Here is a 109,772-nt window from a genome sequence, read left to right as displayed (position 1 = left end):
TAACTAGATACAAGTTATATCATAACTTTCCATCCTTACTAGATACAAGTTATATCATAACTTTCCATCCTTACTAGATACAAGTTATATCATAACACTCCGTCCTAACTAGATACAAGTTATATCATAACTCTCCGTCCTTACTAGATACAAGTTATATCATAACTCTCCATCCTTACTAGATACAAGTTCTATCCTAACACTCCATCCTAAGTAGATACAAGTTATATCATAACACTCCGTCCTAACTAGATACAAGTTATATCATAACTCTCCGTCCTAACTAGATACAAGTTATATCATAACTTTCCATCCTTACTAGATACAAGTTCTATCCTAACACTCCATCCTAAGTAGATACAAGTTATATCATAACACTCCGTCCTAACTAGATACAAGTTATATCATAACTCTCCGTCCTAACTAGATACAAGTTATATCATAACTTTCCATCCTTACTAGATACAAGTTATATCATAACTTTCCATCCTTACTAGATACAAGTTATATCATAACTTTCCATCCTAACTAGATACATGATAGTTATAAGTAACGATACGGAGACCAATACCCGTCATACACATTATGTTCCTATGATATGATTCCCCACCCGGTCACATTATACTGACAATGTTCTTACAACTAGTCAGTCCCTACAGTAAAATGTGATTGTGGACGTCAATCAGTCAGCAGTGATAAACGTTCATTCTGTCAGAATACAGAACTAAAAACCGCGCCCACCTTGGTGGACAAACTGCATCAAAGCCAAAAGCAAAATGTTGCCAAGTAAGGCATTGGGGAAGAAACAGGTCTTTGTATAAAGTGCAGAGAAAAATCCCAATGATATGCACAAGAGTGCGCTCGCTTAATACGACTTAATTACTGAATTTCTATTTATGGAATATTTTATGTAATCTAATACATACGATAATGTATAATTATTGTTATTGCGTTTGTTTATACTACATATTTTAGTACACTTGAATGTATGTAAGCGAATTGAAAGACATACAACCCAATCAAGCAATACTCTGCATGGAAAACAATATTGCTTAAGTGCAAGAAGCGCTAACAATGTTATCTTCTAATCCTATAGTACACACAGACTTTCTCCTAATTCTATAGTACCTCACAAAGTCTTTCTCCTAATCCTATAGTACACACAGACTTTCTCCTAATTCTATAGTACACACAGACTTTCTCCTAATTCTATAGTACACACAAAGTCTTTCTCCTAATCCTATAGTACACAAAGTATTTTTTCTAATCCTATAGCACCACACACAGACTTTCTCCTAATCCTATAGTACAAAGTCTTTCTCCTAATCCTATAGTACACAAAGTATTTTTTCTAATCCTATAGCACCACATAAAGTAGTTCCCCTAATCCTATAGTACACAGTATTTCCCCTAATCCTATAGTACACAGTCTTTATCCTAATCCTAAAGTACCAAAAAAACACAACCAACTGTCGCTTTTTCGCCTTGTAGTATAATATACAAAATTCCTGACGTTTTCTCCATGTACCTTGATATCAAAGGTACACCTTAATCAAAATATAAAATCTGATCTAATGATTGCAGGTTATTCAGAGTCACTCGGACTAGCTAGGAATTGCTTTGGGCGGTGTTATGGATGATATAGCCGAAGATATCCATGTTGAGCATAGACGTGATCTAGAATGTAAAAGTTTAAAAATTGCTTTTACCTCATCTTCAATGTTTATCGTCCCCAAGGATCAAATATTCCTTTTTGTGATAATTTTCAAACTTCCATAGAAACTGCTCTTGGTATAAATACCAAAATTATTATATTATGTGATATTACTTTTGATTTGATTAAAGTTTGAAATCATAATCGCACCTAGTTACTGCTTCCTCAAGTATCCTGACATATATCTTCTGGTAGCGTAACCACTGATCATTCGGCTTCTCATGCTGTAGTGGAATATTGAAACCTACAAGCGCTACGTATGGGTCTATAAAATGCCAATTATGAACAGTTCAACAGATTAATTAGAGACTTTCCGTTGCGGCAACGGATGGGAAATTGTACAATAGACGTCGGCGATGGCTGTGAAATGCTTACTTCATCCTTGATAGTGGTTGATCATGTATGTATCCCCAAGAAACAATTACTGTACGAAAAAAATGACATGCCGTGATTTGATTAAGGTTTACGTAGATAAATAAGGAAAAGGGATAGATTATAACGAGAAGCACGCAGATTTGCTCGTCCCGGCGACATTGTGAAATTTACAAATCAGTTTAACAGGGTTAGTGTATCGACATCACGGAAAACTAGCTAAAACAGTATCATTCCCCTCCCTGTAGGATAGTTATAACGGTCAGTTAGTCTACTATCATTCACAACAGGCAGATTTACGCATCATTTCTGTTCTATTTCTGAAATTACTGACGAGCCTCTGAACACCCCTGTATTTTTGCATCGAGATGTCTTAATTCCATGAACGCATTTTTTTCTTTTTTTTTTTTTAAATGAGGTGAAATATCTTCTTTCAATTTTAAAACCAAGTAATGCTGTTGGAAAAGATACTATCCGCCAAAATAAATGTTTGAATACCAATCAAACAGCTATTCAATAATTCAATATCTAATTCAGTCGATGCAAATTTCCTAGTCAAGGGAAAACTGCTTCAGTAACGCCAATATTCAAAATGGTGAACGTTTTTTGTCTTCTTATTCTAGACCGAGTTTTCTTCTTAGAACTGAAATAAGGTTTATTGACAGAAAGAGTGCAGTATCGTGGATTACTGGAAAAAATACTTGATGCATATGAATAAAAGATTATATACGTGATAAAACCAAGTTATTTATTTATTTGAAAGCTGATGCTCCACAATGTTCTGTTCATTGACAGTTTGTAATGATTTTTATTCTTATCAATAATCAATTTTAGATCAACATTTTCTATCATTTCCTGACGACACTACGCTTCAATTAACAGTATGGAATTAGTCTGTATAGACCAAATAAATTAATGGTCCTCTTAATGTTAATTTGACATTTAATTACATAATTCTTGCAAGGAATCCCATACACAATTTGTAGTAATTATACATTTGAATACGAAACGTGAAGCACATATTGCAAGTAGCTGAACTTCACTTTGAAAAAGACAATCTTATCTCTATAATGCATTGTTTTTATGAGACCTATATCAGAATATGCAGGTGAAGTCAGGGATGGCTGTAATACTTTAACGTCACAGGACCCCATTTGGTACAAGACCCCATTTGGTACAAAATTTGATAAAATAGCTCCCAAATCCTCGCATGTCCATTCCATGACCCAAGATTTTATGGCGTCATAATGTAAACATAAACGGTCATTTCAGCGTCAATTTTGAGGTATGCAGCGATCCAGCTTGCTTAATACAAGATATTGAAATGGGTAAGTTATAGGAAAACATCCGTTTTGTGCATAGTTTTGCCTTTCGACGACAGTGTTATATCAACTTTTGAAATGTTTTCCGGCACATGTATCACTCCAAATGATTTCTTATAGTCCTAAAAGTCTTCGTTGTTCGTATTACACAGGTACTTGCCTTATAAAGTGAACATACACTCATTTTCAGTGTGCTGTACCTGCAATTCGAACTTCCCCGCTTCGCCATTGCAGTAAAACTATTTGTGCGCATGTCGGAAGTTGATCTCTAATACACTCTCACAGGTGCTTGATCAACGATAAGTCCGGATTTTTTAAGGCCTTTATTAAGAGTTATTTCCCTTTTACTATGAATACTTAACATAAAGGGGCATTCACTGAAAACTGAAGCGAAATAATTCAATAAATAATTTAATTCATAATAATCCTTCTTATACTTTTAACATGCATAAATGGGAAATATCCTCTCTGTACATTCAGAGACCTATATACTAGGGATTCGCAACAATCGCTTTTCTCGCAGAGTCACGACCTCACCTATTGTTCTCATAACCGGAGGTATATTTAGCACGAGATCTAGCGAGACCAAGCGCTGCGGCTGCGCAATAGGTGGATATCGGAGTTGTTTATATTAGTGACATGTGCCGTGCCAAGAGATGGCGACGACTGTCTGTGCACATGTGTCACCGCGTTTGGCCGAGATAACTTCACACTGGCGATAGTTATACCTATGCACTGTAATGTATATCGGCAGATGTGAACAACGATATTTAAGTAGTTTCTAACCGAAAAAAGCACCATTTTTCCGTTAAAGATTCATATAGAAACATATGGAAAATGTCGTCCGATTTTCTGCCATTAGACGATGATCTAAATTTAGATGTACAGAGAAATATACTGACGACGATTCTTATATTTTCGATAGGATACTGACTTCAGTCAGTGCTTCCCTAATTATACCGGACTCTTAAAAAAAATTACAAGGGGAAATATAATCACCTGTGTTATTTTCTTTGTATCTAAATACACTTTATTAATGACAACTGTCCAAGTATTGAATTACAGATGCTTGATCTTTTCTTGCTAATGTATACCGACGACATGGCTTTATTTGTTAACTGCCTAGAAGATTTACAAATTATGTTGGATTCTTTATATGCATATACCATAAAATGGAATCTGGAGGTCAATGTTGATATAACTAAAATCATGGTGTTTAGAAATTGTGGACAAATAAGAAATAATGAGCCATGGAAATATAATAATGAATAATAATGACAATATAGAAATTGTTGACAGTTTTGAATACTTGGGTATGCTGTTCAACTACAATGGGAAGTTTTACAAAACACAAAAACATTTTGCAGAACAAGGCAGAAAAGCTTTATTTTCTCTGACAACTTCTCTTAGAAATCATTGCTTGAATGTAGAAACTTATTGTTCTATTTTTGATTCGTATGTAAATAGTATTTTACGTTATGCATCGGAAATATGGGGATTTCATAAAGCACCGGATGTCGAAAGCGTACATTAGAAATTCTGTAAAAAAAAAAAACTTAACTTAATAAGGTGCCTTAATCAACTTGCAATGACTTCGTTTACTGTGAATTGGGTAGATTACCATTAACTATTATGAGAAAATTAAGAGTGTTCAAATATTGGTGAAACAGTCGGATAATCTGGTATTGAAAACATGTCTTGATGAAATGGTAAATGAGAATGATGTGTGGATATGTGACATTAAGAATGAATTAGCCGCTTTAGGTATTGAGTACATGTTTTATTCTTATTCACCAGTAGACTATGCTTTTAAAAGCATTGAGCAGAGATTGACCGATGTTACAAAACAAAACATGTTAACAGATATCTAGTTCGTCGAAAGGTAGATTATATATCGATATCTGATAGATAGCCACTGTGTACAGTTTTAAACCTATAGAAACTAAATATAAATGTATGTGGAGCATCCTCACACAAATTAAATATAGAAATAGGTAGACATAATAATATTATCCAAAGAAATAGAACCTGTAACAATTGTGATTTGTGTGACATCGAGGATGAGTTTCATTTTATTTTGATATGTACATTATATACAGGTCTGAGGGTAAAATGTATAAAACAATATTACCACTAAAGACATTCTGTTTTTAAATTAATCCAACTACATGTATTATCGGTTAATAATGTTCGAGAGTTGTCAAATTTAGGTTAATATCTATACTTGGCTTGCAAAAGACAAAATTTATTAGTGTAGATAATTTTATATTGAACAGTTTTCATGTAACACTCTCCTGTACACATCTGTAGTTGTTTAATGTTATATATCTTATATACCTATAGGCCTTAGAGCTCATCTGCAGCCACCACTAGACCAGTGATTCGTTGATTTATTTCACCAGCAGTTTTACAGTATAAAAACCACCATTAAAACTATGCCTTTTATCTTTTTTTGGAGATATTTCTTGTTTATTAGACAAATGCTATAGCAAAAGTCTTAAGTAAAATGAAAAAAAAAAAAACACTGTCATGTTTGATGATTGATAATATTTTATTATTTAGTATTGAAAACTTTGATAGCGCTTAGGTCATGTACCCATGGTAGATCTTTTCTTCTTTGGCTTTCTGAAAAAAAAATCAAGTTTAATAAGTATTGATACATTATGGTATAGAATAGGCAGAGAAGCTTCTATAAGATTTAAATTTGAAACATTCAAATTTCAAATACCCTGCAGTAAATTCATATACCCCAAATGTTGATTAAACAGATTTGTAAATTCAAAATTAACCTAAAAACATATATATCTAAATATGAATGGACCCATTTAAGTTTAATTAGGGAATGAGGACACACCTGAGGGATTTTTGTCTTCCAGAGTACAGGTAAATATTTAGATTGTATACTGCACAGCATGCCTTTAGTGAACTCTAGTATTTTGAGGAGATGGACATGGCCAGCCTCAGGACAGGTGTTGACAATGAGACACACCTGTTGATTCATGTTTATCTCAAAGGTAATAAAGGTGTGGTCAATGTCCCTATGGTTTGGATGGAGTGGGGGAGCCCAGTATATAGGTCTCTGGTACATTGGAGAAAAAGTAATTCACCATTTCCTTTCAATGATATACATTATCATTAGCAATATTATCATGAAGAAAAAATTAATATAATATTTATGACATGAATATATATATATTTTTTTTACATTCACCCATTCCCACCAAGCTGATTATTAACACCTAAAACACTCTGGGACTCCCAAATTTTTTTTCCATTCAAATTATTCTCATGAACAAATTTTTTTTCTGAAAAAGACCCAATTGATAAAATGCCAAGCCCACCCTTTTATTTGTCTTTATGTCCTTACTTATGGCATGACTGTAACACATGCATGAACAGGCCGGCTAAGTGATAAAATTGATCAACATATTATATTGAACAAGATCTTGCCGGAGTATGCAACATATTCTAACATATTATTTATTATTAGTTTTAATGAATGAAAACCCAATGTACAAGTCGAACCTGTGTATAAAGGACACCTAGGAAACAAGTGTCCTTTATAAGAGAGGTGTCCTTCATATAGATGTTCAACAAGTTATGTCCCTTATAAACAAAGAAACAAACCAAATCTGATTACTGTACATTACCATATATATCTCCTGATTTATTATATTTAAACAATAAAACAAATGAATAAAAGACAAATGCCTATTAATTTTCAATTATTTAGCTGACACAAACACTGAACTTCAGAAGTTGATAGTTTTAATAATTTATAGTAAGCCAATAGTATAAAAAAAAAATCACAATATCATCCTATAATGAATGTCTATTCAGACAAATACTCAACATAGAAAAAAGGTAAAGATAATTCTTGTTAAAACAATTTTCATTAATCATCAATATTTTGGGGAAAAAAAGGTTTGAAATATCTTTTCTATTACAACATTAACCCTTTAAAATTAAAGAGAATTTTTCTCTGATAATTTCAATCCTAAGCGTTTATTTTGAGATATATTTTCTGAAATCCATGTTGGGATTTAATTTAATAAATACCCATTTCTGGTTCAGTCAATAGCTATAGTGTATACAAAGACACTCGGAACTCTTCAGCTGTTCTGTCAGATTTGCATTCGGTTGTTTTTGTAAGTAAACCAATTATGACTGACATAACTATTGCTTTATCCTCTTTTGTTGGTCTTAATAATGATTTAATTACACCTGACCATTCTTGTTGTCTAGGCTAGCTGTCACCAGTGGAGTTGAGGAAACAAACACCTCTGCAGATGGCGATCGGTCACTCTCTTGTAATTACTTTTGATTGTTACAGGTAACAGGACATTTAGGGACTGATTATATCATATAGTGGCTTCCTAAGTTAGCATTGCTGCCGGGGGAATTGAGCAGTAAAGGCTCTGTTTTGTTAGTTAGAACCTTTTTACACACAAATAACAACACGGCTATGGTTCAACTCATAATTTAATCTTTCATCTACAGAACAAATGCAATGAACTTGCAGAAGAAATATTTACATGCAAAATTTGCAACATCAGGGATCGATGTAATGATGAGGAGGAAGATATCCTTTGGGTTAGATACGCTGGTACCTAATGTGGCTGCTGGTTTCACCAGGACTGCCTCAATCATGAAGAGCATGAATGTTGATGTTGAGCCATTCTCAGCTCTTAGTCAGGACACCAGTCACAGTACTTGTGTTCAGTCAGATATTGAGCTACATTGTATTTCCAACACTTGACAAGGCTCTTGACCAGGATGGTACAACCCCAGAGGGACACGGCATGCTTATATGTCAAGTATCACCAATTTGTTTCTCCGATAGAGGAAGAAATATATCGGGTGACATGCTACTTCTGTAAGAAGTCCTTTCATGCATATTGTTTGCCACCCAGAGTGTACCGCACATTTGAAATGAGGAAGGCATCAGATTCATCCTGGTGTTGCCAAATGTGCCCTGCAAGTTGAGAAACAACATGGTTAACTTTTAATTTCACTTCTGTTGATTGAATGTTCTTAACTCACACTATATTAGTGTTTTAGCATATAATCTATATACTATAACTATTTCTTTAGTCACACTTGTGAGAATTACTAGTACATTTATTCAACAATTCAATATCTTTCATTTCATCCTAACTTCCTCTATGATGTAAGTGATCAATCTAATTATATTCAAATTAATTTGTTGACATTTTTACATGAACTGTGATATCTTGTTAAATCTTACTCGTGTTATGTTGCGAGAATAACACTTGTGCTAATGTCATCATGTTTTAAATACATGTATTCAATTTTAAATAAGGTTTCTTGACTTTCCATCAAGAGTGTTTTTATTAATTGATTGATTAAAATAAATTTATTGTCATTTTTAAGGTTTTTCTTGTAATATTTCATTTCAATAATTACCCCGTGGAAAAAATAAACAAAAGAAAGCAAAATTAATAAATGATACTGCCAGTAATAGTCAGCTGATAGTCACCAACATGAAACAAACTTTGTATTTTTGTTATTTTATACTATAACTGTTCAATCACAGGGACAATGATACTCAATGTAACATGTTTATAACTTTAAACTGATCAGATATGACCCCTATACATTTTATGCATACTTTTAATATTATATTGTAATGTCCCTGTGGTTCAATATGTATCCTGTAGACATACATCTGAGCTGCCCGACGGCTAGTAGGAATGTCCTCACTGGATATATATAGCAGTAGGACCATTCTACATACCTCCTGACAGCGACAAGTGCCCCTTACTTCAATATTCTAATTTAGTAATCTATTACTTATAAAAAAAAATTTTATGCAATTTTCATCATCCTAAAAGAAGTATAATGTATTGCCACTTATAAAAAGTTGTGAAACCACTTTACATACATGTGCATTTATGATATTTGTCACAAAACATCGTTCAATGAAACCACGTGGACTCGAGCTCAATGGAAAAAAATACGGGAAATACGGGCCGGGATATTTGTATTTCCAGCTATGGTATTTATACACAAATGACAGATATTTTGGAAAAATACTGATGTAATAAGTAATAATATATGTATTACCATCGCAATCGCTCACATTATTGATGATATTTTTGGAAATAATTGAAAAAATCGATGTCTCACCACTTTGTACCAAATGGGGTCCTCTCTGCATGCTCCAGACCGGAAGTTACGTAACACAAAAAAAGCGGATCTATAAATAGCTATCACGTACTATTTATTTTTTGATCATGCAGTTGGAAGTACTAAAGGTTGTCTTAGTAAAATATCAACATTAATTTGATATTCTCACGTGAGTATTTTCTATATTAGAATAAATGTGTAAAAATTGTACCAAATGGGGTCCTGTGACGTTAGATGTGGAGAAATCTACAAGAAATTAACTAGAAACAACCAGAATAGTTACGGGTTTGCGCTCCTTCGCTAATAGGCAATCATTTTATTTTGAAACCAGGTGAGAAATTAAGAAGACAGGCGGAAACTAGTAAACTTGATCATATTCTGTAAAATGCCTCATAATCTAGCTTTCTTACGTAAAATGATATAGTGTGCTTTACTTAACGGGCGACATTCTATTTATCTGTCACCCAAATTGTATTCATATCGACTGTATACTACCATTTGGTAACAGTTCAATGCTTTATTTACATTCATAATTTTATTTTATTTACTGTAGCTTAAGACGCGTTTAAATTTGCCGCTTCTCCTATCACTGACGTCATCAAGTTCAAATACCGGAACAGCCGAAATTTCCAGAAGGAATGATAAAGTCCCTCATGTCGTTATCAATAGCAATCACATGAAATGTTTTTTGCACGATTTGGCTTTATATTATATTTTATAAACGTCTGTAGATATCTTCGAATTGTTCACAGTTGCATAATTTCTGATTGTTTAAAAATAAAGCCGTTTTTCGGCGCATGATATACGGTTAACATTTAGAAGTGATGCGGCGTTGAATCGGTACTGCACAGGACAGACTCGATTCCTCGGAAACACTTATGTTTCTATTGACTGGATTTACGTTATTTTCAGAGGAATATCATCTCTTAAATTCTAAATGAACGTCGTCTTGACAGTAGGTGAAAACGATTCCAAGGATATTTCATTACAAACAGAATCCAGTCTTAACCGGTCACATCAGTATCGCTAACTTAGCAGACGATGTTCAACTTCACAGGGGCTCGATTTTGGAGTAACTTCAGTAAGGTAGGCCTTTGACATCAGTGAATAACCACATAACTATAATTCAGTATGCATACACAACCAGAAACCATGTCGATACTGCCGATTTTTCGCAAGATTTTTAAAAACTATGCTGGACTTTAAATGTTGTCGTTTCTAGCATTTCTGACAATTCGACAACGAGCCCCTGTGTGACGACAGTGACAATTTGATTACTTCCTATAGATAGATTAGGAATAGAGCTTATAATAATTTTGTGTCGAGTCGGTCGACTTCATTTTTTCTATTATTAAATTTTACTCTCACAATTTGCGTTGCTTTTTTGTGGTGGTTTATGTATATCTATAAATGCTAGCATTCGAAATCTCTCCAGGCCGAATGTAAATGGGGACCATTGTTTTGACCAGCAACACCTGGGGCTGTATCCCTACTCTGACCGAATCACTGTAAATTGTAGTATACAGTCTCATGAATACAATTTGATTTACTAACGACATATAGGCAAATGCAACACAGAATGTAAATATAGAGTAATGAAATTAGTGGATACAATTTAAACAATCAAGATTACGTATCGCTAAAATGTCATTTAAATTATTTTCTTCCTAATACAAATGTACAACGAAAATGTCGAATTCATCAGATATTTCCTTTGGGAACTTAGAAATGAAACAGAAATTATTTAAAAATCAAATGTCTTAGCCATATAACCTTAACTAGACTGTCAGTGGGAAGGAGAAAATTTGATGTAACACATACAGGACTTAGAGATAGAGATAGTGCATTGAATACAGGTCTATTTTTAAAGTTAATTTAGTCTTATCTCTTGTTAGTGTTCCAACCCAGCTGGAAAAAAGGTTTTCACTTCTTTCCCAATGTAACCAATGATGTACTGGTCACAAAATTCCTATGTATGGTATTATTATTGACCTAGATTTACTATAACAATATTATGTTGCACTATGTCAGAATGATGATAATGATGTACGTTTGGTTGTGCAAGAATATAACAAAAATTCTAATATTAATTAGTAATCATGACAACGACGAAATCGAGGTCCTCCTATAGATTTTGTTTTAAGCTACAGTAGTTATTATGGAAGAAATCTAAAAGCCATTTGTGAAAGGAAGAAAGACTTAGTATGGTGCTATCAGATTAGAAGAAAGACATTGTGTGGTGCTATAAGATTAGTACTGGTATGGATAACAAATGTTTCCATCTGACAAACTTATGCTATAATTTCAAATACTAATATAAACATTATATACACTGCCAATTATACAAATTAGATGTATATGATTCTATAACTATAAATGTCAGGTTGACTTAACCAATTAAGCGGATGATATTTAATTAATATATCCCCTATGTGACTTTTAGATGGTGCTCGAAGCTGGCATGAATGCCTTAGTTGAGGGCTAAAAGGTTGTCCGAGATTGACCATCACATAACAATGGTAATGGCTGAAGTCGTAAGAATGTGAGTGGAAAGCACCCAGAGAAGTAATGAAACGAAGCCATACAGTATCTGTCAGCCACTTCAACCCCAATATAGACACATTTACTTTTTTATTTCAAAACCTTTATATTGACTCGGAGTGTGTCGATGTGCTGCCTTGATAATCTACGTAAATCGCCGTGGTTGTCATCCAATTTGATTAATGACGCCTTTGAAGTCATCTTATACCCTAACACCCGTCGTTACCTTTACTTGAGACCAATGATGTCCACCTTCACCACTAACACCCGTCGTTACCTTTACTTGAGACCCATGACGTCCACTTACACCGCTAACACCCGTCGTTACCTTTACTTGAGACCAATGATGTCCACCTTCACCACTAACACCCGTCGTTACCTTTACTTGAGACCCATGACGTCCACCTTCACCGCTAACACCCGTCGTTACGTTTACTTGAGACCCATGACGTCCACCTTCACCGCTAACACCCGTCGTTACCTTTACTTGAGACCCATGACGTCCACCTTCACTGCTAACACCCGTCGTTACCTTTACTTGAGACCCATGACGTCCACTTACACCGCTAACACCCGTCGTTACGTTTACTTGAGACCCATGACGTCCACCTTCACCGCTAACACCCGTCGTTACCTTTACTTGAGACCCATGACGTCCACCTACACCGCTAACACCCGTCGATACCTTTACTTGAGACCCATGACGTCCACCTACACCGCTAACACCCGTCGATACCTTTACTTGAGACCCATAACGTCCACCTACACCGCTAACACCCGTCGTTACGTTTACTTGAGACACATGACGTCCACCTTCACCGCTAACACCCGTCGTTACCTTTACTTGAGACCCATGACGTCCACCTTCACCGCTAACACCCGTCGTTACCTTTACTTGAGACCTATGACGTCCACCTACTCCGCTAACACTCGTCGTTACGTTTACTTGAGACCCATGACGTCCACCTACACCGCTAACACCCGTCGTTACCTTTACTTGAGACTCGTGACGTCCACCTACACCGCTAACACCCGTCGTTACCTTTACTTGATACCATGACGTCCACCTACACCGCTAACACCCGTCGTTACCTTTACTTGAGACCCATGACGTCCACTTACACCGCTAACACCCGTCGTTACGTTTACTTGAGACCCATGACGTCCACCTACACCACTAACACCCGTCGTTACCTTTACTTGAGACTCGTGACGTCCACCTACACCACTAACACCCGTCGTTACCTTTACTTGATACCATGACGTCCACCTACACCGCTAACACCCGTCGTTACCTTTACTTGAGACCCATGACGTCCACCTTCACCGCTAACACCCGTCGATACAATGATGTACCTTTACGTTACACGCCGATATCGTGAATTTTACGTGTTTAGTTTGATGTTGTGTGCATTTTACAGCAACACAAAGTGACGCCAGCAGTTTAAGAAAACATTACAAATAATATTTTTAATCAGTTCAATTAATTCAAACTTGCTGAGCAAACAGCGGTATAATGGCCACTTAGTGACGAGTTGATTTGGCACCGATCCGGTCGGTTCCTTAACTTGACGGCACTTGATTCTCCCCATCACAGATGATGAATCGGAGTAATACTCGTGTTCGACAAGGAATCAGCCGTGGGTACGATATATCAGTGTTGTAAGGTTACCCGGCGGCACTCCATTCCTCATTCTATAGAAATAATCTTACTGTGAAAATGAAAGCTAGCTGTTCAAATAAACTCCCGTAATTTCGTGTATTCACTTGAAATTGGATACAGATTGAAGTCAATAAAATTCCATGAATGTTTAATTTAAATAAGTGGTTGTGTACTGATCGATACCGTTTGGTTATAGATACTGTCTCTTCCAAGTAATCACACATTGGTTTGCGCTCGTCTTATTTCTTATGAAAACATCTCCCGTTTGTCAGATTCTGTAGGAGACAAGGCTGTGTATAATATATAGTGAAGTTTTCATTAAATGCTTATTTGATGTTCCGGGCAAATCACGCATGTATTCCTGAGAAGTGAGCAATACACTTATGGGACTTAGGTTTGTAGGTTTTCCTGGTAACTATATACTGACTTCCGGTATCTATATACTGACTTCCGTCACCATGTGCGGAGACATTGGCGTGTTTATAAAGTATGTAAGTCATTGTTCCTAAATAACGTGCCTGTTATGTTTGTGTAGTATATAAGTCTTTGCTCCTAAATAACGTTGCTGCTGTGTTTCACAGTTTGTGTATTATGTATGCCATTGTTCATAAATAACGTGCCTGCTGTGTTCGTGTAGTATTGATGCCATTGTTCCAAATTACCATCATTCTCAGCTACAGATGTTTATTATGTAAACGTTTCCAATTCGTTAAATGATAAAATAGTATTGTCTTATTGTCCTACAGATTTAAAAAAAAATAAAAGACATTTAACTCCATCAATAGAACATCAGTTTAAATACCATAATTAATCACACAAAATGTCCATAGCTGTTTTATTTTCATTTCGATATTACAGTTGTAGTGATACATTCAAGTTAACGTCTAAAACAAATATCGACCATTTATTTAAATAGTGTCACCAGACTTGCCTGTATGTCAATCTCTTATAAAGCCATATCAAACCAATACTGTCTACTCCAGCCCGGAATTACGGCGGCCTGGGGAGCATGCAAGTACGACAGAGGCTGGGTGAAGTGACGGATGATGGAAGGTTGGGGAGGGAGAGGATGATGGAGGGTGGGGGAGGGGGAGGTTGGGGAGCGGGAGGATGGGGAGAGGGAGGATGATGGAAGGTTGGGGAGAGGGAGGATGGAGAGAGGGAAGGGGAGGATGATGGAAGGTTGGGGAGAGGGAAGATGGAGAGAGGGAAGGGGAGGATGATGGAAGGTTGGGGAGAGGGAAGATGGAGAGAGGGAGAGAGAGGATGATGGGGGGTGGGGGAGGGGGAGGTTGGGGAGCGGGAGGATGGGGAGAGGGAGGATGATGGAAGGTTGGAGAGAGGGAAGGGGAGGATGATGGAAGGTTGGGGAGAGGGAAGATGGAGAGAGGGAAGGGGAGGATGATGGAAGGTTGGGGAGGGGGAGGCTTGGGGGTGATGATGGAACGTTGGGGAGGGTAGGGATGATGGAAAGCTAGGGAAGGGGAGGGATGGTGGAAGTATGAGGAGGGAAAGGAATGATGGAAAGCTACGAAGGGGGAGAGACGATGGAGGGTTGCAGAGGGACAATAGAGGGTTGGGAAGGGACCTGGGATGGTTGAGAAGGTGGAGGGACGATGGAAGTTGGGGAGGAGGAGGCATGATGGAAGATTGGTCAACTTTTGTCTCTCGCTTCCAATATCAGTCTTATAAAGCTTCATGGTGACAAATATTGGACAAAGAAAATAAGCCTAAAATGGACGTTTGATGACTAAATATTTAGATTTAATTCATCTGCGATGGTTATTAACACATCAAGGATGAGAGGTTTGCCGTGTACACCTTTGTTGGGTTCGTACCAAGTGTACTGAATAAGGTACAGAACTATATAATGGAGCGCAATTGAATCTCAAGTGAGTTCCCAAGATGGCGGCCGTGTCTACAAAATATACGCTTCAAACATAAATGTCGATTATTTTTCCTTTCAACAACGTAACGGATGTACAATTATTAACCAAATTGTAACATTATATATTTCCATATAAGAGTTATACAATTTCATAAGAAAATGAAGAATCCCAGTGTCGCTTTTATCAAAAAGTACATTTGTAAAGGCGAATGAAGCATCTCAATTCCGTCATCTTCGACCATATGGCACGCATTAGAAAACGGACCACATGAACCGGTTCGGTTCTGCTAATACGGTGCGTTCCATTACGAGAACAGCGGATTCTTATCGGTACAACTAGTAGGAACATAGCGTTTAGTAGGTCCCATGTCACTCGGAAACCCCTTAATTTGGACCAATTCCTACATGGTTGATGTTTATTATGAACTTATGAAATAAATAAATACAGATAATTCGGTGCGTTCCATTACGAATACAGTTTTTTTTCATATGAACAAATTTGTAAATAGTCGAATTTAAAAAAAAATGGCCTAAAAACATATATGACAGAAGAAAAAAACCGAAACGAATGTCTTTGCAGGTATAGCCTTTAGAATACCTCGCGTACTTTCGAAGAGAAACAAAACCGCACAGTAAAACATCAAAAACATAGATTGTTTTTATCCTTTAATCTAAATACACCTTATTATATACACAGAATTACACTAATAACAGATGAATGGTAAGACAATACCTCACTGATAATCTAAATATAACTATAAACAGGTCTTATAGTGACACTACAATATGATTTGTCAGATTGAGATGAAGGGAAGATTCTTAAAACAAAGGGAAGTAACTTTGGTATTACAGATTGAAACGAACGAAATTAAGTATCTCTGGTATGATTGGAGGTAAGTAACTCTGGTATTACAGATTAAAACGAACGGAAGTAAGTAACTCTGGTACATTAGAACGAAACAAACGGAAGTAACTCTGGTACAACAGAACGAAACGAAGGGAAGTAACCCTGGTTTAACACATAGAAACGAATGGAAGTAACTCTGATGTAACGTATAAAAACGAAGGGATGTAACTCTGGTCTAATACATTGAAACGAAGGGAATAAGCTCTGGTTTAACACATTTAAACGAAGGGAAGTAACTCTTGTTTAACACATTGAATCGAAGGGAAGTAACTCTGGTATATCAGAACAACAATCATGACGAATGAGAACATTTAATGCAGAAGTATATAAAAGTTTTACAGATTGGAATTGGTTTAGTGTGCTCTTCTGTCAATATCATAGAAAACGTCAAACCTAAATGTAATTGAACATTGCGATAAACGTACGTTTGTAAATAGGTTAAGTCAGTTTATAGGATGTGCAAACTCCAAACGATTGTCACAAGACATACAAGTTGTGATACGAAAGTTCTATGTTTTTCGTAGAACATTCGTGTTACTGTTACACGACTATCGTCCGACTGTTACCTGACTATCGTCCAACTGTTACAAGACTATCGTCCGACTGTTACAAGACTATCGTCCAACTGTTATAAGACTATCGTCCGACTGTTACACGACTATCGCCTGACTGTTACCCGACTATCGTCCGACTGTTACACGACTATCGCCCGACTGTTACACGACTATCGTCCGACTGTTACACCACTATCGTCCAACTGTTACACGACTATCGTCCGACTGTTACACCACTATCGTCCAACTGTTACACGACTATCGCCCGACTGTTACCCGAACTATCGTCCGAGACTATTACACCACTATCGTCCAACTGTTACACGACTATCGCCCGACTGTTACCCGAACTATCGTCCGAGACTATTACACGACTATCGCCCGACTGTTACACGACTATCGTCCAACTGTTACACGACTATCGTCCAACTGTTACAAGACTATCGTCCGACTGTTACCCGACTATCGTCCAACCTGTTACACGACTATCGTCCGACTGTTACACGACATTCGTCCGACTGTTACACGACTATCGTCCGACTGTTACACGACTACCACCCAACTGTTACACGACTATCGTCCGACTGTTACACGACTATCGTCCCACTGTTACACGACATTCGTCCGACTGTTACACGACTATCGTCCCACTGTTACACGACATTCGTCCCACTGTTACACTACTATCGTCCGACTGTTACACGACTATCGCCCGACTGTTACACTACTATCGTCCGACTGTTACACTACTATCGTCCGACTATTACACTACTATCGTCCGACTGTTACACGACTATCGCCCGACTGTTACCCGACTATCGTCCAACTGTTACACGACTATCGCCCGACTGTTACCCGACTATCGTCCGACTGTTACACTACTATCGTCCGACTGTTACACTACTATCGTCCGACTGTTACACTACTATCGTCCGACTGTTACACGACTATCGTCCGACTGTTATACGACTATCGCCCGACTGTTACACGAACTATCGTCCGAGACTATTACACGACTATCGCCCGACTGTTACACGACTATCGTCCAACTGTTACACCACTATCGTCCGACTGTTACACGACTATCGCCCGACTGTTACACTACTATCGTCCGACTGTTACACGACTATCGCCCGACTGTTACACGACTATCGTCCGACTGTTACACGACTATCGTCCGACTGTTAAAGTCGTAACACGGTCATCGCATAATTTAGCCTGTAACACAATTATGCAATTATACAAACTGTGATCTGACTGTTACACGACTTTACTATTACGACATTAATTTTACAATAAATCTACGACAGCCGTGCTACACATGTACAATAGCAATTGCACGGAGAGAATAACAATGATACTGTTCCAAACACTACAAAGAAAATTATGACATCGTTTCCTGTCACAAAAAAAAATGTAAGCTATTTTCAGAAAATTTCTCCTTTCCTTTTAGTCTCTCATATACGTGTTGTGGTGTACAACGTACACGTATGTGAAAGGACTTCAGTTATCATTTAGAAATGTTCACAATAGTCGACCGATATATTCTTATGGCCGAAACAACTTCCACTTCCGGAATCCTACTGAGAGAAATTACATCTCGAAGATAGGTTGATGAAGTTTAACTATCACTGATTTGTGATCGTCTGCCAGACACATGCGTCTCGTGAGTATTTCAATCAGGCACGTGCGTCTCCATCGTGATCGACCGCGTGATTCAGTCCTCATGATTAGCAGACTAACCACCAAATATATCTCGATCTGTCATCGGTGTGCCATCCAGGCGCGTCCCTGGGGTGGGGCCTCTGTGTTTAACAGCTAATCTGTCAACGCGATTGAGAGGCCGGGCTCCAAAACAAGCATGGACAAGAAGCGAGAGAAAGGGCTTGTTCTGACAGGAGATACACATCTGTACACGATTCAAGTAACGTTATTGAACTGGAGCAGTTTTTACTGGTGTATGTACATCCTTAGCTAAGTCGGACGATGGAGCTACTTCCGGTTGTTTTATAGTGTTGTCACACTGAAATACCAATACCGGATGTAATGGAGCATTACGACGAGCTAATTAGTCATTACCGTCGACATTAAAGCTAAACGTCTATCATAGAGTTCTAAGTGCGAATTGTAGAGAATTTGCCTCCGACAAACATTTAGCTTACCCTACTAACGTCAGCATTACAACCAAAAGTATGATTTTGCCAAATAAGCATCAGGATGGAAACAGGTTGTTAGAGAGAATAGAGAAATGCAAATAACCGATGTTGTAAGGATGTAACAGGTATATTTGGGTCACATTACATATGCCAACACGACACGAAATAAAATCCTGGAATCTACAAGGGGTGGCCATATTACTCGCATCTTTCCCACATTTCGTTCCCCGACCACAGGGGTGTCCAGCTACTATCTCTTGACACAAACAATGAAATTTATTACTGATATAGGTATCTACCCGGATAAGTAAATATTTAGCTTGAACTTTACAGTGAACACAACAGTACTTAAAAAGGAGTTATACACATTTTAGTAAGAGACCCAAAGAGCCTGTGTTGTAAACACTTTCATTATAGATTTATTACAAAAACTGTATATCGGTTTAAAATCTGCCACTGATTGGAATTAATCAAGAAGAGAAACATTAAATTTTAATGACCAATTTTGTCTTCCTTAATACTGAACCCATTCCTCTGCCTCTGGGGAAATAGTATTTTAAGTTAAACCATATATTATTCAGACCATGTTGCCTAAGGATGCTTGACCAAATCTGACCGATAACTCTATATCTATAAAGAAGAAAGGAATTCCTTTCTTGCAATGAGACCCGCCCTTTAACTGCTGGCGAGCCATTCCCTCTTCTCTCCCGGCCAAATAATCATATAAACCAATTCGATCAAAATTCCAAGCCGTTCAGACAAAGTTTAAACAACTTTATCTCTACTCTTCTCTTTGTGTGTCGTGTCCCTCCAACAATTGGTGAGCCAAAGAATTCAGACAAACCCTGACATTCCTACAAAAATAGAAGGATTTTAAAGAATCTGTTATAAAATGTATTTCCCATATTGGGCCCCGCCCCTCAGGTCCCATAGTGGCCAGGTAAAACATTTATATATAAAAGTACCCTCTTTACCCATGTTCTTCTGACCAAATTTTGCTAAAATCCTGTCAATCCTAACGAAGAAGGACTTTGCCATGTTTTCACCAGTTTGCCACCCTACTATTTATTCAAAATTTTATACCGCTAACTGTAAGGTTTACTGACCAAACTTGGTGAAACTCCTCTTAGTCGTTTGTGATGAGTAGCGATTTTTTTTATGTTGACAAGCGGACTACGGATGCTGCGCTATTCCATAAGCTCATTAGCCCTTTGGGTTAGGTGTGCTACAAACATCTAATCCGACTTCACCCCTAAAGCATCAGGATAGTAATACATGTACAAAGCTGTTTAAGATATGAGAGTATAGTTGATGACAAATAACGAACAGGAATAGATACAATTTTAGTTAGGTACATCCCAATGCTAATACAATGATAGTATATGACAGATAGAAATGTATACTTTACATAAAGTATCAAAGGAGAGGTGGACATGGACCAGAAGGTGTATTTTAAACATAGGCATCAGTATGGTGTTCACAACGGGTTTACAGAGAACAGCAGAGCGACCATTTAGATCACATCTAGACTACAACACTCGCAGGTCCTTACAGTCGATCTTCGCCATCAGGAATATAGTATCGTTCCTGAGATACATATCCGACTCAAGTCTATCGAGGTGACAGAAACGAGGAACACCACATGCCACATTCATTTCGGTTTGTGGACGCTGAAAGCTGTTTCCGTTAGGTGTCGGTACAAAAGTCTCGCGGATGTCCTGTCCTGTACCACTCTGGTCGAGCAACATCAGAGTCACCTGTTGTTTAAAAGGCCAGTGCAGCAGTTCATCAAAGTCCCCCTTCATTAAAACGAAGAAGAATGACAGATGCGTCCCCTTACCGGCTCCATCACCGTTCAAATATACCCGCGCGCACATGCGGTAACCATAGCGACTGCTGTAAAATGGCTGACTATAAAGTGAAAGCGTCTTTCCGGAAATGGCTTCCTGTGTCCGTCGTGCAAAGTCTGATACTTTCCACATGAGAGTCCCTGTGTGGTCAGCTGTTTCCATGAGCCTGATTTCTAAGTCAAGCTTGTTCAGTTTAGAGTCATTTAGATCCAATTGTCGCTCCAGCTGAGTAAACGTCGGACCTGTGAAGTATAAATAACATATGTGGTGTAAAGTAAAGCGTCGGACCTATGGAGTAATGTAAAGTAATGTATAAATTACATATGTGTTGTAAAGTAAAGCGCTGGACCTATGGAGTAATGTAAAGTAATGTATAAATAACATATGTGGTGTAAAGTAAAGCGTCGGACCTGTGAAGTATAAATAACATATGTGGTGTAAAGTAAAGCGTCGGACCTGTGAAGTATAAATAACATATGTGGTGTAAAGTAATGTATAAATAACATACACTAGTATGTTGTAAAGAAAATCGTCGGACCAATGAGGTATGAAATAACTTATGTGTTATTTATGTGTTATGATTAAAGTAACTTGCCGTAAACAAACGTTTTCAGTACATTTTTGTTGCTATATATTGGGAAATAGTGTGATCCTACCGGCTGTAAGTCCCGGTACAGGTCCTGCCCTTTCTAGGAAAGTCACTCTCTCCATACTTGTTGTCAGAGCGTTCCTTAATGTGGTGACGTCATTCGACAGTTTATCAGTGACATCTTTGGTCACGTGGTCCTCCATCCTCCGCTTCATACTGATGTTCATCTCCCCGTATCCCGCCATGAGCTTCTACAAAGGGTATACCGGTCATACAATGAATGGCATTAATGTTAGCAAGCGATTGGTCATTTCTAAAACTGTATGCCTCTCCAATGATGAACAACAATGAAAACCGACAATGAACCTTTAGATAGCCTTCACCTTTGATCCTGTACTTAAGTGTTCCTGGGGATAACGTTGTATATCAATATTTCATATAAGTATCATGCAATTCTTTAGAGGATAGAATCGTTTCCAATAACCGAACTGCCCCATCTACAAAACGTGTAAAAAGGGAGGTAACTCAAACAGAGAATATTTCTATTCAATACCACCACACAACAGCAGATAATTTATATCATTTACAAAATATCAACAAAAGATAATATATATCATTTACAAAATACAAAAAAATGATAATATACTTCATTTATAAAATATAGACAACAGATAATCCATATCATGTTGTAGATGTAATACAAACAAAAGTTAATAAGACTCTTTCATATGTATATATAGGATAGGGACGTTTTTTTACCAAAAATACTGGTGACATTCTGGAAGATCATACCCAATATTGGCAAACTGTAAGTTTGCACAGAAATTTCATTCCACAATAATGGTTCAGTGATAAACTAATGAATAATTCGCCAATAAAAAAGGCCGTAACTTGACCGACTTTTGACGTGGCCGTGATCAAATTGTCAATACCCGAGAAGAAGAAGTTCTCTGTCAATAATACTTTGGAAAATCAATGAGGAAATGCGTTTTCCAATTTTACATATAATTTGATTTGCGCCTCGACATATTTGATAATTTTACAGAGCAGACCATACTTTTAATTGCCAAGTCACATTTTTTTTTATGTCATTGGGATTACATTCATAGTTCAAGGCTATAGGGAGTGATGTCGATCTCGATCGCCATGACGCGGAGAAGTTTCGTTGGTCGAAATATTCACGATAATTTTGGCAACTTTATGTGTGAACCAGTGAACAGTGACTCGATACGAATATTCGATATTTTCTGTGACATATGATAATAGGTGTTAATCGGTTTTCTTGATGGAATGACGAAGGTAGGTCCATGATAACATGATTTATGTAAACATCGAGGTGTGTCCTTTTTCCCGAATGTTCGTTAATCAAAGAGGCAGAAAACGTCCGAAAATGTGCTATATGTACTCAATAGCATCAGTCCAAATATACCTAATGTTTTCGGAGTCGAGTAAATTTCAGTCAACATTAATCCGATTGTTCCACTATCCAGTCACCACTAATCAAATTGTTATATCCTTTCGCCCGAAATCAGTGCTGGTTTCGGTATTGCCGACTCTGATACCCACCTTCATATCTCGTAACTCCGCTCTGGCTTTCGTAAGTTGTTCCCGTAGATCCTGGTTATCTTCTTCCTTTTTTACAAACATTTCCACCAAGTTACACATATGTCTCTGTCAAGATAGAAAGTGAAGATTTCATTAAGTCAAGAAATAAACTGGATGTGTTTTGAGACATTTTATTTATTCCAGGATGTATATTGTAATACCTTAAGCTCTGTATTGACCTTCTCGTCCCTCGCCTCCCTCTCGCGACGCAGTGACGTTTCCATGGACAGATGGAGGGAGACACTCTTCTCTTCGTGTTCCTTTACTTCCTGATCGGTTCCCTGAAAAATATCTCAGATTAGACGTACCCTAAATATACTCGAGAATATCTACTCTCAAATGTACACCAGGATATCTATACGTACCCTATGATATACTCGAGAATATCTACTCTCAAATGTACACCAGGATATATATACGTACCCTATAATGTACATCAGAATATATAAATGTACCCTATAATGTACACCAGGATATATATACATACCCTAAATATACTCGAGAATATCTACTCTCAAATTTACACCAGGATATCTATACGCACCCTAAATATACTAGAGAATATCTACTCTCAAATGTACACCAGGATATATATACGTACCCTAAATATACATCAGAATATTTATACGTACCCTATAATGTACATCAGAATATATTCAAGTACCCTATGATGTACATCAGAATATATATACGTACCCTATAATGTACATCAGAATTTACAAGTACCCTATGATGTACATCAGAATATCTATACGTACCTACATGTATGATGTACATCAGAATATTTATACGTACCCTATACTGTACATCAGAATATATACAAGCATCCTATGATGTACATCAGAATATTTATACGTACCTTTGATGTATATCAGAATAATACAAGTACCCTATAATGTACATCAGAATATATATACAAGTACCCTATGATGTACATCAGAATATATACAAGTACCCTATAATGTACATCAGAATATATACAAGTACCCTATAATGTACATCAGAATATATATACAAGTACCCTATGATGTACATCAGAATATATACAAATACCCTATGATGTACATCAGAATATATACAAGTACCCTATAATGTACATCAGAATATATACAAGTACCCTATAATGTACATCTTAATATGTATACGTGCCTAAGGGCCTAATTATGTTTTTTGTAAGCGTTACGTGTTAAAGAATATAACGGATATTAAATCCAGTAATATATTAAGCAGTTCACCTGGACGAGTTACGATTATGTTGGAGATTACCAAGGTGATGAATCAGATGAAGGAAAACATTCTCGGTGACGAAAGAAATCGATATCAATCAATTGATTTTAATACTAACTGATACAATTTAGTTGATATTCTCTGGTATACTCACCTTAAATGTACAGCCTTGGTCAAAATAAGGACAGACACTTGGGTTGAGCGGACACTTCAGAAGATGGTCACTCACCTGTCAAACATACACATTTGACAATGTAATGGAAACTAAGTGTACTAACATATTCCAGGATCGAACGAACACTTGCCTGTGCAATTTTCGTAAAGAATCGTCTTGATATGGTCTTTAAAAATCGAAAGCATTTATAAGAGTTGCCTTTCCTACGCCGGCACGATATGGCACGATTTCGGCTGACGACTTGAGTAGACATTATCGAAAAAAGGAAGAAAATTGACGAAGAAAAGACAATGAACTGTAACAATTAAACTGCAAGCTCGTTTAGTCACAAGGGACAGGATGTAGAGAACTTCAGTAGAATAGATAAAGCCTTTTTTTATTTTCACCTGGGCGCTAGGAAGACTTATGGAACATAACAAAATATGTTCGAGTTGTACCTTAAGCGTATATAGAAATGTCCTCGGGGCGATGAATTCGTTATAGGGTTTGCTCCTGTTATCAATAGAGAGCCATAACCCCGTATACATTTTACTGACTCTGTATGGTTCAATAGCTCATATAGATTTTACTGGCCCTGTATAGTTTAATACTTCGTATACATTTTACTGACCCTGTATGGTTCAATAGCTCATATACATTGTACTGGCCCTGTATAGTTTAATACTTCGTATACATTTTACTGGTCCTGTATAGTTCAATATGTCGTATACATTTTACTGGCTCTGTATGGTTCAATACCTCGTATACATTTTACTGGCTCTGTATGGTTCAATACCTCGTATACATTTTACTGGCTCTGTATGGTTCAATACCTCGTATACATTTTACTGGCCCTGTATGGTTCAATACCTCGTATACATTTTACTGGCCCTGTATGGTTCAATACCTCGTATACATTTTACTGGCCCTGTATGGTTCAATACCTCGTATACATTTTACTGGCCCTGTATGGTTCAATACCTCGTATACATTTTACTGGCCCTGTATAGTTCAATACCTCGTATACATTTTACTGGCCCTGTATGGTTCAATACCTCGTATACATTTTACTGGCCCTGTATGGTTCAAAACCCCGTATACATTTTACTGGCCCTGTATGGTTCAATACTTCGTATACATTTTACTGTATGATTCCATCGTAGGCCAGTAGCAAACCATATAATTAATAATGTCTTCGGATATTGATTGCCGTTTATACCTGACCGCGAGGGATGGACGTTTCGCCACACTTGTTGGTGCACTCCACAGTTGTAAGGCAACACATCTCACGATGTTTCTGCGAGTGTAAAACATATATTTGATTACCTATATGAAGCTTTAATGATATGAATCAATACTATTATTTCTACCTCTATTCAGTGGAGTAATCAGGAGGTTAACTGAGTAAAAAATGATAAAAATAATTTGCCTATTACATCTTAAATTCTGCTTACCTGGAGATTCCTCCATTCCACGATCTCCTGACATCCGATATTACGATACGGACACCGGACGAGCAGACACGTGATCTCCCGCTTCCGGCTTACGTCAAGAAACACCTAGAAGAAGATACATGTATATGTACAATGTATATATGATCGTAGGTTCTCACGTGGTCTGTCTTTACATAGCTTCCATCGATCCCATGGGGGTACTGGCACAAAAATAACTATAAACTAAATCCAGCAATCTGATTGGTTCCGTAGGATATGGCTACGGAAAATCTTTCAAATCAGAAATGTCATTTTATATGTTCTTCGGTTTGACTGGCAAGATGGCAGCTAACAAACCATGGTCCATTCCTATCAAACCGAAGGGTTTCAAGCCAGTGTTCCCACGGGTTAAACGAGTGAAACGTAGAGAATACCCTGTGGTGGCCGACGATGTGTGTATGTTACGTAAAAGTTGTTTATAAAAATATATAGCGGAACATGACGTGCTTTTATTACAGCAGTTCTTAATCCCGTCACATATGATAGTGTCCATATATATATCAAAGTTCTCTCTGTGACGTCATTATAAAAATGGATGGTGTAGGTGGGTAAATTCACTGACAAGAAACTAGATATTCACGGATATTATCAGATGAACATTGAGTGAAATGTACCATGCATGTACCAGGTGTACATTTGCACAATTTACTTATGGTTATTGATTCCAGAGATTCAACCCTGGTAATAATCAGATTTTACTGGAAAATAAGTCGGAATCGTTAATATAACATAACATTTATTGACTTGTCAAGGTAAATACAATGAATTATGAGCCTTCTGAAGGTGATCTGTCTCTCGGCCTCCGGTATTTACTAAAACAAAGTCAATGATTGTTTAATATGTATTAAAACGGTCGATGTCTTTGTAAGGAAATAGTAACTCGACGCAATTTGTAATAACGACGCAATTTGTAATAAAATTTAAGTCTTTTTTACAGGGTCAATTGTCACCAGATTGAAAGATAATCATCACTTGGTACATGTTTCAACCTAATTCTATTTTTTTAAATACTGATTTATTACTTATAATGACATTTGAAAAGATTATTACAAATTGCGTCGAGATGCATAACTTTTCAAAAAGTTAAATCAGTATTTTCTTAATAGAATAAGGTTAAAACATTATAGAGTTAAGATGATCTTTCAATCTTGTTACCATTTATCCGGTAAAAATAACTTTGAAATCTTTATTACAAATTGCGTCGTTATTACATATTGCGTGGTGGCTATAAATATTCAAAATGTCCCTGATTAGATCACATCTTCTGTCTGCTGGTTTACCCGAATTTACAGGATTAGTACGTAGATGGCGTGTTCGAAGGACAAGTGATGTGAATGAATTTTAACAATGCAGTGTTTATATCTTAATGAACTTACCTGACTGTGTTCACTAACAAAGCCACACGTCTGATCAGGACAGGTGAATGAAGTTGTTGTTGACAAACATAGTATTTAGATGGTCCGCACAAACGTGATGTCCACACACCAGTTGGTAAGGGTCCTTTAGTACATCTTTACATGTAATACACCTGTAAATCTGGTCAGGGTCCACAAAATCCGGCTGATCTGAATTCGTTATCCTGTCCATGGTACCTATAAACAGTCCGTGACTCGTCACTATAAATGTTACTCTTTTTACTTTGATTCATTTAAACTTATTATATTTATAAGATATGCCATTTCTTTATACGATATCTTTTATGAAAAAAGGTATTGATATAAAGTTGATGAGATATCTTATATATTTGATATGATACCATACAATGTATATAATATCTTCGATATTTTGTATCATATATATCTCATTGATTAAGATAATTTATTTATCATATAAGATATCTTATACACTTTACAAGATATCTCAATTAGTTTTATATTGTATAATATATTCTATTTGTACATTACCTGATAAAAACGGTCGTGTATAACGACAGCAAAGGACACCACTGCTTCAGGTTATCCTGAACCGTTAAAATGACGGAAAATACCTGATCCTCGGTCTATTCAAACTAAACACTCCTTAAAATACCTCTTCCTTGGTCTACTCCTTAATGTCGTTCTAGATAGTTCCAGATAGCAAACTATATCGATAAAATCATAGGTCTTCCGTAACCTCAATCAGGCTTTCTAGCTCGTTATGTCTTATATTAACCTAGCAGTTATTTCTACCGCTGATACATTACGACGGAAATGCTATTTATAGAATCGAGGTTTTCCCTGGATTGTTTATAGAAATTCGCCCACAATGACTGTTATGTGTTTATAAATAGAAACAGCGGATATACATTATATACGTATGTAGAATGAATTATCATGTCCATTAGTGCTTTTTCTTCTTTATGTGTGTGTGTGTGTGTGTGTGTGTGTGTGTGTGTGTGTTGGGAGGGGGGGGGGGGCGGCTCTACTTTATATTTATGAATATAACATACATATGTTGCCCAATGTGGGCCGAAATGGGCCGAAATTTGTCAATAAAGAAATTGTGTCGTATTGTTGAATTTCACATCCGGGGGTTACATCTATTGATTAAAGATGTAACATATGGCTAATCTCGTAGGCCAGGGATTGGTCATAACCTTTCGATAACAATACATATGTAGATAGGGTGAACACAACAATGGCGGTATCGACCGTGACTATTTTACATCCTTAAGACAAAAATGTATTCTTACTTGTAACACTAGAAGACGATTCACAATATTTATACCTGTGCACACTGTACTTGTGACACTAGAAGATGACAGACAATATTCGCACCTGTGCACACGTATACTTGTAACACTAGAAAATGATAGACAATGTGTGTTCCTGATAATGTTGTATATTGGTTTTATTATCTAGTAATACATGCAATTGATAGAAATATTAAAACCTAGTCTCAATAGGCCATATTAAAGTTTGCGCTATTTTGTATGCTTGATAGGTGAACGCATGCACATGGTGACGTCGCATCATCTATAACGTCATTGATCTGTTCTTTGAGAATTTATTTTTTTAAGCCAGCAAGGAGGGAAAACAGCAAGTAAGTTAGTCGTTAAACTTTCTTGTCTTTTCCTATATCTATATAGTATCTAAACTAGGTTCGTCGTGAACAGCAACTTAAATACATACAGGATATCTTACAGTGCCTTCAGTAATACCCACTATATTTCACAATCACGAGTGTGGCTAATATTTTGATATTTTTCACGATTGCGTAGCACGAGTGAAAAACGTCAAAATATTAGCTACACGAGTTAAATATATTTGGTATTACTGAAGATACTGCTAGATATTCTGTTTATTATATTTTAGAATAAAATATACCACGACAGCTCAATCTCTTTCCTAGAATTCATTGTGGTCCCCTGACAACGGCTCACAAACGTACTCCAAACAGTAAAGTTATGTATTCTATCTTGCATTATGACGTCATATACTATGACGGAGAGCTATATGTAAATCTTAATTTTCACAATCGTCGTTTGTAAACAGCGTTCTGATTGGTTAACTCAGAAAAAAGGTGATATTGAAAAATATTACTTTTATAGAATGAATAGTTTTCGATATTTCACAGGGAAAAATGTAATAATGTTGTTTTCATTCTCCGTCAACCATACATATTTATCTGGTGGTTCTAGGGCTGAGAAATTTTGGCACTTCATGTGACAGGGTATTTCTTTTTATTCCGCAACTGGTATCCGCATTGGCAGAATACACCCACCACATTTATAGCGAATACATAGCCAGATCAGCAATAACACAACAAGTACATATAGAATGTGCGAGTTCCAACCATGCTCAACTGGGAAACTATGACATAAGTATTCCACAAACTGTGTAAACAATACAACCATATTAGAACTATTGGACTATCAGTTAACCGATAAATGTATTACAGTCGTAATGTCTACCTTTCTCATTTAAGACATATACTCCAGGTTTTATGACCAACTTCGACACTATACTCTATATATACATTACATTATGTATTTTAGAACTTTTAAAGTGTATATACAATTTTACGATTATTAAGTGTGTGTGCAACCGGAACGAAGTCGCGAAGGACAAATTTTAGTTGTGGGAAAACGCCAAGATACATCAAAGAAGCCCAACAAGACTTATATCGATGTCATCCAGTGATTCCAGTGATTCCAGTTAGTTACAATACAATGTTCATTTTGGTGCCAGATTTAGGAAAGCCGAAATGACGAGTCTTTGCCGGGTACCAAAAGAATCTTTGTATTGCAACATACCGTGTATTCTCGTTATCCTGTAAACAATTTTCTAGAAGATGACGACATTCAAAACAAACAAGTTTCCGTTTTGTTTACCTTCCTTGGTTACGAGTGACCCCGCGTCAAGTGCAATGCTACATCGCACTGGAAAATATCCATTCAATGATACCACTTGTGTGTGTATTCACTACCACAAAACTATTAATGCGCCAGGGCGATATATTTCAAGGCTTGTATGTGTATCGGAGTTCAATTTCACTTAAACATTTATGAAAATACAGCACAAATACCAGGTACAAATTATTTCCGAAAAAAAAACAAATTCATGTTTTGCCATTACGACTTATCATCTATTCGAATTTGTTTACGTTAACGTTACACATTCAGGCCAAAGTTCAGGTTCAAGTTGAAAGTAGTCCCGTCAGTTGTGGAACAAATTCACGTGAATCGCATTGACGTAAAAAAGCAATCACATTGACGGATACAGTATAGGATTTTTCCGTCAGTAGTAATCGTTCATTTTGTGGCAGTTGCAGGATAAATAGTTTTGCTGTATTCGTATTAGTGACGGAAAGCAGCAGTATATTTAATGATCTTAACACGTGCGTCAATTCGACTGACCGTTCAAATATCCCTTCCGTGGTCTCTGGTGTGTCATATGTGACGTCACAGGCAGCGAGAAGTATTCAGTCATGAGGGGATCTCGTCATTTTCTAAACGATAAAACGAGGAATGAAACCGCAATCTAGACTACACATGGATATATATTCTTATATTAACGAATGACTTATGATGGAATACGAAAATGTGACAGGAAAGAGGAAAGAGCAGCATATCCACATGACAAGTAGTCGAATGCCATACAAGTTTATGATCAGTAGAAGTAAGGATACCTTTGGAGACCTAATTGGTAGCCCAATTCAGTCCGTGTAAAAATGTAAAATTAATCTTATCATGACAAACCCATTACTGGCTGATTGGTTTAATTGTTCTTCTTTACGTTGTAAGATACAATAAGTGTATTATAATATTTTGCGTTGTTGCACTTGCTCACTTTTGTTTACAACAACAGCGTGTGATCACCCCCATATTTCGGAACCGTATGGCATGGTCGGATTAATGGTGTGATCAAACATGTAAAGACTGGTTTTAACAGACAGACTAAAGACAATAAATCCCTTATAATAGTACTTATACCAAACAGGAATCACATTCATGAAAAAGAAGACTAGTTCCGCTAGGTGGTTTGTAATCATAGACTCCTCCAGTCATTACCAAGTGGACGGGGCTTAATTTCTTTTTTTAAAGAAGATTGAAAAGAATAAAATGACAAAAAAACATCATTATGTTATGAAAAAGGGATTCAGTCGTTACATTTGTGGCACAAACGTTAAGATTGTGGAATAGTTTGGTTACGACGCTTCTATCATGCGTTTGTGTACACAACTTCAAAGGAATTCACTATCCCAATTGTTGTAAATATATTAAATGAACCTTGCTGCAGTGTGATTAAACACCCACATGGGTAAATACAGGTTTTAACAGACAGGGTTAAAAGACAAGAAAAATGCCTTCTTAGCTTCAAGCCTTTCTGACCTTGTTGCTGCAATCTTTCCTGACAGTAGAAAACTAACCCGATACAGATAACATTATATAGAGATAATTAAACGAATGGACACATTCCACGATATTATTATTGAAATGAAAGGGAACTTGATAAGAGATATATCGGAAAGCTTGTATGCTTGTCAAACTCTTGGGTAGTAGGTGGTGTGTGATGCCATCTGGGCCAAGTTGTACAAACGTTGCTGAATCACTTAATAAAATTTTCATTTCTCATTTACTTAAAAAAAACTGTGTGTATGTGTATGTATTCGGCGAAAAAGTCATGATGCCAAGTTTGTCAATCTAACTGTTAGATGCCGTAGCTTCGCCGTAGCCTTTTGAGTGAAGCTGAGAACCCTAATTATACTACATAAGCCATTTCATAATATCAGAAAAGGTAAAACACGAGCTTTGATTTATTGCCAATACATGTATACTCAATAACATTCCCATGGTTTTTACTGTTTTTTAAATGTGTATTTTTTTCAAATGATTATGAAATCTGTATTATTTATCTGAATTATGAATTACTCAGATTCGGATTTACATTCCAAAAACATGATGGTATCGTTTCATATAACAAAACGGTTATCAATTTTATCTAAATTAATACAAGGTGATATTTCCCTCCGCTTCTTGAAATATCATTTTTGTTCATGTTGATATTTTCTTGTATAAACCTAAACAAAGAAATTAAATGTTAATTATAACAACTCTTGTATTTTTGGATATATAAGTAAAGGTTAGGCAAGTTATCCAGATGTGTATTTCAAGTGCAGTCTCTACGTTCATTCCAAATTCTGCCACTAGTAAGGAGTATATACCATTGATGTCTAACTTGTTTCAAGATATCTGAAAAATTTGATGGTACATAGTTACTTAAATGCTTTGTGGTGCGTCAAGGCAATATTGCCTGTGCATATGGGAGCCGTATTAGTATGTGACAATTCAATTCAAGTCAGTTTAATTTAAATTTGTTTATTTGAATGTCACACGCCAGAATACAAATTAAACACAAGTTGAAATATACATTTCCTAAAATACACACACACACATCCATTTACATTATCTTGATGTTCAATCATCAGTATGATTTATAATACACTACATAGTCATGAAAGGTATCATTTAAAGCTCCAAAGAATAATGTTTCATTTGAATGTCAGCATCAGAATATAACTAGAGATTGCCATGGACAGTTCGACGGGATTTTCGCACCTTTGGCAAACTTCAGGCAGAAAAAGCATTTATGTCCTTAAATTATGGTTATCTAGATCTTTGTAGCCCTACATCACAACAGGCTACACACTCAATGTCAGGTCTGTGGGACACTTGGTAATTAAGAAGCCGTTTAAAGAATTTAGCCTAATTGACCTGTTACCTTGAATGTAGGTCAATGTCATTTATTTGAACAAATTAAGTACCCCTTCAACACAGCCTGCTACATACCAAATATCAAGTCCCTGGTCCTCATGGTTAATGAGAAGAAGCCATTTAAAGATTAAGCAATGATTGCGCAATCGTGGAAATTATCAAAATGACGTACTTCATGAACCGGAAATGCAATAAAAAAAACTGAAGGCATCATAATCATTAGAATAGCATACTGCATAAATAAAACGTTGAAAACCTTTGACCCTCAAACTCTGCATTTACACTAATATGATCTTTTTATTAATCGCAGAAATGATCTAGAAACTGAAAATATTGAACAAATAACTTGCGAACTCAACACTTTAAACAAAAACATATTTCTTTGCTGCTTGTACAGAACTCCGAATACAACAGTAGACTATTGGAATAAACTTGACAATATATAAGATAATCTCACCAATACTAATCATAACATTGGTATTACTGGTGATATTAATGTTGATCTGTTAACAATGAAATCTCCTTCTCATCTTTCTAAACTCCTAACTAAATAGCAACTAAGAAGCCTCATACAAACTCCAACACGAATTACAGATACTACTGCTACATTGATAGATGTTTTTATTACCAACAATGTAAATATCTTTAATTCAACACAGGTACTTTCTCCTCTTTGCAGTGATCACTGTCCCATTCTAGCTTATATCTGTTTTAAAAGTTTAAAAATCAAACCTTATAATAAAAACTATCTTCAATTTTAATGAAGCTAAATGGGATGATATTAACAATGAATTACTAAATGTTGCTTGAGATAATGTTTTTGATGCTAATAATAATATAAATGATGATTTATATTCAATAAGAAAAAATTAACTCTGCTACTAACACACATATACCGCATAAAACAGTTACTGTACATCCTGATGACAAACCATGGATGACGGGTGAGATTAGGCATAAATTAAGACAAAAAAATAGAATACATAGAAATGCTAAAGAAAAAAATAGGGAACAAGATTGGTCTAAATTGGGCTAAGTTTTCGGAATGACACCATTGATTTAATTAGGAAACGCCGTAAACAGAAGCGAGCTGTATCAGTACAGACAAACCAAGTAAACAGACGCGAGCTGTGTCAGTTCAGAGAAACCCCGTAAACAGACGCGAGCTGTGTTAGTACAGAGAAACCCAGTAAACAGACGCGAGCTGTGTCAGTTCAGAGAAACCCCGTAAACAGACGCGAGCTGTGTTAGTACAGAGAAAACCAGTAAACAGACGCGAGCTGTGTCAGTTCAGAGAAACACCGTTAACAGACGCGAGCTGTGTTAGTATAGAGAAACCCAGTAAACAGACGCGAGCTGTGTCAGTTAAGAGAAACCCCGTAAACAGACGTGAGCTGTGTTAGTACAGAGGGCCCCGTAAACAGACGCGAGCTGTGTTAGTACAGAGAGCCCCCGTAAACAGACGCGAGCTGTGTCAGTTTAGAGAAACCCCGTAAACAGACGCGAGCTGTGTCAGTTCAGAGAAACCCCGTAAACAGACGCGAGCTGTGTTAGTACAGAGAGACCCCGTAAACAGACGCGAGCTGTGTTAGTACAGAGAAACCCCGTAAACAGACGCGAGCTGTGTCAGTTCAGAGAAACCCCGTAAACAGACGCCAGCTGTGTTAGTACAGAGAAACCCCGTAAACAGACGCGAGCTGTGTCAGTTCTGAGAAACCCCGTAACCAGACGCGAGCTGTGTTAGTACAGAGAGCCCCGTAAACAGACGCGAGCTGTGTTAGTACAGAGAGCCCACGTAAACAGATGCGAGCTGTGTCAGTTCAGAGAAACCCCGTAAACAGACGCGAGCTGTGTCAGTTCAGGGAAACCCCGTAAACAGACGCGAGCTGTGTTAGTACAGAAAACTCCCGTAAACAGACGCGAGCTGTGTCAGTTCAGGGAAACCCCGTAAACAGACGCGAGCTGTGTCAGTTCTGAGAAACCCCGTAACCAGACGCGAGCTGTGTTAGTACAGAGAGCCCCGTAAACAGACGCGAGCTGTGTTAGTACAGAGAGCCCCCGTAAACAGACGCGAGCTGTGTTAGTTCAGGGAAACCCCGTTAACAGACGCGAGCTGTGTCAGTTCAGGGAAACCCCGTAAACAGACGCGAGCTGAATCAGTACAGAGAAACCAACGCGAGCTGTATCAGTACAGACAAACCAAGTTAACAGACGCGAGCTATATCGGTACAGAGAATCCCCGTAAACAAAAAACAAAAAAAATAGAAACAGATTGTGGTTTTCCCCCGTTTGGGCAGAAGATTTAATAGGGAGATGAATGCATCGGGGCCTACTGATTGGATATTTAGGTGAGAGAGGTTTTCCTGTGCAACCAGGTGAGACGAAATACAAAAGACTTATAATGATATGTTTTCAGAAAATTCCTATTCAAAGAAAGGCTATATCTCAGGTAGGTGATCGAATCTTGTCACTTAGCCACATGGCTTTTCATTCTTGTGTACACGTGTCAACGCGACATGTCTTCTAAATATGTAGACTTTCGTAGGGTAATGAAATAAACATATCCGAGTTCCGTATAAGTAAAATGTAGCTGCAATGTATTAGTTTAAAGTTCCGAGTTCCGTTTAAGAAAAACTGAAATACTATGTATTAGCTTTATTAATATTGGTTCCAGTTCTGAGTTCCGTTTAAGACAAACGGTTCCTAGTTCCGTTTATCTTAAACGGAACTCGGAACTTCCGAGTTCCGTTTTAATCGGAACCAATTTCTGGCTCCCTGAATAACACACATTATTTTCCCGTTATTACCTCAGAAGTGAAGCATAGTATGTGCCATTGATAGTTTGTCCTTTTTGTACATAATCTATCACCAGAACACCATTGACATCCAAAAAAAGGAGGCCGTAATCTTCCCAGCTGATGGAATAGTCTTTGCTTTCTTTGGCAGGGAAGACTCGTGGTGTTACCATTGTTTCGATTGTTGTTTGGCCTCTGGGATAAAATTTTGGACCCATGTTTCATTCATAGTGACAAATCTCTGAAGAAATTTGGCAGGATCTTCCTCAAAAACGTTAAGATTAGCATGCGATAATGTGCGCCTGGTGTGTTTCGGATAAACTGTCAGAAGTCTTGGTACCCATCGGATCGAAAGCTTTGTCGTTGCAAGATCCTCGGTCAGAATAGAATGCACCTTTTCCTGTAAAATGCCAACCCTACTGATTATACATCTTTCTGTGACTCGTATGTTAGTCATAACAATATCATGAACTTTATTGGCAATTTGTTGGGTTGTAACATTGATAGGCCTTCAAGGACAGGGGTCATCCTCAAGGATCTGTCGGCCGCGCTTATATTCCGCCACCCACCTTTTCACTGTAGCATATGAAGGGACATCTTTCCCTAGTGTTACTACCATATCATTGTGGATACCCTTAGGTGTTTAACCTATTATGTAAATATTGGATCACTGCGCTGTCACCGATTTGGTCCACTTTACAAAAGCCGCTAGTCTTGTTTACTTTTAAGTGCTACCTCGTCGATAAAAACTAACCAAATGAGTCCAGTCCTTGGGTACACGGCCCAATATAGTCAGAGAATAGTAGAACTTAAAAAGAACATTCTTGAGTACCTCTTTCAATACGAGGTTTACAACATATCAATCATCCCTCGTAAATCAACTTGTGGTCGTTTGACCAACGAGGCCACGAACAAATCTGTATTCGTGTAGAGTTTACATTTATCTGATCATTGATAACAAGCCTGCATGTTATAAAATCATGCTCTATCAATACAACAGTTATCTACGATGGCTTAGGATGTGAAAACAGATATTGGCAGTGGTACTTAATATTTCAGGATTACTAATCATTCTTGCAATTTCTCAGAATTATGCATATTATTAAAACCAACGACAGTTCATTACAAAGTTCGAATTCTTGACCAATCAAAAGACCGGAAGGTTATATTCAACTAGTGGAATATAACATATATATATATATATATATATATAAATCCAACAGCCGGCACATTTATACAATGGTTTGAGAATGGAACAACACAGAGTATTGTGGTAGAAATATATGTTTTAAATAATCACAAAACATCAGAGGAAATTGGTATATAGCTGTTTATTAAAACCTAGGAAATACAACGACGCATGCTACACATCATACGTATTGCATAAGCAGGGACTTTTTACACAGCTGTTGGTGGATTGTAGATATTTAACCCCGAGAAATACAACGACAAATGCTACACATCACACGTATTTGTAATTGTTATTACATAAACAGGGACTTTAAACAGCTGTTGGTGGATTGTAAATATCTAAAGACTTAGAGATCATACATATGACATGTTTTTGTAAAAACAAGTGGTATAAAAATAAATACGATAAATAATAACAATTATAGATAATAAAATGTCCATATTTTTATACATGTACATGACTAAATGACTATATGCAATGTTCATGAAGACATACTTTAAAAAAAAGGATAATAAAATGTTATTTCTGGAAAAAATACTAAATTTTGTTATCTAATTGTGTTACATCTATACTTATTTAGGTTTATCTTTCATAGCTCAACACGTATCTATACTTACAGGAAAAATAAACGCAGATGTTAAAAATGTGATTATATTCTCACATAACTAAATATTTGAATCTGTATGAACTCCATACCCTCAATCGCTCATTTGAAGTTCAAATGTGCATATTTTCTTATTTTCAAATTTCTAGACCCTACTCTTTATTCTTGTATAAGGCAAGTACCCATTCCATATGTTGTTTACTCAGGAAAACAGCCACAAATTAACAAATTGGTTCCCTTTCTGTCAATCATTAATACATTCATTCTGAGCATCATTTTATTTTCCGTAATCCGGGTTATTTCTGATTGCGTTTATATTTCCTTTCAGTATATAACAAAAAAATTGATATTACAACAATGCAATATTTTCACACATCTCAATTAGATAAGATTTTACGTGAGCAGGTGTGAAACGAAAATATAAGATATTTTGTATGTATATACCTATAAAAGAACCCATTTTACCTTCGGTTCCGTCAACCTGTCTGATAGAGTACATTATTAAAATTATACAATTTGTCATTTATTCAGGGGTGGGGGATTAATATCATGTAATCTGACAAAGAACAAGCAATATTTAAACACATAAATGTAATGTGCATACCCTATACATCGTAGTTTAAAGTATACAGAAAAGAAATAAAGGAATTAAACGTTGTATATGTACATCATGTTGTAATAAAATAAGTATCACAATGTATATCACATGTTATGGTAGCAGTATAAGTAGTTTGGCGGGTTTCTAAATAAATGCATATGCTCATATATAAATAAACCACATCCCAGCTAAAGAAAAGTTATCAGATGACTTTAAATAAATAAGTTGAGCTTTACAAATATGCAATGCCCGATAAAGTTAAAATGACTAGTGTATTGTATTTACTAGAAGGGAAATGTAGTGGACAATGACCCGCAAACATCAAAATTATACAGATAATAAGTCATAAAACATTAATATCCTTATAATAAAATAATTAAAGAACACAAGTACGCTAGGCGGGTAAAAGTATCAATAACAAGTGTGTTGTATAGATAGAAAGTGTGGTGAACAATGCCCAACACAATTTGAATTCATATTAGAACAAGAGGCCCATGGGCCTTAACGGTCACCTGAGATTTGAAATATTTCAGTTAATTTAATTGACACTTTTTGGCCTGACCCATCATCAGTCTAAGGGATCAGTCAGGGCCAACATGTGCACACCATTAAGCAGTCATCCCATGCTGATAATGTTAACAAATTTAGAATGAATTTCAAAACAAATAAGGTTTTAAAAATTTCAGTTAATTTGACCCTCGCCCATCAGCCCCTGGGGGTCAGTCAGGGCAAACATGTACATACAATCAAACTGTCATCCCAAGCTGATAATGTAACCCAAGTTAGAATAGATTCCAATAGAAATTCTACAAATAATAGTCAAAAATGTGATTTCCCTATATAAACTATAGTAAAGTTTACCCCCTCCCCAGGGGCAAACTTGAGACCCCAGGGTCATGAAATTCACAATTTTGGTAAAGCACCTCAAGACCCTTAAATCTATGAAGAGTATTTGATTCTACAATATCTGAGAGTAGAAAAGAAGATGTTTGAAATTTCAGTCAATTTGACCCTTTTTGACCCCGCCCATCAGCCCCTGGGGATCAACCAGGGCCAACATGTACATGCCATCAAACTGTCATCCTATGCTGATAATTTGAACCAAGTTAGAACGAATTCCAATAGAAATTCTACAAATAATAGTCAAAAATGTGATTTCCCTATATAAACTATAGTAAAGTTTACCCCCTCCCCAGGGGCAAACTTGAGACCCCAGGGTCATGAAATTCACAATTTTGGTAAAGCACCTCAAGACCCTTCCATCTATGAAGAGTATTTGATTCTACTATATCTGAGAGTAGAAAAGAAGATGTTTGAAATTTCAGTCAATTTGACCCTTTTTGGCCCCGCCCATCAGCCCCTGGGGATCAACCAGGGCCAACATGTACATGCCATCAAACTGTCATCCTATGCTGATAATTTGAACCAAGTTAGAACGAATTCCAATAGAAATTCTACAAATAATAGTCAAAAATGTGATTTCCCTATATAAACTATAGTAAAGTTTACCCCCTCCCCAGGGGCAAACTTGAGACCCCAGGGTCATGAAATTCACAATTTTGGTAAAGCACCTCAAGACCCTTCCATCTATGAAGAGTATTTGATTCTACTATATCTGAGAGTAGAAAAGAAGATGTTTGAAATTTCAGTCAATTTAACCCTTTTTGGCCCCGCCCATCAGCCCCTGGGGGTCAACCCGGGCCAACATTTGTATAACATCAAACGTTCATCCCATGCTGATAATTTGAACCAAGTTAGAATTAATTCCAATATAAATCTAACAAATAATAGTCAAAAATGTGATTTCCCTATATAAACTATAGTAAAGTTTACCCCCTCCCCAGGGGCAAACGTAAGTACCCAGGGTCATGAAATTCACAAATTTGGTAAAGCACCTTATGGCCCTTCCATCTCTGAAGAGTGTTTGATTCCACCTTATCTGAGAGTAGAGAAGAAGATTTTTGAAGTTTTAGTCAATTTGACCCTTTTTGGCCCCGCCCCTCAGGCCCCTGGGGGGTGGGGACCATATAATTCACAATTTTGGTTCACCCTCAGCCATAGAAGCTTCCGGCCAAATTTCATTGAATTTGGCTTAGTGTTTTTGGAGAAGAAGTTGAAAATGTAAATTGTTTACGGACGCACGACGCACGACGCACACCGCACGACGGACGACGCACGACGCCGGACAAAAGGCGATTAGAATAGGTCACTTGAGACTTTGTCTCAGGTGACCTAAAAATAAAATGTATGAAGCAGTCGATATGTTGCAGTATCGCATTAGTCCTATCCGAATAAGGATCCTGTTTACAGAACGATGAATATGACTTTGGTGCGACAACACATTTTGTTCGTTGACTCAAAAATCATACAGATTGTCATAATTTTCCGAAAGCTTTTACCGGAATGGCAAGTGAAAATATGTATTGTTCATATGAATACCTTACCATTTCTGGTATTAAATGAGCTCTGTTCGGGACACCTTTTGCCATCAATCATTTACAGAATGAAAACAGTGATGAAAAACACTTTTTTAATGCTGGAGTTTCGTCCTGCGCCACGGCATATTGTAACTGGTACAAGTGTCCCTCCTGTAAATGATAAGGTAATAGTAGGAATCTCTTTACCCAAGCGGTAAGCGTTAAGATCAAAGATAACTGTTAGAGCCAAGATTCAACCGATATATGCTTCAAACTAAGTTCGGCGCATTCATAGGGGTCGCGGTGGCCGAGTGGTTAAGGTGTCCCAACACTTTAACACTAGCCCTCCACCACTGGGTTGCGAGTTCGAAACCTACATAGGGCAGTTGCCAGGTACTGACCGTAGGCCGGTAATTTATCTCCGGGTACTCCGGCACATCCTTAAATGACCCTGGCTGTTAACAGGACGTTAAACAAAAACAAACAAACCAAACGGCGCCTTCACTTATTAATAATCTAGGGTTGTTGTAAAAGGTTTCATGGAAAACGGATTGTTATCATCTTATATGTTGTTAATTAGAAATTATACTCACAAACATATGACACAAGTCTTCCACAGATAAAATGCTGTATCATGCAGACCATACCGACGAATATAAACATGCATCTAAAATACAATGCATGCATCATTAAGTATAACATCTACAAGGATAGCCAATCATGGACTTCAGAATGGTTTATGTGGATCATTCCGTTTGTCGGCAGTAATACCCCGTTATATACCTGTCGATTCCTGATAGTGTTGGACTCAATAAAGATACTAAACTTGTCAATTTCAGTTGTCGATAAAATGGACCCATGTAACCAACGAATGAACCAGAGTAACCAGGGAATGAACCAAAGTGATCAGAGAATGGACCAGAGTAGTCAGAGAATGGACAAGTGTAACCAGAGAATGAACCAGAGTAATCAGAGAATGGACCAGAGTAACCAGATAATGGACTAGTGTAACCAGAGAATGGACCAGAATAATCAAAAGGTGGACCAGAGTAACCAGGGAATAGACAGGAGAAACCAGAGAAGGGATCAGGATAATCAAAGTGTGGACCAGAGTAACTAGGAAATGGACAAGAGAAACTAGGGAATGGACCTTTTTGGGACCAGAGTAATCGGAGAATGCACCAGAGTAACCAGAGAATGGACAATTGAAACTAGGGAATGGACCAATGTAACCAGAGAATGATTCAGAGTATCTAACCTGAGAATGGACCAGAGTAACCAATGAATGGACCAAAGTAGCCAGAGAATGGTTCAGAGTATCTAACCAGAAATTGGAACAGAGTAACTAGTCAGATAATTGACCAAAGTAGAAAGCCAGATAATGGACCAGAGTAATTGACCAGAGAATTGACCAGTATTGACCAATTTAATCAGAGAATGGTTCAGTATAACCAGGGAATTGACCAAAGTAGCCAGATAATTGACCAGATTAACCAGAGAATGAATAAGTGTTACCAGAAAATGAATCAGAGTTACCAGAGAATGGTTCAGAGTATCTAACCAGTGAATTGACCATAGTAACCAAGGAATTGATCAGTGCAAACAGAAAATGGTTCAGAGTATCTAACAAGTGAATTGACCAGAGTAACCTAGGAATGGATCAGTGTAAACAGAAAATGATTCAGAGTATCTTACCAGAGAATTGACCATAGTAGCTAGCCAGAGAATGGACCGAAGTCACTAACCAGAGAATGTTCCAAAGTAACTAAACAGAAAATTGACCAGAGTAACCAGAGAAGGAATAAGTGTAACCTGAGAATTGACACGAGTAACTAGCCAGAAAATTGACCAGAATGGACCAATGTAATCAGAGAATTGCCCTGTATAACCAGAGAATGACCAAGGGCCCAGAGCGGCGATTGAAGGGCATGTAAAACAAGCTTTCAACGTGAATGTAATAGGTCAGCTAAAACAATCAGTGCTAACAAATACAGATCATACGTAATATCTCAGCATGCTAGCAAATAGAAATTATACGATATACGACAATTACAATATCATGTGATTACATATATACACTATATGTGGTACGTTAGCTACAGTACTTTGTATACATATGTTGCGTTCATATGGGATATAATTGCAAGATTTAGCACGCAAAAATATAATTAGTTAACACTATCACACTTGACCTATATCAGATATCTGCAGTATGCTTTTATGAATACGATAATATTTTCTCACGCTATTGCGTTCCCACGCAACATCGTTCGATGTATATTTCGCTCGAACCATAACACAATGATTTAATAATATTTCGTTTCCCTGCAACTTCCTTTGAAAGCAATGGTGCCCGTAATGACCAGCCGCGGTGCATGCTACTGTAACACATACAGACTTTATGCAATAAGGCCACAACAATTACCTACATATAAATGTATAGCAAATTATAAATAGTACATACCTTGTCGGAGAGGAACCGGAGGCATTTTGGCCAGTTTCTTAAATTGAATTTAAAAATATGAATAAATAACATAAACTGAAACTTCTATTATAATTTTGAATAATTGAAAAAAATCGAAATCTTTTATTTTCCAAAAAAAATCGAATATAAATTGTGTTAATATTAACTGGAAATTCTCTTAATTCACTTTATTACCAAGACTTTTGAAAAGAACAATTTTTATATGCATAAATAATAGCTACACATTGATTTGTGATCTACATACCACCACTGAGAACTGTGAGATGGACTGGACCACTCCAGCCACTTGCCCGGGTGTTGGTGGCTACAGCGAAGTAAGCCCCATCGTCTGCTGTCGTGACGTTGGTTAATGTAAAGGCGACGTAGTCGCCCTGCTGTAATTTGAAGGTGACATTTGTCGACTTCACAGGGAATATCTTGTGATCGCGGAATAAGGAGGCGATGGCAACCTTGGTAGACGAGTTAACCTGAGCCAAAAGTGTGACCGATTGTCCATGCCTTGTGATGTACTCCCTCTGTTTCCATGTAACGCGAGGAATGTTGGAATCTGTAACGTGTTTCAAGACCAAGGTTACCAATCATTCATCAGAATTTAATCTACGGCCATTTATGGAGCAGAATTATTGATAACGTCACAGGTGAAATCGTTCAATTACATTTCTCTAAAGCACGCCAGCTCCATTTATCTATATTTAATACCTCAACAATTCCATCATAGGTTACACAATTTGCTGTTTTTAATACTACATTCTATGTAAGCTCTCATAATGAAGCAACAAACATGCTTTAGCAACCTTTGCCTGCAATCGCTATTGCTTGCTCAGATGGCTAACCTATGCAGGAAAACCCACAAAACGGACAAAATTGTTCAGATATTAGCAATATCAATTACCAAACATCTATATACATTTGTATTTATATATATGTGTGAATATTTATATCAACGTAACCATATGACTGTACCCGTTAACTTTCGGCTTTTATTTGGAATATGTAAATCTCCAAAGAATACCATCCTTCCCTATTAACGATTTATTGCATTGGCTTGATTTAATGAAAGGCCCAAAGGCCCTGAGAAATGTCAGGGTCTGAGGTCATATAATAAGACATTTAGAACTGGATTTTATAGTCAGACAGTTACATTTGTATCAGATGAAATGTCTTAATCTGGTTATTCATATTCTATATATCTATCTGCTGACAACTTTCCAATAGCTGAGTATAGTTCTTTCCCTAGTTCTTTAATGCTTGTGGAAGATTATTGATATACTCCTGAATCAGTAAATCTGCTTCTAAACTTTGAAAAAAAAATCAACTAAATGACAAATCGGTCTATTAACAGAATATGTTGTACAGACAAAGATAAAATCCAAGCTGTACACAGTCTAAGTTGGTTTAAATTTTATTTATACTATAAGATGTTAATTAGGCCTAGCAATCATCTATTTTATGACCCCTAATACCATATTTTAACTCTGATAGTAAATTGCGGTCGCGTTGTCCGACGAGATATGTCAAGTTTTGACAAGACGCCAGTACATCAGTCACGGATCATAATCGTAAGATTCTTTTCAAATAAACAAATAATAACCTTATTTAATAAAATCCTCATGAAAAACGGCAACTTAGTTTGTTACAACTTGCCTTCAATTCCAGGAGATATTTCTCGCGTATTCTAGCAACATACAAATGAATATGAAACTGCGAACGGTCGCTGGTTTAGTTACATTAGACATAACCGCCATTTTGGCTGATTAGTGATTAGTCACGTGACAGCTGAAGTAATCTCCTGGAAGGCTCGGTTGCATTTGACTACGTAAAATAGGGCTGGTTTTGAGCTTATATAAAATGTTCCTGCATATGAACATATGAGTCTAAGACATGTGTATAGTTTCTCTGTGAATGCATGTAAATTTCCACGATGATCAAACTTATTTTTTTACTTTCGTTTTCAAGGCAGGATTAAGACATAGGCTGGATTACCTGCCGTAGTTTTTCTATTCTCCGCTAGGCTTCGCTTCGAAATTCAACGACAGGTCAGGGCTATCGATCCTGTCATTTTGATTAGCCGATATAAATAAAACCGGAAAGACATCCCTAATGAAATCCCAACAGCGGATGGTAAACACTTATCCCACAACAATTTTGAAGTGGGCTGGAAGTCGAGATGTTTGATACTACATTATTTTATTCTTTGTGTTTAACAATGAGTGAACCATGCTATTGTTGGCCATCAGTTGCAGTCAATCGGTCGTAGCAAAGGGGCATGTCTAGTCTTATATTAAAACATAGCCAGAAACACCTATATATAATGCCCCTTCCACATTCAGTATCTTAATTGTTGACTTATGCATGTGATGATTAAATCACTGGAATCATTAGATGACATCGATATAAGTTGTATTTGACTGCTCGTGTACCTGTGGTGTTATTGTTAGTCTTCCTGTTCCAGGTTAGTTGAACGAGGGTTCAAATTTCAATGGGTGGTTACGCCAGTGCGTGTTTAAACTGTCTTAAAGCTATTCACTGAATAAATAGTCTGAATGGACAATGTTTATGTATGTAACACATAATAATGGCGGCTGGTCAATTTTAACCACATATTTCTTAATCAAAACAAACATTTCATTATTTAATATTAAAGTTGTTTGATAGATAAATATCTGAAACCCTTATGGTCAGTATGTCAAAACTTTGTTATCAAATTCAAAAGATGTTGTTTGCGTGTCACCAGGTTGGTCTACTTCTAAAATACATATTATTGGTTTTAAAGTGGTAAATAATACTAAATACAGTGTACATGAATATCAAATTAAATAATTGTCTTTTATTGATCTTTATCAATATAAATTTAACATAAAGGAATATTATAAATAGCATGCATATGTATTAAAAATATAACATTTTTAGTAGACTTCACTACTGTTTATTTCCAGAGTTGGGCCATTATTCTTTTCCTTTTTTTTCTATTATCTTAGGCACAATTTTTTACATGGGGCAACATGGCAGGGATATTAACAAGCTCAAAACCTAGAATGGCGGGAAAACTTGAATTCCGTTAATTAGATTGATTTTGTTTTTAAATCACAAGTGGTAAATATTAGCATTGAACTACTTTTAGTTCGCACTTACGGACTGATTATACAAACGAAAAGAAAACAATGAGCAAGATCTGGTTTGGAACTGATGTCTTCTATGGTAGCATTTTACAGACACGCTTTTTTTCTTGAAAATAAAACATTTAAATGCTCCAAACATAAATAGGGCCTCAGGTATTTGGGCCACTGAGGTTACTAACAGTCTACTAACATAAGTTCACAGAGCCAGCTCAATCACCACTCTGCCACCAAGGCTTAGATCCTAATAGGATTAAGTAAATTGGTATTCTTTTTAAAAAAAACCTGGTCTACTTCTTACATATCAAGTACCTTATTTCCAATACAAGGTGTCAGAAAAACATACAATTTTTTTTAATTATTCATTGTTTAAAGCACATCGTAGATAGCAAAAAGAATACGAGTATCATAATGAAAACATCATTAATTGGCTTGTGAATGGAAGTTTGAGATAATAGATATCTCAGTAAATTAGCTAGTGATCAAGAACCGGTGGGGGTAAAAATCCATCGTTTGCATATTCTCTCAGAATGCGATAGCAATAGCGACACGAAACTTCGTTCCTGTTCTAAAAAAAGATATTAAAGAAGTTATATACTTACTGATGCAAACATCTGTTTACACCAAATAAATATACTGACTGTAGACAATGGCTTAAGGATTGAATGTTGCTTTGGTCGATTTCATTGGGTAATGAACTGAGTTGCTCTTGAGACAAATTTAATTAATTGCGAAGTTCATGTTAAATTTGTCTCAAGAGCAACTCAGTTCATTACCCAATGAAATCAACCACAGCAACATGCAATCCTTATATTTCAATTAACACGTATTTTTCCTAATTAATTGAAGTGGTACAAGTCTTCAGTTACTAGAACTTGTGCAAGCCTAATGGTTTGTGCTAAAAGAAATAATCAACATAAGATGATGGCCAAACTGTATAATTAAAACAAAATAAGATTAGGCAACACATTAACCATAAAACAATATCGAATATAGCATGATTTAATTGAAACATTGAGTTTGTCGTTGAATTGAAAGACTATTAGAAAAACGCTCCACCAGCTGTGCAGAAGAATAATGACTGAACAGCCATCTTTAAGAAATATGTTATGGAGTTAGTTATGGCATTGATACGAGCGCTACAGCTTCCTTGTATACATTTATTCAGATTGAGACCGCCTGTCACAGAGTGACTATACACGAATGATTTCCAGTCAACTGTCCATTCGGACAATTTACAGGACCATGACTTCAGGATAATCAAGCCGTGATGATTACGAATCTATTTTGCTTGGAAATGGACAAATGTAAAGCATTGTGAACTAATCCTGAACATATACCGAATCAGGCATCATTCTGGAGCGGGAATTAGACATTTTGATCCGTATTCATGTTATAGAATTCATTTAAATTTTCATAATCGTAATGTAGGCCTCAATGATGCCTATTGTACCGGCCTAGATATAACAGAACAGCCCCATTCACTTCTTCCAAAGCCCTGATTATCTCACATGTTTGTTATTTCTGACTCAGAACTATTCCTGCAAATTGAGCCTATGATATGTTTCCAAACAATGGCCTGATTTATGTACTGTATCGGTTATACCTACAGATCGGGAAGAAGCAGGCGGGCGACTTGTGCACTGTTTTTTTTTTTTTTTTTTCAAAGAATGATCTTTTTTTTTTTTTTTTTTTTTTTTGTGCTCAGACTGTTGGGCTCATCATTTCAATTTTGCTGGATTTTTTCCCTTACATTCTCATTTTTAACTATTGCACACTCCATACTCCAATATATACTATGCGCATCATCCTGCACCTTATGCCAAATTATACACGCACTCACATACGCCCACATAGGATTACGCACACACACACGGTATCATGCACACGCACAACACATTCACCTATACAGTCCACACCTGCTCAATCAACAATCTCAGTCACACACAGAGAACGTGCACGCATACAAAATATATTCACACAATATGCATTTTACATACTAACCCGAACCAACAATCTCAGCCACACACAGAGGACGCGCACGCATATAAAACATATTCACACAGTATGCACTTTACATATTAACCCGCTTCCAAAAATAACCACACGTACAATACACATACAAACAAATACACAAAAGCACATGCTACATACTCAATTGCATTCCCATATATTGTTCACATGCATTTTGTAATTTACCATAATGTTATTTATTATAGGTGCGTAGCACCAAGAGCCTCCAGGGTTATCATCATAGCACTTTTTTCTTTATCTTATTTTTTTAATTACTTTAATTTTTTAATGATAATTTATACATTTATTTTTGTATTACTTGCATTCATTCATTCATTCATTCATTCATTCATTCTATAGTTCAATTGTTGTTTCTATAATAAAGCATTTAAAACATTCTGAACATAGTTTATCGTCACTATTTTCTTTTTCTTCGATTTAATGTACATTTCTAAATTACTTACTAATAATGCTTTTACCTTTTCAAAGATGGAAGCGTCAGTCAATATATTTCTATTGTATTTTATATCGTTTCGACATTTCCAAATAGTCCATTTGTATGCAATTAAAGCAGTATTAGAATGATCTTAATCTGATTAAATTCATGGGCAAATAAAACCGATTAAATTTGGTAGTTTCATTGAGTCTAAATTGAGTAGAAATTGAAATATTTAAGAAATAATTGTTATTTTTTGTTGTTCACTGGTGTAGCGTCATGTTGAAATCTCTGTCAAAAAATGCCGTTCATACACCAGTGAACAACAAAAAATAACAATTATTTCTTATATTTACATTTCAAAACTATTTTTCAACGTAATCTTTGAAAAAAATCATAAGAAACAGTATTCTACGTTCGTTATACGTAGTGACGAAACAGCTGAATGATCGATGTAACAGCGGAACAGAAAGTTCCAATTTGGCGGGAAAGGTAATCAAGTACACAAGTACACAAAATATAGTTCCACACAAATTCATTATTTTAATCATCATGAAAGAAAAATATTGAAATGTTGTCTTCAATTTTACAATTATTTTACAATTATTAACAAGTTTTAAAGTTGATAAAACATTATTTCATGTGTAATCAAACGCGATTTTATATTCACACTTCTGCATTCTACGCGTGTGTAAAGCGGTCATGTATTCATACGCGGCAGGTTAATTGTTAACCTAGGAATGAACGCTAATTTTGTTAGTACCTTCATATAGAGAACACACAGTGGACATGTAAATATATAATGATGATATCTAGATGACCTGTTCAATTTTCAATTTCAACATATTTTATTTACATGATGTTAAGTCAATAGGATTGGACATCAGGCATAGCCTATCTTAGTCCTTTCCTTATAATTAACAGATGGTAAACAAACATAGACCTATATACATATGGAAGGTTGGTGAGGGTATCAGGGGAGGTAATTCCTTAATAATAGATGACCTGTTAACATAGTTACCGTAAAATGTGTGTGATCTGTGTTACACACTGAGGCTATGTACCGGTTAATGGTGTCTCAGTTTTACACACTCACGATACATACCGGTTAATGGTGTCTGAGGTTTACACACTGAGGATACGTACCGGTTAATGGTGTCTGAGGTTTACACACTGAGACTACGTACCGGTTAATGGTGTCTGAGGTTTACACACTGAGGCTATGTACCGGTTAATGGTGTCTGAGGTTTACACACTGAGACTACGTACCTGTTAATGGTGTCTGAGGTTTACACACTGAGACTACCTACCGACTAATTGTGTCTGAGGTTCGCACACTAAGACTACGTACCGGTTAATGGTGTTTGAGGTTTACACACTGAGGATACGTACCGGTTAATGGTGTCCGATGTTTACAAAATGAGACTACGTACCGGTTAATGGTGTCTGGGGTTTACACACTGAGACTACGTACCGGTTAATGGTGTCTGGGGTTTACACACTAAGACTACGTACCGGTTAATGGTGTCCGGGGTTTACACACTCAGACTACGTACCGGTTAATGGTGTCTGAGGTTTACACTATGAGACTACGTACCGGTTAATGGTTTCTGAGGTTTACACACTGAGGATACGTACCGGTTAATGGTGTCCGATGTTTACAAAATGAGACTACGTACCGGTTAATGGTGTCTGAGGTTTACACACTGAAACTACGTACCGGTTAATGGTGTCTGAGGTTTACACACTGAGGCTACGTACCGGTTAATGGTGTCTGAGGTTTATACACTGAGGCTACGTACCGGTTAATAGTGTCTGAGGTTTACACACTGAGGCTACGTACCGGTTAATGGTGTCTGGGGTTTACACACTGAGACTACGTACCGGTTAATGGTGTCTGAGGTTTACACTATGAGGCTACGTACCGGTTAATGGTGTCTGAGGTTTACACACTGAGACTACGTACCGGTTAATGGTGTCTTAGGTTTACACACTGAGGTTACGTACCTGTTAATGGTGCCTGGGGTTTACACACTAAGGTTACGTACCTGTTAATGGTGTCTGAGGTTTACACACTCACGATACATACCGGTTAATGGTGTCTAAGGTTTACACACTGAGGATACGTACCGGTTGATGGTGTCTGAGGTTTACACACTGAGGCTACGTACCGGTTAATGGTGTCTGAGGTTTACACTATGAGACTATGTACCGGTTAATGGTGTCTGGGGTTTACACACTGAGGCTACGTACCGGTTAATGGTGTCTGAGGTTTACACTATGAGGCTACGTACCGGTTAATGGTGTCTGAGGTTTACACACTGAGGCTCTGTACCGGTTAATGGTGTCTTAGGTTTACACTCTGAGGCTACGTACCTGTTAATGGTGTCTGAGGTTTACACACTGAGGCTACGTACCGGTTAATGGTGTCTGAGGTTTACACTATGAGACTACGTACCTGTTAATAGTGTCTGAGGTTTACACACTAAGACTACGTACCGGTTAATGGTGTCTGGGGTTTACACACTAAGGTTACGTACCTGTTAATGGTGTCTGAGGTTTACACACTCACGATACATACCGGTTAATGGTGTCTAAGGTTTACACACTGAGGATACGTACCGGTTGATGGTGTCTGAGGTTTACACACTGAGGCTACGTACCGGTTAATGGTGTCTGAGGTTTACACTATGAGACTATGTACCGGTTAATGGTGTCTGGGGTTTACACACTGAGGCTACGTACCGGTTAATGGTGTCTGAGGTTTACACTATGAGGCTACGTACCGGTTAATGGTGTCTGAGGTTTACACACTGAGGCTATGTACCGGTTAATGGTGTCTTAGGTTTACACTCTGAGGCTACGTACCTGTTAATGGTGTCTGAGGTTTACACACTGAGGCTACGTACCGGTTAATGGTGTCTGATGTTTACAAACTGAGACTACGTACCGGTTAATGGTGTCTGAGGTTTACACACTGAGACTACGTACCGGTTAATGGTGTCTGGGGTTTACACACTAAGACTACGTACCGGTTAATGGTGTCCGGGGTTTACACACTCAGACTACGTACCGGTTAATGGTGTCTGAGGTTTACACTATGAGACTACGCACCGGTTAATGGTGTCTGAGGTTTACACACTGAGGATACGTACCGGTTAATGGTGTCCGATGTTTACAAAATGAGACTACGTACCGGTTAATGGTGTCTGAGGTTTACACACTGAAACTGCGTACCGGTTAATGGTGTCTGAGGTTTACACACTGAGGCTACGTACCGGTTAATGGTGTCTGAGGTTTATACACTGAGGCTACGTACTGGTTAATAGTGTCTGAGGTTTACACACTGAGGCTACGTACCGGTTAATGGTGTCTGGGGTTTACACACTGAGACTACGTACCGGTTAATGGTGTCTGAGGTTTACACTATGAGGCTACGTACCGGTTAATGGTGTCTGAGGTTTACACACTGAGACTACGTACCGGTTAATGGTGTCTGAGGTTTACACACTGAGACTACGTACCTGTTAATGGTGTCTGAGGTTTACACACTGAGGCTACGTACCTGTTAATGGTGTCTGGGGTTGACACACTGAGGCTACGTACGTGTTAATGGTGTCTGGGGTTTACACACTGAGGCTACTTACCGATTAATGGTGTCTGAGGTTTACACACTGAGGTTGTACCTGTTAATGGTGTCTGATGTTTACACACTGAGGTTACGTACAGGTTAATGGTGTCTGAGTATTACACACTGAGGCTACTTACCGATTAATGGTGTCTGAGGTTTACACACTGAGGCTACGTACCTGTTAATGGTGTCTGAGGTTTACAGACTGAGGTTGTACCTGTTAATGGTATCTGGGGTTTACACACTGAGGCTACGTACCTGTTAATAGTGTCTGGGGTTTACACACTGAGGATACGTACCGATTAATGATGTCTGAGGTTTACACACTGAGGCTACGTACCGGTTAATGGTGTCTGAGGTTTACACACTGAGACTACGTACCGGTTAATGGTGTCTGAGGTTTACACACTGAGACTACGTACCTGTTAATGGTGTCTGAGGTTTACACACTGAGGCTACGTACCTGTTAATGGTGTCTGAGGTTTACACACTGAGGCTACGTACCTGTTAATGGTGTCTGGGGTTTACACACTGAGGCTACGTACCGGATAATGGTATCTGGGGTTTACACACTGAGGCTACGCACCTGTTAATGGTGTATGGGGTTTACACACTGAGGTTACGTACCTGTTAATGGTGCCTGGGGTTTACACACTGAGGTTACGTACCTGTTAATGGTGTATGGGGTTTACACACTGAGGCTACGTACCTGTTAATGGTGTCTGGGGTTTACACACTGAGACTACGTACCGGTTAATGGTGTCTGGGGTTTACCCACTGAGGCTACGTACCTGTTAATGGTGTCTGAGGTTTACACACTGAGGCTACGTACCTGTTAATGGTGTCTGGGGTTTACACACTGAGCATACGTACCGATTAATGGTGTCTGAGGTTTACACACTGAGGCTACGTACCTGTTAATTTTGTCTGAGGTTTACACACCGATATCGAGTGCTCGTAAGGGTATGGCCTATCGACGGATGAAAAGGGACTGTTCCAGTTGTGCAAACCTTCTTCACAGTCTGTCAGTATGTCCGACTCCCCATTCCGTGAACACTCTCTAAATGTACCTATCAAAAGAACACAAAACTATATAATCCACTGGGAGAATAGTTTTAGTCACTAATACACGCAACAAGTTATGTTGCCAATACGTTCGTTTTACGTTTTAGCTCAACAAGGTTAGGATTTCAGTTTTGAAGATGTAACAAGATGTTTAGAAAAAAATCAATACCATTCATGCCATAAACAGGCTGACAGCACCTTCCCCAAGTGAGATATCCATTCAGGAAATGCCAGGTGGATCCCGGTATGATACTGGAACAGTTCCAGTTAAATGGTGCAGGAGAACAGAAAGTATCAGGTTGAATCTTAAATAAAAAATAAACAAAAAGATATTAGTGAACTACAACGTCATAAAAATACAATACACATGGATTTTAAGATGTTTTAATGTTAATGTATTTTCATGGTCTTTTCTAAATTTAACTCCTCATCAAATTTTGTCACGTAATGGAGATCGTTGTTATCTTTGGTGAGTTAGTTCTACTATTTAAATATAGTCGGTTGAAAGTGGATTTCGAACACAATGGAGTCTTAAAGCCATTCAATAAATCGATTAATCCATTCAACCATGCAGAATAATTAATATGTAGTTACTTGTTCAACATTTGTGCTACAACCTTCCTTGTCTGGCTGGTATAAGATGCACTTTTTCAATCACGTGCAACTCCCGTTTTGATCTCGTGTAAGGGAGTTTTGGGATATCTAATAAACTCACACCTTAAGATTTGTCAAAATTCAAAAGAAGTTGTCGGCTCTTTGTAGAACGTTTAAAATTACCAATTCGGTGGCCAATATTGCCTCTAGGATGATCAGTTAAACCATCAGTGCGTTTCCGTTTTTACTTTTAAGTTCAGTATTTTTGTATAAATTAAGTGTTTGCAAATAGTGAAAAATAATGCATTTTTATAAATTTTGTGCACAGTTTCAGTGTTACTGAAAAACATTTCAGTTTTGACCTTGAAATTGCTAAAAGTACCATATATAAATGGACAAACCTTTCATATCGAAGGAACCTTAGTTTTATCATTAAAAAGTACGAGGTAGGTGTACCTAAGTCACCTTTTTGAGTACAAAAAAAAAATTAACTTTCATATAAAAGAAAATACTATTTTTATCAATACTGTACATTCCAAGTATGAGAAAAATCACAAATTTGAAATTAGTATCTTTGACCAATCATTACACATAATCGAGCAAACGGATATATATATTTCTTCTTATATTTTCTGCTATGCCATTAACTGCCGTTTTCAAAACAGTACGAAAGTACGGAAGTATGAAATAACTGTCGGTAGATATATATACTTCAAAAATTTAACAAATCAAAAAAGAATTGAACAATTTTTGTTTACGGACGTACGGGTCACGAACCACAAATGAAAGGGTAATTGAGCTGCGACTGATGATGGTAGTCTAGTAAAATAGTTGAGTACAACCAATCATGTTCTTTCCATAGAAGAAATTACTTCTCTTAATAATATGTGTGTAAAATGGCACAGGTAAATCTTAACCAAGAAGAAGTCCAACCGAATTATTTTACTTACCTCGTTTACTTAATCAGTTCCGACAGTAAGCATAAAAAAGCATGAAAAATATTTTTTAACACAGATACACTTTTTCAAATCTAGCGTAATTGTTAATTATATTTACATGTATAACATTTGCGAAACAGTTTAATTCAACTTAAATTGATCACTATTGATGGCCCAGATAGAAGCGCGCGAACGTAATGGAGAAAAGTTCAAAAAGTGGTCGTGCAGGTGACCCCTAACTTTTCACTTCTGATCGGGGAATCGAACACGAATTGTCGATTTGTGAAAGTACCACTGTGTCATCCGACAAAATAATTATCAAAAATTTGTTAAACAATAGAAAGGTAATCTGATAAACATTTTTCTGGCAGCATCGTGTATCATTGAAAAAAACAACCGTTCCCGACAGAGAGAACGATTACAGCTAGTGACGTCATTCAGTTTCCAGTTATACACCAGAAGTAGACAAGTGACGTCATTCAGTTTCCAGGGATAAACCAGAAGTATGACAAGTGACGTCATTAAGTCTCCAGTGAGATACCAGAAGTAGAAAAGTGGCGCCATTCACTCTCCCGTGATACACCAGAAGTAGAAAAGTGACGTCACTCAGTCTCCAGTGATACACCAGAAGTAAACAAGTGTCGTCATTCAGTCACCAGTGATACACCAGAAGTAGACAAGTGACGTCATTCAGTTCCAGTGAGATACAGTACGTACACAAGTGACGTCATTCAGTCTCCATTGATACACCAGAAGTAGACAAGTGACGTCATTCAGTCTCCAGTGAGATACAGTACGTACACAAGTGACGTCATTCAGTCTCCATTGATACACCAGAAGTAGACAAGTGACGTTATCAAATCTCCAGTGAGATACAGTACGTACATATGTGACGTCATTCAGTCTCCAGTGATACACCTGAGGTAGACAAGTGACGTCATTAAGTCTCCAGTGATACACCAGACGTAGACAAGTGACGTCATTCAGTCTCCAGTGATACACCAGAGGTAGACAAGTGACGTCATTCAGTCTCCAGTGATACACCAGAGGTAGACAAGTGACGTCATTAAGTCTCCAGTGATACACCAGACGTAGACAAGTGACGTCATTCAGTCTCCAGTGAGACACCAGACGTAGACAAGTGACGTCATTCAGTCTCCAGTGAGACATCAGACGTAGACAACAATATGATACGATATAAAACACAATCATAGATATCAAATGTATTGTGAAAACTATGAATCAAGTCTGATGAATGATGTAGATTCTTTGTTGAAATTAGTACATATATATATTTAAGGGTAATTTGATCTTCGATCTTTCCGGATATTGTTTATTGTGTGATTCGATCTTTCCGGAGATTATTCATTTTGTAATTTTATTTCATTTCAACGTATTCCATTGATAAACAAATTGATTGAACATCAGACTTAAGCCTATATCAATGTTCTCTCCATAACATTGTAAATTTAATTTATAACAAATATTTAGTATCCGGTCATTAGTCAAGAATGGAAATAGTATATAATGATGCTCGTATATGTTTTCTTTTTCTTTATGATATTTTACAATTCATTATTAAATAAATACTCGGTTACTACACAGGAGAGAGTTAAGTGTTTGATAAACAACTGTGTTTCTGACTAAAATGTCAATTTGGTAACTACAAGTAGTCTTCTACTCATGTGTTGATCAAACACGAATCTTCCTACTGCGTATAAATTGGTACAATATAAGAATTTAGAACAATCATCTAATGCTAGTTAGGCCCAGATAAGATTATTCATTGATATTTTTCTTAGTAAGGCGATAAATCAATTCCTATACATAACTAGCTAGTCACCATGTCTCACTCAATTTTTACCCTGTAAGGCATGTAAGAAATATTATGATACTGATTAATAAAATGATTGCATACTGAATGTACACATATTGAGGTATAGAATCATGTTTCTCTCTCTAACTGTGGTTATATATATACAACATTATAAATACTAGGAAATACAGATTACTCAGCCCAGGTACATGCAGGGTTGCTTTATATATATATGTGTTGATAATATTATTCAATAGATGTATAATGACTACTATAGAAAATAGAAAATAATTGGCACAACCACACAATGATAGTGTCCATCAATTTAATATATATATATATATATATTAACTATATATTATAAAGTAGGTGATAGTTTGCACAGATACATGGTGATATGGTACTTTGTATTAATATTACTCAATTAGTGAATATTGACTATAAGTATGTAGTGACAGTATACATGTATGTTAATATCAATATAGTCAGCACGTGTATATATGCTATTGTAGGCAATGAAACATATTTGACACCGGTACAGGAACATCAAGGTATACATGTTCAGTGTGAACCATTACACAGACTGACTATATAGCTGACAGACGGTTATAAGGATAGACAGACATATTGATTACATATACATGTAAACCATAATTCAATGTATTCTATGTACATAAAGATGGTGCATCTATATCTGTATAGGTCTATTTTTAGCAATCAGAGTCTCATTGTGTTAATTACATATTTGATTACATTTTTTAGGATATGAATATTGTCATCATCATTAAGACCCTTTGATCCATTTAATAACACGTTAAGATTAAAGTATTGTCGACTATGTAGGGATTCCTTAAAAGTGTCCGTATGTATATTATTATGTGGACATAAGAAGAAGTAATGGTATGATATTTCAAGCCCAATGCCAAAATTATTGTTTAATTAGATCTTTCCGAAGATTGGTTTATTGTGTGAAAGTTGATTAACAAATGGCATTTTGTTAATCGTGCGTTTAGCTTACAACATCAAAAGAAATTGTTATCTGACTCACTATATAAATGGATACTAACCAAATTTGACTGTTTTCCTATAAAACATGCTACCAATGAACTGTTGCCCGGTCACATGATTTACCGTGAATGCTACCCATGAACTGTTGCCCGATAACGCGCTGCCCAATCGAACGCGCCTAATTACAAGCGTACAGATGACAGTGACTACATTACTTGTCGTCGACAGGTTTGTAAACATCGGTCGACTGTAAACATCACTTCTAGGTTTAAAGACATTTAAACGATGACGAGCTTTTAAATCTCATAGAGAACAGAGACTCAGCTAATACCAGGAATATCATCAAGGGTTCTGTGAGTTATCAAATTTTGAATTTCAGATTGGTTTTGTTGTTGTTGTTGTTGTTGTTGTAATTTATTCACCTCAATGGTCAGATAACAAAACAGTTGTTTCATGCCTCATCAGTCAACAGTCAAAACTGTTTTCACGAGGTGTTGGTACTGACCAGGTGAACTGTTTTTCCAGAGGCCGATGGAAAAACAGTTCACCTGGTCAGTACCAGCACCTCGTGAAAACAGTTTTGACTGTTGACTGATGAGGCATGAAACAACTGTAAACTGTCGAAATAATAGTCGAATTAAATTAGAGACAGGATTATGAAGCAAAATAAACTTAGAATAAACCCATTGTTCAGTGTTTAATACCCTTTTTATATCCTTCAACTTAATGTTTACTGCCGTCAATACCATCGACATTAAATATTCACTTACCAAAGGATGAGCACTGGGTATGTAGTCACCGCACCTCTCCTAAACAATTAAAATATATCAGATTAAAACATTACTGGACGTGGTTGTATATCTTCAGTCTTCACATATGTATTACTTTCCGACAACAGACTCTAATATAACATTTTTTAAGACTCAAATATAAGATGCTTATTTGTCCAGTATTAGTGCAAAACTCTTATTTATGCTTTCCGTGTATATCAATATGATTCTTATGGTATTATGATGACTTTTTTCACAATAGAAATATACTGTAGCATGGCTACACTACAAATGTTGAAATCAGTATTAGGAACATAAACTCACTGATACATATCACTTGTCAATGTACTATCAATTTAAGACTAGGCAAATCGGTACAGTTAACACAGATCTACAACATAACAACTTACATAGCACAAAACGATATTGGTTGTTAGATACAGGCTAAGAGAGATTAAAAGATCCATGTCCAGCTGCCAAAAAAAAACATTAATTAAATCAATAAATGAATAATGTTAAAATAATGTGGCCATCAACGCTTAACAAAGAAATTGATTAACTATTCTGGTAAAAATATATAGACTACAAAATTGATGCGAAATCAGTTAACTATATAATGTATTACACAGTGAGCTTGTTAATCAATGAAAAGAACTTTATTTACTAGCTTTGAGTAAAAAGGCAAGATAATAATGTAGCAAAAATAGATATTGCCGCATAACTGTTCTAAAAAGGGAAATGGTTTATATCTAATAATTGTTCCGTACCGAAAGGCACTACTGGTTACAACACTAGTTCATTCAAAATACAACATTGAACAGCTTACATAAAACGCAAATATAATAATACAAATATACCAATACCAATATAACAATACAAATATTATAATACAAATATACCAATATCAATATTACAATACCAATGTAACAATATTAATGTAACACTATAAATATACCTGGTAAAAATATGTGACCTGACGTCATTGAGATGTTCTTTGAAATGTTTTTTTAAGCCAGCAAGGAGGGAAAGCAGCAAGTAAGTTGGTCGTTCAACTTTCTTGTCTTTTCCTATATCTATATAGTATCTAAACTAGGTTCGTCGTGAACAGCAACTTAAAATACATACAGGATATCTTACAGTGCCTTCAGTAATACCAACTATATTTCAAAACCACGAGTGTGGCTAATATTTTGAGATTTTTCACGATCGCGTAGCACGAGCGAAACACGTCAAAATATTAGCTACACGACTTAAATATATTTGGTATTACTGAAGATACTGCTAGATATTCTGTTTATTATATTTTATAGTAAAATATACCACGGCAGCTCAATCTCTTTCCTAGAATTCATTGCGGTCCCCTGACAACGGCTCACAAACGTACGCCAAACAGTAAAGTTATGTATTCTATCTTGCATTATGACGTCATATAATATGACGGAGAGCTATATGTAAATTTTTATTTTCACAATCGTCGTTTGTAAACAGCGTTCTGATTTGTCAAATCAGAAAAAAGGTGATATTGAAAAATATTACTTTTATAGAATGAATAGTTTTCGATATTTCACAGAGAAAAATGTAATAATGTTGTTTTCATTATTCGTCAACCATACATATTTATCTGGTGGTTCTAGGGCTGAGAAATTTTGGCACTTCATGTGACGGTGTTTCTTTTTATCCCGCAACTGGTATCCGCATTGGCTGAATAGACCCACCACATTTATAGCGAATACATAGCCAGTAAGTTACAATACAATGTTCATTTTTGTGCCAGACTTAGGGAAGCCGAAATGAACGAAGCTTTGCCGGGTACCAAAAGAATCTTTGTATTGCAGCATACATGCCGTGTATTCTCGTTATCCTGTAAACAATTTTCTAGAAGATGACGACATTCAAAACAAACAAGTTTCTATTTGTTTACTTCCTTCGTTACGAGTGATACACTTGTGTGTGTATTTACCACAACAAAACTATAAATGCGCCATGGCGAAATAGTTCAAGGCTTTTTATGTGAATCAGAGTTCAATTTCCCTTAAACATTTATGAAAATACAGCACAAATACAAAATATTTCCGAAAAAAATGGTTCCTTTAGACAATCAGTGACTCCTCAATACAATTGTGGGCTACAATAACTCTTTTTACTTTGATTCATTTAAACTTATTATATTTATTAGATATGCCATTTCGTTATACGATATCTTTTATGTAAAAAGGTATTTATATAACGTTGATAAGATATCTTATATATTTGATATGATACCATACAATGTATATTATATCTTGGATATTTTGTAACACATATAATATATCTCCTTGAATCTTCATTTAAGATAATTAATTCATCATATCAGATATCTTATACACTTTACAAGATATCTCAATTAGATTTATATTGTATAATATATTCTATTTGAAAATTACCTGATAAAAACGACCATGTATAACGACAGCAAAAACACTCCTTAATGTCATTCCAGATAAACTATATCGATTAAAATCATAGGTCTTCCGTAACCTCACTTAGGCTCTAGACCGTCATGTTAATACAATACATCGGGAAATGCTATTTATAGAATCGAGGTTTTCCCTGGATTGTTAATAGAAATTCGCACCCGCTGACTGTTACATGTGTATGTGGTTATAAATAGAAACACCGGATATACATTAAACACGTATGTAGAATGAATTATCATGTCCTTTTTCTTCTTTGTGTGTGTGTGTGTGTTTGTGTGTCTGTTGATAGGGGTGGGGGGGCTCTACTCTATGTTTATGTATGAAACATACATATGTTGCCCAATGTTGGCCGAAAAAGGCCGAAATTTGTCAATAAAGAAATTGTGTCGTATTGTTGAATTTCACATCCGGGGGTTACATCGTATTTCCGACATCGCTGTTGTCTAAAAATAACATCACGGGCTTCTTTACGAAAACAACCCCTTTTGGGCCTCATTTAAATTAAATGCGAGACTCAGGCTTCTAGCTCTACTTGCATTGAGAAGATAAACGAACCGACGCGCTTCAATGAAGTGTGGTATTGTTCCATAATTGTCGTGTTGATTATACACTAGGCCTACCGTCATAATGCCCACTTGGGGTATATATTGGATACCTGTACAGATCACCCACATGTATACGTAGGTCCCGAGACAATTAGGCTTCACACAATACCCGTCACAGTTGTTGTTTCACGGTTGACTGGCCTGACCTCGTGTCATAATCGCTCAGGTAAGGCCGATTTTCAGAAGTAATTTTTGGTATATTTTAACAGGAACCGGACACAAAATCAGTCTGGTGTTCGGAATTCAGAGGGATCGGTATTTGGAAGTTTTTTAATACTATAATAAAGAAGGACCAATTCCGTACAATGACAATTCGTTCGGTATTCAGAGGTGTTCGGTTTTTAGAAGGTTCGGTTTTCGGAAGTTGCACTGTATATTATATCTTGGATATTTTGTAACATATATAATATATCTCCTTGAATCTTCATTTAAGATAATTAATTCATCATATCAGATATCTTATCAACTTTACAAGATATCTCAATTAGTTTTATATTGTATAATATATTCTATTTGTACATTACATGATAAAAACGATCATGTATAACGACAGCAAAGGACACACAGCTTCAGGTTATCCTGAACCGTTAAAATAACGGAAAATGCCTGATCCTCGGTCTGTTCAAATTAAACACTCCTTAATGTCATTCCAGATAACAAACTATATCGATTAAAATCATAGGTCTTCCGTAACCTCACTTAGGCTCTAGACCGTCATGTTAATACAATACATCTGAAAATGCTATTTATAGAATCGAGGTTTTCCCTGGATTGTTAATTGAAATTCGCACCCGCTGACTGTTACATGTGTATGTGGTTATAAATAGAAACACCGGATATACATTATACACGTATGTAGAATGAATTATCATGTCCATTAAGCTTCTTTTTCTTCTTTGTATGTGTGTGTTTGTGTGTCTGTTGATGGGGGTGGGGGGTGGGTGGGGGGCTCTACTCTATGTTTATGTATGAAACATACATATGTTGCCCAATGTTGGCCGAAATAGGCCGAAATTTGTCAATAAAGAAATTGTGTCGAATTGTTTAATTCCACATCCGGGGGTTACATCTATTGATTAAAGATCTAACCTATGGCTAATCTCGTAGGCCAGGGATTGGTCATAACTTCTCGATAACAATACATATGTAGATAGGGTGAACACAACAATGGCGGTATCGACCGTGACTATATTTTATACCCTTCAGACAAAATATGCATTCTTACTTGTAACACTAGAAGATGATTCACAATATTTATACCTGTGCACACTGTACTTGTAACACTAGAAGATGATTCACAATATTTATATCTGTGCACACGTATACTTGTAACACTAGGAAATGATAGACAATGTGTGTTCCTGATAATGTTGTATATTGATTTTTATTATCTAGTAATACGTGCAATTGATAAAAATATTAAAACCTAGTCTCAATAGGCCATAGTAAAGTTTGCGCTAATTTGTATGCTTGATAGTGAACGCATGCACATGGTGACGTCGCATCATCTATAACGTCATTGATATGTTCTTTGAGAATTTATTTTTTAAGCCAGCAAGGATGGAAAACAGCAAGTAAGTTGGTCGTTAAACTTTCTTGTCTTTTCCTATATCTATATAGTATCTAAACTAGGTTCGTCGTGAACAGCAACTTAAAATACATACAGGATATCTTACAGTGCCCTCAGTAATACCAACTATATTTCAAAACCACGAGTGTGGCTAATATTTTGAGATTTTTCACGATCGCGTAGCACGAGTGAAACACGTCAAAATATTAGCTACACGAGTTAAATATATTTGGTATTACTGAAGATACTTCTAGATATTCTGTTTATTACATTTTATAGTAAAATGTACCACGGCAGCTCAATCTCTTTCCTAGAATTCATTGCGGTCCCCTGACAACGGCTCACAAACGTATTCCAAACAGTAAAGTTATGTATTCTATCTTGCTTTATGACGTCATATAATATGACGGAGAGCTATATGTAAATCTTAATTTTCACATTCGTCGTTTGTAAACAGCGTTCTGATTGGTCAAATCAGAAAAAAAGGTGATATTGAAAAATATTACTTTCATAGAATGAATAGTTTTCGATATTTCACAGGGAAAAATGTAATAATGTTGTTTTCATTATTCGTCAACCATACATATTTATCTGGTGGTTCTAGGGCTGAGAAATGTTGGCACTTCATGTGACGGTGTTTCTTTTTATCCAGCAACTGGTATTCGCATTGGCAGAATAGACCCACCACATTTATAGCGAATACATAGCCAGTAAGTTACAATACAATGTTCATTTTGGTGCCAGACTTAGGGAAGCCGAAATGACGAAGCTTTGCCGGGTACCAAAAGAATCTTTGTATTGCAGCATACATGCCGTGTATTCTCGTTATCCTGTAAAAAAAATTTTTTTAAAGTTTAAAGCCCTTTAAAAACCCAAAAATTTTTCTTTTGTACTTTCCCTTCGGAAACTTTGGGTTTGGTTTTACCAAAAACCTTAAACCCCCAAAAAAATTTTTTTTTTGGGGGGCCCCTTTTTCCCTTTTTGGGGAAATCAGCCCCAAAAAAATTTTCCAAAAAAATTTTTCCGTCCATACTGTCAAAAAAAGGGGCCAATTATCTTTTTTTTTAAATTTTTTAAATTTTTAATTTTAAGAACCAAAAAGATCTTTCTTAAAAATTTTAAACGCTGGTTCTTTAGATATGATCCAAACAATTTCTTTTTTTAAAAAATTGGAAGGGGGAAAATTTAAATAACCCCTTTCCTTTTTTTTTTTCCCCCATCGAACAAACCTTTTTCTTCCCTTTTTTTTTTTTTTTTAAAATACTATTTCTTCCTTTTAAAAAAAGTCTTTCCCCCCGCGGCCCGTTCTTTTCCTAAACTTAAAAACAGAAACCCCCGGCTTTTAAAAATTAAATCTTGAAAAACCAAAACGAAAAATCTTTTTCCCTTCCACCTCACTACCCCTCTGGAGAAAAAAAAATAAAAGCTTTTTGTAAAATTTTCCCTTTTTTAAAGAAATTCGCACCCGCTTTTTTCTGGGGGGTTTTAAAAAAAAAAAACCCGGGAATTTTTCCCGTAAGGTTTTTAAATATTATTTTTTTTTTTTCCCCCTTTTTTTGGGTGGGGTTTTGTTTTTTTTTTTGGGGGGGGTGGGGGGGGGGTGGGGGTTTTGGGGGTTTTTGTTTTTAAATCTTGGGTTCAAATTTGGGGGGGGGGGGGGGGAAAAAAAAAAGTTGTTGTGAACCACTTTGGGGTTCAAACTTTTTTTTCCGGGGTCCAAAAGGGGTTTTGGTCTCTTCTCAAAAATACCTTGAAAAAAAAACCCTCGGGTTAAACCCCCCTTTTTATCCAAAAAATTCCTTTTTTTTCCCTTCCCCACGCTTGTGAAAAGTGCAAATTTCCCCTTTACACAAAATTGAAACCGGGGTGAAAAACGTTTTCCAAAGGGTTTTTTTTTTTTTTTTAAAACTTGCAATTAAAAAAAATTTATTCTCAAGGCCATTAATTTTCCAAAAATTACTTTTCTTTTTCCCCCCTTCCTTTTTTGGTTGGTTGGTTTTTTGGGGGTTTTGGTTTTTCTTTGAGGTTTTTTTGGGGTTTTGGGTTCTTTCCCTTGAAAATCCCCTTGGGGGTGTTGTGGGGGCCCTTTTGGGGGGGGGGGGGGGGGGGGGGGGGGGGGGGGGGGGGGAAAGGCTATGTCTAGGTATAAAAACTACATATGTTCCCCCAATTTTGGGCCCCGGGAAATAGGCCGAAATTTTTTCCAAAAAAAAATTTGTTCGTTTTTTTGCCTTGAAATTTCCCCCTTTTCCCCCCGGGGGTTAAAAACTTTTCGTTAAAAAAATTAAAGGATTTGGCCCCCCTTTAAGGGCCCCTGTGTAGGCCGGGTTGGCCCAAATTTTTCCCCCGTAACATCCTAGGGATATTGGGTGAACAAACCCAATGGCGGTACAAAACCCCCGCCCTGACAAATATTTTAAACCCCCTTCAAAAAATTTTTTTTTTTAAGCCCTTTAATTTAATTTTACCTGGTGACACCTTCTTGTAAACTAAAGTGCACCAATTTCTCACCCCTTGGCACCCCCCCATAATTGAAACCCCTTGAAATGAATAGGCCCACTTTTTTGGGGTTTCCTTTTTTTGCCATTTTTTGGTTGTTTAGTTGGTTTTTATTATCTAGTAATACATGCAATTGATAAAAATATTAAAACCTAGTCTCAATAGGCCATTAGTAAAGTTTGCGCTAATTTGTATGCTTGATAGTGAACGCATGCACATGGTGACATCGCATCATCTATAACGTCATTGATACGTTCTTTGAGAATTTATTTTTTTAAGCCAGCAAGGAGGGAAAACAGCAAGTAAGATGGTCGTTAAACTTTTTTGTCGTTTCCTATATCTATATAGTATCTAAACTAGGTTCGTCGTGAACAGCAACTTAAAATACATACAGGATATCTTACAGTGCCTTCAGTAATACCAACTATACTTCAAAACCACGAGTGTGGCTAATATTTTGAGATTTTTCACGATTGCGTAGCACGAATGAAACACGTCAAAATATTAGCTACACGAGTTAGATATATTTGGTATTACTGAAGATAATGCTAGATATTCTGTTTATTATATTTTATAGTAAAATATACCGAGGCAGCTCAATCTCTTTCCTAGAATTCATTGCGGTCCCCTGACAACGGCTCACAAACGTACTCCAAACAGTAAAGTTATGTATTCTATCTTGCATTAAGACGTCATATAATATGACGGAGAGCTAAATGCAAATCTTAATTTTCACAATCGTCGTTTGTAAACAGCGTTCTGATTGGTCAAATCAGAAAAAAGGTGATATTGAAAAATATTACTTTTATAGAATGAATAGTTTTCGATATTTTACAGGGGAAAATGTAATAATGTTGTTTTCATTATTCGTCAACCATACATATGTATCTGGTGGCTCTAGGGCTAAGAAATTTTGGCACGTCATGTGACGGTATTTCTTATTATCCCGAAACTGGTATCCGCATTGGCAGAATATACCCACCACATTTATAGCGAATACATAGCCAGTAAGTTACAATACAATGTTCATTTTTGTGCCAGACTTAGGAAAGCCGAAATTTCGAAGCTTTGCCGGGTACCAAAAGAATCTTTGTATTGAAGCACACATGCCGTGTATTCTCGTTATCCTGTAAACAATTTTCTAGAAGATGACGACATTCAAAACAAACAAGTTTCCGTTTTGTTTACCTTCCTTGGTTACGAGTGACCCCGCGTCAAGTGCAATGCTACATCGCACAGGAAAATGTGCATTCAATGATACACTTTTGTGTGTATTTACTACCACACAATTATTAATGCGCCATGGCGAAATAGTTCAAGGATTTTTATGTATATCGGAGTTCAATTTCACTTAAACATTTATGAAAATACAGCACAAATACAAATTATTTCCAAAAAAAACAAACCAATTCATGTTTTGCGATTACGACTTATCATCTATTCGCATTTGTTTACCTTAACGTTACACATTCAGGCCAACGTTCAGGTTCAAGTTCAGCATATCCACATGACAAGTACTAGAATGCCATACAAGTTTATGATCAGTAGAAGTAAGGATACCGTCGGAGACCTAATTGGTAGCCCAATTCAGTCCGTGTAAAAATGTAAAATTATCTTATCATGACAAATCCATTAATGGCTGATTGGTTTAATTGTTCTTCTTTACGTTGTAAGATACAATAAATGTATTATAATATTTTGCGTTGTTGCAGTTCACTTTTGTTTACAATAACAGCGTGTGATCACCCCCATATTTCGGAACCGTAACGCATGGTCGGATTAATGGTGTGGTAAAACATGTAAATACTGGTTTTAACAGGAAGACTAAAGACATTAAATCCCTTATAATAGTACTTATACCAAACAGGAATCCCATTCATGAAAAAGAAAACTAGTTCCGCTAGGTGGTTCGTAATCAATGACTCTTTCAGTCATTACCAAGTGGGCGGGACTTAATTTCTTAATTTCTTATGTTATGAAAAATGGATTCAGTCGTTACATTTGTTGCACAAACATTAAGATTGTAAAATAGTTTGGTTACGACGACCCGCTTCTATCATGCCTTTATGTACACAACTTCATATGAAGGAATTCACTATCCCAATTGTTGTAAATATATTCAATAAACCTTGCTGCAGTGTGATTAAAACACCCACATGCGTAAATACAGGTTTTAACAGACATGGTTAAAAGACAAAAAAAAAAAATCTCTTCTTAGCTTCAAGCCTTTCTAACCTTGTTTCTGCAATCTTTCCTGACAATAGGGGAAAAAACCGATACAGAGAACATTATATAGAGATATTTAAACTGATGGACGCATGAAAGGGAACTTGATAAGATATATCGGAAAGCTTTTATACTTGTCAAAACACTTTTCGACTTATCTGAAATATTTGAACGTACATAGTTACTTCATTGCTTTGTGGTGCGTCAAGGCAATATTGCCTGTACGTACAGGTATGGGAGCCGTATTAGTATGTTAAAACGCAGTTCAAGTCATTTTAATTTGAATTTGTTTATTTGAATGACACACGTCAGAATAAAAATTAAACACAAATTAAAATATACATTTCGTAAAATATAGTACACACACATTACCAGTTACATTATTTTGATGTTCATTCATCAGTTTGAATTATGATACACTACATAGTCATTAAAGTTACCATTTAAAGCTCAAAAGAATAATGACATTTATGACCTTAAATGAAGGTTATCTAGATCTATGTAGCCCTATATCATAAGCTCGTAACATGCTACAAACCCAATGTCTGGTCTGTGGGACTCTTGGTTAATTGAGAAGACGTTGTTTAAAGAATTTAGCCTAATTGACCTGTAACTTTAACTGCAGGCCAATGTCATTTATTTGAACAAACTTAGTATCACTTCACTTAAGCATGCTACAGGCCCAATACAAAGTCCGTGGTCCTCTTGGTTAATGAGAAAAAGCCATTTAAATATTTTAGCCTATTATCTTGAATGTACGTCAAAATCATTAATTTGAACAAACTAGGCAGCCCTGCATCCAGGCATGATATAGGGTCCAATATCAAGTCCCTTCGCCTCTTGGTTATTGAGAAGTTATCTTTTGAATGATTGCGCAATCAATGGACATTTTCAAAATGACGTACTACATGAACCGGAAGTGCAATCTATTGGTGACCTTTAACCGCATTGCGACCTTGGTAAAAAGCCGTAATTACAACTTCTTGAAGTGAAGTAGGATATCTATGTACAAAGATACTCAATTGTTTTGTGCATTAACAGATTATTGAATTGTTTGGGCCACTATCTATAGTAAGACCTTATACATTTTTATCATCAACCTTTTCATATTAAAGCCAACAAGGTCATTAAAAACCTGTACAGGCAGTGCGACAAGTATTTCATGAGATCTAAGAAGAAGAACCCATACTTTATCAAAAGTATGCATACTATTAAAACCAACGAGAGCTCATTGAATTCAACACACAAATCTGTGTATAGTAGGCATTCAAAAATAATTATCAGTTTCAGTGTTGTGTATACAATAAATCACAAGCTGTCTTCAACAAGTAGTCTTTCCTATCGCACTGTTTAACACTTACACTTAAATTTAACTAATGCACTTCTGTGAATAATGCCATCTCGTGTACATATTTTCCGTTTTATAATCTTTTCATTAAGTTTGTAAGATCTACCCAACCCTAGATAAAACCGACAAATTTTCATAATCATTCATGATAGAGCTGTACATTAAGACACATTGAACATTTGTACCGGGAATAAGGTGTTTAGTCTCACTTGTGCAGCAGGAGATCAATATCAATGTATTAGATTATCACAAAAACCGAGAATAATAGCTCTTTATATAGCTCTTTACAAAAACAAATAAAAATAAAGATAAAAAACAGGTTCCACGTGTAAAATACAAACGTTCTCATTGATAACATTATATTTTTATTTCCTGGACTTACAATCTTACCACGGATGTTAAGAACGTGTTGAGGGAGTTACTCCAACAGATTGACATTGTCATTTCGCTAACTTCAGTGATTTACATTTTCGGAACTTTTTGACGAAACAAAAACCTCTAAATTATATTTCAAATTAACAAAATCATCTCTTAGTGCATTTATTTGTTCCTAACTAAAGCCGAATAAATTTGCATTGTACCTTAAGTTGAATCGATCTGTGGTCAACAAAGGATACACGTGTAACTATTACAGAAAGACAATACATTAACGTTCAAATATGTGAGCAGTTGTGAAACAAAGAGCGTAAGATATATTGTATGTATGTTTCAAATGCAAACACTCATATCAGTAAATATCATAATAAAGTATACATATATAAGAACACATTGTAATTGATCTACTGATAGTGTTGTAACTACATGCTAAAATAGACATATTTTTAATATGACTAGGAATTAGATAAGTAATTAACCGTAAATAAATAGTGTGTTGGCGTTATTTAAACATGTAAAATCACAGATTGACGAGGTACAAATGTACACAATATGACGCAACACTGAGAACTGCATACCACATACATTGTAGTGTAAAGTCTACGGAGAGAAAAAAGGAAAAGTTGTTCATATGTACAAGGTGGTTATCACATGAATATCACAATGTGTATCACATGGTATGGTAGCAGTGCACAGTAGTCTGAAAAAAAGTTGCAGTTCTTAAGTTCTTAAAGATGTTAACATAGTTACAATTGTAAAAAGAATGGAACATTACCTATATCTTAGACTTGTTACAACATGGTTACCACATTAAAGATTAAAGAAAAAAATCAGGATAGTGTAATTTTAAACCCAAAAAAATCTTTTAAAACCTGTCTAAAAAAATAATACTTTCATGTTAACAGAAATATAGATTATTCAATGACACAACATTATAATTATTTTTCATTATTTTTTTTTTTTTTTTAATTATACTACTTATACTACATGTAAAACTAGCTTTGCTTGGGTAGAAGGAGATCATAGGATAGCCAAATTGTAATCTCAAACCAAATTTAAATTTCAGATTATGAAAAATATGAAGAATTACAATGTTCACAACAAACGATTATACCATGTTTAATGAACGGGTTTATTTATTGTATAAAAATATCACCCCTGCCCAGTTTCGGCTACTGTGGTCTGCTACCTATATAAATATCACCATACCTATCACAGTATATATCTAGACATTTCCATCAACTTCCGGATATGACAGTCAGCTGTGAATGTGACCACTTTATAAGAGTCGTCCAAAACGTTCTTGTAATTCACAGGCAATCGACCCAGCGCGGGCGATGGAAACCAGCCAAGTGTAGCCTTTATATATGCATGTAGAGTTGCATGTGTTTATCTTATTTAGAACAAATTGTAATAGTTCTCACACATTTGTACATGTACACATGAAACAAAATCTAGGTCAACTGGAAATAATAAAAAAAAAAAGCCCAGGAAGTATCGTGTAAAAACATAGTACCTTTTTGAACTGTGTAAGGAGCACACATTCACAGATCACTGTCACATCCGATCGTTAAATAAAACTATAAATTTAATTGTATTTTCAAACCCGAAATCGAACCCGGGTCGTAAAGGTGAAAAACGACTGCTTCACCTTTGCGTCACCCGACCACCTTACAGTTCATGGTTATGTAGACCCTAAACAACTGCGCCAGCGCACACAAAACTGACACTAATCTGATTTATAACAGTTGTTCCTAATATCTCACATATATATATAACATATCATAACTGCAAGACTAGCATGCTCCGAAACATCCCATAAACATTGATCAACAGAATGTAACCTTGACAAATATGCAATGCACGTAAAAGTACTAGTGAGCAGTGTGTTTCGTAAACTAGACTGGGAATCAAAGTGAACCCTTTCCCAAAACTTATGCAATACATTGTATATATCAGATAAATGACTGTTAAGTGATATTTAATGTAGCTTTACATTGTTGAAGTCTCTACTGTACAATACTTCATATAGAAGAAATCATATAGCTTCACAGATGGTTATAAATTTCAGGAAGATTTTACCAGAATGATTAGCAATAATATGTATTGTTCATAACAATACACCACAATTTTGTGTTGTTAAATTTTGTCTTCCTCTGTTCGTGGTATATTTTATCAGCAACCACGTACACAATGAAAAGAGCTTTGACGTAATAGTGAGCCGTTGTTTCGTATTGTGCGATGGCAGGTTGTCACTGGTTCAAATAGTTTTCCTGTAAAATAATAATTTGACAGTTAGAATATCTACTTAGTCTCTTAGCCCTAAGATCAAAAATAACCGTCATTTTCAGCAACAATATTCAACCACAATCTGCTCATTTATAATCTAGGGTTAGAGGAATACGGTTTGGTATTATTCTATATATGTTATCAACCTTATTTAAAAGACTATACTCACTAAACAAGTACAAGATTTCCACAGATAAAACGCTGTATCATGCAGGCCACACATGCGAACAACAGACACGTGCAACTGAAAGACAATACATGCTCTATGAGGTATGATATTTTAAAGAAATCTTAGGAGTTTAGTAGGCTTTATATGGATTTCAGTTATTCCCTAATTCATTGGACTCAAAAAGAATACTACACGTTGTCAATTTGTCTCTGACTATAAGAGCGATTTCAGTTCTGACCGATGGTATAGTAGAGGCCCCATCTATCCAGCAAAAACGCCAAATACCTTGATTAACCAAATTGCCAAGGTAAAGTCTTGACCTCACTCCGCCCTCCCTCCATCTTCGCTAGAGTAGGGATAGTTACTACTAAACAATGCTAGGTTAGAATTCATTCAGATCTAGGATTCGTTTCCAAATTTAGATCAGACGACTCCCTCCCACTCACCCCCACTCTATCCTCCTACTCCATACTTTATGGTGTTTTGAGATAAATTGTATTCGGGTCTGAGCGTTAGAATTGATTGTTGTTAGACTAATTTTGTCAAATATTTACCACGCGTAATTAGTTAATCGCTATTTGGGTTGGGTGGACCAGACATTCTTTTTATTAGTGTACTGGATCCAAGAGAGAACTATGTAAGGTTTGTTGGCTTGCAACCGATACTTTCAAATTAGGTAAGATATATCAATTAACAATTTTCCCCCTCCACGTCACATGTTTACTTCAGTAAATACATTTGCTATTTTTTGTAGTGAGACTTGGCTTGGCTGAAAACCGATTTTAAGGATGATCTAACCATTTGAGCGACCACCTTACATAGTTTGGAGCTCCGGAGATTTAAGCATGTAGTTACATGTTGATCTGTGACCACCTACTTTGGCTTAAGAATTACACAAAGTTCAAGTTCAAGTTTAAGCCGTTTAAAAGCCAGTTAATACCAATTTATTTCATTCCCGAAATCGTATTTTCGCATTACTAGTCCTCATGAACGCTGAAAGTTGTGGTGTCTATCAAAGTCCGTTCTGTACACAATATTACGTGCCAACATATATAGACTTATTCAATACGTCAGCTACAATATTACGTGCAAACGTTTTAAGTCAGTTATAATATTACGTGCCAACATATATACACTTTATTTAATATGTACATTATTACGTGCAATCAAATATAAGATATATGTAGTACGTCAGCTACAATATTAGGTGCAAATATGTACAGACTATATGTAATTAGCCAGCTACAATATCACGTGCCGACATATACAGACTTTATGTTATAAGTCAGATACAATATCACGTGCCGACATAAATAAACTGCACGTATATGCAATACGTTAGCTGCATTATTACGTGCCAATATAGATAGACTATATGCAGTACGCCAACTATTATATTACGTGGCAACATATACAGACTATATGTAATACGTCAGCTATAAGATTACGTGCCAACATACATGTATAAAGACTATATGTAAAACGTTAGTTCCAATACCTCATGCTTGTGTTGGCTCGGAACGAACAGAATATAAATGTTGCGTTAGAACAGATTGTAATTGCAAAAGTTAGCACGAAAAATAGAATTAGTTACCACCATTAGCCTATATCATATACCTACACCACAGTCACTTTCATACAAATATAGAACAAATTGTAGATAGTACATACCTTGTAGGAGATGAACCTGCGACAAAATTGATATAAATAAAATAAACTTACACTTCTTTTGTAATCAGAAAATTTAAAAAGTAAATAGATTGGTTTTTATTTAGAGTATATTGATGTACTAATTGTTTAGAATATTCTAAAAAGTCGGAAATGTATATTGTGTAAATATAAGCTAGGAATTCGCTTGATTTCACGAATACTGTTATGTTGTTACTGAACTTCCAAGATTGTTAAAAAGAACAATAAGCTATAATTTTGTATGCATTGATGATAGCTACATATTGATTTGTGATCTACATACCACCACTGAGAACTGTGAGATGGACTATACCACTCCAACCACTTGCCCGGGTGTTGGTGGCTACAGCGTAGTACGGCCCATCGTCTGCTGTCGTGACGTTGGTTAATGTAAAGGCCACATAGACGTCCCGCTGTAATTTGAAGGTGACACTCGACAGCACAGGGAATGGTTTGTGCTCGCGGAATAAAGAGGCGATGGCAACCTTGGTAGACGAGTACACCTGAGCCAAAAGTGTGACCGATTGTCCATGCCTTGTGATGTACTCCCTCTGTTTCCATGTAACGCGTGGAATGTCGGAATCTGTAACATAATTGTAGACCCAAGTTACCAACGTTATCCGAAGTTCCTTATAAAGTGAAAATCATCGAAGCATAATTACTCAAAAATCACAGGTGAAAGATGTTCCACCATATTCATCTAAAGCACACAAGTAATGTCAATTTATACTTAGATATCCGATCATATTCTTTTTATTGATTTATATTTAATACCTTAACATTTTATTCCAATTTTAAAAATCTCCTGTTTTCAACACTACATGTTATATGTTAGGTCTCGACGAGAATGTACAGGCTTGTCTGAAATAAAATAATTTTGGCCTACCCAGGTTGCTGTTTAATATTAGGCTGTCGTAACTTTGTGGATGTATTCATATGATTATATATTCACTAGGGTCATGTGATACCTATGGACGAAGTTGGTGCTTAATGATTATGGTGGAGGTTGGTTTAGATGCTTATTAACTAGGCTTCCGTAACGTTATGGACGATGTTAGTGTAGATGTTTATTAACTAGGCTTCCGTAACGTTATGGGCGAGGTTGGTGTACATGTTTATTAACTAGGCTTCCGTAACGCTATGGACGAGGTTGGTGTAGATGTTTATTAACTAGGCTTCCGTAACGTTATGGACGAGGTTGGTGTAGATGTTTATTAACTAGGCTTCCGTAACGTTATGGACGAGGTTGGTGTAGATGTTTAATAACTAGGCTTCCGTAACGTTATGGACGAGGTTGATGTAAAATCATTTTACACTCGACCTATGGCTTGTCAACCGTTGAAATACTGTAAATCGTTTTGTTTTAAATTAAAAGTATTCTTTCTGCAAGTTGGCAACAAATCACATAGGTAAATATACGCCATTAATGTCTGCACATTGAAAATGGATAGTGGAATAACAGAAATTATATTTTTATTGATGTAGACATCTGTTTGTTCCAAATAAGTATACTGCCTGTATACAATCATTTAATGACAACATCTAGTTAAAACTATGTGATGTATGTTTTGATATCGTTGATTTATGCGTACAGCTATCCACAGGGATTAGAAACTATACATTACGATATAAAATATGTTTATTTCGAGAATTGGTATATGAATCAAATGTTTTTGAAATAAATCAGAAGCAGTAGGATATTGTATAATTAGGCTACATACCTGTTAATAGTATCTGGGGTTTACACACTGAGGCTACGTAACTACTAATGGTATCTGGGGTTTACAAACTGAGGCTACGTACCTACTAATGGTATCTGGGGTTTACACACTGAGGCTACGCACCTGTTAATGGTGTCTCAATTTTACACACTGAGGCTACGCACCTGTTAATGGTGTCTGAGGTTTACACACTGAGGCTACTTACCAGATAATGGTCTGAGGTTTACACACTGAGGATACGCACCTGTTAATGGTGTCTGAGGTTTACACACTGAGGCTACGTACCTGTTAATGGTGTCTGAGGTTTACACACTGAGGCTACTTACCGGATAATGGTATCTGGGGTTTACACACTGAGGTTACGTACCTGTTAATGGTGTCTGGGGTTTACACACTGAGGCTACGTACCTGTTAATGGTGTCTGGGGTTTACACACTGAGGCTACGTACCGGATAAAGGTGTCTCAGTTTTACACACTGAGGTTACGTACCTGTTAAAAGTGCCTGGGGTTTACACACTGAGGTTACGTACCTGTTAATGGTGTCTGGGGTTTACACACTGAGGTTACGTACCTGTTAATAGTGCCTGGGGTTTACACACTGAGGTTACGTACCTGTTAATGGTGTCTGGGGTTTACACACTGAGGTTACGTACCTGTTAATAGTGCCTGAGTTTTACACACTGAGGCTACGTACCTGTTAATAGTGCCTGGGGTTTACACACTGAGGCTACGTACCTGTTAATGGTGTCTGGGGTTTACACACTGAGGCTACGTACCTGTTAATGGTGTCTGGGGTTTACACACTGAGGTTACGTACCTGTTAATGGTGTCTGGGGTTTACACACTGAGGTTACGTACCTGTTAATAGTGCCTGGGGTTTCCACACTGAGGTTACGTACCTGTTAATGGTGTCTGGGGGTTTACACACTGAGGCTACGTACCTGTTAATGGTGTCTGGGGTTTACACACTGAGGTTACGTACCTGTAAATAGTATCTGGGGTTTACACACTGAGGCTACGTACCTGTTAAGGGTGTCTGGGGTTTACACACTGAGGCTACGTACCTGTTAATGGTGTCTGAGTTTTACACACTGAGGCTACGTACCTGTTAATAGTGCCTGGGGTTTACACACTGAGGCTACGTACCTGTTAATGGTGTCTGGGGTTTACACACTGAGGCTACGTACCTGTTAATGGTGTCTGGGGTTTACACACTGAGGTTACGTACCTGTTAATGGTGTCTGGGGTTTACACACTGAGGTTACGTACCTGTTAAGGGTGTCTGGGGTTTACACACTGAGGCTACGTACCTGTTAATGGTGTCTGAGTTTTACACACTGAGGCTACGTACCTGTTAATTGTGTCTGGGGTTTACACACTGAGGCTACGTACCGGTTAATGGTGTCTGGGGTTTACACACTGAGGCTACGTACCTGTTAATGGTGTCTGGGGTTTACACACTAAGGCTACGTACCGGTTAATGGTGTCTGGGGTTTACACACTGAGGCTATGTACCGGTTAATGGTGTCTGGGGTTTACACACTAAGGCTACGTACCGGTTAATAGTGTCTGGGGTTTACACACTGAGGCTACGTACCTGTTAATGGTGTCTGGGGTTTACACACTGAGGTTACGTACCTGTTAATGGTGTCTGGGGTTTACACACTGAGGTTACGTACCTGTTAAGGGTGTCTGAGGTTTACACACTGAGGCTACGTACCTGTTAATGGTGTCTGAGTTTTACACACTGAGGCTACGTACCTGTTAATTGTGTCTGGGGTTTACACACTGAGGCTACGTACCGGTTAATGGTGTCTGGGGTTTACACACTGAGGCTACGTACCTGTTAATGGTGTCTGGGGTTTACACACTAAGGCTACGTACCGGTTAATGGTGTCTGGGGTTTACACACTGAGGCTATGTACCGGTTAATGGTGTCTGGGGTTTACACACTAAGGCTACGTACCGGTTAATAGTGTCTGGGGTTTACACACTGAGGCTACGTACCGGTTAATGGTGTTTAAGGTTTACACACTGAGGCTATTTACCGGTTAATGGTGTCTGCGGTTTACACACTGAGGCTACGTACCGGTTAATGGTGTTTAAGGTTGACACACTGAGGCTATGTACCGGTTAATGGTGTCTGGGGTTTACACACTGAGGCTATGTACCTGTTAATGGTGTCTGGGGTTTACACACTGAGGCTACGTACCTGTTAATGGTGTCTGAGGTTTACAAACTGAGACTAAGTACCGGGTAATGGTGTCTGAGGTTTACACACTGAGGTTACGTACCTGTTAATGGTGTCTGAGGTTTACACACTGAGGCTACGTACCGATTAATGGTCTGAGTTTTACACACTGAAGCTACGTACCTGTTAATGGTGTCTGAGGTTTACACACTGAGGCTACGTACCGATTAATGGTCTGAGTTTTACACACTGACGCTACGTACCGGTTAATGGTCTGAGGTTTACACACTGAGGCTACGTACCGATTAATGGTCTGAGTTTTACACACTGAGGCTACGTACCTGTTAATGGTGTCTGAGGTTTACACACTAAGGCTACGTACCGGTTAATGGTGTCTGAGGTTTACACACTGAGGCTACGTACCGGTTAATGGTGTCTGAGGTTTACACTATGAGACTACGTACCGGTTAATGGTGTCTGAGGTTTACACTATGAGACTACGTACCGGTTAATGGTGTCTAAGGTTTACACACTGAAGCTATGTACCGATTAATGGTGTCTGTAGTTTACACACTGACGCTACGTACCTGTTAATTTTGTCTGAGGTTTACACACCGATATCGAGTGCTCATAAGGGTATGGCTTATCGACGGATGAAAAGGGACTGTTCCAGTTGTGCCAACCTTCTTCACAGTCTGTCAGTATGTCCGACTCCCCATTCCGTGAACACTCTCTAAATGTACCTATCAGAAGAACGCAAAACTATAATCCACTGCGAGAATAGTTTTAGTCACTAATACACGCAACCAGTTATGTTGCCAATATGTTCGTTTCACGTTTTAGCTCAACAAGGTTAGGATTTCAGTTTTGAAGATGAAACAAGATGTTAAGAGAAAAAATCAATACCATTCATGCCATAAACAGGCTGACAGCACCTTCCCCAAGTGAGATGTTCATTCAGGTAATGCCAGGTGGATCCCGGTATGATACTTGAACAGTTCCAGTTAAATGGTGCAGGAGAACAGAAAGTATCAGGTTGAGTCTTAAATAAAAAATAAACAAAAAGAAATTCGTGAACTACAACGTCATAAAAATACAATGCGCATGGATTTTAAGATGTTTTAATGTTAATGTATTTTCATGGTCTTTTCTAAATTTAACTCCTCATCAAATTTTGTCACAAGGAGATGTTGTATCTTTGAGTTAGTTTACTATTTACAAAACGGTTAAGATTCGAACACAGGAGTCTTAAAGATCAAAAAAATGCGCGATTGGACTTACCCATTAGGATATGACATGGTATAGCAGACTCAAATATTATCAAAACATTACTGGACGTGGTTGCATATCTTCATTCTTCACATATGTATTACTTTCCGACAACAGACTCTAATATAACATTTTTTTAAGACTCAAATATAACATGCTTATTTGTCCAGTATTAGTGCAAAACTCTTATTTATGCTTTCCGTGTATATCAATATGATTCTTATGGTATTATGATGACTTTTTTCACAATAGAAATATACTGTAGCATGGCTACACTACAAATGTTGAAATCAGTATTAGGAACATAAACTCACTGATACCCATCACTTGCCAATGTACTATCAATTTAAGACTAGGCAAATCGGTACAGTTAACACAGATCTACAACATAACAACTTACATAGCACAAAACGATATTGGTTGCTAGATACAGGCCAAGAGAGATTAAAAGATCCATGTCCAGCTGCCAAAAAAAAAAAACATTAATTAAATCAATAAATGAATAATGTTAAAATGATGTGGCCATCAACGCCTAACAAAGAAATTGATTAACTATTCTGGTAAACATATATAGACTACAAAATTGATACGAAATTAGTTAACTATATAATGTATTACACAGTGAGCTTGTTAATCAATGAAAAGAACTTTATTTACTAGCTTTGAGTAAAAAGGCAAGATAATAATGTACCAAAAATTGATATTGCCGCATTACTGTTCTAAAAAGGGAAATGGTTTATATTGAATAATTGTTCCGTAACGAAAGGCACTACTGGTTACAACACTTGTTCATTCAAAAAACAACATTGAACAGCTTACATCAAACGCAAATATAATAATACAAATATACCAATACCAATATAACAATACAAATATTATGATACAAATATACCAATATCAATATTACAATACCAATGTAACAATATTAATGTAACACTATAAATATACCTGGTAAAAATATGTGACCTGACGTCATTGAGATGTTCTTTGAAATGTTTGTTTAAGCCAGCAAGGAGGGAAAGCAGCAAGTAAGATGGTCGTTAAACTTTCTTGTCTTTTCCTATATCTATATAGTATCTAAACTAGGTTCGTCGTGAACAGCAACTTAAAATACATACATGATATCTTTCAGTGCTCTCAGTAATACCAACTATATTTCAAAACCACGAGTGTGGCTAATATTTTGAGATTTTTCACGATCGCGTAGCACGAGTGAAATACGTCAAAATATTAGCTACACGAGTTAGATATATTTGGTATTACTGAAGATACTGCTAGATATTCTGTTTATTATATGTTATTGTAAAATATACCACGGTAGCTCAATCTCTTTCCTAGAAATCATTGCGGTCCCCTGACAACGGCTCACAAACGTACTCCAAACAGTAAAGTTATGTATTCTATCTTGCATTATGACGTCATATAATATGACGGAGAGCTAAATGCAACTCTTAATTTTCACAATCGTCGTTTGTAAACAGCGTTCTGATTGGTCAAATCAGAAAAAAAGGTGATATTGAAAAATATTACTTTCATAGAATGAAATGTTTTCGATATTTCACAGGGAAAAATGTAATAATGTTGTTTTCATTATTCGTCAACCATACACATATATCTGGTGGTTTTAGGGCTGAGAAATTTTGGCACTTCATGTGACGGTATTTCTTTTTATCCCGAAACTGGTATCCGCAGAATAGACCCACCACATTTATAGCGAATACATAGCCAGTAAGTTACAATACAATGTTCATTTTGGTGCCAGACTTAGGGAAGCCGAAATGACGAAGCTTTGCCGGGTACCAAAAGAATCTTTGTATTGCAGCATACATGCCGTGTATTCTCGTTATCCTGTAAACAATTTTCTAGAAGATGACGACATTCAAAACAAACAAGTTTTTATTTGTTTACTTTCCTTGGTTACGAGTGATACACTTGTGTGTGTATTTACCACAACAAAAGTATAAATGCGCAATGGCGAAATAGTTCAAGGCTTTTTATGTGAATCAGAGTTCAATTTCCCTTAAACATTTATGAAAATACAGCACAAATACAAATTATTTCCGAAAAAAAATGGTTCCTTTAGACAATCTGTGACTCCTCAATACAATTGTGGGCTACAATAACTCTTTTTACTTTGATTCATTTGAACTTATTATATTTATTAGATATGCCATTTCTTTATACGATATCTTTGATGTAAAAAGTTATTGATATAAAGTTGATGAGATATCTTATATATTTGATATGATACCATACAATGTATATTATATCTTGGGTATTTTGTAACATATATAACAGATCTCCTTGACTCTTCATTTAAGATAATTATTTATTATATCAGATATCTTATCAACTTTACAAGATATCTCAATTAGTTTTATATTGTATAATATATTCTATTTGTACATTACCTGATAAAAACGAGCATGTGTATAACGATAGCAAAGGACACCACTGCTTCAGGTTATCCTGAACCGTTAAAATGATGGAAAATACCTCATCCTTGGTCTACTCCTTAATGTCGTTCTAGATAGTTCCAGAAACAAACTATATCGATAAAATCATAGGTCTTCCGTAACCTCAATCAGGCTTTCTAGCTCGTTATGTCTTATATTTACCTAGCAGTTATTTCTACCGCTGATACAATACGACGGAAATGCTATTTATAGAATCGAAGTTTTCCCTGTATTGTTTATAGAAATTCGCCCCCACTGACTGTTATGTGTTTATAAATAGAAACAGCGGATATACATTATATACGTATGTAGAATGAATTATCATGTCCATTAGTCATGAAATCATAGGTCTTCCGTAACCTCAATCAGGCTTTCTAGCTGGTTATGTCTTATTTTTACCTAGCAGTTATTTCTACCGCTGATACAATACGACGGAAATGCTATTTATAGAATCGAGGTTTTCCCTGGATTGTTTATAGAAATTCGCCCCCACTGACTGTTATGTGTTTATAAATAGAAACAGCGGATATACATTATATACGTATGTAGAATGAATTATCATGTCCATTAGTCATGAAATCATAGGTCTTCCGTAACCTCAATCAGGCTTTCTAGCTCGTTATGTCTTATTTTTACCTAGCAGTTATTTCTACCGCTGATACAATACGACGGAAATGCTATTTATAGAATCGAGGTTTTCCCTGGATTGTTTATAGAAATTCGCCCCCACTGACTGTTATGTGTTTATAAATAGAAACAGCGGATATACATTATATACGTATGTAGAATGAATTATCATGTCCATTAGTCATAAAATCATAGGTCTTCCGTAACCTCAATCAGGCTTTCTAGCTCGTTATGTCTTATATTTACCTAGCAGTTATTTCTACCGCTGATACAATACGACGGAAATGCTATTGATAGAATCGAGGTTTTCCCTGGATTGTTTATAGAAATTCGCCCCCACTGACTGTTATGTGTTTATAAATAGAAACAGCGGATATACATTATATACGTATGTAGAATGAATTATCATGTCCATTAGTCATGAAATCATAGGTCTTCCGTAATCTCAATCAGGCTTTCTAGCTCGTTATGTCTTATATTTACCTAGCAGTTATTTCTACTGCTGATACAATACGACGGAAATGCTATTTATAGAATCGAGGTTTTCCCTGGATTGTTTATAGAAATTCGCCCCCACTGACTGTTATGTGTTGATAAATAGAAACAGCGGATATACATTATATACGTATGTAGAATGAATTATCATGTCCATTAGTCATAAAATCATAGGTCTTCCGTAACCTCAATCAGGCTTTCTAGCTGGTTATGTCTTATATTTACCTAGCAGTTATTTCTACCGCTGATACAATACGACGGAAATGCTATTTATAGAATCGAGGTTTTCCCTGGATTGTTTATAGAAATTCGCCCCCACTGACTGTTATGTGTTTATAAATAGAAACAGCGGATATACATTATATACGTATGTAGAATGAATTATCATGTCCATTAGTCATAAAATCATAGGTCTTCCGTAACCTCAATCAGGCTTTCTAGCTCGTTATGTCTTATATTTACCTAGCAGTTATTTCTACCGCTGATACAATACGACGGAAATGCTATTTATAGAATCGAGGTTTTCCCTGTATTGTTTATAGAAATTCGCCCCCACTGACTGTTATTTGTTTATAAATAGAAACAGCGGATATACATTATATACGTATGTAGGATGAATTATCATGTCCATTAGTCATGAAATCATAGGTCTTCCGTAACCTCAATCAGGCTTTCTAGCTGGTTATGTCTTATTTTTACCTAGCAGTTATTTCTACCGCTGATACAATACGACGGAAATGCTATTTATAGAATCGAGGTTTTCCCTGGATTGTTTATAGAAATTCGCCCCCACTGACTGTTATGTGTTTATAAATAGAAACAGCGGATATACATTATATACGTATGTAGAATGAATTACCATGTCCATTAGTCATAAAATCATAGGTCTTCCGTAACCTCAATCAGGCTTTCTAGCTGGTTATGTCTTATATTTACCTAGCAGTTATTTCTACCGCTGATACAATACGACGGAAATGCTATTTATAGAATCGAGGTTTTCCCTGGATTGTTTATAGAAATTCGCCCCCACTGACTGTTATGTGTTGATAAATAGAAACAGCGGATATACATTATATACGTATGTAGAATGAATTATCATGTCCATTAGTCATAAAATCATAGGTCTTCCGTAACCTCAATCAGGCTTTCTAGCTCGTTATGTCTTATATTTACCTAGCAGTTATTTCTACCGCTGATACAATACGACGGAAATGCTATTTATAGAATCGAGGTTTTCCCTGGATTGTTTATAGAAATTCGCCCCCACTGACTGTTATGTGTTTATAAATAGAAACAGCGGATATACATTATATACGTATGTAGAATGAATTATCATGTCCATTAGTCATGAAATCATAGGTCTTCCGTAATCTCAATCAGGCTTTCTAGCTCGTTATGTCTTATATTTACCTAGCAGTTATTTCTACCGCTGATACAATACGGAAATGCTATTGATAGAATCGAGGTTTTCCCGGATTGTTTATAGAAATTCGCCCCCACTGACTGTTATGTGTTTATAAATAGAAACAGCGGATATACATTATATACGTATGTAAAATGAATTATCATGTCCATTAGTCATGAAATCATAGGTCTTCCGTAATCTCAATCAGGCTTTCTAGCTCGTTATGTCTTATATTTACCTAGCAGTTATTTCTACCGCTGATACAATACGACGGAAATGCTATTTATAGAATCGAGGTTTTCCCTGGATTGTTTATAGAAATTCGCCCCCACTGACTGTTATGTGTTGATAAATAGAAACAGCGGATATACATTATATACGTATGTAGAATGAATTATCATGTCCATTAGTCATAAAATCATAGGTCTTCCGTAACCTCAATCAGGCTTTCTAGCTCGTTATGTCTTATATTTACCTAGCAGTTATTTCTACCGCTGATACAATACGACGGAAATGCTATTTATAGAATCGAGGTTTTCCCTGGATTGTTTATAGAAATTCGCCCCCACTGACTGTTATGTGTTTATAAATAGAAACAGCGGATATACATTATATACGTATGTAGAATGAATTATCATGTCCATTAGCCATAAAATCATAGGTCTTCCGTAACCTCAATCAGGCTTTCTAGCTCGTTATGTCTTATATTTACCTAGCAGTTATTTCTACCGCTGATACAATACGACGGAAATGCTATTTATAGAATCGAGATTTTCCCTGGATTGTTTATAGAAATTCGCCCCCACTGACTGTTATGTGTTTATAAATAGAAACAGCGGATATACATTATATACGTATGTAGAATGAATTATCATGTCCATTAGTCATAAAATCATAGGTCTTCCGTAACCTCAATCAGGCTTTCTAGCTCGTTATGTCTTATATTTACCTAGCAGTTATTTCTACCGCTGATACAACACGACGGAAATGCTATTTATAGAATCGAGGTTTTCCCTGTATTGTTTATAGAAATTCGCCCCCACTGACTGTTATGTGTTTATAAATAGAAACAGCGGATATACATTATATACGTATGTAGAATGAATTATCATGTCCATTAGTCATGAAATCATAGGTCTTCCGTAACCTCAATCAGGCTTTCTAGCTGGTTATGTCTTATTTTTACCTAGCAGTTATTTCTACCGCTGATACAATACGACGGAAATGCTATTTATAGAATCGAGGTTTTCCCTGGATTGTTTATAGAAATTCGCCCCCACTGACTGTTATGTGTTTATAAATAGAAACAGCGGATATACAGTTGAGTGTAGACTAAAGGTTACACCCAAGTGCACTCCGAGTGCACTCCATTTGGACTTGGAGTGCACTCCGTTTGGACTCCAGGTAAACTTGGAGTGCACTCCAAGTGGACTCCGAGTCTACCTGGAGTCCTATAAGACACCATGCCTATACCCCAGTTCTATAATCAGACTATATCATATATATATTAATACTTTGATGCTTTTAATATAATTTACATATAGATAAATAGAATTTTACAAATAACTTTTGTTCTGTTAATATTACTATTAACATTTGTTTAGTCTACTAGGAATATTTCTTTTATTGTTAATACATGGTAATAATGCCTACATATTAAATTTATATTTATTAAGATCCATAAAAGACAGTTATACAATTTATGCTATAATCAGGTTTCTATGAAAGTTAATTGCTTATTATTTCATATTTTATTAAGATGTAAGTAAATTGTATTTCATTTTATTAAGGAATTTAAAATGATTTCAATTAGAATATTTATTACCGTACATATATCATGACTGTAAAGGAAGTTTAGATAATGTATCTATATCATGTTATTGATTATTCAAAATATTGAAAGTTTACGATATTTAATGAATTATGTGTTTTTTTTAATAAGACATTCTCTACATATATGTACTCAGTTAAGGCAAGTAATTATAAAATAAACAATCATTTTAGTTTATATATTTAAATGTATCATTAGAAAAATATACATTTACAACTGTACATATTTACGAGCATTACCTGGGTAAATTAATGTTCTGACATAACGTACACACAAGTATGTATTTCTGGACTACCCATATATAATGAATGACAGTATCTGTTTAATTGTTATTATTATTGGTCATGCATGACTGACTCCGGCCTGACACTCCTGAGAACTGTGCCAGGTGAGTTTTAGGAGCCAGCTACAGGTACTGTCCTGGGTTCACAGAAATACCTGTGTCAATTTTGTCACAGTATGGCTTCAAATGATGAAGCTGTGCAAAGCAGGGTCACAGTGTTACAACCTCAGGGCAATTAACAGAACAGTAAGATTATCTCCTGACTTGAAGGAAAGGGTTGTTGCTCTTCATTTGAGAGGCCTTAATCAGACCAAAATTACATGTATAAACGAAATACCAGTGTAATTAAGGTGGAAATGTCAAGATAAGTTGTAAAACCATTAACACATTGGTTGACAGGTTTAGGAAGACCACCTCTATTGAATTGAAGTCATTCTATACTGAAATTAGAAAGTAAGAATAAGCTGTTTCTTATTACATTGTAATCTGTCTAAACCGTAAGTCATAGGGACCAAACGTATTGGCCGGTTTATGAAGGTGTCCGGTATGTAGAGGTACAATGTTGAATGATATAAGTTCAGAAAAAATTAATGCAAATCAAATTAAGAAATGATGCAGTTCTTATCTTGTTATATTCAAAAATATAAAGACATTGCTTTAAAAAATTAATTGTAAAGAAAGAGATTAAAGTAAAAGAAAAAAAAATTCAGAGTAATTCCAAATGGTATAATGAATGTAAATTCACCGTTTCCCAAAACCAACCTATAGCCTTATACCCGTAATTAGTACACATTGTTCTCGTCCAGGAAATAAGATTATAGAGCCTGAGGTACAATTTGCCTCAGGCCAGTTGGACACGGCAACCTATGTACCATTTACCTGTAAAACTGACCTGTTGGAACTACATCGTTTTCTATTCCCATTCAGTCAATATCTATCATGATATGTGTCACTCATACATTTTATGTAACAGATACAGGTCATGAATGCACAATGGTTGTTCAAGCCAATTATAAAATCATAAAGTTAAATGTTCAAACTTTTGAAAAAATGACATAAGGCCAGCTGCAGTTGGTGTATGGAATGTTTGATAAGTATTTATTTAACTCAAACATGAAAATTATACTAATATATGTTGATTTACATATTGACCTCTAATACTCTATACATGCTTCCATTATAATATCAAAGACAAAGTAATGCTACCAGTTTGAAATATAATTTTTTTTTCAACTTTTTTTTTTATAATAATGACTTATAACTGTTTTAATAATACTGTAATAGGAATGGACAATCATATCATTTCAAAAGTGTCAGATATCGACCGTCACAAGTCTGTACCTATATTCTATATGACCCTGGTATAGGTCAGCTTGAGTTCCCAGACATGGTGTCAGGGCCAGAGGAATCTCGGGCTAGGTAAAGGTAAGGTGTGATGACCAGTTTCCATCTAACAATTAAGGGGGTCTTTATCTAGTTAGATGAACGTGTGTACACCTGTCCAGATCTTCACACCTTATGATTTCAACTTGGAGGACGGGGTCATTATTGGGGTCAGGACGGGGTCATTGTTGGGGTCAGGACGGGGTCATTATTGGGGTCAGTGTAAGTCTGTCTTTTCTCCACACCCCTGTATTGATATACAGGTAAATATTGACCTGGAAGTTGGGGGGGAGGGGAGAGATTGTATCTTATATAACTGTTAAAAGAACTCCATTTATGACCAAGATTTAATGAGGCAGGTAAAACAAAACAAAGTTGGTTTACCAAATGAAAATTTAAGTCTGAGTTAAACTGTAAATATGCTATCAAGGTGATAAAAACATCTTTCTTTTGTATTGAATGTTAAGATAAATGTAAACTGATGGAAGTAAAGTATTTGAAATATTAAAAACAGTCGTACTTTGAGAACAAGATAGTTCCAGTACACATTCAGACTCTACATTTTGAGAGACCACAAACAACTTGGGGGAAGAGTATATCTTATATAACTGTTAAAAGATCTCCATGTATGACCTGGATTTAATGAGGCAGGTATAACAAAACAAAGTTGGTTTACCAAATAGAAATGTAAGTCAATCTGATGTTAAACTGTAAATCAAAATTAGACATTGGATCCGGAATATGCTATCAAGGTGATAAAAAAAAACAACTTTCTTTTGTATTGTATGTTAACATAAATATAAACTGTTGGAAGAAAATTATTTGAAATATTAAAAAAATAGTACTTCGAGTACACAAGTATTACAAGTATTTCCAGTATACAATCAAACGCTACATTTTGAGAGACCACAACCAACTTGCCAAATACATTTTTGTTTATTACCAATTTTCTATTAATTGACGTGGCTTGTTAAAACTCTAAAAATCAAAGGAATGCTATCATACGTTTTTCAACGAAGTGCCAGATTTATTCATTTTATATAGGGCTAACTAATAGAAAAAATCAATTATATTAGATGCTGTTAGTTAACCAACTAAAAATGAACCAACAAAATAATAAGATAATATATACAAAGATAAAACAGTAACACATCTATTATTGTTACATGTTTAAGGAGTCTTAATGTATAAGAGTATACATCTATCTATAAACATTATGTATATATGTACTTGGTTACAGGTACATGTGATACATGTGGACCCAGGTCGGATAGGGGCCTGATAGGACTCCAGGTAAACTTGGAGTGCACTCGGAGTGCACTCCAAGTTTACCTGGAGTCCAAACGGAGTGCACTCCGAGTCCAAACGGAGTGCACTCCGGAGTGCACTTTGTGTAACCTTTAGTCTACACTCAACTGTACATTATATACGTATGTAGAATGAATTATCATGTCCATTAGTCATAAAATCATAGGTCTTCCGTAACCTCAATCAGGCTTTCTAGCTCGTTATGTCTTATATTTACCTAGCAGTTATTTCTACCGCTGATACAATACGACGGAAATGCTATTTATAGAAGCGAGGTTTTCCCTGGATTGTTTATAGAAATTCGCCCCAACTGACTGTTATGTGTTTATAAATAGAAACAGCGGATATACATTATATACGTATGTAGAATGAATTATCATGTCCATTAGTCATGAAATCATAGGTCTTCCGTAATCTCAATCAGGCTTTCTAGCTCGTTATGTCTTATATTTACCTAGCAGTTATTTCTACCGCTGATACAATACGACGGAAATGCTATTTATAGAATCGAGGTTTTCCCTGGATTGTTTATAGAAATTCGCCCCCTCTGACTGTTATGTGTTTATAAATAGAAACAGCGGATATACATTATATACGTATGTAGAATGAATTATCATGTCCATTAGTCATAAAATCATAGGTCTTCCGTAACCTCAATCAGGCTTTCTAGCTCGTTATGTCTTATATTTACCTTGCAGTTATTTCTACCGCTGATACAATACGACGGAAATGCTATTTATAGAATCGAGGTTTTCCCTGGATTGTTTATAGAAATTCGCCCCCACTGACTGTTATGTGTTTATAAATAGAAACAGCGGATATACATTATATACGTATGTAGAATGAATTATCATGTCCATTAGTCATAAAATCATAGGTCTTCCGTAACCTCAATCAGGCTTTCTAGCTCGTTATGTCTTATATTTACCTAGCAGTTATTTCTACCGCTGATACAATACGACGGAAATGCTATTTATAGAATCGAGGTTTTCCCTGTATTGTTTATAGAAATTCGCCCCCACTGACTGTTATGTGTTTATAAATAGAAACAGCGGATATACATTATATACGTATGTAGAATGAATTATCATGTCCATTAGTCATGAAATCATAGGTCTTCCGTAACCTCAATCAGGCTTTCTAGCTGGTTATGTCTTATCTTTACCTAGCAGTTATTTCTACCGCTGATACAATACGACGGAAATGCTATTTATAGAATCGAGGTTTTCCCTGGATTGTTTATAGAAATTCGCCCCCACTGACTGTTATGTGTTTATAAATAGAAACAGCGGATATACATTATATACGTATGTAGAATGAATTATCATGTCCATTAGTCATAAAATCATAGGTCTTCCGTAACCTCAATCAGGCTTTCTAGCTGGTTATGTCTTATATTTACCTAGCAGTTATTTCTACCGCTGATACAATACGACGGAAATGCTATTTATAGAATCGAGGTTTTCCCTGGATTGTTTATAGAAATTCGCCCCCACTGACTGTTATGTGTTTATAAATAGAAACAGCGGATATACATTATATACGTATGTAGAATGAATTATCATGTCCATTAGTCATAAAATCATAGGTCTTCCGTAACCTCAATCAGGCTTTCTAGCTCGTTATGTCTTATATTTACCTAGCAGTTATTTCTACCGCTGATACAATACGACGGAAATGCTATTTATAGAATCGAGGTTTTCCCTGTATTGTTTATAGAAATTCGCCCCCACTGACTGTTATGTGTTTATAAATAGAAACAGCGGATATACATTATATACGTATGTAGAATGAATTATCATGTCCATTAGTCATGAAATCATAGGTCTTCCGTAACCTCAATCAGGCTTTCTAGCTGGTTATGTCTTATTTTTACCTAGCAGTTATTTCTACCGCTGATACAATACGACGGAAATGCTATTTATAGAATCGAGGTTTTCCCTGGATTGTTTATAGAAATTCGCCCCCACTGACTGTTATGTGTTTATAAATAGAAACAGCGGATATACATTATATACGTGTGTAGAATGAATTATCATGTCCATTAGTCATAAAATCATAGGTCTTCCGTAACCTCAATCAGGCTTTCTAGCTCGTTATGTCTTATATTTACCTAGCAGTTATTTCTACCGCTGATACAATACGACGGAAATGCTATTTATAGAATCGAGGTTTTCCCTGGATTGTTTATAGAAATTCGCCCCCACTGACTGTTATGTGTTTATAAATAGAAACAGAGGATATACATTATATACGTATGTAGAATGAATTATCATGTCCATTAGTCATAAAATCATAGGTCTTCCGTAACCTCAATCAGGCTTTCTAGCTGGTTATGTCTTATATTTACCTAGCAGTTATTTCTACCGCTGATACAATACGACGGAAATGCTATTTATAGAATCGAGGTTTTCCCTGGATTGTTTATAGAAATTCGCCCACACTGACTGTTATGTGTTTATAAATAGAAACAGCGGATATACATTATATACGTATGTAGAATGAATTATCATGTCCATTAGTCATAAAATCATAGGTCTTCCGTAACCTCAATCAGGCTTTCTAGCTCGTTATGTCTTATATTTACCTAGCAGTTATTTCTACCGCTGATACAATACGACGGAAATGCTATTTATAGAATCGAGGTTTTCCCTGGATTGTTTATAGAAATTCGCCCCCACGGACTGTTATGTGTTTATAAATAGAAACAGCGGATATACATTATATACGTATGTAGAATGAATTATCATGTCCATTAGTCATTTGTCAATAAAGAAATTGTGTCGTATTGTTGAATTTCACATCCGGGGGTTACATCTATTGATTAAATATGTAACCTATGGCTAATCTCGTAGGCCAGGGATTGATCATAACTTCTCGATAACAATACATATGTAGATAGGGTGAACACAGCAATGGCGGTATCGACCGTGACTATTTTACACCCTTCAGACAAAAAATGTATTCTTACTTGTAACACTAGAAGATGATTCACAATATTTATACCTGTGCACACTGTACTTGTAACACTAGAAGATGATTCACAATATTTATACCTGTGCACACTGTACTTGTAACACTAGAAGATGATTCACAATATTTATACCGGTGCACACGTATACTTGTAACACTAGGAAATGATAGACAATGTGTGTTCCTGAAAATGTTGTATATTGGTTTTATTATCTAGTAATACATGCAATTGATATAAATATTAAAACCTTGTCTCAATAGGCCATAGTAAAGTTTGCACTATTTTGTATGCTTGATAGGTGAATGCATGCACATGGTGACGTCGTATTTGAGAATTTATTTTTTTAAGCCAGTAAGGAGGGAAAACAACAAGTAAGTTGGTCGTTAAACTTTCTTGTCTTTTCCTGTATCTATATAGTATCTAAAGAAGGTTCGTCGTGAACAGCAACTTAAAATACATACAGGATATCTAAGAGTGTCTTCAGTAATATCAACTATATTTCACAATCACGAGTGCGGCTAATATTTTGATATTTTACACGAGTGCGTAGCACGAGTGAAACACGTCAAAATATTAGCTACACGAATTAGATATATTTGGTATTACTGAAGATACTGCTAGATATTCTGTTTATTATATTTTATAGTAAAATGTACCACGGCAACTCAATCTCTTTCCTAGAATTCATTGCGGTCCCCTGACAACGGCTCACAAACGTACTCCAAACAGTAAAGTTATGTATTCTATCTTGCATTATGACGTCATATAATATGACGGAGAGCTAAATGTAACTCTTAATTTTCACAATCGTCGTTTGTAAACAGCGTTCTGATTGGTCAAATCAGAAAAAAAGGTGATATTGAAAAATATTACTTTCATAGAATGAAAAGTTTTCGATATTTCACAGGGAAAAATGTAATAATGTTGTTTTCATTATTCGTCAACCATACACATATATCTGGTGGTTTTAGGGCTGAGAAATTTTGGCACTTCATGTGACTGTATTTCTTTTTATCCCGAAACTGGTATCCGCATTGGCAGAATAGACCCACCACATTTATAGCGAATACATAGCCAGTAAGTTACAAAACAATGTTCATTTTGGTGCCAGACTTAGGGAAGCCGAAATGACGAAGCTTTGTCGGGTACCAAGAGAATCTTTGTATTGCAGCATACGTGCCGTGTATTCTCATTATCCTGTAAACAATTTTCTAGAAGATGACGACATTCAAAACAAACAAGTTTATATTAGTTTACTTTCCTTGGTTACGAGTGATACACTTGTGTGTGTATTTACCACAACAAAACTATAAATCCACCATTGCGAAATAGTTCAAGGCTTTTTATGTGAATCAGAGTTCAATTTCCCTTAAACATTTATGAAAATACAGCACAAATACAAAATATTTCCGAAAAAAATGGTTCCTTTAGACAATCAGTGACTCGTCAATACAACTGTGGGCTACAATAACTCTTTTTACTTTGATTCATTTAAACTTGTTATATTTATTAGATATGCCATTTCTTTATACGATATCTTTGCTGTAAAAAAAGTTATTGATATCAAGTTCATGAGATATCTTATATATTTGATATGATACCATACAATGTATATTATATCTTGGATATTTTGTAACATATATAATATATCTCCTTGAATCTTCATTTAAGATAATTAATTCATCATATCAGATATCTTATAAACTTTACAAGATATCTCAATTAGTTTTATATTGTATAATATATTCTATTTGTACATTACCTGATAAAAACGATCATGTATAACGACAGCAAAGGACACACATCTTCAGGTTATCCTGAACCGTTAAAATAACGGAAAATGCCTGATCCTCGGTCTGTTCAAATTTAACACTCCTTAATGACATTCCAGATAACAAACTATATCGATTAAAATCATAGGTCTTCCGTAACCTCACTTAGGCTCTAGACCGTCATGTTAATACAATACATCTGAAAATGCTATTTATAGAATCGAGGTTTTCCCTGGATTGTTAATTGAAATTCGCACCCGCTGACTGTTACATGTGTATGTGGTTATAAATAGAAACACCGGGTATACATTATACACGTATGTAGAATGAATTATCATGTCCATTAAGCTTCTTTTTCTTCTTTGTGTGTGTGTGTGTGTTTGTGTGTCTGTTGATAGGGGTGGGGGGTGGGCGGGGGGCTCTACTCTATGTTTATGTATGAAACATACATATGTTGCCCAATGTTGGCCGAAATAGGCCGAAATTTGTCAATAAAGAAATTGTGTCGTATTGTTTAATTCCACATCCGGGGGTTACATCTATTGATTAAAGATGTAACCTATGGCTAATCTCGTAGGCCAGGGATTGATCATAACTTCTCGATAACAATACATATGTAGATAGGGTGAACACAACAATGGCGGTATCGACCGTGACTATATTTTATACCCTTCAGACAAAATATGCATTCTTACTTGTAACACTAGAAGATGATTCACAATATTTATACCTGTGCACACTGTACTTGTGACACTAGAAGATGACAGACAATATTCGCACCTGTGCACACGTATACCTGTAACACTAGGAAATGATAGACAATGTGTGTTCCCGATAATGTTGTATCTTGGTTTTTTATTATCTAGTAATACATGCAATTGATAAAAATATTAAAACCTAGTCTCAATAGGCCATAGTAAAGTTTGCGCTAATTTGTATGCTTGATAGTGAATGCATGCACATGGTGACGTCCCATCATCTATAACGTCATTGATATGTTCTTTGAGAATTTATTTTTTTAAGCCAGCAAGGATGGAAAACAGCAAGTAAGTTGGTCGTTAAACTTTCTTGTCTTTTCCTATATCTATATAGTATATTTGGTATTACTGAAGATACTGCTAGATATTCTGTTTATTATATTTTATTGTAAAATATACCACGGCAGCTCAATCTCTTTCCTAGAATTCATTGCGGTCCCCTGACAACGGCTCACAAACGTACTCCAAACAGTAAAGTTATGTATTCTATCTTGCATTATGACGTCATATAATATGACGGAGAGCTAAATGCAACTCTTAATTTTCACAATCGTCGTTTGTAAACAGCGTTCTGATTGGTCAAATCAGAAAAAAGGTGATATTGAAAAATATTACTTTCATAGAATGAAAAGTTTTCGATATTTCACAGGGAAAAATGTAATAATGTTGTTTTCATTATTCGTCAACCATACACATATATCTGGTGGTTTTAGGGCTGAGAAATTTTGGCACTTCATGTGACGGTATTTCTTTTTATCCCGAAACTGGTATCCGCATTGGCAGAATAGACCCACCACATTTACAGCGAATACATAGCCAGTAAGTTACAAAACAATGTTCATTTTGGTGCCAGACTTAGGGAAGCCGAAATGACGAAGCTTTGTCGGGTACCAAGAGAATCTTTGTATTGCAGCATACATGCCGTGTATTCTCGTTATCCTGTAAACAATTTTCTAGAAGATGACGACATTCAAAATTAACAAGTTTTTATTTGTTTACTTTCCTTGGTTACGAGTGATACACTTGTGTGTGTATTTACCACAACAAAACTATAAATGCGCAATGGCGAAATAGTTCAAGGCTTTTTATGTGAATCAGAGTTCAATTTCCCTTAAACATTTATGAAAATACAGCACAAATACAAATTATTTCCGAAAAAAAATGGTTCCTTTAGACAATCTGTGACTCCTCAATACAATTGTGGGCTACAATAACTCTTTTTACTTTGATTCATTTGAACTTATTATATTTATTAGATATGCCATTTCTTTATACGATATCTTTGATGTAAAAAGTTATTTATATAAAGTTGATGAGATATCTTATATATTTGATATGATACCATACAATGTATATTATATCTTGGGTATTTCGTAACATATATAATATATCTCCTTGACTCTTCATTTAAGATAATTTATTTATCATATCAGATATCTTATCAACTTTACAAGATATCTCAATTAGTTTTATATTGTATAATATATTCTATTTGTACATTACCTGATAAAACGAGCATGTGTATAACGACAGCAAAGGACACCACTGCTTTAGGTTATCCTGAACCGTTAAAATGACGGAAAATACCTCATCCTTGGTCTACTCCTTAATGTCGTTCTAGATAGTTCCAGAAACAAACTATATCGATAAAATCATAGGTCTTCCGTAACCTCAACAGGCTTTCTAGCTCGTTATGTCTTATATTTACCTAGCAGTTATTTCTACCGCTGATACAATACGACGGAAATGCTATTTATAGAATCGAGGTTTTCTCTGGATTGTTTATAGAAATTTGCCCCCACTGACTGTTACAGTTGAGTGTAGACTAAAGGTTACACCCAAGTGCACTCCGAGTGCACTCCATTTGGACTTGGAGTGCACTCCGTTTGGACTCCAGGTAAACTTGGAGTGCACTCCAAGTGGACTCCGAGTCTACCTGGAGTCCTATAAGACACCATGCCTATACCCCAGTTCTATAATCAGACTACATGTGTATATCATATATACATGTATTAATACTTTGATGCTTTTAATATAATTTACATATAAATAAATAGATTTTTACAAATTACTTTTGTTCTCTTAATATTACTATTAACATTTGTTAATCTACTCGGAATATTTATTTTATTGTTAATACATGGTAATAATGCCTACATGTTAAATTTATATTTATTAAGATCCATAAAAGACGGTTAAACAATTTATGCTATAATCAGGTTTCTATGAAAGTTAAATTAATTGCTTATTATTTCATATTTTATTAAGATGTAAGTGAATTGTATTTCATTCTGTTAAGGAATTGAAAATTATTTAATTAGAATATTTATTACTGTACATATATCATGACTTTAAAGGAAGTTTAGATAATGTGTCTATATTATGTTATTGATTATTCAAAATATTTAAAGTTTACAGTATTTAATGAATTATGTGTTTTTTTAATAAGACATTCTCTACATATATGTACTCAGTTCAGGCAAGTAATTATAAAATAAACATAATCATTTTAGTTTATATAGGTTATATATTTAAATGTATCATTAGAAAAATATACATTTACAACTGTACATATTTATGAGCATTACCTGGTTAAATTAATGTTCTTACATAATGTAAACACAAGTATGTAGTTCTGGACTACCCATAATGAATGACAGTATCTGTTTAATTGCTATTATTATTGGTCATGCATGACTAACTCTGGCCTGACACACCTGAGACCTGTGCCAGGTGAGTTTTAGGAGCCAGCTACAGGTACTGTCCTGGGTTCACAGAAATACCTATGTCAATTTTGTCACTGTTAGCCATGGCTTCAAATGATGAAGCTTTGCAAAGCAGGGTGTGTTATAACCTCAGGCCAATTAACAGAACAGTAAGATTATCTCCTGACTTGAAGGAAAGGATTGTAGCTCTCCATCTGAGAGGCCTTAATCAGACCAAAATTACATGTATAAATGAAATACCAGTGTAATTAAGGTCGAAGTGTAACGATAAGCTGTAAAACCATTAACAAATTGGTTAACAGGTTTAAGAAGACCAACTCTATTGAAATGAAGTCATTCTATACTGAAATTAGAAAGTAAAAATAAGCTGTTTCTTATTACATTGTAACCTGTCTAAACCGTAAGTCATTGAGACCAAACGTATTGGCCGGTTTCTGCAGGTGTCCGGTATGTAGAGGTACAATGTTGAATGATATAAGTTCAGAAAAAATTAATGCAAATCAAATTAAGAAATGATCCAGTTCTTATCTTGTTATATTCAAAAATATAAAGACATTGCTTTAAAAAATTAATTGTAAAGAAAGAGATTAAAGTAAAAAAAAAAAAAAAATTCAGTGTAATTCCAAATGGTATAATGAATGTAAATTCACCATTTCCCAAAACCAACCTATAGCCTTATACCCGTAATTAGTACACATTGTTCTCGTCCTTGGAAATAAGATTATAGAGCCTGAGGTACAATTTGCCTCAGGGCAGTTGGACACGGCAACCTATGTACCATTTATTTACCTGTAAAACTGACCTGTTGGAACTACATCGTTTTCTATTCCCATTCAGTCAATATTTATCATGATATGTGTCACTCATACATTTTATGTAACAGATACAGGTCATGAATGTACAATGGTTGTTCAAGCCAATTATAAAATCATAAATTTAAATGTTCAAACTTTAAAAAAAAAAATGACATAAGGCCAGCTGCAGTTGGTGTATGGAATGTTTGATAAGTATTTACTTAACTCAAACATGAGAATTATATTAATCTATGTTGATTTACATATTGACTTCTAATACTCTATACATACTTCCATTATAATATCAAAGACATAAAGTAATAGTACCAGTTTGAATTTCTTTTTATTTCAAATATTTTTTTTATAATGACTTATAACTGTTTTGATAATACTGTAATAGGAATGGACAATCATATCATTTCAAAAGTGTCAGATATCGACAGTCACAAGTCTGTACCTATATTCTATATGACCTTGGTATAGGTCAGTCTGAGTTTCCTCTAGCCCTGACACCATACCAGACATGGTGTCGGGGCCAGAGGAAACTCGGGCTAGGTAAAGGTAAGGTGTGATGTCCAGTTTCCATCTAACAATTAAGGGGGTCTTTATCTAGTTAGATGACCATGTGTACACCTGTCCAGATCTTCACACCTTATAAGGTAAACTTGGAGGAAGGGGTCATTATTGGGGTCAGTGTAAGTCTGTCTTTTCTCCACACCCCTGTAATCATGATATACAGGTAAATATTGACCTGGAAGTTGGGGAGGGGGGATGGAGATTGTATCTTATATAACTGCTAAAAGAACTCTATTTATGACCAGGATTTAATGAGGCAGGTATAACATAACAAAACTAAGTTGGTTTACCAAATTGAAATGTAAGTTTGATCTTAAAGTTTAAACTGTAAATCAATATTATACATTGGATCCGGAATATGCTATCAAGGTGATAAAAAAAAAATCTTTTGTATTGTATGTTAAGATAAATTTAAACTGTTGGAAGAAAAGTATTTGAAATATTAAAAACAGTAGTACTTCGAGTACAAGATATTTCCAGTACACAATCAAACTCTACATTTTGAGAGACCACAAACAGCTTGCCAAATATGTTTTGTTTATTACCAATTTCTATTAATTTACGTGGCTTGTTAAAACTCTTCAAATCAAAGGAATGCTATCATACATTTTTCAACGAAGTGCCAGATCTATTAATTTTATATAAAGTTTACTAATAGAAAAAATCTATTATATTAGATATTGTTAGTTAACCAACTAAAAATAATAAGATGATATATACAAAGATAAAACAGTAACACATATCTTATTGTTACATGTTTAAGGAGTCAAAATGTATAAGAGTATACATCTATCTATCAATATTATGTATATTTATGTACTTGGTTACAGGTACATGTGATACATGTGGACCCAGGTAGGATTGGGGCCTGATAGGACTCCAGGTAAACTTGGAGTGCACTCCGAGTGCACTCCAAGTTTACCTGGAGTCCAAACGGAGTGCACTCCAAGTCCAAACGGAGTGCACTCGGAGTGCACTTTGTGTAACCTTTAGTCTACACTCAACTGTATGTGTTTATAAATAGAAACAGCGGATATACATTATATACGTATGTAGAATGAATTATCATGTCCATTAGTCATTTGTCAATAAAGAAATTGTGTCGTATTGTTGAATTTCACATCCGGGGGTTACATCTATTGATTAAAGATGTAACCTATGGCTAATCTCGTAGGCCAGGGATTGATCATAACTTCTCGATAACAATACATATGTAGATAGGGTGAACACAGCAATGGCGGTATCGACTGTGACTATTTTACACCCTTCAGACAAAAAATGTATTCTTACTTGTAACACTAGAAGATGATTCACAATATTTATACCTGTGCACACTGTACTTGTAACACTAGAAGATGATTCACAATATTTATACCGGTGCACACGTATACTTGTAACACTAGGAAATGATAGACAATGTGTGTTCCTGAAAATGTTGCATATTGGTTTTATTATCTAGTAATACATGCAATTGATATAAATATTAAAACCTAGTCTCAATAGGCCATAGTAAAGTTTGCGCTATTTTGTATGCTTGATAGGTGAACGCATGCACATGGTGACGTCGCATTTGAGTATTTATTATTTTTTAAGCCAGTAAGGAGGGAAAACAACAAGTAAGTTGGTCGTTGAACTTTCTTGTCTTTTCCTGTATCTATATAGTATCTAAACTAGGTTCGTCGTGAACAGCAACTTAAAATACATACAGGATATCTAAGAGTGTCTTCAGTAATATCAACTATATTTCACAATCACGAGTGCGGCTAATATTTTGATATTTTACACGAGTGCGTAGCACGAGTGAAACACGTCAAAATATTAGCTATACGAATTAGATATATTTGGTATTACTGAAGATACTGCTAGATATTCTGTTTATTATATTTTATAGTAAAATGTACCACGGCAGCTCAATCTCTTTCCTAGAATTCATTGCGGTCCCCTGACAACGGCTCACAAACGTACTCCAAACAGTAAAGTTATGTATTCTATCTTGCATTATGACGTCATATAATATGACGGAGAGCTATATGTAAATCTTAATTTTCACAATCGTCGTTTATAAACAGCGTTCTGATTGGTCAAATCAGAAAAAAAGGTGATATTGAAAAATATTACTTTCATAGAATGAATAGTTTTCGATATTTCACAGGGGAAAATGTAATAATGTTGTTTTCATTATTTGTCAACCATACATATTTATTTGGTGGTCTAGGGCTGAGAAATTTTGGCACTTCATGTGACGGGGTATTTCTTTTTATTCCGCAACTGGTATTCGCATTGGCAGAATAGACCCACCACATTTATAGCGAATACATAGCAAGTAAGTTACAATACAATGTTCATTTTTGTGCCAGACTTAGGAAAGCCGAAATGACGAAGCTTTGTCGGGTACCAAAAGAATCTTTGTATTGCAGCATACGTGCCGTGTATTCTCATTATCCTGTAAACAATTTTCTAGAAGATGACGACATTCAAAACAAACAAGTTTATATTTGTTTACTTTCCTTGGTTACGAGTGATACACTTGTGTGTGTATTTACCACAACAAAACTATAAATGCGCAATGGCGAAATAGTTTAAGGCTTTTTATGTGAATCAGAGTTCAATTTCCCTTAAACATTTATGAAAATACAGCACAAATACAAATTATTTCCGAAAAAAAAATGGTTCCTTTAGACAATCTGTGACTCCTCAATACAATTGTGGGCTACAATAACTCTTTTTACTTTGATTCATTTGAACTTATTATATTTATTAGATATGCCATTTCTTTATACGATATCATTGATGTAAAAAGTTATTTATATAAAGTTGATGAGATATCTTATATATTTGATATGATACCATACAATGTATATTATATCTTGGGTATTTCGTAACATATATAATATATCTCCTTGACTCTTCATTTAAGATAATTTATTTATCATATCAGATATCTTATCAACTTTACAAGATATCTCAATTAGTTTTATATTGTATAATATATTCTATTTGTACATTACCTGATAAAACGAGCATGTGTATAACGACAGCAAAGGACACCACTGCTTCAGGTTATCCTGAACCGTTAAAATGACGGAAAATACCTCATCCTTGGTCTACTCCTTAATGTCGTTCTAGATAGTTCCAGAAACAAACTATATCGATAAAATCATAGGTCTTCCCACTGACTGTTATGTGTTTATAAATAGAAACAGCGGATATACATTATATACGTATGTAGAATGAATTATCATGTCCATTAGTCATTTGTCAATAAAGAAATTGTGTCGTATTGTTGAATTTCACATCCGGGGGTTACATCTATTGATTAAAGATGTAACCTATGGCTAATCTCGTAGGCCAGGGATTGATCATAACTTCTCGATAACAATACATATGTAGATAGGGTGAACACAGCAATGGCGGTATCGACCGTGACTATTTTACACCCTTCAGACAAAAAATGTATTCTTACTTGTAACACTAGAAGATGATTCACAATATTTATACCTGTGCACACTGTACTTGTAACACTAGAAGATGATTCACAATATTTATACCTGTGCACACTGTACTTGTAACACTAGAAGATGATTCACAATATTTATACCGGTGCACACGTATACTTGTAACACTAGGAAATGATAGACAATGTGTGTTCCTGAAAATGTTGCATATTGGTTTTATTATCTAGTAATACATGCAATTGATATAAATATTAAAACCTAGTCTCAATAGGCCATAGTAAAGTTTGCGCTATTTTGTATGCTTGATAGGTGAACGCATGCACATGGTAACGTCGCATTTGAGAATTTTTTTTTTTTAAGCCAGTAAGGAGGGAAAACAACAAGTAAGTTGGTCGTTGAACTTTCTTGTCTTTTCCTGTATCTATATAGTATCTAAACTAGGTTCGTCGTGAACAGCAACTTAAAATACATACAGGATATCTAAGAGTGTCTTCAGTAATATCAACTATATTTCACAATCACGAGTGCGGCTAATATTTTGATATTTTACACGAGTGCGTAGCACGAGTGAAACACGTCAAAATATTAGCTACACGAATTAGATATATTTGGTATTACTGAAGATACTGCTAGATATTCTGTTTATTATATTTTATAGTAAAATGTACCACGGCAGCTCAATCTCTTTCCTAGAATTCATTGCGGTCCCCTGACAACGGCTCACAAACGTACTCCAAACAGTAAAGTTATGTATTCTATCTTGCATTATGACGTCATATAATATGACGGAGAGCTATATGTAAATCTTAATTTTCACAATCGTCGTTTATAAACAGCGTTCTGATTGGTCAAATCAGAAAAAAAGGTGATATTGAAAAATATTACTTTCATAGAATGAATAGTTTTCGATATTTCACAGGGGAAAATGTAATAATGTTGTTTTCATTATTTGTCAACCATACATATTTATTTGGTGGTTCTAGGGCTGAGAAATTTTGGCACTTCATGTGACGGGGTATTTCTTTTTATTCCGCAACTGGTATTCGCATTGGCAGAATAGACCCACCACATTTATAGCGAATACATAGCAAGTAAGTTACAATACAATGTTCATTTTTGTGCCAGACTTAGGAAAGCCGAAATGACGAAGCTTTGTCGGGTACCAAAAGAATCTTTGTATTGCAGCATACGTGCCGTGTATTCTCGTTATCCTGTAAACAATTTTCTAGAAGATGACGACATTCAAAGCAAACAAGTTTATATTTGTTTACTTTCCTTGGTTACGAGTGATACACTTGTGTGTGTATTTACCACAACAAAACTATAAATGCGCCATTGCGAAATAGTTCAAGGCTTTTTATGTGAATCAGAGTTCAATTTCCCTTAAACATTTATGAAAATACAGCACAAATACAAATTATTTCCGAAAAAAAAATGGTTCCTTTAGACAATCAGTGACTCGTCAATACAACTGTGGGCTACAATAACTCTTTTTACTTTGATTCATTTAAACTTATTATATTTATTAGATATGGCATTTCTTTATACGATATCCTCCATGTAAAAAGGTATTTATATAAAGTTCATGAGATATCTTATATATTTGATATGATACCATACAATGTATATTATATCGTGGATATTTTGTAACATATATAATATATCTCCTTGACTCTTCATTTAAGATAATTTATTTATCATATCAGATATCTTATAAACTTTACAAGATATCTCAATTAGTTTTATATTGTATAATATATTCTATTTGTACATTACCTGATAAAAACGAGCATGTGTATAACGACAGCAAAGGACACCACTGCTTCAGGTTATCCTGAACCGTTAAAATGACGGAAAATACCTTATCCTCGGTCTGTTCAAATTAAACACTCCTTAATGTCGTTCTAGATAGTTCCAGTAACAAACTATATCGATAAAATCATAGGTCTTCCCACTGACTGTTATGTGTTTATAAATAGAAACAGCGGATATACATTATATACGTATGTAGAATGAATTATCATGTCCATTAGTCATTTGTCAATAAAGAAATTGTGTCGTATTGTTGTATTTCACATCTGGGGGTTACATCTATTGATTAAAGATGTAACCTATGGCTAATCTCGTAGGCCAGGGATTGATCATAACTTCTCGATAACAATACATATGTAGATAGGGTGAACACAGCAATGGCGGTATCGACCGTGACTATTTTACACCCTTCAGACAAAAAATGTATTCTTACTTGTAACACTAGAAGATGATTCACAATATTTATACCTGTGCACACTGTACTTGTAACACTAGAAGATGATTCACAATATTTATACCTGTGCACACTGTACTTGTAACACTAGAAGATGATTCACAATATTTATACCGGTGCACACGTATACTTGTAACACTAGGAAATGATAGACAATGTGTGTTCCTGAAAATGTTGCATATTGGTTTTATTATCTAGTAATACATGCAATTGATATAAATATTAAAACCTAGTCTCAATAGGCCATAGTAAAGTTTGCGCTATTTTGTATGCTTGATAGGTGAACGCATGCACATGGTAACGTCGCATTTGAGAATTTTTTTTTTTTAAGCCAGTAAGGATGGAAAACAGCAAGTAAGTTGGTCGTTAAACTTTTTTGTCTTTTCCTATATCTATATAGTATCTAAACTAGGTTCGTCGTGAACAGCAACTTAAAATACATACAGGATATCTAAGAGTGTCTTCAGTAATATCAACTATATTTCACAATCACGAGTGCGGCTAATATTTTGATATTTTACACGAGTGCGTAGCACGAGTGAAACACGTCAAAATATTAGCTACACGAATTAGATATATTTGGTATTACTGAAGATACTGCTAGATATTCTGTTTATTATATTTTATATTAAAATGTACCACGGCAGCTCAATCTCTTTCCTAGAATTCATTGCGGTCCCCTGACAACGGCTCACAAACGTACTCCAAACAGTAAAGTTATGTATTCTATCTTGCATTATGACGTCATATAATATGACGGAGAGCTATATGTAAATCTTAATTTTCACAATCGCCGTTTATAAACAGCGTTCTGATTGGTCAAATCAGAAAAAAAAGTGATATTGAAAAATATTACTTTCATAGAATGAATAGTTTTCGATATTTCACAGGGGAAAATGTAATAATGTTGTTTTCATTATTTGTCAACCATACATATTTATTTGGTGGTTCTAGGGCTGAGAAATTTTGGCACTTCATGTGACGGGGTATTTCTTTTTATTCCGCAACTGGTATTCGCATTGGCAGAATAGACCCACCACATTTATAGCGAATACATAGCCAGTAAGTTACAATACAATGTTCATTTTTGTGCCAGACTTAGGAAAGCCGAAATGACGAAGCTTTGTCGGGTACCAAAAGAATCTTTGTATTGCAGCAGACGTGCCGTGTATTCTCATTATCCTGTAAACAATTTTCTAGAAGATGACGACATTCAAAACAAACAAGTTTATATTTGTTTACTTTCCTTGGTTACGAGTGATACACTTGTGTGTGTATTTACCACAACAAAACTATAAATCCACCATTGCGAAATAGTTCAAGGCTTTTTATGTGAATCAGAGTTCAATTTCCCTTAAACATTTATGAAAATACAGCACAAATACAAATTATTTCCGAAAAAAAAATGGTTCCTTTAGACAATCTGTGACTCGTCAATACAACTGTGGGCTACAATAACTCTTTTTACTTTGATTCATTTAAACTTATTATATTTATTAGATATGCCATTTCTTTATACGATATCTTTGCTGTAAAAAAGTTATTTATATCAAGTTCATGAGATATCTTATATATTTGATATGATACCATACAATGTATATTATATCTTGGATATTTTGTAACATATATAATATATCTCCTTGAATCTTCATTTAAGATAATTAATTCATCATATCAGATATCTTATAAACTTTACAAGATATCTCAATTAGTTTTATATTGTATAATATATTCTATTTGTACATTACCTGATAAAAAACGATCATGTATAACGACAGCAAAGGACACACATCTTCAGGTTATCCTGAACCGTTAAAATAACGGAAAATGCCTGATCCTCGGTCTGTTCAAATTAAACACTCCTTAATGTCATTCCAGATAACAAACTATATCGATTAAAATCATAGGTCTTCCGTAACCTCACTTAGGCTCTAGACCGTCATGTTAATACAATACATCTGAAAATGCTATTTATAGAATCGAGGTTTTCCCTGGATTGTTAATTGAAGTTCGCACCCGCTGACTGTTACATGTGTATGTGGTTATAAATAGAAACACCGGGTATACATTATACACGTATGTAGAATGAATTATCATGTCCATTAAGCTTCTTTTTCTTCTTTGTGTGTGTGTGTGTGTTTGTGTGTCTGTTGATAGGGGTGGGGGGTGGGTGGGGGGCTCTACTCTATCTTTATGTATGAAACATACATATGTTGCCCAATGTTGGCCGAAATAGGCCGAAATTTGTCAATAAAGAAATTGTGTCGTATTGTTGAATTCCACATCCGGGGGTTACATCTTTTGATTAAAGATGTAACCCATGGATAGCCTCGTAGGCCAGGGATTGGTCATAACTTCTCGATAACAATACATATGTAGATAGGGTGAACACAACAATGGCGGTATCGACCGTGACTATATTTTATACCCTTCAGACAAAATATGCATTCTTACTATTTATACCTGTGCACACTGTACTTGTGACACTAGAAGATGACAGACAATATTCGCACCTGTGCACACGTATAATTGTAACACTAGGAAATGATAGACAATGTGTGTTCCTGATAATGTTGTATATTGGTTTTTATTATCTAGTAATACATGCAATTGATAAAAATATTAAAACCTAGTCTCAATAGGCCATAGTAAAGTTTGCGCTATTTTGTATGCTTGATAGTGAACGCATGCACATGGTGACGTCGCATCATCTATAACGTCATTGATATGTTCTTTGAGAATTTATTTTTTTAAGCCAGCAAGGAGGGAAAACAGCAAGTAAGTTGGTCGTTAAACTTTTTTGTCTTTTCCTATATCTATATAGTATCTAAACTAGGTTCGTCGTGAACAGCAACTTAAAATACATACAGGATATCTTACAGTGCCTTCAGTAATACCAACTATACTTCAAAACCACGAGTGTGGCTAATATTTTGATATTTTTCACGATTGCGTAGCACGAGTAAAACACGTCAAAATATTAGCTACACGAGTTAGATATATTTGGTATTACTGAAGATACTGCTAGATATTCTGTTTATTATATTTTATAGTAAAATATACCAAGGCAGCTCAATCTCTTTCCTAGAATTCATTGCGGTCCCCTGACAACGGCTCACAAACGTACTCCAAACAGTAAAGTTATGTATTCTATCTTGCATTATGACGTCATATAATATGACGGAGAGCTAAATGCAAATCTTAATTTTCACAATCGTCGTTTGTAAACAGCGTTCTGATTGGTCAAAACAGAAAAAAGGTGATATTGAAAAATATTACTTTGATAGAATGAATAGTTTTCGATATTTTACCGAGAAAAATGTAATAATGTTGTTTTCATTATTCGTCAACCATACATATGTATCTGGTGGCTCTAGGGCTGAGAAATTTTGGCACTTCATGTGACGGTATTTCTTTTTATCCCGAAACTGGTATCCGCATTGGCAAAATATACCCAACACATTTATAGCGAATACATAGCCAGTAAGTTACAATACAATGTTCATTTTTGTGCCAGACTTAGGAAAGCCGAAATTTCGAAGCTGTGCCGGGTACCAAAAGAATCTTTGTATTGCAGCACACATGCCGTGTATTCTCGTTATTCTGTAAACAATTTTCTAGAAGATTACGACATTCAAAACAAACAAGTTTCCGTTTTGTTTACCTTCCTTGGTTACGAGTGACCCCGCGTCAAGTGCAATGCTACATCGCACAGGAAAATGTGCATTCAATGATACACTTATGTGTGTATTTACTTCCACAAAATTATTAATGCGCCATGGCGAAATAGTTCAAGGATTTTTATGTATATCGGAGTTCAATTTCACTTAAACATTACTTTAAACTTACAGCACAAATACAAATTATTTTCAAAAAAAAACCAACAAATTCATGTTTTGCGATTACGACTTATCATCTATTCGCATTTGTTTACCTTAACGTTACACATTCAGGCCAACGTTCAGGTTCAAGTTGAAAGTAGTCCCGTCAGTTGTGGAACAAATTATCGTGAATCGCATTGACGTAAAAAAAAAAAAAAGCAATCCTTTTGACGGATACAGCATAGGATTTATCCGTCAGTAGTATTCGGTCATTTTGTGGCAGTTGCAGGATAAATAGTTTTGCTGTATTCGTATTAGTGACTGAAAGCAGCAATATTTAATAATCTTAACACGTGCGTCAATTCTACTGACCGTTCAAATATCCCTTCCTAGGTCTCTGGTGTGTCGTATGTGACGTCACAGGCAGCGAGAAGTATTCAGTCATGAGGGGATCTCGTCATTTTCTAACAATAAAACGAGGAATGAAACCGCATATATACTGAAACGAAAAAGAAACGCAACTTCAAATTGTAGGTTTAATAAAATAATACTTGTGAGCATTATGTTTAAATTTCATATGTAATAGTTAATATTGAATATTGATGTAACATCCTTTAAATGTTTAGAGATTTTTAAGAACAGGTCACTTTGCTAGAAGGTCATGATTGGTAGTACCCTACGTGAATCCAAGTTGAAATGGCAGCAGTTTTGAAACCGTGCCCTAATATCGTGTGTGTCCTCCTCGAACAGTTATCACATCTCTAATTCTTTGTTGCATTGAGTTCATCAGGGCATTGACTTTCCGTATTGGAATGTTATTCCATTCTTGGACGAGTGCATTTGCTAACTGAGGGAGGGTATTTGGGGGGTTACGGCGATTTCGAATTCTTCTGTCTAATTCATCCCACAAATGCTCGATTGGGGACAGGTCGGGGCTATATGGAGGCCAATCTATAGGAACAATGTTCTGTGTCGCAAGAAAGTCTCTACAGACTCTTGCAACGTGTGGTCTCGCGTTATCTTGCTGAAAGGTTAGATGATGCTGCCTAACAAACGGCACAACATGGGGCCTAAGGATCTCATCCCGATAGCGTACGGCCGTTAAATTCCCATTGACTATCACCAAAGGCGTCTTCAAACCATGGGAGATTCCCGCCCAAACCATAACTGATCCACCCCCAAATCGGTCGTGTTCCAAAACACAGGCGTCAGCAAAACGTTCGCCTCGACGCCGGTACACACGTTGACGGCCATCTGCTCGAAATAACGTGAATCGAGATTCATCGGTGAAGAGCATAGACCTCCAACGTCTCATAGGAAAACGTCTGGGCATATGTGCCGTTGCCCATTGCATACGACGTGCTCGACGTTGCGGTGTTAGTGGTAAACCAACGTACTGTCGCCTTGCACGCAAATTAGCCTCACGCAGTCTGTTGATCACTGTTTGGGGATGAATTCGACGGTTATGATTACCAATCGTATTCCTTGCCGTTTCAGCGGCCGTTAATCCCCTGTTACGCAGGTGTGCCAACCTAAGAACCCGGTCTTGACGTCGCGACGTTACGCGTGGACGTCC

The 109,772-nt window shown here is 35.9% G+C and overlaps 3 protein-coding genes and 1 long non-coding RNA gene across 9 annotated transcripts; all 4 read right to left on the bottom strand.

Moving 5' to 3' along the window:
- Positions 1-7,877: 7,877 nt before the first annotated feature.
- Positions 7,878-9,726, bottom strand: LOC117323949. Its single transcript, XR_004531870.1, has 2 exons — positions 9,559-9,726; positions 7,878-8,383 (listed from the first exon to the last, which is right to left on the bottom strand). It is a non-coding gene; the product is annotated as an uncharacterized LOC117323949 (long non-coding RNA).
- Positions 9,727-14,736: 5,010 nt separating this feature from the next.
- Positions 14,737-15,462, bottom strand: LOC117322723 (vegetative cell wall protein gp1-like). Its single transcript, XM_033877662.1, has one exon. It carries the CDS (start codon positions 15,460-15,462, stop codon positions 14,737-14,739), a length of 726 nt encoding a protein of 241 aa, XP_033733553.1.
- An 841-nt stretch (positions 15,463-16,303) lies between these two features.
- On the bottom strand, positions 16,304-28,195 carry LOC117323948 (TNF receptor-associated factor 3-like). 2 transcript variants are annotated; one of them, XM_033879490.1, is made up of 9 exons: positions 28,090-28,195; positions 27,562-27,777; positions 26,147-26,251; positions 25,912-25,989; positions 24,693-24,767; positions 23,473-23,592; positions 23,273-23,377; positions 21,774-21,957; positions 16,304-21,359 (listed from the first exon to the last, which is right to left on the bottom strand). In XM_033879490.1, exons 4-9 carry the CDS (start codon positions 25,975-25,977, stop codon positions 20,797-20,799), a joined length of 1,113 nt encoding a protein of 370 aa, XP_033735381.1. In that variant the 5' UTR covers positions 25,978-25,989; positions 26,147-26,251; positions 27,562-27,777; positions 28,090-28,195; the 3' UTR covers positions 16,304-20,796. The 2 variants fall into 2 exon arrangements, with proteins under 2 accessions (XP_033735381.1, XP_033735382.1); XM_033879491.1 differs by lacking the exon at positions 25,912-25,989.
- Positions 28,196-40,733: 12,538 nt separating this feature from the next.
- On the bottom strand, positions 40,734-103,994 carry LOC117323946. 5 transcript variants are annotated; one of them, XM_033879486.1, is made up of 9 exons: positions 103,886-103,994; positions 79,667-79,729; positions 58,859-58,897; positions 53,902-54,037; positions 53,582-53,737; positions 43,716-44,018; positions 43,451-43,487; positions 41,580-41,653; positions 40,734-41,157 (listed from the first exon to the last, which is right to left on the bottom strand). In XM_033879486.1, coding segments are annotated over exons 2-9 (804 nt in total). In that variant the 5' UTR covers positions 79,724-79,729; positions 103,886-103,994; the 3' UTR covers positions 40,734-41,155. The 5 variants fall into 5 exon arrangements, with proteins under 5 accessions (XP_033735377.1, XP_033735378.1, XP_033735376.1 ...); XM_033879487.1 differs by lacking the exon at positions 103,886-103,994 and adding an exon at positions 93,791-93,894; XM_033879485.1 differs by lacking the exon at positions 103,886-103,994 and adding an exon at positions 81,678-81,885.
- Between the last annotated feature and the right edge of the window lie 5,778 nt (positions 103,995-109,772).

Source organism: Pecten maximus, chromosome 3 (assembly GCF_902652985.1).
Source record: "Pecten maximus chromosome 3, xPecMax1.1, whole genome shotgun sequence".
Lineage (NCBI taxonomy): Eukaryota > Metazoa > Mollusca > Bivalvia > Pectinida > Pectinidae > Pecten > Pecten maximus.
This window is presented reverse-complemented; position numbering and strand designations above follow the sequence as displayed.

Coding starts and splice junctions, on each gene's coding strand:
- LOC117322723 (XM_033877662.1), bottom strand. CDS start 15,462: ATGAAGCTTTATAAGACTGATATTGGAAGCGAGAGACAAAAGTTGACC.
- LOC117323948 (XM_033879490.1), bottom strand. CDS start 25,977: ATGTGTTGCCTTACAACTGTGGAGTGCACCAACAAGTGTGGCGAAACG. Junction 24,768..25,911: donor CGTCCATCCCTCGCGGTCAG/GTATAAACGGCA, acceptor TATGTTTGACAG/GTGAGTGACCATCTTCTGAA. Junction 23,593..24,692: donor ACCAAGGCTGTACATTTAAG/GTGAGTATACCA, acceptor GATATTTTTCAG/GGAACCGATCAGGAAGTAAA.
- LOC117323946 (XM_033879486.1), bottom strand. CDS start 79,723: ATGGATCTTTTAATCTCTCTTGGCCTGTATCTAGCAACCAATATCGTT. Junction 54,038..58,858: donor TACCCAGTGCTCATCCTTTG/GTAAGTGAATAT, acceptor TTTTTATTTAAG/ATTCAACCTGATACTTTCTG. Junction 41,654..43,450: donor TCCGGTTCCTCTCCGACAAG/GTATGTACTATT, acceptor ATTGTATTTTAG/ATGCATGTTTATATTCGTCG.